This window comes from Dioscorea cayenensis, chromosome 19 (genome assembly GCF_009730915.1).
Source record: "Dioscorea cayenensis subsp. rotundata cultivar TDr96_F1 chromosome 19, TDr96_F1_v2_PseudoChromosome.rev07_lg8_w22 25.fasta, whole genome shotgun sequence".
Classification (NCBI taxonomy): domain Eukaryota; kingdom Viridiplantae; phylum Streptophyta; class Magnoliopsida; order Dioscoreales; family Dioscoreaceae; genus Dioscorea; species Dioscorea cayenensis.
Genome location: NC_052489.1, coordinates 4,922,505 through 5,046,710, shown reverse-complemented (window position 1 = coordinate 5,046,710; position 124,206 = coordinate 4,922,505). Strand labels below are relative to the sequence as shown.

The window sequence follows — 124,206 nt, the reverse complement described above, 5'->3', positions numbered from 1 at the left end:
GCCATTGCTGGGAACCAGGCTATTTTAATTTCCATCAGATGATATCAACGCCATCGATCATCTCATCTCCATAGATTTCCAGTCGAGCCCAGTAGATACTATGTTGATTTCAGGATATATAAACTTGTGCGGAATTTATTTGAATATTAACTCTCATCCACGGAGTCAACTCTAGTCATTCAACTTCATTTCGGCAACAAGATTGGGAATCACCTCCAAACCCTTAGTACTGATGCAAACCCCGAACACCTAGCCCTCAAAGAACACACGATTTAGACGAATCATCTCGACGACCACCGAGCAAGAACGAAGACCTAGGCCACGGGATCACTTCGGCAGAGATATCCATCCACTCGCTGTTTTAATCGAGAGGTGGCAAGATAGATTTAGAGTAGACTCTTGTATTAGTTTGTTTTTTGTTATAAAGGAAGAACCATCAAGTATTTTTTTTGCTTGCGTTCTATGTAGTATATTTTTTTATTTTTGCATTTGTTTTTCTTCATATAGCTCAACAAAAGGCTTTAATGATAAGTCATTGCATGTTATAAATATATGGAAAGCTTACATCATAAAACATTACAACAAAGAAGACATTTAGAGTACATTACTTAATCGACTACTTGAACCGGAAATGTTGGAAATATCAGCGACTATGTCCTTCATTGCGACATAAACCACAACGTTTTCACCGCAAACCTCCCTAATATCCATCTCTTCATGAATCCTTGTAGATTTTGGTCGCCCTTTCAGCTCTGCCTTTCTCATCTTAATATTAGAACGCAGACGTGACCAATATAAGGGTTCTAATTTCCTCGTTGATAATCGCTCAAACACTTTACAATATACATTAAAACCGCCTCAAGCTTCCATATAAAGTTGTCAACATATTCCTCCAATGTAGACGAATATGCAGCATGCCGGAAAGGGACATGGCGATATGAAAATGAAGGCCTCAAAGCACCAAACCACACTAATGCGATTTACGTTGACTTTAAAATCGCCAGCTTGTCACCCACATTGGCGGAGGTGACAGCTCATCTACCATGAAAGACTTTCATACTTCGCGGTCGAGTTGGCCGAGCGTAAATACTAAATGCTACTTGTTGATTTTCTTGGATTGCCTTCATTAGTGATTCTCGAGAAGATAGCCTCACGCGTATATGAGCTTGCAGACTGCATACACCTTTCCTCACAAACAACCCGATGAAGTCGGAAGTAGTATTGATATAACCATAGCTCATATGGAAGGTTTCTTGTTCCCTTGCTAGCGAATTAAAAACATTCTCATGTAGGTTGGCTTTGTCGTCATGCACCATACCTTCTCCATTCTTTATCTAGATGCTTGGGCCCACTTCTCCCACAATATGTTATCAACCCATCTACCGTCGACATGTTGCATCATTGTCCCACGATAGAATTATACGGTGGTTAAAATCTTGAATATTTTTGAATAACCTACGTAATAAACTTAAAGAGTTAAGATAACTTCAATAATTAACAATAATATAAGAGTTAGATTATTTACTCTTGTAACTTGCCAATATTAATAACTATCCATTGCATTTCTTTGTTTACGAAATGACAGCATGAAATTACCGAGATATATCGTCACGCATAAACATGATATGCGCATGGGGAGCACTCATCGCTGACTAAGTGATCTAAAAAGATGATTTAATAGATTCATGGCGATCGGATAGAAGCATATTCGATGTTTTGGTATTACATTGGAATGTAAGTTCGCAAGAAGAAAGTCCCGCACTAACGTCTCCTTCCGAATGCGCAAAACCAATCGGTGGGTTATTTTTATTACCACCTTAGTGCGATCGCCAACAACAAGGTACCTTTGTATTGTCGCCATGTATATGGGTGTTATCTATCTAGGTGGTGGTTTTGCACATTTGAAAGCCTCCACACATGCGAGGCTCCAGGAAAACTCTATGAAAGATTCGAGTATCACGTATCAAGTAAGGTCCATCGTATGCTTGACGCGGCTCTCAAGATCAACTATTGTCCGAGGAATGAGCGTTGTAACGCTGATAGTCATCTTGGTAATTCGTTATAGGACTCCTCCCAATTGCCACCTTGGTAATTCGTATGTCTCGGGTGACTCTAAGATCAATTATTGATGCTTGGTTGCTATTGGACTAGTGCTTGTATTTGGCGACAAATCATGTTTGAATCTAGCTTCGAATGATCCTGCGAGATCATTGCTGATGCATATGTGTGAGGCCCACTGTACTTTGTAATTTCCCAAAGTTGTCTCTACTTGCCTATGGGATCGCGAACCCTCAATTGCATCCATTGCCATATGACTTGCATTTACCGGAGTATCGATTCGGATCGGACTTGATAACTTTGTATTCGATGCAGTTTAAATAGCGGTAATGCTTTTATTGCGGTCTACGACATCATCTTTATTTTGAAACCTCATGCCTACATGCGGATCTCCATTTGTCGTTGCTCAGCTGTAATGTCGGCATACAATAGAGGATACTCAGAAATTCTTGTACAAACATTGCTTCCAAATCGAGGGGTCCGTATATGTCTTTGGAGGCTCCATTGAGTGTACGATCAGTGAAATTATAGCCGGGCATAGAAACATCGTCGAGATTGCATTCTTCTAATTGAATATCATCAACACTTGCTTCAGTGTCTTCCCCAAAGTTATCACCATCATCATCCTCATCGTCTCCACTGGATCACCCATACCGACCGAATTCAATTTCATGAGTATCATAGAAAAAGAACTTGTTCCGCTTGTAGATGTTATGAATTAGTAAAATCAATATTGGATGGTGGATCATCTTCTGCCCTCCACTCCGTAGAGAACCTTTCAGGTTCATTAACTTGGCATGGTGATAAAATCCTCTCCCGTCTCATATTGCATTGAACTTGATCATATGTAGCAGTTTGTTATTAGGAAGGAGCACCCTCTCGAAAGTTGTGAGTGATAAACTCCACGCTGCAATTCAATAATACAAATATCTGGATTTCTTTTGTGATAGTCGAACATCATCCAAACATCTCGGTCATTATGCAATTTGAATAGCAGATAGCAAAATCTTATCGGATCACTGAAGAAATTGGGAGCTCGTGTTTGATCATGTGAAACTCCTTAGTTATCGCTGATCTCAATGATTTTCTTGATGGATCTCTTTTAAATTCTGATAAGAGATGTCGTATTTAACATAAAAATATGATTGATCTTCGGACGAAAATATGATTGTGTCTTCACTAGCAGTGATTGAACCATTGTAGTAAATAAATATAAGTGAAGACTCTGCCATTGTTGAAGACAAGAAGAAGAAGTACGGGTGAGTGAGTTGAAAGAGAGCAAATAGTGTGCAAGAGTAAAAATGGGCTACTAATGTTGGTTTATATAGAGAGCTCGAATTTTGAAAATTTCATTTATGATCATTCTGAGGTTTGGCCAGTCCTAATTCTTGAGTTGTGTAGATTTGACCGAGCCTACTTTTGTGCTGAAAGTCTTGGCCGAGGTCAGGGGTTTTTGCTAACCTACTCATGCTAATTCTTGGTAGTGCGGGGTTTGATCGATCTACTTTTGCTAAGTCTTGGCCAGGTGCGAGTGCATGTTGTCTTATTTTTGTGTTAATTCTTGGCCGATGCGGGGTTTTGGTGACCTACTTTGTATTAATTCTTGTGGGGATTGCAAGTTTGACCATCATATTTTGTGCTAATTACTGATCGGTGCAGCTTTGACCGACCTACTTTGAACTAATTGCTAACCGATACAGGTTTGACCGACATACTTTGTACTAATTACTGACCAGTGTAGGTTTGACTGACCTACTTTGTATTAATTACTGACCGGTACAAGTTTGACAGATCTACTTTGTACGAATTTCTGACTGGTGGAAGTTTGATCAGCCTACTTTATGCTAAGTACTGACCGGTGCAGGTTTCATCTTCCTACTTTGTGGTAATTACTAACCAGTGCAGGTTTGACCATTCTACTTTGTGTTAATTACTGATCGGTGCAGGTTTGACCGACCTACTTTGTGCTGATTACTGACCGGTGCAAGTTTGAGCGTTCTACTTTGTGTTAATTACTGATTGGTGCAGGTTTGACTGTTCTACTTTGTGCTAATTCTTGACCGGGTCTGAGGTTTTGGCACGTCTCTTTGTACTTAAGTACTTACCGGTCACGAGGGTTTGATCATTTTTATTTTGTACTAATTAATTCAGGATGCAACTTTTGACCTAACCTACTTTGTACTAATTCTTTGATCAGTTTCGGGTTTGGTGATCTACTTTGTACTAATTATTGACCGGTATAGGTTTGACCGACCTACTTTGTAGTAATTACATATAGGTGTAAGTTTTACTGTCTTAATTATTGACCGGTGCATGTTTTACAGTCCTACTTTATACTAAATATTTCTCGTAATAATTTTTTACTAGTACAAGTATGACCGCTTTATTTCTAATATTCTTGAATTCGTAATTTTTAAAAATAAAAGCGTTATATATATATCAACAATTATTTTTTAGTTAAAAAATTAATTATATAAAAAGAATTTGTTTAAAAACTTAACGATGCGACATGCAACCATTAAGGTTTTTACAAAAAAGGGTAAAACGAGAGTTAATCTCCCGTTTTTCTAATTTTATTAAAAAATATAAATATCAAGAAAAGGGGAGAAATTCTCCGTTTTCAAAATTTTTAATTAAAAAATAAAAAAGCAGGGAGAAACTCTATCATTTTCTATATTTAAAAAAATTAAAAAAGTTGAAAACAAAAACGTTTTTTTTCATTTTCCCCAAACGTTGATATTTTTGTAAATAATCCCAAACATGCATATTTTAGTAAATATTTTATTTTTATAATATTTTTAAAAAAAAAGCCTAAAAAAATAGGTATAAAATATTATAAGGTAGAAGAATTAAAGTGGTAATAAGGATAGGATTGGAGAACGTTACCATCAAAGTTAAGAATAAATTGTACTTTTTTCTTTTATATTAACTTCTTTCATACTAGAAGGATAGCAACTCTTCCGAATACCAAGTGAGAGATTGAAGAGAAACTCCCTTTCACAATGACGTCAATGACAAGTCCACCTTATTAAAAAAAAAAAAAACTTTGATGCATGTTATATATGCCCAGGGATATGTAATAATGTTTTAATTTATCTAAAAACAACATTTTAATTGTTTATTGTAATTTAATGAATTATATATATGGGAAGAAATAAAAAAATTATTTAAAAAAATTGTAATGTAAAAAAATAATTTTATTTTTAAAAATTCAATGGAGGCAGATTGCCTGGTTAATATCGAGTATAGCGGCGTGAGAGGACAAATAAACAATTGCATGAAATACATGTCTTTTATGTTCATACTGTCAATCAAACCACTAAACTTAACAGCATAAATACATCTCTTTTTGTGTTCATGCTATCAATCACACCACTAAACATCGATGATTAACATAAATTTTATAAATAACACTCAAATAGTTTATTAAATTATTAACAGTGATAGTAAGTCTTCACATTATGGTTATACGTGTGTATTTTTTATTTCTTTTCCATTTTGGCATATAGTTGTTTGAAACCTTTTGATTTACAAAATACTTATGGTAATTGTGTTATGGGCTTGATTGACTGTTGCAGTACTTGACTGCAATCTTATAAGAAAGTTAAATAACTTATTTTCTTCAAACATCCGCCGAATGTTAAGCAACAAGGAGGGTAAACTCTTTCATGTAGTCTCAGACCATGCATGTATCTTAGCTTTTTTATAACCATTTGAGTGACCCAAGTTGTATTATATGGAAGGAATTGCTCGCACAGCTTTTTTTTATCTCTGTCCAAAAATAAAAGGTTGTTCAACCAACTTGAACATCATCAACTTGACAAGTCCTCCACCACAGTTTCGAGCCTCTAGTTAGGTACATTCCCACCTATTGAACTTCTTTGGACTTTTTAGAAATTTCGTTTGTTTTGCAAGATTTGAATTTGAAATGGATTGGGAATGATTTAGGAATGTGCTTGCAGTGTTTGGTTGCAAGGCATGGAAATGTGGGAGGTTTCTTTGGGGAATGAGATAAAGGGGAAGGTTGATTACCATTCAGCCCAATTGGTTGAGGAATGCCCAATCCAAATGGTGAAATATCCATTTTACCCTTGGCTTTAAAACTTTTTCCATCCAACTTTTGTCTTTCTCCTTTTCTCTTCCTTTGGTCCGTAAGAGAAACCTGCAGAGAAACCACCGCCATTGTCGGGCTATGCTAGAAATCCGTCCGCCAACCGCGTGATCTTCAAGGTTTGCATTTTTCTAAGCTTGAATTGTTAGTATTTGCACTTTTTTTTTTATGGATACTGGTTAGTATCTTCAAGCTTGTCCTGTTCGTTTCTCTTTGCTTGGATCTTCAGTATTCTAGATCTCTTCTCTTCTCCTTGTTCTTCTTCCTGTTCATTATTTCTTCTTTTTTATCTTCTGAAATTTTTTCATGTTTGATTTGGAAATATTGTCATCTAAATAAATTTTTAAAAATGGCTACAAAATAATAGCTATCATTTTCTCATAAGGAACAAGCTAAGCTGAATAAAAAGGCTAGTTTACTCTTCAAAGAAAATAAAGCACCACTCACTTTCCAAAATAAATGTTGCATTGATCACTTGAGTTACATGTCAAAACACATGCGTGCACACACATATATAACTTAGTTAAGGATGCACACACACATATATAAGTTAAGGATGAAAATAAAAACTTTTATTTGAAAAAAAACTTAGTTACCAATTTATTATTATCATAACACATTTCACATTTAGTTTATTATGTCTTAATCATCAATATGAATGACTATATTCATAATTATCATGCTCTCCACTGGATATATGAAATGGTTTTTTTTATACATATTGAGAACGTTATAAACAAATAATAATGATAACATATTAAAAATAAATTAATACTATAAAAATACAACAACAATAATAATAAATTAAATTAATTCTAAAATAATAAAAATAAAATGATAACATGGTAACAAAACAACAATATTAATAATGAAGATTGATTGTAAAATTAATTATAAAAAATAATTATAACAATAATGATAGCATATTACAAATAAAATAATATTACTGACCAATATATTTATTTATTTAATATTTACTCTACAAGGGCATAAAAGACATTTTTTACATATTTTTTCTATTTACTTTTCCCATTTCCAAAGAATTACTCTCACATACCTTCGACGAAAATCTGAGTTTTTCCTTTAATTCCTAATACATTCTCGCTTATCTCATTCCTATCTCATTCCTCCTCAACTCCATTCCTTGCAAACAAACAGTAGAGTATTGTTCTATATTGTTCTATGTCTCACAGGAAGTTCTCTAAAGTCTTGGCATTCCAAATTCCATCAAGCGGAGCGGTTTCGTGATCTTAGTGCAAATGGTTTCCCGTAGTGCACTAGAGTTGTGAAAACCTAGATCTTTAGTGAAGTTAACACCTACTAAGTATTTTCACTTTTTGGAGTCAACATTTCCAACAGCAGACCTAGTTTAAAAACTCATTTGAAATGTCTTCATATTTTTTGTTTAAAAAAAACATAATAGGTGCATCTTTCACCAAGAAAGAGCCACAACATTGTTGAGCCATCAAACAATATGTTCGAGTTATTCCATTGGCTTATAGGTATTATAGGTAAGTTTATTACCACATTGGTTGTGTGTTAGAACGTATTTTGGTTTTTTAAAAAGTTAGACAAACTCCCCTCAAACCAAGTTTTTTTGGAGTCACCCACAATTTTTTTATGCCTCTCAAAATTGGAGGTTAAGCAAAGAAATAAAAAGCAAATATGTATATAAGTATTTTTTTTTTAATTTAATACTTTACAGAATGAAATAAAACATTTTAAAAAAAAATAATTAAAAACCTTCACCCAAGCCAAAACAAGAAATGACAATGGAAATTTCACTCAAATCACAAATAATTTTAAAATCAATGCTGTTGTTTATTTATAATATCTCAACAAATATAAACAGACACAAATTCCAACATAATAAACTACACTTATCATTACAAAATTTTACATAAACTCTCTAAACCACAATTAATATCACACTCATTATCTTATAACAATATAAATAAAAAAAGGGAAAATTACTTTATTTCACCCATCGTAATTTTCAAAAACTTCTAAAAACCCCCTCCTACTTTTTACACATCCCGGACCGCTTGCAGTTAGTGTTTAACTTCCCTTTTACCCCTACCGTTCACTTCAAATGGGTCCAGTGTTGTGAAATCCCATTTTTGGCCCTAAAAATGGTGGGAAAGGAAAGCGCCAAATCACATCGTATTCAGCGCTTTTGAAGGGCTTTTACTGCTGGTTTCGATGAGACAATGCCAAGGAGTTGCATTACATCTTGTTGTTCTCCTCATTATCATATCCGAAATATATAAATCGGTTGGTTGTAAAGTTGTATTACGACGAGAAGAACAGTAATTACGACGAGTTCATTTCGTTGTAAAGTTCTTCTCGTTTATGGTTATCTATTTGTATATTTTAAATAATGTTTAACTATTTGCTATTATCCGTTTAAATATTTTACTAATATGTTTAATAATTGTCATATCCGTTTAATACTTCCCATCTCCGTTTAACATTATCTTTTACATGTATAACTATTCGTATTAGCGATGTAAATTCTCAAAGTCTCTGTGTAAAAGCGGTGATCTTTTTCGTTTGATCTGAATTGTTGGCGGTGTGCGTGGCGGTGGCGAGGTTATGGTATCCGTGCATAGAATTAATGGCGGCATTAATTCTTATGCGCGTAACTACTCATTTCCGAACACCCGATTCGTTCTCGTCGATCGATAGTCGGCGTTTGTGCGTTTAACTTTTTTTCTCGGATATGAAGAGTCGACCGCTTGTGGACTTCACACCATAAATAACCAGGAAGAACCCTCCCCATGGACAACCACTCCTCGTCGTCCTCATCATCCTCCTCCTCCTCCTCTTCCTCCTCTTCCCATGGACAACCACTCTATATGAAAGGATGTTTCGTGAGCCTTCTTCCTTATCTTGAGAATCGATTAGCCGTAATCACTGAACTAGTTAAACTATCTTTTTCTTGCCCAAAGGCGAAATGCTCTCATAATTGCACGAATGCGGAGGATTCTCCGGTGGTGGATGGCGGGAAAGCAATTAAGAGAGCATTTTGACTTGGGTAAGAAAAAGAAAGTTTTTCACGTATTGCGTGATTGCGGAGGATTCTCTAGAGGAGGGAGATCAGTGAAAACATCCTTTAAAGACGAGGGTTGACATTTACCACTAGAGACTTTACATTACCGTTTAAAGAAAATGACATCGGTGTACTAACTATTAAGTTCTCTGTTTAACTATCCGGGGATCTTCGTTTAAGTCCGAGCCATGACACATTGATTAATAGTCGTTTTTCAGTGAATGTGTGTTGTTTAACCTTTTTTTAATGTTGTACGTTGTGCGGGGTTCAAGTTGATCGCATGTTATGCAGACGCTGTGAGCATTCGAATGTCTGAGACACTTGTTTTAGTTATCACGAGGGTTGAGTCGTGAGTGTCAAAGTCAGAGCGGACGTTGTAAATGTTGTAAATGTTGTAAATCTTTTTATAAATAAAAGCGTAACAAAGCTTATTTGATTGTGAACTTACGAAATTTAAACATAGACCTAGTAAAAACAAACAATGTGGGAAACAAAAGAAAGCGTCATTGTAAACAATAGAAAATATGTAAATATGTTTAAGCAGTGACAACGGTGTTTAAGAAAAAAAGTTACTCTTTAAACAATGACAGCGGTGTAAACAATAGAAAAAAAGTTAAACAATACTCTAGTTACTCTTTAAACAATGACAACGATGTTTAAGAAAAATACATAAAAGATGTTTAAGCGAGTGACCCGGGGAGGTACCCATCTTCAGCGATGTCGGTGAAAGCATTCAATTTAAACAATAACATATTATTTACATGATATAGACTTTAGTTAAAGCAGTTAACCATTATTTTTAAACACTATATGTATACTGTTTAAACATAAAAAAAGCTTAGCGTTTACGAGAGACTCATGTTGAGTTGAGAACATTCATTCGAGCGATGACAATATGTCTTCCTCGTGACGATAACATATATTTCCCTTTTTGCCCTTGGATGGAGGGAAAAAAATACGCCCTGATCACATCACGTCTAGTCTAACCTCTGTCAGTACTAGCTATGCGCTTTTTGTTTGCCTTCATTGCTTTGTTTGTTCTTTACACCTTCTACTTCTTCTTCTTACGTCTTCTTTTTTTGTTCTTCACTTCATTTTGGTTTATACGATTTGGTTTTTCGACCGATATATTATGGAAGTTTTTGTGGTATTGCTAGATTGATGGGGAGGGAAGGGTGCTAATGTTCATTTCTTTCGAGACTTCTTGGGAGTTGGTGTTAGGCTGAGATATGTGAGCGATGGGGTCTCGAAGTTTCTCTTATCGAGGGTTAAGTTCATCACACGAGATGGATATAAAAGCGGTTTGCCCAATGAAAAGCGATGTTGACTTCCGGTGGATGTGTCACGTCCACTCCATCTTGAATGTCTTTGTAGTTGATCTTGTCGTCGAGGGACGAGAAAATGTGCCATTGCGAATCCTAATGAAAAGCGAGGTTTTACTCGTTGTAAGTTCCTTTTCTTTTTAATTATTCCGGTTATGCAGGGGTCGTTATTGTGTAAATATATCCAGTCATTTGTTTAACATATTGTACTAGTCGTTTTACGTTATTAGTTAAATGCTTAAGTATTTAATTTAACATTTAAATATTGTCATTATCACTTAAACATTATATTCTCAACTAACGTATTGATCTTTTTATTTGGTGAAGTGTTGGCGGGGAATTGATTACGTGAGTGCTCCCATTCGTCCCCATGGTGACCACGGCGGTGTGGGATGTCTTCCTTTCTCGTCGGATCATTACGAAAGTCTTTGTCGTTGGATATTGGACAGCGTTTTTGGCTGATGTCGAACATTTTCGAGGGATGTACTTGAAATCATGCGATCAAAAAGGAATTTTGACTTCGATTTCATAAAGAGCGAAAAAAACATCGGGTGGTGTGGAATGTCTTTGCGATGGTTGTCGTTGGCGCCTTCATGCATCAAAAGAGTATAACAAAAAAATACTTTCGAAATTAAGACAATCAACCCGTCGCACACTTGCGGTGGTGGCGTAGGTTGACGTCGCATCCGAAAGCGTCGAAAAAAATGCGCAGCGAGTGATTCGAAGCTCGAGGGACCGTCCCTTATGCGAGGCCGTCGACATTCGGGAAGGACATGTTGCGGGGAACATGGTGTCCACATACCATACAAGCGAGGCTTGGTTGGGAAAAAAGAGCATGCGGGTGGTCCTCGTGGCGGTGACATCTCCGACTATATTTGTTTGCTTTGGTATGTGGATAAGGTGGGCTGAGACAAATCCGCGGCGTTGCGATCGTGGAAAGAGGCGGTGATCGTTTTTAAGCGTGCATTCTTTTTCTTCGGTAGCGTGTATTGTGGGATTCAGAGGGCTTGCAAGCGGCTGCTTTGATTTCTCGATGGTACCCAGCCTCCTTGGAAAATATCGGGAGTACGCTCTTTGGGTGCCGCGAGGGAAAGATGGAAACAATGGTTTTTCCACGTCGCCTCGGTATAGTCGACAGCGAGACCCGATGCCGATTGGACTTGGTTCATATCTAAGTTAGGCGATGCCTTATACGAGGATGGAGATTATCATGAGATAATTACCTTCGTGTCGAGACGAGTCGAGGGCCTTGTAGGCGCATGATTGCGAGTCTTCCCTTCTTCGCCACATGCATCTGTCTTCGACATTTGGAGGCCAATTTTATGAAAGCGATGTCGGACTTGGGAAGGCGTTGAGGAGGAGTCTTTGGTCTATATGCTTCCGCATTGCGTGGGCGTCCACGGCTAAAGATTTCGATGATCCAGTAGAATGAGCTGCGAGCCGCATTACGAAGCTCATCATCTGGTTGATTAATAAATCGGATATGGCACGTTGGTGAATTATACATTCGGGAGGTGATCGTTGGGGTGAGATGTATTCAAGCGTCGCGGAGTCGTTCGATGCTTGGATCAAGGAAGCTCGTCATTTACCGGTGGCGAAAATGGTCGACTCCGTAAGGTGCTGCGAATGTTGGTTTTCACTTAACATTTAGTGTTACCCTTTAAACATTCTCAATTTTTGTTTAATTACACTTGTCTGACTTTAAATATTAATCCTTTCGTTTAAATATTTACAATAATGTTTAAACATGTTTACGGATTATTTAACCATCATCATCTTTGTTTAACCTTATTTTGCGAGGTTTCGAGTTGATCGCATGTTATGTAAGGGCGTGAGCAAGCGAACAAATGGGAGACCTACTTATGCCCGGACATACATTCCAAAGGTAGCGATCATTGTTGAGGGCGGCAGAAATCTTCGTGTTGGTCGTTGTGTGCGATGATCGTTCGAAGTGATCGACGGTCGACGACTACTGTGGATCTCGCCGTCGAGAACTTGTTCGTGTCGAAGGTGGCGAGTTTATGGTATCCCTTGCGAAACACGCTTGCGCGGCAACAATGCGAGCAGAGACGCAGCGTACAGTCGATTTATTAGCGGGTACTTCACCGTCGACAATTACAAAGCTTGCGTACAAGGATGCTATATTCCCGTACCCGGCGATGGCGGGCCTTGGGCGGAAATCGTGAGCTTCGTTCGCGACCGCTGTGGCGAGAAAGGCGGCACTGGGCGGCCTGAGGCGAAAGAGGATCGAGTCGCAGCGTTTGATGTCCATGAGTTACATTGCGGCCCGCTGCCATGGATCCGAGCCGCGATCGGCGATCTTGCTGATAGGCTGTGGCCGACTAGGTATTGTTAATAAAGCCCGGCGATGACATGGAAAGCGTTGTGTATTGATGGAGTTATTTCCATATTTAAACTCTTACTCTTTCTGACTGAATTGAATGTATTTAAGCAGGAGACGTTGTTATTTTTAAGCGGATGCTGTGTAATTTGAAATATTTCAGCTGATGTTTAAAGCGATATATGGTATATTTAAACAATGAAGCGAAATGTACACAACTTCTGACGTAAATTAAACAATGAAATGAGCCCGAATGAAATTTAACACTGCCTTCTGATTGAAAACAAACAAACTTTACATTGAGATATACAAGTTATTGATGGGCAACTTCCCATATTTATTTAAACAATGAATGCATTTAGTTAAGCGAGGCGAGTGTTATTTTTAAGCGGAGTGCAGCGTATTTTTGAAATATTTAAAAGCGATGTTTAAAGCGATATATAGTATATTTAAACAATGAAAGTGAAATGTACACAATTAGAGCGTAAATTAAACAATGAAATGGCCCGAGATGGAATTTAACCTACTTTACTGATTCAAAAACAAACAAAATTTACATTAACATATACAAGTCATGCTCTTGAACACGAAAACAATGAATTGAATTTGTCGAGTTACGTTCGAAAATAAAATTGACATTCGGATATCACGGGGACATGTTCTTGAAAAAAACAAAAATTTAACCCAGCTTGTGGCGACCCCATTAAGTATCGCGGGTAACATCTACGAAATGTCGAGGTAAGGAGCGTGCATGCTGCGGTGGCCGTTACTTCTCACCCCAAAGTAATTGCTCGATAAAGCGCATGGCGTGAGGCGGGCATGATCGGCGCTTCCTTGTTTTTAGGGCGTGGGGTTTCTATGTATGCGTGCGAGTGGGTACTTTGCTCGATCGCCCGACTCAGCGAACTCCATATCGACACGATTGTCGAATAGATTCATTGTCGAGATATGCAAGTCGAGATTAGAATAGCGATTTAAATACCAAGCAGGATATTAATAGGGACGTAATTAAAGAACTTACCATGTCAGCGTCCTTATCGTACCGGGACATGAAGAATAATGCACTGTATTCACTGTTTTATCATTGTCGGGAGACGGCGACATGGAAGTGGCCATTCATGATTATCGGGAGGATGACAATTTGAACTTCATGCGATTTCGCATGACATCCCGATCATAGCCCTAATGGTGTGTCGTATGCGTCGTCTCGCTTGGGCGTAAAGCAGTATAGTGATGACGGTGATGGGCGCGCTTCTTGTAAGGATATGGCTCTTTGCTCGTGACTTTTGTATTATGCATCTGAGCGTCCATCACATCATCGATGACCATCTCCTTCCCCTCAGCGGCGTGTATAATTTATCGGCGTGTGGTGCTTGGCGACGTCGTTCTTCCATGCAGCGAGTCTTGAGGTTAAGCGATAACTGAGATATAATAAGACCATATTATAAATATTTAAATGATATTATCAATTGTTACATGATATTATATATAATTAAATGTTAAGTAGACAAATTAAATGATAACATAAAGCGTATTAAACACTATTAGGTAATTGTTAAACACTATAATAAAACCTTTAAAACAATATCATAAAAAAACTTTTACACTTACCGATCCGTAGAGCGGTTGAGGAAGATCCTCATCGACTCACCTTTCGTATTTGTTAAAACGACTCGGGACAACCCATTTCTTCTTCTTGAATAAAAAGCTTTCCGAGCAAAGTCCGGTCGATTTTTGATTGGCCTTGATCATCTCTCTCGTTGCTCGGTCGGGGTCTTCGTGACATCTTCCTTCGATGCGGGGGACGATGGCGGCGACATCAGCTATGAACACGTCCTTACATGGTTATTCTTGTTGTGGGATTTGTGTGCGGCCCCGATCTTGAGGGGCAGCGGCGGCGGCATCAGCCATGAACACATCCTTACATGGTTCTTGTTGTGGTGGGATTGTGTCTGCTTGGGCTGCGATCTTGTCGGCCGCGTCCGCGGCCGCAGCAGCGGATTCGACGATCTTCTCAGCCAGTGGCCATGACAACGGCGGCATTGGGAGACACGCCCCTTAACTTGTTCTTGATCTTGAGGATTGTGTCCATCTTTGATGCGCATGATCTTGGCGGCCGGTTCCAGGGTCGAGATTTCATCGAGAAGAAAGTCGGGACCTTCTCAGCGGCTAGCGAGCGCATCGTCTCGATGTCCTTCTCGACAACGACATCGGTAGCCGATGGTGTTGCTATTGTTTCATCGTCGGTCGGCGGTGGAGGCGAGGCGATATTGTTCTCCTCTTTTTCGCAAGTCTCTTGAATGTGGCCGCTTGGAATGACCTTCCGATGATGTCGTCGTCGTCGAAATTCCGGCGCCTCGTTCGTCCGGGTGCTTGATTCTTTCGAGGATGGCGCGGTCCCGATTGTGAAACGTCCTTCCGGCGCCTCGACACGGCGACAAGCGAAAACTTCGATCGTCAATATCTGGCGTACTGCGTAAGAGTTCGCGGTGACATCTTCGCCTAATGTCGCGGTGGGAGCTACCGAGTCGGGAGAGGGCTGCCATGGTCGGGGGCTGCCACGCTCGGGGAGCTATCGTTGTCGTGGTAGGGGGTTGTTGCGATCTGCAGGGGTAGGGGAGGGCTTCTCGGCGTCGAGGGAATGCGTGCTGCGTGGTGGGGTGGAAGTAGGAGAGCGGCGTCCAGTAGCGCGCGATGAAAGGCTGCCCTCTCGTCCAGCCTTGAGCGAGTGGTTCGGGAGCGATGGCATCCGTCAGTCGGTTGGCCCCCACAAATATTTCTTCTTGACATTCTCGGGAACCATCTCGAGGAAACTAACATATGTAAACGAAACAATTTCGGTGAAATCATTCATTTTAAACTATAAAAAAACTATATTTAAGCAGTGTTTATATATTTTAAGCGTTATAGAATATAATTAAGCGGAGAACAAAAATATTTAAACCCGGTATGAATAAGAGTTAAGCGGTAAATACTAAAGTTAAGCGCTAAATAAAATGTTTAAGCGTTAAAGACTTATGTTAAACATTGTCCATGATTTATTACCTCTTTTCCATCGAGCGATGACAAGCTCGTTTCTCTGAGTCGCTTACTTCGGGTAAGTACTTTCACATGTAGCGACATCCTTGGGATCTTGCTGAAAATGGACTTTCTTCCCGTTCGGTCATTTCGTAAAACAGGGCGTTAAAGCGCGACCAGAGCAACCCTTAATGTACCACATGTTGGTCTTCTTCCGGGCGCATCTATCTTGCGCTCGGGCGGTGCTTGTGGAATATCCTCCATGCAAAGCCGCAGTGCGTCGCTGCGCCCGTGCGTGTCGCCCATGGGTCGGTAGATCATCGGCGTAATCAGCGATCCGATTCGGAACCGAGCATGATGTATTTGGGAAGAGGGCTGTCCCCGTGAAAGTCACGCGTCGGGAGTTTGGCGAGTATCTTCTTCTCCCTACGTCGAACAAGTTCTGACGAGTGCTCTTGATGGAGTCTGCATGTCTCTCGTGGGTCTTTGATAGATCCAGCCCTTGACGGCGACTGGTTTTCTTCTTACGAAAGACCACTTTGCCTCGCCATCGTAGCCTGAGACCAAAGCCACGAGGGCCACGTCTTGAGGTGCGAAACTTCGGCGGGTTTTTCCCCAGATCTGAATTTATTGGTGCGACCATCGTGCCTGCTGCAAAAGAGAATCAGAAGGGCTCTCTCTTGGTATATAGCTTCGAGCTCGATGAGCAGCTATAAGCGGTGTCCGTCGAATAATTTCCCGATTAATAGGGGGTCGTGTTATTTTTCGATTGACTAAAAGTCTCCACTCTGAGGTGTCGAAATAGCATCGACCGTTAACTAGGGTTGACCGCCCGTAATCACAAACTGCGGCGATAACAACACATTGACATGCGGTATTGACGAAAAGTTTAAGCGGAAATATAAAGTTTTAAGCGGTAAACTCTCGGTTATTAAGCGAGAGATATAAAATGTTAAGCAGAGACCCATTTTGTTAAGCAGAGGCGAGAATACTTAAGCAGGAGACAACAAATGTTAAGCTGTAACATCTCGTTTCTTAAGCGTCGACCTCGTTTGTAAAAGCTGCAACCATATCAAGCGAAGCGGGAAATGTACGTTATAAATATTACACGAAATCATATGATCGAAAAAAACTAATTCGATAGTGTATACATACGACAAATACAAAACAAAAACAAAAACCCGGTAGAAATCTCCTATGAGACTAACAAAACCCGGTAGAAATCCCCTGCGAGACTTGATATCTTCCGACAAAAAGCAGGGAGCACGAAAACAAAAGCGAAAAAAATCTTTCTTTGTAACGAGACAGTTAACGTAAAAACCATACTCAATACCTTAGATTTCAAGCGATGAAATGCCAACTAGTTGCTTGTGAGGGGACTTCTCCTTGAGATCTGAGGTGGAAAGGGAAAAAGGCGATGAAATGCCGATTCTGGAGGCTTGGCAGGTAGAGAACGACTTTCGGAGCGAGCCGAAAATGGAAAAGGCGAAGGCGTGAGTTGAGAAAAAAAGCGATTAAGCGGCTCCGATAAATTAGATCTCCGGGGTTACCCTACGGAAAAGCCGCCACTTCCTCTCAAATCGCCCTGAGATGGGCTGCGACCCACGACTCCCCATGCAGAGGGCATTTTTACGTCCAAAAAATTTGAAACTTCACTCAGATTCGCATCAGATTCTACGGGGGTTTGGGGGTTTGAAAAAGCATAGAGTTTAAAGGAGGGATTTTGGGGATTACTAAAACTAGCAGGGGTATTTTTTTGATAATTTCTAGCTTAAAAGGGGTTTTTAGCGATTTCACAAAACAAACATTCTACCACAATTAATACACAAAATATTTTATTAATTATATTTTTTTTTCTTAATAATACTAATAATTAATATTAATATTAAAAAAAATGAGAGTTAACTGTGAAATGTAATGGAGAGAAGAAGAAGAAGAAGAAGAAGAAAGAAGAGCAAAAAGAGAAGCACAGTGAAATGATGCCGATGAGATGACTGACGAATTGCCCCAATGAACCGCGCGCGCGATTCCGCCGCCGCGCCGGCGAGTTCCACTGCCAACCTCGTCGCGCTTCGCCGTTGGCTCATCGCCCTGTGCACGATCCGCTTCGACCTTGAACGCGGGCAGATCATTGAGGACTCCTTCCCCTCCGATGCCCTCTCTGCTGATGCTCAGCTCCACATCGCCTTCTCATCCTTCCCTGATTCCATGTCTCAGCACCATCATCCCCCCGCTCCTCGCCGTTCCTCCATCCACGACTCCATCTTCTCCTTCCGGCTCCCCTCCTCCTCTTCTCCCTCCTCCTTTTTGTATGGTTTCGTCTTCAACCGCCGGCGCCAGGACGATCGCCTTCCTCGCGGTGGTGACCAGCGCTCTGTCGTCATCGTCTCCCACTCCCCTTTCTCCTCTGTGTTCCGTCCTGTCCTCCAGATCCTGGCTCCTCTCTATTTCGATATCGGCGCCACTGCCCTCTCCCTCGTCGCCTCCCACGTCTCTTCCTGGCCTGCGCCTCTTCTCGGTCGCCCCATGGAGCTCCCAATTGGAAACGCCGCGCTTAAGGTACTCCTCCCTCCTTCTCCTGATGACCCTTCTCCCTCTCATGGCCTTTTCCACGACTCCGACCTCTTTGCCTCTTTCCGTGGTCTCCTACTCAATCTATGGATGTTATGGGAGCTCCTCATTATTGGGGAACCCATCCTCCTCGTCGCCCCCTCCCCTCCCCAGTGCTCCGAGGCCGTGGCGGCGCTTGTCAGCCTTGTCTCCCCTTTGCTTTATAGCGTCGACTTCCGCCCTTATTTCACCATCCATGATCCTGATTTCGCCAGGCTGAATGCTCTCCCTGAAGGAGCGGAGTTCCCCCCAATGCTTCTCGGTGTCACCAATCTCTTCTTCTTGAAAGCTCTTAAGAACATTCCTCATGTCATTTCTGTGGGGATCCCCAGCCCTGGTCCGGCCAAGGTCGTCCCTTCACCTCCCCGATCCGCCTCTACTGGCAATGTGAGGAGCTCCGGGCCTGGAAGGCTGAACCTTGAGCAACTAAACAAGTTCTCTCCTTTGAGCTTGTTGAATGCTATGAAGCTGAGAAGAGAGGGGCCTCTTTGTCTCATGAATGAGCACAAAGAAGCTGTTTGGAGCTCCTATGCAGCCACCACGAAGCCTGACACTGCTGTTCTGAATAGGCTTGTTGATGCAGGGATGACTCCTAGGGTTGAGGAGTCAATGTCAGTGGTTAACAATGAGATTCTGAGACGGCATTTTATGGAGCTCACTTCGAACTTTCTCGCTCCCTTTGGTCCCTACTTGCGGCCTACCACCCCTTCGGAGGGGAGTTCGCCTTTTGTGAATCCTCCTCCATTGCCTCCATTTGATGCAGAGGAATTCCTGCGTGGCTTGGCAGCAAGGGGTCCTGGGAAGTTCTTGTCCAAAAGAATGAGGTCTAACTGGTTGGACTTGTACAGGTGATTTTGTTATTTGAGGGTAATCAAAAAGTTGCTAGATCTTCCTTTTGCACGTTTGTCGGTTTTGATTCTTGTCGATTTCAAACCATTTTGCAGGCGCTTTTTGAAAGGAAAAAATTTCATGCCTTGGTTTCAAAGAAGGCGTGCTGCGGCTGAACAAGAGCAGCAGAGACTATGGAGGCAGGCTAGGATGAACACTGAGATACAAAAGCTCATATCTAAAATGTCTGAATTGGAGATTGTCGATTCTTTCAATGCCATTGAGAGGCATTTGCTTGTAGAGATACAGGTGACTTTATGTTTTAATATGAAATGTTTTGTGATTGCATATTTTCCTTATTAGTTTGCCCCATTTTATGAAACTGATGACCAGCATGATTTTCATTTGCATTAAATATCTTTATTTTCTTCATCATGTTGTCAACTCCTAAAACTAATGATAGAAAATGATAAATACTTTTTTCGGACATTCCATGGAAACCTAGACAGTCCATGTTTACTGTGCTAAGACTGGTAGCTAGAGATGCTGGTAAAATGGATTACACTCTTAGACAACTGAACAAAACCGCCTTTGTACATCATGGGCAATCCAAAAGCATAACTGTAACATTATTAGTTGCACACCTGTAATACTGTGATTGATTACATTCCTCGATACATATAAAATATCCACATGTGTGGGGCTGGGGACAATATTTTGCCTCTGATCTCTTAAAAATAAATAATTTTGTCTGAGCTGATCCAAATGGCTTGCTTGAAGTCCTAAAAAAATGGCATATTGATGTAATGTGACCGAATATAAGCCAAAGCAAAGTACAGAAATCTGACATTTTTGGGGTCACTTTATTAAGCCGATTTTGGTAATTTCAAGTAAGCTGATACCCTTTTGATGGTGATTTGTGAAAAACCAGAACTAAGGAATATGTGTAAATTCTTTCGGAAATCTGCATTATATAATGAATCACAATATTTGTAAGGTTATATGTGAAGTGAAACTATTTAGAGAGGTATTTATCTACAGAGCCCTTTAAGTTTTAGGTGGACAATATTGGTTTTCGCAATTGTGATATGCATCTCCTTCTTTGGCATGGATTTAACAAGTATCTCTGATTCTATTTGATTCTTTCCACAGAAAGGTTGCTGTATTTCTTCTTGAACATATTCATTCAATGTTATGATGCCACTTCTAATAATTATGTGGTTCTGTCATTTTTTTATTTGGACAGAGAAATTGGTGTCAAAATCTTCAAATCCTGATAGTCCAGTTTGTTGGGCTTGGACTGTATAACATATATAGGCACATTTTCCACACAGAAATTGGTTCATAATTCCTTTCAGAACAGAAAATATGGCAATTCAGTAGCTTAAAAAATTTTAGCAAAATCATATTCCAAGTGAATAAAATTACACCTATTATAGGCTAAATTAAAATTTCGGTGTAGCTACTGAGTCTGAGTGAAATAATTTATGATTGCATTGATCTGTCAAATTCATAATCCTAAATGATGCAAGCTCATGATCTGTACAAACTATGATGACTGACGTTCACATAGATAAGGAAAGGTAAGTATCATGCCTCTGAGATTTGGTTAGAGTGATCGAATTCTTTCTCTTGACTTGTAAGTTTTTGTTAAAAACTTTTGGAGTGTTTTTTTAACATTAAATGACTAAATGTTTTGATAGCATTGTCTAAAAACTCTCACAAGCAAACTATTTTGGATTAGGATTATATATATATATATATATATCTATATTTCCCCTTTCTTGTTCCTGTTGGACAACAACTCTTCTCTTGTTGTGGAAGGACTTCTGCCTGTGTTCTGGGTCCAACCCATGGGTGGAGTGTTTCTTTTATGTATTCTTTTATGTATAGTTCTTGAAGTTTGGTTAGTGAAAAATAATTGACCATTAAGGTTTTCAAGGGTCTATTTTAATACTTAATCACTTCAGGTTTTCATATTAGAGTGTATTTGTGGACTAACCTTAAGTTTTCATCTATTATCATTTTATTTCTTTATTTATTAATTTTTGCGAAAACCAACTGCAGTTTTGTGTTGTGTGTGTGTGTCCTACAACTAAATTATAAAAGACTATTTTTCATTAATGAATTTCCTGTGGATGTCAGTGGCTTCATATTTCTTTTTAATTCTACCAAATTTAATTAAATTCAACTTGCCATTTTACCACTTCAGTTTCCAGTCATACCCTCTCCCAACTATATGATGAAATTTGCTTTCCAAACAAACCTTCTTTGCCCGTTGGAGTTTCTGCCCGAGGAACATTTATTCGTCTGTTTCAGATGTGAGATGATTATGCATGCAATTTACCTTTTTGCTTGCTTGCTTCATTCATTTCCAATTGAACGGCTATTCTGCAAGTGCCTCACATATTGACATTTGATTCTGCCAGGATCTTATTTTGAAACTATTAATCAGAGGGTGGAAAATTCTTTCTAGATAGAAAATGGGGATTATATTGAAGTTGGTTTTGCTGTTTGACAGAAGAAACTCAATGTGAGACTTGTATCAAACACAGGATCGATTCTTGCTAGAAACAAAATATTCATACCTGTTCATTTTGTTTATAGTTCTCCGATTAGATTGCCTGGTTCTGAATTCTGAGGAAGATCAACCTCAGTTGTAAATCGATACATGATATTTAGCCTGATGTCAGGTAAACTTCTCTTCTTCCTAAAGGAGATCAAGTTTAGCATGTGTTTTTCCAGAAAAGAAAGCATTTCAATAATGTTGTATCGCACAAGTTGCATCCTTGTGATGTATAATTAGATACAGTTACTTTATGGATATGGTTTTGACTATATAAGATATTTCTATAACGCTCTATGTAGATGAGTAAATGAATGACAGAATCATAGAGGTGTCTAGATGTAGATGTAGTAGATCTTAATATACATTTGATCTTCCACCATTGCTTGAGTTACTAGATCTAAATATACATGTGACCTTCTACCATTGCTTGATCTGTAACTCAATGGTGATAAACATGGTCTTGTATGTTCTACTTCCAATCTTTACAGACACAAAGAACTGTAACATCCACCTAGGGGGTGTGCATAGTTTCCAAATTTCCTTAATTAGTCTTGTTAAATAATCTATTGCAGTTGCATTCAATCACCAATATTTTTACATCAGGTAGTTTCCAATTTTCCTTCACGTTTGTAACTGTTTATGAATTGAACACCTCTTCCATGGTATGAACTGTTGAGTTGGCATAATCAACAACTAATAAATGATCTTGACATTTCTATCACTTGGCAGTATTGATTAGGCACATCAGTCTGGCACTGTGATATTCCTTATGTTTTTTTGAGCAAGCCGGCCCATCTATGCTGTCAATCCTATTATTGAATGTGTGTGGTTCAGCATGGTATCAGACCTAATGTCCTGATGTAATTTCTGGCAATTTTTACTGTAGTTGCATCAATCCGGAAATGGCGGAGTAGACTCCGCCAAAGCCTGCCAAAAGCTGAAAGGCGATCTTCAGGCAGTCTTCAATGTTCTCCCTAAGGACACGCAACAGCTATTGCTTGTAAACCCTAAACGAGCATCTCTTTTCCAAAGTAACCCTGAGCTAAGAAAGCATCCCGGTCATCCTTCAGAATCAACATTGTCCATTCTACCTCTGTAAACAAGCTGAAACCTCATTCTTTCCCGAGTACATTGTTGCACCAATGGACAACAGTGGATGGAGTTTTTCTCATGTCAACGCCGAAGATAACCAAGTATTAATTGCCTCGGCAGGCACAAGGGTGATTGAGAAAAAGGTAAACTCAATCAGCTTTATCTACGAATGCATCATTTCTCAATTTGTAGTGATGTTTCGTGTACCAATAGTGATTTTCCGAATTGTTTCTCCTCAGATCTAATATTTACGCAATTCGTTTTAGTTTGTTTTTCATGCAATTACTGCTCGAAAATCACAATTGAGTGAAATGTCAACCCTGGTCTATAGTAACTGATAGCAACTTTTGCATTTAGTTTATAAGACTGTAAGCTTCATTTATTGCCGGAGTGCCAAGCATGTTAATTTGTTCGGCAAAACAGATGTTTTGCTCACACTGTCACACTAATTCGACTCTTTTCTTTCATTTGTTCCGATATATCTTACATTTTGAGCAGTGTCTTGATGATTGTTTGTACTTTTGTTTTTTGTTTTTCTTTATCCTGTTTGAATTTTTAACCTTGATATTAATACAGGTAATAATGGCATGATTTTTACTTGTTTTCTTTTCGGCTTGATTGATGTAAACTATGACCGCAACCGACGAATGAAAATAGGAATACATTATACACTGAATAAATGAGATGATGCTTTTGCAATTTATGTATTGTTTCATTGTAAATTTTGTTTAGCATTTAGTTCTTGTATAAGATAGCAGGAATGATCTCATTGAGGGGGTGTTTTTTTGGCATATAGACCCTATAAGATCTCATAATTGCATTTACATACATGAGGTGATATTATTATGGATATTAAAAGAAAAATTATTATAAACTTAATATTTGGAATCTCTCTTGGAAATACTTGAAAGGAAGCAGAATACATGGGATAAATATTTGGGAAATTATTATGATTTCTTTTTGTATAATGTGCAAATTATTAACTTTATTTGAATATGTCTAAGCATGTAGAAAGGGAAATTTCACATATATTTTTATGTATAATTGCACAAATTGTCAATGTCTAATTGTACATAAATATTTGAAAGGACGGTTTTACCCTCATCTCCTTTCAGGGAATACCTGGGTTAAACTTGTAATTTTGAAGGGAAAAAGATCAGTTGTGAGTCAATTTACATTTATATATATGTTAATATTAATAATTTTAGGAAATATAAATCTAAATATTATTTTTTATGCAAGATATACACAATTATTAATTTTAAATTTTATATGAAAATGATCCCAAATTACTTTAAAGAATGTTATACCACCTTTCAAATAAACCTGCTAAATTAAAAATTTTTAACCCATATTTCACTAATACTATATAATATCAATTATTATTAATTTAAAATTAAATTTTTTGACAAAAAAAAACACAAATTTCGCCATCCTTATAAACAGAACAGTTGGTGCACCGTAACATCTAAATTTTGTCCATATTTTCCAAAAATTAACAAAAAAACATTTAATAATATATATATAAATAAGTAATAAATAAAAAAAAAAATCAAATAATTTGTTGAGGTTTCCTTTGTCTTTCCCCAACTAATTAAACCAGCACGCCTTGCCAACTACCCTTCCAATTTCTCATTTTCAAACCAGGCCCTTTTCCAAACTCCCACCATACGTGCCAAAGACTGTTACAACTACCAATTCGGGTTTCAAACGGGCCCACCTTTTTTCCAAAACAAACTAAACCATAATAAAAAAACATATTATGAAAAATATATCATCCTTATTTTCTATCAAATAAAATTTTTTTAATGGGTCTCACTTCTAAATAAATATCATGTCATTTACTACATCAAAAATTACGGGCTTCGGGCCTGAACTTTAATCAACCCGGCCCTTTTTGAGCCAAACAATGGTTGTTATAAAGGTCACCCCCCATCCTTGTTGGAGATGTGCAATAGCTCAAGAATCACACAAAGGAAAATTTTTGGAAGCTCACACATTGTGTTGTTGTTGTTCCTTTTTGTGCCAATTTTAGAAAATGTCGAACACACTTGTGATCGGTGCCGGAGGTTTCATCGGAGGTTTTGTAGCGGCTGCTCACCTTGAGAGCAATATTCCGACATTTCTTCTCCGTCGATCTGGTTCTAACTCTGAGACTGCCTTCCAAATGTTTAAGGAAAAAGGAGCTACAATTATTGAGGTTGATATGATTTTAATTATTTTTATAAATGCATTGTTTTGAAATATATATATTTTTAATTTTAATTTTTGATTTTTTAGAAAATTAATTGGATATTGAATATGAACAACAGGGTTCTTTTGCTGAGAAAGAAATGATGGAGAAGTTGTTGAGAGAGCATAATATTGAGGTTGTGATTTGTGCCACTGGTGGTGGGAATATTCTTGACCAAATTGCCCTCATTGAAGCTATTAAATCAGTTGGCACAATTAAGGTTAACCTCAGTAATTATTTATTTCAATTATTTTTTATTTTTATTGTTATTTCTTATCTTGGTTTTCATTGGTTTTTGTTAATATATTAATAATGCTATAGTCTCACTGTATTGTTTATTAAAAATTAATAAATTTGTGAGAAAATAAATGTTAGAAAAAAACTTTATATATAAAAAAATACTAACATTATTAATTTTTATTCAGTTATTTATATTAGGATTGAAGGTGATTGAAGTTTAAATTTATTTTCTCTGCCATGAAACAATGATTGATATTATTAATAATTTTTTTAAAAAAAAAAGACTCTAATTCCCGTGACGGTACCCACCAAACTTTCATAATTATCTAAATAAATATATTAATAAATATATTTTTTTAAAAAAAAATTATGATGCATATTTATTAAACTAAATATTATTTCGTACAAAATGATTTCAAACCTAAACCTAGTACTAATTGTTTTATTTTACAGAGATTTTTGCCGTCAGAATTTGGCCACGACATTGATAAGGCAAACCCAGTTGAGCCGGGTTTGACTTTTTATGAACATAAAAGACTTATTAGACGAGCCATCGAAAAAACTGGAATACCGTATACATATATATGCTGCAACTCCATTGCAAGTTGGCCATATTACAATAACATACATCCGTCTAAGGTCACTCCACCGTTGGATTATTTCCAAATCTACGGAGATGGCTCCGTTGGAGGTATTTATTTCATCAACTACTTCACGTCACATTAATAATATTAAAAACTTATATTAATTACAATTAACATAATTATGTAATTTATCTATATATAAATATTGTGTATCATTATGTTGTTAGAGATTAACATACTTGAATTTATGCAAAAATAACAATAAAAACATAAATATAATGTTGAAACTATGATGTTTCTCCAACCGTTGCAATATTTGAGATTCTTACTTTGAACCAATGGTCTGGAAATTAAAACAGTTAGAATTAACATAATAAAATTAGTTTGATATAAACTTAAAATGATATTATTATAATATTAATTAGAATTCTGAATTATATTCAATTGTTACACACACACTATAATGTAATATGAGAATAGGCTTTCTTTTTGTCAAAAACCAATTATATATATATATATATATATTCCATTTCCAAGTTCTACCATATTTTCTATATAATAATAAAGTATGTTTTCTAGAGAAATTGATAGGTAGATAGAGACAGAAAGAATGGGAGAAGTTTAGATAAGTTATTCCATCTATAATTTTAGATAGGTAGTTTGGCAGCCAATCACAGAATAAATTATTTTTGTTTTTAAGGCTCTTATAAGATATTTTTAAAATTCCACTTATAAAATTTATTAAAATATAAATTTATTTTTAGTCTTAGAAAAAATAAATAAGTAAATAAATATGTTTACTGTCAATGACCTCTAGGTCTATTAACATCGGATCACTATGTAAGGTATTTTTATCATATTGAAGAGACATGTTTAAAGCTCAACTCATACTGGGCAAGAGCACAAATGTGTTAAAAAATTAACTCCATATTTATACATGTCTATGTCACATTCATATTTTTATCAAAAAGTAGTAATAATAATAATAATACATATAATTTATAAATAAATATAGTTTTTTTTAATGGCGTAGAGGATGCAAAAAAAATACTTTTTTATCTTTATAAGGTGGTATAATTATTGGGAATGACTTAGGTGAAGTTAGATATGTATAGTTAGTGTAGTTCACCATTGGATGTTTGACATGTGGCATGAGATGAGTAATTTTTAAAAAAAGTAGAGACATTATATGAAAGTTATTATATTTTTATATATATTTGGGACACTTGTCACAATGTCAATGGTGAACTACACTAACTACACCTATCTAACTCCACCTGAGTCATTCACATAATTATTTGGGTGTGTGTTCATAAATTCCCTTGCAATTATTATTTTTTGTTTATACCCCTTTTTGAAAGAGTTAAAAGTCAACTTATGTTTTTATTATTAATAAGTTTCCTGTCATAAATAAGTTGTTGGATGATATATATATATATATATTATTAATTAACAAATATAATATGTGAGATTATTAGTTATTCTTTAAAAAAAAAATTAACTTATAAAAATCATTAAAATATAGATTGAGTTTTAACTTTTTACCCTCATTAATTTCATTACAGTCTAAAATTAAGAAAGAGGTTAATTATAAGTGATAACTTAGTTTTTCTATAAATTTTTTTTTATTTAATTTTTAGTTAAAACTTCATATTAACAATTACTTAATTTTGTGTATTTTAGTTGAGAAAGAAAACAATTTATTTATTTGAAAAAAAATTTTCAGCTTATTTTGTGAGTGGAAAGGACATTGGAAAAATCACAGTGAAGGCAGCAAATGATCCAAGAACACTGAACAAAGCCATTCATTTCAGACCACCTTCAAACCTGTTCAACATCAACCAAATGGCCTCTTTATGGGAAGCCAAACTTGGTCACAAACTCCCAAGACTCACTATCACTGCTCATCATCTTCTCTCCATTGCTGCAGGTCTTTATTCATTTGATTATTTATTTATTTTAATTATTTATTAATTGATTAATTTAATTTTTTTTAAAAAAAAAATGCAGAAATGAAGATACCAGAGAGTGTAGTTGCAGCATTAACTCATGATATATTCTTCAATGGATGCCAAACAAACTTCTCACTTGATGAAGAACATGATTTGGAAGCTTGCAAGCTTTATCCAGAGATCACATTCCAAACACTTGATCATTGCTTTGATGAATTTGCACTCACTCTCAAGAACAAGATTCACAACATCAACAACAACAACATCAACAACAACATCAAACACTTTGCAAAGCCATTGATGCTCATCAACAACAATACTGTTTCTCAAGCTCTTGATGAAGCTCATGCTATCAACAACAATGGCCATGCTGCCACCTTTGCATGAAATTGGAACCTCTCTCTCTCTCTCTATATATATATCTCTATTTATCTATTTATCTATTTATATTTGAGATTGCAATTAATTAAGCTTTTTTTTGTTTCTAATTAATGTAGTAAGTGATGTCTTTGTACTTTTTAGGGGGATTTGTTTGATACATATATAGAGAGCTTATGAACTATATATTATGTGGAGTGGTTTATATATTATTATTAGTAAGTACCTTTATCATGAAGTGTATTTCTATCTTGTAGACTCTCTCTCTATTAATAAAATATTTATTTTGTGTTTTAAGCTTTTATTTTATGTTTTTTTTTTAATTTGTTTGTGGTATTCAATATCTTTGCATGAATAATGTTGTTATATATATGGAAATATTTAAATTAGGAACAGTTACATTTATGGATATTTTTTTCTTCTTTTAACAAAGTGGATAATAGACAAAGTAAAAAATAAACTGATATGAAGGTGCACTAGTTACGATGACTTGACTGACCTCTTGAGGATGACCCCTAGTTATGTAACCCTAAAAGAGAGAATAAAAGATAATCTTTACACAGAACTCCCGTAAAAGACCTGAACATAAATTATAATAGAAGCGAATTCAAAACCTCTCAATTATAACCGTAGGTAGTTACTACACAGATAAATTAAAATATATATAAAAAACAAAAATTGGGAGTTGCTTTTTTTTTTTAAAAAAATTAAATATTATTTTTTAAAATTGACATTTATGAAAAATAAAATTTTAAAGATATAATAAAATAGAAAAAAAAATTATTCAAATATGCCTCGAGATATGATCTCAAATCGAGTCTGATCTGACGGCTATAGTTACACGGTTCAGTGAGAACACACGTGATAAGTGTTTCACTTCGTCTCTTTCGAAAGATCACGCCTTTAAAAGTCTCTATTCCCTCCTCCTCGCCGATGCCTCGCCGGCGAGCTCTCTCCGTCCTCCTCCTCCTCGTCGCCGGTTACCTCATTGGCATCTCCTCGTACTCCGATCATCGTGCCTTCACCGCCGGTGAGGAACCCGGCATCGAATCCTTGTCATGGCGCCGTTTAATGCTCGAGATCTCAGCTCTTCTACTTTCAAACCCTCTCCGGCGATTCCACCACCATGGCGGCCGCGTTGTCCGCTGGTTGCCCCTACGAGCAGTCCGCCCTTGCGTTTCTCCACTCCAGTGGATTGATTCGTGAGTCGAGCCCTGCGAAGGCTTTCATCTACCATCACTTCGCTGCCAATGGCGGTAGCTTGGAGTCGAAGGTGATCCTCGCCTATGTCCACTTTTGCCAGGCGGTGAGTTCCCAACCCTAGAACTCCTCAATCTTTTACTTGACCTAAGAATAGTTGAGAATTATGGCTTGGTGCGCAGAGGTATGAGGAGGCAGCGAGATACTATGAGGAGCTGGCGATGGCCGCAATTGAGAGCTTCCCATTGTGGACGGAGCCTCCGCTGATTGATTTCGTCAGGATCCATGACAGGGGAGAGGAGAATAGATCGGAATTGAGGCGGTCGATGGGAGAGATGAGTGATGAGATTCAGATAATGGAGTGCCAAGCTCGCAGTGGGAACTCCCTCGCAATGTCCGGGATGGGGTCGGTGTACTACTACGGATTGAGAGGTTTGAGGAGAGACCATGTCAAAGCTCTGTACTGGTTCTCCAAGGCTGTGGAGAAGCGGGAACCTAGGGCGATTGAGCTGCTGGCGGAGATGTATGCCAGTGGTGCTGGGGTGGAGAGGAATTATGCTAAGGCTTTTGAGTTGCTCTCCATGTTGGATGAGAATTACTCTGCTTTCGTTGGGCTTGGCTATCTCGATTTCAATGGTTATGGAGTTGAGAAGAACTTCACCATGGTTAGATCCTTCTGAGCATTTAAGCTTGAAACCATTTTAACAATTACTGGTTTATCTTTGGCTTTTTCCTTCCTTTCTGATGCTTTGGCATTGGTTGATTACGTATGAGAAACAATGAACAAACTAATGATTTTAGTTAAGCTTGATATAAGTCAACAATTGCAGGGTCCCTCTTCACCTTTTTGATTCCTTTGTGAAGTTTTGTCTTGTATCTGCAGGTGCTTACTGTTGGCTAGTTTATTGGTTGTACAGATGTGAGAGACTGTCATATAATTGAGTCATTTAATTAGGTTTCAAATCGTTCAACAAGTATTGATTTTTCTGTGCCTTGTTGTTTCCTTTAAGATGCTTTGTCTCACATTTGCGGTTGTTTATTCTTGGTTACTTTAGTATTTGTATTGGTGAATTGTGTCTAAGTTGGAATTTTGCTCATTGCTTTTTAACAGTGACAGTAGTTAAACTTTTAAAAGTAAAATCAGTTTCTTATATTGATAAATTTCAAGGCTTCAATGCAATTGTTTTTGGACATATTAATGCAATATCGGCTTGGATATCTCTATATTGACGGTTTTGGAGTTGATATAAACTTCTCCAAAGTAGTCCCTTGCCAACTTGTTTTCCTCTTTAGACTCATCAATATACCAACACTGGTTTCTCTGCTTGTTTGATTCCATTGAATTGCTTTGGCTTTCATCCAGAGGAGTTGCTGTGTACTCTTGGTTACCTCAATGCTTGTATTGTTTGTTTGGTATGAATTAGAATTTTGCTCATTGATATTTATCAGCTCATTAGATGATAAAATAGCTGTTTTATTTTGATACTTTTTGCGCCTGGATGCAAATAATATCTTGTTTGAATGTTGTTTGACAAGTTTATGCAATATAAGCTTGGTTGTCTCGGTCACAGATTTGTTATGTACATCACGAAACTAGTTCCTTGTCAACCCTTTACATTCCTTTTTTGAATTACGAACAAAATAATGCATTAAACTTATTATCAGTCTGGAAAATTACGGGTTTCTCTGGCTCTTAATTTGTTCATGATGCCATGGCTTATTTTGTGCTCCTATGAATTCAGGAATTCCTGGATTTAATTGAAAAAATTATTTTATAGGCAAAAGAATACTTTGAGAAGGCTGCAAAAAATAAGGAACCCAGAGGACATTATAACCTAGGCTTGCTGTATTTGAATGGTGTTGGTGTAGAAAGAGATTTCCTTGCAGCTCTCAAACATTTCATTCTTGCTGCTAATGCCGGCAACCAGAAAGCTGCTTGCCAATTGGCAAATATGTATCATAAAGGAATTGGTGTCAGGAAGAATCTGCGGATGGTATGACTATTTTATTCTCTACTTCCATATTAGGTTAAATAACTTTTATATGCTCGCAACTTCTCTTCCCAGCAATTTGCTGCTCTAATTTTCAAAACCTTGCTTGGATTAAACTGGATCATTATTCATTGCTTTAATTGATTTATTTTAAAAAGCTTTGTTAGCTCTTTTGCATTGGAAATGGATGAGTGGATCCACTAGGATTGAAATCAAGCAACAGGGTCTTGCATGTGTTGTCTTCAAAAGTAAGGTTGGAAACTTTGAGGTCATAAAAGTTAGATATTGATAATGCAAAAATAAAATAACTCCATATATCTCCAACTAAGCTAAGAATATTTTAGAATCTATGAACTTCTGAACTGCTTGGACAAAACAACCGGGTAATGTGCCAATGTAACATCTTTACCATGTGTTAACATGTGGATAACTTTGAGGCTTTTCCGTAGGATTGTTGTTGCATCTTCTATTTTTCAATATAAGTTCAGCATGCTATAATTCTTCCGTAGACTGATATTTTTAGTTAAATTCATATTTGCCTAGTTTTAACCTCTGCTTTTATAATTGGTAGGACGTTATTTACTGAAGATATTTTCCAAGATCAGAGATAAGTTTTGAAATCGGCCATGTTATAGCTCAGATTTTTTCAGTGACTTCTTAGTTGCAATTTCTGAATTTTTTTTTGGCAGTTGTATCAAGGAATGATATGATCCATAATTTGATATCCTATGCTGTCCTTTTAAGAAACCATTAATGCTCTGATATACATGAAAATATTTCTCATTGATTCTTTTCAATAGTTGCAGACTTCTTGTTGCCCACTATTTCTTTTAGTTCTTTTTTTTTAAATTATTGATGCATCTCTTTTCTATTCTTTCAGGCTGCAACTTGGTTCAAAGATGTGGCAGAGAAGGGACCTTGGAACTCACTCTTAAAGTGGGCTCTGGAGTCATACTTGAAAGGTGATGTGGGAAAAGCCCTAATACTGTACTCCAGAATGGCAGAACTAGGTTATGAGATAGCACAAAGCAATGCTGCATGGATACTCCATAGATAAGGAAAACACAGTATGTGCATTGGAGAATCTGGCTTTTGTACAGAAACAGAAAGGGATCTCCGTAAGCATGCTTTTTGATTGCATGCGTCTGATCAGGGTAATGATCATGCTGCTTTGGCCATTGGAGATGCTTATTACTATGGCAGGGTATGTATTTGCTATTTACCGAAACTACGCTTTTGGTCCATGATGAAATGTTAAAATTCTTGTTTGTTCAACTAATATAGTTCTCTCCCAACACTAGGCTGCTTACAGTAGTGGGGCAAAAGCATGATTTATAATTCAAACAACAATACATATGCATGATTTATGTGATTAATTATCCTATCCTCACCTGCATACAATAAATGTGGCTTGCTACATGCTAAGAATGCGGGTTTACTAGTAAATATTGCTTTTATTTTGCTTTCAAGTGATCAATCTGAAGAAATTACAACTATTTGTTAAAACTGAATTCCATCTTTGGCTAGCAAATGTTTCTCAATCCTGCATTTGCTTCTAGACTAATTCTCTGTAGTTTTGAGTTGAAGGGTACAGCAACAGACTATGAACGTGCTGCAAAGGCTTACCTGCGTGCCGTATCTCTATCAAATGCCCAAGCCATGTTCAATCTTGGATACATGCATGATCATGGTCAAGGTCAGCCCCTAAATCTTCATCTGGCAAAACAGTTTTATCTCAAGGCTCTCAAGACTGATCCAGCTGCGAAATATGCTGTTGCACTAGCACTTACCAGCTTGTGGATCAGAAAGAACTTTGCTGACAGCTTCTTGGTATGACTCCACAACATCAAGTCAATTAAATTTTCAGTTCCACATATACCTTGAGATCATGGAAAGCACTTTGCTTTTTTTGCTTTGCAGTAAGACAGTAACACAACCACTGTACAAAAGTTCTCTAATTATTCTAATAGCCATCACAAATTATCTAATGCTCTGCTTAATTCCCCTTGATTTGTGTCCCCACCTTTATGGATTCTTCAACACCAAACTAGGACTAAAGATTGGTAACACCATTGGCATGCATACAATCTGGTCCATCATTCATTAATGCACAAGCATTTCAGTGAAGCCATTCCTGTTCCATCACATGGATATTTAATTTTCTAACACAACACAATGTGTTATATTTCAGGTTGATATGATTGATGTCCTACCCAAACTCTACCCAAGGATCAAGACATTAGAGAATGTACTTTTGGATGAAGATAACACAACAACAATCTTACTCTTTTATCTCACTCGCAAGCATCATCTTCTGCCTACATCATCAGCGAAGACGACAAGTTATTGTGCCACCTTCTCAACATCAATATTCTAAACTTGCAGATTTGATAGAATGAATCAACCATTCAGAAAGCCGAAGAACCTTGGTACTCTACTAATCTGAACACCTTTTCCCTTTTCTTTTTTCTTATAATTATTTACTCATTTATCAAAGCTCAGGATACAGAAGACTAAAATCTAGAAACAAAAACATAGAATTACAACTGCATGTTTCTCCGTTAGGTTGTTCGTCGAAATTATAATTTCATTAATCAAATTTCAGGATGCCATTCCATAAACAACAATGCTTATAGAATGACATTTGCATGTTTCTCATTAGATCTATAACTCAAATCACATTGTTTTGGTACATTGTTCATCTAAACTATTAAAATTTCATTATATATCATAGCAATGACAGCTGCATGTTTCTCATTAGAACCTACTCTGTTCACATTTCTCTGGTACAGTGTTAATTTAAATTTCATTATATTATATATGCTATCATGAAAGATACTGTTATTAATAAAATACATAGTGTGCTAATGTTTAACTAATCAAATAAAAATAATAACCAACCTTTAATAGTTGAAAAATCTAGAGGAGTTAGCTCACCCTTCATGACCTTAAAACTAGTCTTTAGTTATAATATTAACAATATTTAGGTTTTTATTATTCTCATTAGCATGCATTGGTCTAAATCTCAGTTCAATGGTAACGGAAATGTCCACTTGGCATGACGGTGTGAGAATCAAAGTCAAGTTGTTGGTTGGACAAGACGGTCTGGTCACCGAACCCGACTTCTTCTAGAAACATAGATATTTGCAGAAATGGTGACATGACAACCTCTGTTTTTCTTATGGACTCAGATTTCAATCTATTATTTATTTTTATATAAACTAATGAAATGGAACTTTAGATGATTTTTTGGTTAAAAACACATTGATGAATATCACTTTTTAAACTTGTACTTAAGTTACAAGCTCTTGAATTTTCAAGTTTATTAATTAAATCTTATTAATTTTTTTATATTGATGTTATTTTTCGTCTTTTAGCACCAGATCCCTTATTCAGTTTAAAAAAAATTGAAATCAAATCTCAAAGCATACTCAAAAGACAAAAGTAATGAGATATTAACTCGTAAACACTCTCAAAAAAAAAAATTTTTTTTTAAATCAAAATTATTTGAATGACTTGGACAATATTAGATTAATATATATAAAATTTTATTTATTCTCACTAACCATGTTACACTTAATTATTAAATTAAATTATAATGTAAAGTAATTCACAAGTTAATAAACAATATATAAAAAACCCCTTAACAAGTTAAAGCTATAGCCTTCTGTTGAACCCTTTATTATTACTTTCCTTTCATTACTACCTACAACTATATTATATATAATACAAAGCAAAGCAAAGCAAAGCAACAAAGGTAGCATCTTTCTCTTGCCATCGATGGGATGCATCATGAGCTCAAGCACGCTCGAAGCTCATGGAGGAGCAGGGAATCTTGGCACCATCCAAGCTTCCCCACATGGAGACGAAGCCGAATGTAGGAGAAGAATGGCGTGGAGTCTTGCCCTCTTGTCCTCGTCTGCTACCGCTGTGCGGCGGCGGTGGCGTGGTGGAGTTGGAGAGGATGAGCGGAGTAAGGGTGGTGGTTGTGGCTCTGAGAACAATCACTCGTGGTTGCTCGCTGATGTTCGCGCCGACTCGTTGAATTCGTCGTTCAGGTTCAGCTTTGGCGGCCAGGCGGAGGCGGCGGCGGTGCTGCTTTTGGTGAGCCCGGAGGGTGGTGGAGTTGAGGATGAGGGCACGAGGGTGGATTCGGTGGAGCGGAGTATCTCGCCTGTTGCTGGGTCGCTGGCGCGGTTCTGTTTCTCCGAGATGCGCGCTGCCACTCATGATTTCTCCAGAGGTATCGGTATCTTCTCTATCTCTCACTCTCTTTCCTTGACTTCGAGCTCTTTGGATTGATTGCTGATGCTGCAGGGAGGGAGTTGGGGAGAGGGGCGCTGAGCAGGGTGTACAGAGGGAGGATTGGCATGAGGGCAGTGGCGATCAAGAGAGTGGAAGCGAGGGGGAAAGAGAGCAGCAGGGCCTTTTGCCGAGAGCTGATGATCGCCAGCGCATTGTGTCATCCAAATGTAGTTCCCCTCATTGGCTTCTGTGTAGATCCTCAAGGTCTCTTCCTTGTCTACAAATATGTCTCTGGGGGAAGCCTTGATCGTCATCTCCATCTCAATGGTTTGGTTTCTCTTTCTTTCTTTCATTGCTATACTTCATGTATGCGCTCTAATTCAATTCTCTTGTTTTTGGTTCTCAGATAGCAAGGGAAGATATAAGAAGAAAAAGGTAAAAGTGTTAACTTGGGAGGTGAGGTACAATGTGGCAATTGGGGTGGCTCGGGCTGTGGAGCACCTCCATTATGGTACTGATAAGTGTGTGATTCATAGAGACATCAAGCCTTCCAACATCCTCCTCTCTTCTAATCGAACTCCCAAGGTGAAATTTTTATCCATGTTGCTGCCCCCTTTCATTGATTTGTGTATTCAGGTTATGTATGGCTTCATTTGCTAGTGTTATTGTTGTTTGCTTTCAGCTCTGTGATTTCGGGTTGGCAACCTGGATCCATGGACCTTCATTGCCTTTCCTTTGCAAGTCAGTCAAAGGTACTTTCGGGTAAGCTCTGGAGTTCAATTCATCTGGTTATCCAGAAACTTAGGGACTATGTTTAATCTATTGTTTGATGGTTGAGTTTGCAGGTACTTGGCGCCTGAGTATTTTCAACATGGTAAGCTATCTGACAAGACTGATATTTATGCACTGGGGGTGGTTCTCTTGGAACTGATAACCGGACGGAAAGCGATTGACCAGACTAGACCTCAGGGAGATGAGAACTTAGTCTTGTGGGTAGGTATCCAAAATCCCTTTCCATTCATGGTGTGTTTATGTTTTCCCCTTTTTTCCCCCTCCCTTCATTTTTTAGCTTGGACATGAATTTTCTTTCTCTCTACCTGCAGTATTTGATCACGACTGAGCCATGGAATTTGCTTAAATTATTATAATATCATGCCTGCATGTCCTTATGCTGATTGCTCAAGGTAGAAGATAGGGACTTCTTAAAGTTAAAACCTGCTTACAATTGACCAATGGAGCATAGTCCTCGGATTTACAGTGAATCCACTCTGAATCTTAGTGGCTAGAATTCAAAGGGGAGAAAATTTGTAATGGGATTACCAATTGGATGAGTTCCCCGAGATAGACTAGGCACTTTTGTTTATAGAGCAAAGCTTGATGTGACCTTAGTGCTCAGATCTCCTTTGTCCATAATTTTAATGCCACCTTCCTATTTTTTGCTTTGTTTGTCCTCTACCCAATGTTTTTTCGCTAGTTAGCCTAATTATTTACTGCAGTCCAAAAAAAAACCTGAAATGCATGCCTGCTACAACTTGATCTCAAGAGAATATGTAAGTGTCTCTGGACCCACTGGTATGTAACTATACCTTCAAAGTTTTAGTGTTTTATTTCAATTCTTATCCTTGAGTAGTTGGGAGGAAACTGATGACTTATTCAACAACCTATAATCAATATGAATTATGTTCTGTGACTTTTCCCGTCATGTCACACTGCTTTCAGTTAATAAGGGATATTGCTTAGCCTTGACCAAATCCCATCATCTCCTACCAAAGTGTCTGGTTCTTTTGATGTCAAGGCAGAAAGAGTAGCAGAGATCCAAAGTGTTGCATTTGTTGTGGTTAGGTTATCCCCCGGATCTATCCAAGGATTTAGTGCAACTTGAGGCTTCTAAAAGTTTTTTGACATTTTGTTCAAGTGTCCACTTTGACCTTCACATTATATTTGCTACCAGTGGTTGGACATTAGCATCTCTGTGATGTTGTAACACAATTATTTTTTTACTAAATTACTTGAGTATCCTTGACTTATGGTTGTTTCTGTTCTAATTATGAATTAATTTGACAAGTAGGTAAGCCTAACACATGTACATACTAAGGCAGGTTGAGACTTGAGAGTCTCTTGCTCATATAGAGGCCTACAGTGTCCAGCTAATTATATGCCTATAGACTGTGTACTTGGTTGTCCATTGGACCTCTTTTTGTTGTGTGTGTGTGTGTATTGATTGCTATTGCATTCAATATTTGTTTTACATCGTTGATATCTCTTTTTAAGTCAATTATTTGCCTTGTTCAACGGAAAGCATTGAAAGCTCAGATATGTCTGGTATATAATATTTTGGCTGAGTACTAAAGTGTTGATGGTTGTATTCACCTAGTCCACCATGTTTAGGACAGATGCCTCTACTGATCTTCTTTGCTGTGTATTAGTCTAAGTACCCCTGAAGCAAATGACTTGGAAGAATATAAATGTAGGAAATATGCACCAAGAAACCATGGTGTGGGATTACTAAAGTTGAAGTGTGATGACAGTTGCTGCTTGTGAATGTGTCGACTTGGGGTGATCATTCCTTCCAAGTCTCCTAATCTGTATACAGCAACATGGTTATAATTTTGTATTTGTAGACATCTCATGTGCTAAATCTGTGAGTCTGAGCATCCACACACTCTCACCTGGCACATTCTTTGTACTAGTTATCTTCTAATCCATGTTGATATCTTCGCTGGATAAATCGATGATCAATCACATTAACTAATAAAGAGCGTGAACATTGATGGCAAACTACATTTGTTAGTTTTTCACATTAGAGTTGTATTACATCCTTGGATAAATAACATCATTGCTTTGACAGGCAAAGCCATATCTGCAGCAAGGTGCAGAAGCTATTAGTAAGCTGGTTGATCCGAGATTGAAACCTAGCTCGCGCCGCTGGAATGAAATGAGCCGCGTGCTTCAAACTGCAACAGCTTGTCTAAGCAATGACGAGTCAGCAAGGCCGAGTATTGACAAGGTCATTTCAATGTTACAAGGCGACGAAACTTGCAACGACTGGTCTGAATTCACGAAGAAAAGTCTCCTCTCTGGTTATGGTTCTCAGTCCCATAATTCTTCGGAAAAGTTCGACATGAGAAGCCATGTAGCTCTTGCCATGCTCGGGGTCTCCGACACCGAAGAAGACGATCTTTATGGTCGATAAATTACCGATTTTTGGCTGCCATTTTTCTTTCATATACTAATGCTAATGTTGTACTTGTACATAAGAAATAGGGAAAGCATTGTTGTGGATCAAACTAGTCAGCTTATGCTCTGTAAATGCTTGTTTTTGGCCTTCTATTTGATCCATTTTAATACTCTACATATATAAAAGAAATAAATATTTCTAAAATTAATTGATATAAATTAATAAAATTGTCTTAAATTTTGTTATCCATTCTATAAATAATAGAATTAGAATTAATTCAAAGGCTTGAAAAGGGAACAATTACATGTTTTCGCCTTCTGTTTTATTATATTTAATTGTTTACTTTGAGTGGTACTCGAGTATTTTTTTTTTTTATTCTTTACAGTTTATTTCTTTGGATGAAATATGAATTCTTTTATTTAATAAAGTCATATCACTACTCTACATATACATAAATAAATATTTTTAAAAATTAATTTTTTGATTTTTTATATAAATAAAGAGGAATTATTTTTAGCCTCTGAAAGTTTTAAAACTTTTTAAACAACTCTTTTGACATTTGAATTTCTTAGTCTATACATTTTTTTTTATTACTCCGTTAATTTATTCTATCTTACATTACAATATATATTTCTCTTTAATAATTATAGTTTTTATTTAACATTACGTGTTTACATGTAAATATATAAATTTTTACTTAATAAGTTATTTTTTATTTATTTTTTATTTTTTTATTTAACATCTAATATTTCTGTTTAATATTATATATTAAGAAAATATTTTTAGGGAACACCTAAATTTAGGACGGTGAATTGTTTTTTAGTAATTAAAATAATTAAAATCAATCCAAAGCCTTCAAAAAAAGACAACATAACAAACTCACAAATCCATGTTTTCAGGGACAGCGTTACATCGTGATTCGTGCCCAATATGATGGGTCTCATCCCGAATCTCAAAGTCGCTTCTGACGGCTACGGTTAGTTCTCAGAAGTCTCTTCGTTCTCGGTCGTGTTGTAGGACTGAGACCAGCGAGTGAAGAAGGTCAAACCTGGGGTTCCCGTTCCGCCATTGAAGAAGGCCATCGAGAGCTTGAGATCCAGGTCTTCAAGCTCTCCGCTTTGTTCTCCGATCCTCGTCTCTTCTCTTGATCCATAGTTGTAAGTGTTTTTTCTATTCATTTTGATTTTGTTTTCTTTCTTTGTTGCTTGGTTTTTTGCCCGCTGTTGTATTCCCAATCGAGGTGATTATTTGCGATTTTGATTTTTTTTTTTTTTCTGAAACAGTGTTGTTTAGTGTAGAATTTGTTTGATGATGATAAATTTCGTGAGTTTTTAATTGGGGTTAAAATTAAGATTTTTGTGCGGAGATCCCGTGGAATGCTAGATTTTGAAATTAGGTTTGGTTGTATGTATATCGAATTGAGTTTTTGTGATTTCGAAATTGTTCTTGTTTTCTCTTGCGATTATGAGGTGATTTTTTTCTTGTTTGTTGTTTAGGTTTTGTCGATTGTGTTCCCAAACATGTGATTTTCTGCAAGTTTGGTATTGAAAGTATTGTGGGTAATTCATCCATTTATTCCACATAATCGGTTTTAGAAATTCATGTGATTTATTGGAGGTCTCATGGATATATGTGTGTGTGTGTTTGTTTCTTGGCAAAATACTGACTGAAGTTGGGCTAGATGTTGTTATAGCTTTTGATTATGAAGGATAACTTCTAAAATTTTGGCCTTTTTTTTTATTATTGATGGTCTGATAACTTTTATGATCCGTCAATAAACTCATCTCTTGTTTGGTGATAATTTAAGTTAGTTATCTGTCATTTCTTTTAAATCACTTCTCTCATTGGAAGTTGTGATGGATTTCTTGCATGCTGCAGTATGCAGTTATAAACAAATTTATTTTCGTGGGCACAAGTGGTTTAAGTGAAAAAAATAAGATACCCATGTGTCTATTGTGAAAAATCCTGAACCATCACTTGATGTAGCGTAGCATTCCCTCATAATTGTGTTATTTACATGACCTTCTTGAACATGAATTTCTTGTACTTGTTTTCCACTGTTATTCTTATTAGTGTGGTGTCTCATAGGATTTTGGCCAGTTTTTAGCTTTTCTAGTTTTCCCATCACATGAGTGATAGCGTTTAGCCTCTTTAGATGCTTTCATTTTGTATGCCATGAACTGGCTTGGCCATCATTTGTTTGTCGTACGTTTGAACTATCTTTTAGGTAAAAGATATGCTATGGTGTGAGTGTTACCTAGAGGACCTAGCATTGTCGAACTTGATGATAGTTGTGAGATCATTTTTGGATTTATTGGAATGTGGTTACAATGCTGAGCATAGTTTTTATTGAAGGATATTAATACGCTAGTATGAGTCTCTTGGTTTCCACCAATACTCTTGTTGAGTTAAATTGGTGTGTAATACTTTGAAGTTTAAAGGCTTAGCACCAGAATGTTGTGAAGCCAGAAGTAGGACCATTGTTGGCTGATTTCAGTTTGGACTATCAATATCAAGAACAAATTGTAAAACGGCATGAAGTGCATAATTGATGTAGTGGGACTTCTAATTCCACAAATTAAAATTTTAAATTTGATATTTAAAATTTTAGTGTAAAATCCAATTTCATAATTACCTGTTATTTCTTGAGAATACGCTGAAATTTGAGTTTTTTCTAGTGGAATTAATCATAGATTTGGAACCACCGCCTGTTTGACATTTCCATTTCTCTGGCATTATTTCTCATCCTTTTTAATGTTTTTTTTCCATTTGTGGATAAATTTATCTGTTGTCATTTTATTTTGTAAATTTGTCTTGATGGAATTTTCTCAATTACTCAATATAACACATTTCACATTCTTCTTCACCATCATGAATTATTGATGAATTTTCACACATTAAATTTGAAAATTTTATTAAAACAACACCTTTGATACACTTAATTCTGTTTAATGAATTTACTTTTGAAGGATCTGATTTGTCAAGGCTAATTGTTGATTTTCCTAAAAAAGTATCTTCATGTTTTTTATCCTTTTATTGAAAAAATATATAAAAATAGAAACAATACTTGATGAGGGCATGTACCACTTCTGAACAGCTTCACTTTTTACCTAGTAATTGACCCATAGTGCTTTGTGTTTACAAAGTTAAATTTATATTAGACAGCGGGAAGTGCATTTCCAATCATAAAAGGTTTTTTTTTTTAACCCCTGATATATTTGTTTGACATCAAAAATTGCTGCTTTGCAGTCAAGAATCATCTTATAGTTGCTATATTTGGATCTCCATATCCTGGCATTGCTTACCTGTGTTTTTCTAGGTGCCTTCTGAGCTCAAGATGTTAAACTCTCCAGAAGTAGATATTTTGAAAATGTTATCAACCATGGATGCCGAAACTCTCACTTTGCTTGGAGCAGCTTGCGGTGTGATGCTCTCACTGCATTTTACTGTGCAGCTGATTACACAGCATCTTTTCTATTGGAAAACCCCCAAGGAGCAGATGGCAATCATAATCATCGTGCTTATGGCACCTCTATATGCTGTTGACTCCTTTGTTGGCTTGTTAGACATTCAAGGCAGCAGAATACTCTTCACATTTCTGCATTGCGTGAAGCAATGTTACGAAGCTTTGGTAGGTCTTTGTGGCCTAATCAATTTCTTTGGGATGTGTAGTTTTTCACATAAGAATTCTTTATGAGTTCTTTTTGCAATTTACAGGTGATTGCTAAATTCATGGAACTTATGTACAGTTACTTGAATATTTCACTAAGCAAGAATATAGTACCAAATGAAATCAGAGGGAGGGAGATACATCATTCTTTCCCAGTGTCTCTTTTTCTGGTAAGTGCTACTTCTGCAGGAATTCAGTTTTTAACTTATATTGCATATTTCTAACATAGAAACAGTTTTGCATTGTGAGATACATGCTCCTACATTATGCTTGTGCATCTTTTTGATTGTTAACTTAGACACTATAAAATTGTGACGATTGAATCTTGAAATTTGCCACCTATCAGATATCTTGAAGCACTTGCTTGACAAAATTGTGAACAAAAGCAAGACAACTAGGACAAACAAACATTGCTTGTGAACTGAATGATGATGATTTGCCTGTGATTTGATCATATATTGTGCAGTGTTTAATTGTTTGTTGAATGAATTAATGTTGTTAAGTGTTATATTCACGTAGTATATGATTTATCTGTGGGGTGTTAATTTGGAGTGGTTAAACTGGTAGCTTGTTAAATTTAAGCATCATAGCTTTATCACGTTGAACAACTTCTATCACATAACCTAGATTACTTCCCAGGTTTGTTATTTCGTTAAGGGACTGATAACAAGTTCAGAGTTGAGCCAAAAGGTGAACTGTTCATGGATGACCTTTTCTGTTAGGGCAGCGTCTCTCCTTATACTTTCTGAGGAAACCATAACTCCAGAAGTGGGAATTCATGCTAGATTTCATAGTTAACTTTGCGTTTTTAGAAATTTATTAAAAGTAGATCAGCTCGTCAACATATCTTGATGGTCAAAAGAAATAATCTGGAACCTTGTATGCTAGCATTGCACCTCTTCTACTATCAATTCAACTGATGATGTTCTAAAAGCATATTTGGATTAATGTAAAGTTTTATTGCCATCAAAGATAAAATCTAATGAGTGATTGTGTTATCACAGCCGCGAAGAATTCGTCTTGAGCATCACACCCTGCAACTTCTCAAGTATTGGACATGGCAGTTTGTTGTTATTCGGCCAGTCTGCTCTGTTCTGATGATAACTTTAAAACTTCTTGGGATCTACCCTAGCTGGGTCAGCTGGACTTTTACCATCATATTGAACATCTCTTGTTCAATGGCATTGTATGCATTGGTGCTCTTCTACCATGTCTTTGCAAAAGAGTTAGCACCCCACAAGCCATTGTCAAAGTTTTTGTGCGTCACAGGGATTGTCTTCTTTTGCTTTTGGCAGGTGCATTTCTTACCTCAATTCTCAAAATTTAATCAGCACAACATATTATTAAGTAAAAATATATTTACCATGACATTTTAGTGACATCATGTTTGTAGCAATGACATGCATACTAAAACCATATTTTATCTTTATAACAAAAAGAATTCTGCTAGATACATAGCTTTGCCTATTTCAGTTTTGATTATTGTAAAAAGTGTACCAGTAATAAACAATTAGCAAACAACTAATTTGCTCTAGTCATGTGTTTTACTTGTACTGGTAAAATAAAGCAAACACCAATCAGGATAACTAGTCTAAGTAGATGATGCCACTAATATAAAATTTCCAAAAAGATATCACCTCTAGTTACTACCTTAAATCTAATATGGTCATGCTTTAGTCAAAATGGAGCTATGAAAGAAGAGAAACTAATTGTGAGCCATTATAACCACATGATTTGTGACTAAGAAAGTAAAAGGCAAAATACTTGTCAAAATAGACCAAGAAAAACAGAACAAACTAACCTTAAACAAGCTATAACATTAGAAAAGGCATAAACATCTTCAAACGGCGCACATTAAGGTTTATATTGCAATCAATAATAACATATCGAGCACCGTTGTTTGGCAGGGGGTTGCACTTGATGCTTTAGCTGCAGCAGGAGTGATCCATTCTCACCATTTCTGGTTGGATGTTGAGCATGTTCAAGAAGCCATCAAGAATATGTTGGTAATAATAGAAATGGTTGGGTTCTCTGTGATCCAACAATATGCATTCCATGTGTCTCCATACAGTGGAATTGGAGGCAGTGCTCAACATGACAAGAAGAATGATTGAGTGAGATCTTGTTATTCTTTTTTGTTTGGTTGAGCCACAGTTTCACTTCAATCTAATATGGATGTAATTGTAGTGGTAGTGTTAAGAAAGAAATCTTTGTTTGAAGAGTTGGAATTTAATTGTAATGTTCATATAAGATTTTGGGTTTCTGTCTTTTAACATGAATGAATATAAGTATGGAGCATTGGGTGTATTTTTATATGCATATATACAAACAAAGGGTTTTTTTTTTTTTAAAAAAAAAAATCATTTTATTGCTTGAATTAATGCATATATACAAACAAAGGATTTTTTTTTTTTTTTTTAAAAAAAAATCATTTTATTGCTTGATGGTGAGGTGAGTAACATAAATTTAAAATTAATTGAATGGATGATCATGAAGGTTAGTAATTATTATTATTATTTTTTTGAAGGTTGGTAAATAAAAATCTTATTTTTAAATGGAAAATTTTTTTTGGGATATGAAATAGTTCAAAGACTTTTTGATCTTAGAGGGATGATATGAATAATTTCTCTTTTTAAAATCATACATGACTTTAAGAAATTAAGATGTTAAATGAGGGGTTTTTTTAAGCATCAGCTTTAAATCAATCAATCTGTATAAGATACTAAAAATGTTCAAGAGTTTTTTTACATACAACAGATTTTGAACGCATTGGCCCAATTTTATTATTATTTTTTGTTTTAAATTCGATCAAAATCCTATATTTTTCTAAATCTTTGAATTATTATACAGCGTGTTGTTTACATAAAACAAATTATTTACTAAATAATCTACCTGATAATATCAAATTATTTTGGAAAAAAATTATGCGGTAAATTTTTCCCTTTCAAATTTGAGCAATGAAATTTTAAGTAATAAACCACAAAAATCTGAACACAATCTAAAGATCAGTTATTAGTGCCCAATGGTTTAAAATTTGTATAATAATAATAATAATAATAATAATAATAAACAATGCACATAAAAAAATATAATTTTTTTTTTTCTTAAAAATAAGCCACTAACCAGTTCTTAAAAATTAAATATAAACATTAAAACTACATGTGGCAAGGATGCGCTCTACCAATCCTTAACTCCCAAGTCAACTCTGAGCTCATGCATCTTTAATTAAAAAAATTATTGAAAATAATAAAAATAATATTCATGCACTTACTTCCATGCATCTGATTATTTTTAAGTTCCTCATGCATCTGATTGACTTCAGAGATATTAATACACATGCAAGCATCTTATGGTGGATGTTTTATTTTGTATTTTTTTTTACCTACATACCCCTATAAAATTCAATATTAAGTTTTGGTCTATATACATACATGAACCCTTCAAAATTTAAGATATATATATATTAATAAGGATTTAAGAGGGAGGGCTCACAAATGCTTTTAGAATATTGATTCAAATTCACAAGCATTTCTAAATTTTGATCGGTAAGGATACATATACAAATAGAATGTGTAACAGGGGTAAATTTGTAATCATAAGATTTTTATATTGCCGTATATGTCAAAATTCATATATAATTTAAAAAAAAGTAATACTCTGTACAATCCCTCTACTTTTTATAATGTGCATGTTTGATCTCTCTACTAGTTTTTATGCCTTTTTGATCCCTTAACTTTTTTTTTTTTTTCTGAAACACGACCATTAGTCCAAGAGCCAATGTTTGTCATATTTGTCATCTAATGACCTGACCGAGATACGGAGAATTTTTTAAAAACGTGCTTATTTAGTCTCCTACTTTTTTTAAAACATCCCGTTTGGTTTCTTATTTTTTTAAAACGTACACTTTTAATCCCCTACTTTTTTTAAAATATGACAGTCGTTTGCTCCTAGACCAATAGGGCATATTTTAAAAAAGTATGAGGACAAAATAAAACATAAAAACAGGTAGAAGGACCAAACGGATATATTTTGAAAAATAGAGAGACGGTGAGGAGTATTATACCTAATTTAAACTCACATTATAATTTTCCTTTTTCGGCCTTCAAAGCATCTTCATCTCTCCTTTGCATGCATCATGCATGACAACCATATTTGACTATTTTAACAGATTAACCAACACAAAATACAAAGTCACTCATCACCAAAAAAAAAGTTTAATGTTTCAAATCTCTGTACCCTTTTAACTCACTCATTATAATAATACCTTCTCATTGTAAGCATGACTACTATATTTCCTCACTTTAACTAATAATATTTTTAACAAAAAAGTCACCTCTTTCTAAACAAAGTCCACTGTTTCAAATCTCTGAACCATTTTAACTAATAACACTATAATACATTTGATCATTTTCTCTAATAAGTAACTCCAAATAACCTCACAAGGTCAGTCAACACTTTCTAAACAATTTTTAATGTCTCAAATCTATGGACAAGATTAACCAAACAAAATATAATATATCAAGTATCAACCTTCTATGCATTCTCATCTCTGCTAAACTCCATCACATTGCAAGCATGACAACTATATTTGACTTATTTAACCAATAAAGGACAATTAACAACTCACATTCTTGAAAAAGAAAAAAAGATCACCCCTTTCTACACAAAAACTTTAATGTTTTAACCAGCAACATGCACCAAGTAACACATAAGTTTAATATTTCAAATCTGTGCACCAGTTCAACAAGTCAAATAAAGACATTATACCTCAGTTGGCTTCTTTCTTGATTTGAAACAAAAGAAAAGAAAAAGCCTTCCTTGATGATGTTGCAAAAAAGAATAGAAGCAATCTTTGAATAACCTGAATATAGAGCAAGAGAGAATAAACAGAGGGTGAGAAAGAAGGTTCATGAGACCTGGAAGTAAGCTGAAGGACAGCATGGCAGGGTCCGGCAACAGGAAGAGGCCTTTTGGCATGCTGTTGTTGCTGGCATTAGGCGCGGCACTGCTGAGCATTGTGCTTTTGAACAAACTGAGGGAGCGGCGCGTCTTTGGTCTTCTTCTCCAAGACAAGGATCAACAGCTTCTTGCTATCCAGCTTCTCCTGCAGGTAAATAAAATAACACATGCTACCTTGTGCAACTACTAGAATTGCTGCTACTACCAAATGAACTTCTTTCTCCTTGTTTCATGAACTCAATTAAGATCAATTTCTGCTATAATGTGTAACATGTAAATAGAAAAGAACAAATGACTGAAATTTGAAAGACCCAAGTAATTCAGGTAGAGTCATGGTATCTAGAGATTCTGTTGGAGTTTAAAAGCAGAAATAAAATGGTAGAAGTTGCAAGTATAAGAACATAAAAGCAAACTGGATGAACTCATTTTAAAGATATGATGCACCAACATTGTTGTACTCAGCAGCAGCTATTTTTATTCCTGCAGAACGTGTTGTGCACCTAAAATAAAAGTCAATTCAGAAAAGTTCAAATGTTCATATTTGGTGATCTTCTGCATAAATGTTTATGCATTATAATCATGCTATAAAGGAAATTCTAACTTTCACATTTTCTGTAAAAACATCAATTTCAAGATCTATTTGCAAAATATATGTTTGGTGCAACACAATGCCCTCTTCAAAGAAAATAGTGAGCAGATATCCTTCTTCAAAAGATTTATATATATATATATATATACAAATATGCAGACATACAAGCTGCCATATACTTAGCCATGCTCATTAAATTTGAAAGCAGTACCTATAATTATCGTTGAAATTTTCTGTAGTTTTCCTATTTCACAATCCTTGCTCTCAATTTAAGACACCTTAGTTCACTATATGGCCTACTTCCCTAGAATCACATCCAACAAACACAGTAGAGAAGATTGATTCTTGTGTAATGTAATGCAGACAAAAGCATTTACTGTTTCTGTTTCCTCTTGCTTGACAACAGAAGGAACAAGATCACTCCAAGGAAATTAAAAGAAAATTGGAAGACATGAAAGCAAAGGCATTCACCTTGAGAACTCAAAAAACGGAGTTTGCCAACAAACTCACAGAATCACAAGTCACAACAGCTTACCTCAGAAGGATACAAAAAGAGATGGAGACAGCCCTTCACGAGAAACAGAAACAGATTAATGCATTGATGGAGAAGGAAGCAGAATCCATTAAGGAAAACCTTCGAATAGCAACTTTAACAGGACTATTGAAGGAGAAAGAAGCCGAAATAGAAGAAATGAAGCATCAGCTAATGAATCCAAATTCATCTAAGCATAATGATGAAAATACTTCAAGAAATGACACTTTGAATAACAATGTTACAGAAACAGAAAAACATGAAGACGAAAATACTTCAAGAGGCGACACTTTAAATGGCAATGCAACAGAAGCGGACAAGCATGGAGATGAAAATACTCCAAGAAGTAACACTCTAAGTGACAATGCTGCAGAAGAAGACAAGCATGAAGCAGATGCAACCACACAAAATGCGTCTGTAGAACAGCTTCCAAACTCTGAAGAAGGAAAAGAAGTGCCCAAGGAAGGACAGGTTGGAGATGCAAATGGAATTGCAGGTAAAGAAGAGGAGACTAAACCCAGAGAAGGGCAATGGATCAAGTTCCTTACAAATGCAGATGATGCGAAGGTGAATGATGAAGCTAATATTAACACTGATCAAAATGCAAAAAGCATGGGCAAAGAGCAGCTCGAGATGATCAAAGATATTCATGGTGGTGAACAAACAAGAGAAGCAAGTGAAATCAGTCAAGAAGGCATTGATTCGGAGGCTAAAGATAGGGAATCTAAAGGCAGGCAAGTTGTTAACTTTAAGGAGGTTAATCTTACAGAAGAGAACAAAAGCAAAGTTCATGAAGACACAGACTTGGAAAGGCAAGAGAAGTCTCCAGATGGGAATGAACAGCAAACATCTCCCATGGAGCCAAATTTGGTTGTTGAAGGCAATGAACCTAAAATGAGGCATCGGCATCATAGAAGGAACAAAACCAAGGGTAGAAAACACAGAATGACTATTATGGAAGAAGATGGACCAGAGACGAATAGCAATGGGCACTCAGAAGATTCAGAAAAGAATGAGGGAACAAAAGATGAAAGCTTGAATGATAAAGAAGGCTCAGTTTTGAACAACAATCTGCCCCAAATGCCAGATAGCTCTGAAACCATAGAAAGGCAAGCAGAATCAAGCCAAAAAGATGATAAAAATGCATCACAAGATGGTATAAATGATGGGAAGTCAGTAATGACTTCAAATTCTGCTTATGGTGAAGATGCCAGCAAAAGCATGCAAAATGGAGCAATCTCAAAGTCTGATGAAAGCAACAATGAAGCCGGGAGGAATATGATAGACGCTAAAACAGAAAGCATGGATTCTACCAACCAGCAGTTGCAAAATACTCAAAACTTGGATGAAACTGAAAATTCACAGAAACATGAAGATGACACCAATGAAATTGCAAAGACAGAGGAACAAACTGAAGTAGCTTCTGAAAATGGTTTATCAGATGCACACGATAGTTCTCAGGAGAATGAAGATAGCATGGCTAGCAGCAATACAGATGATGCCACAGTTGATTTGAGGAAAGCATCAAATGGTATCACACATGATGACTCCATTAAAGACGCCTTACATAATGAGGGCAATCAAGAGCAGGAAGATTTGCCAAAACAAAATAACAATGACAACTGAATTCTAGTAGCCAATGTCTGGAGGTTTGCCAAACTAATGCCAAGGGCTCAATGCCTGAAGGTGGAACAGCTTTTTATCTGAGGAGAAGAGTGTGTGTAATTGTGAATCATGTAATTTGTATTATCAGTAAAACATTACTTGCTATGACAGTAGAATTTACCGTAGTGGCAGGCATTATTAAAGCATATATCAATAAATCTGCAAAAGAAAATTTATGTCAAATGGCTTAACTGCAGTAGAAACCTAAACTTTTAGTCAATCTAATTGGAGATGACAACATTAAAGTGTATTTCTTTCCCATGCAAAATTCCCATTCAGTGATTCTTGAGTAAGGGCAAAAACCATGTGCAGATGACTCTTGAGTATTGTCTCTTGTGCCTTTTATAGGTAATAGCAAGTTCATTGACAATGTGCATCTCAAAGAGCAATAAGCAAAATTCAATTCATGTTGAGGTTGTTTTAGCCCAGGCTCTGGTCACAGCAGTCATATTCAGTTGATATTGTATGATTAAATCAAGGTTGAAAATCTCGCTATTTGTATTCAATGACCACTAACTGCCCCAAGGTTGGACCTAAATAGGACGCTTCTGCTTAAGTCAATTCAGGAAGACAAAAAGGACACCAAATATCACCTTCCTGATCTTGAAATGTGTTCTGGTTTTCATCAATATTCTTCAGTATGCAGCAATCAATCTAGCATGAAGTTAACTTTAATCAAGAGAGGCAACATAATGGAAGTAAAGTAGATCATATTAATACTCAGAACTGTGCATATATGATCAACAAAATTTTGATTGGAAGACCAATTTTATAATTTGTAGTCCTCACTTTTGAAAATTGTTCCTCCATATGTCAACCAAAGCTCCCAAATATGTACCAGACTACAAATCATAGACCTGTCATAATTAAAAATAATTGTAGCAGAAAAACAGAAACCTCAGAGAAACACAAAAATTATCTCCATCAACAATTGTATGATAAAGCAATGATACCAATAGGTTTTCATGACAATTTATTGATAAGAGATGCAAACTGACGAACAGAAAGCGGCTTGTACACATCAAGTGTTCAATGGCACTACAAGAAACCAAATTTTATCCGTTGTTCCAAATCAAGTCCATCATGGACTGCTCAAAAGCTAACAGATTTAAATGAAGAAAGAGCCTTTCAAGAGGTTGCACATTCCAGAAAGTGGTTTATCATTAAGATTTTAAAATAAAAAACAAAGCATATCCAGCCCAAATAAGTCAGTGCTTGACTTCTGCCACTACCTGTAACAAGAGAAGAAATCAATTAATATGACATATTAATTGAAAGCAAGCAGAATGAGATAGTTGTAGAGTACGCCAGCCGGAAAAAAAAAAAGGTGGTTACAAAGACACACTTAGATGAAATAATGAACGCAAATTTGAGATCCTCATGCTTATTCTGGTTGTCTTTAAAAACCACACAAGATATAATACCAAAAGTGCTACAAGATATGGGAAATCATTAAACAATACGAGATTCTAGAAAGAAATTACTAGTTAGGACTTATGACCACAAACAGGTATACATAAGCCAGATGGAATATTTGCAAAATGTTAATTAACAACAATAAAAGCAGCTGCTCTCAGGAGTTGACTAGTGAAATGTTTTTTGGATATGCTAGCATTCACAAACCATAAACATGTAAGAATAAAACAGAAGTTAACTATATTTTAACTAATGAAGTAGACTATTTTGACAGAAGGAAGTTATCTTGCCAGAGAGTGACATGAAAAAACAAAAGTTACAAATTCACATTTTAAATAACAACCATGTACCTCTTTTGTTTCCTTTTTCCCACCAAAAAGTTTAAATCCTCCATAGATCAGCAAACCCCAACCACTTAAACTGACAAGCACAAACTGCAAAAGATCCAATTGCAAATAAATTTCCTAATATAAGAAGTAATCCAGTTATAAATATCTTAACATCATAACCATTGAGTTTAAGGAAAATGTGCCACTCACATGGACTTCATAAGTACAAATGAAAAAATTAAAAAGCAACCTGCAAATAATATTTTCATTTTCTTTAACAGAGCAAACCTAAAGATCACCAAGAGAGCTTAAAACCTATTTAAAGAGAGTTCTTCCAATTTAAGTTTTTCTCAACAAAAGGCAAGAACAAGTGCGAAATCATGACCCAAGTGTACATTACAGAAGGCAACTGATGAAATACTAAATGGTCAAATAAAGTGCTTACAAGCGAATATTATCTCAACAAACGGCAAGAACAAGGGAGAAACATGACCGAAGTGAAAATTGCAGAAGACAATCAGATAAAATAACAAATGGTCATTAACCACTGCTAATCAAGTGTACTACTTTCCAACTTTTTAATTGCCCAGACTCCAGCACAGTAACTAAATTACATTTGCTACTTCTAAACTTCACTGAATCTAACTTTTGACCTTCATATATAACAAAATTATTCAAAAACCCTATCAAGAAAATGCATCAATAAGAGATAAACTTGCTGAAATTGAGAAGATCAATGTACCAAGTATTAGAGTGTGGCTTATGCTGTTACAACTATAAACTATAGCATACAGATTAGTATTTACAAAAGGCAGTCAACAACTACTAAATTCTGAGATGAAAACCTTTGCAAAGGACTTCTTGATCTAGTTCCAAAGTTGCTCATCAACAAATATATAAGAATAAAAGAGCTAAAATTTTGTGCATTGACAAAACTATCAAGTAAAATAAACTCACATGTTCTTCCTTCCATTTTGATGGGCTTAGCGGGTCTTGCCAAAAGTTAATTTTCGGAGGCCCATGATGATCTGTACAAAATGGAGAGAATTTTCAGCATTCAATAAAGTTGCATGACAACACACACAAACAGACTAACTTATTAAAGGAGTTTCCACAGGTTGGTGCATCTAAAGTTTTTTATGAATAAAAGAACTGGTATGATGGTCGTTTAGCAGAATTGACTAATAATCATTCATCATCAACTCAGAGAACTGATAGCCATGATATTATTGAAAACAAATTAGTTTATTGAAAATAAATTTTAAAGTAAAATTGCAACTAATAAAACCAACAACAACAGAAAAGTCACAATTACAAAATCGAATTAATACATCTGATCATGGTCTTATCACAATGGAAGATTATTTTTATTACAAAAATCTGATAGATATATCCAATCATAATCCTATTAAATGGAAGATCATTTTTCAAAAGTTATAGCATTCTGGCTTAACTTACAAAAGGTTTGCACATCTATCCTAAACTCTTACCCAATTTCAATTTAAGGATTAAGAACAAATGTGCATTGTGATCCCCAAGGTGTATCAACCTCACATTCATCATTCTTTCATATATTCTAATGGGTAAAAGACAGCAAGAACCTTAAAGCATGATAGTAAATTCACTATGGCATGACCAATATCCATAATAAAAAAATATTCCTTCAATCCTACAATATGGAACTAAGAGACAGAAGGCACATAACACGGCAATAATTAGTAGCAAGAGATTTCCCAATTCCAGTGATTACTCTGGCTATAACAACATGTGGACAACGAAACAGCACCCAAAAAAAAAACAAAAAAATGCTACATGACCTCAAGATAAAATCACATGAAAATGCAAAGATTCACAACAGTTACCAAGCATGAATCAATGGGCATAAGGAATTCTCTGTGGACAAAGTTTAAACAACTGCAACAAATATATGCAGCCTCACCAGATTGAGTTAGCATCATGCAAATAAAACATCATTTTTTCTTGCACACACAAATAAAAAATGTGAACAAATTCACATTTCTACATGCCATACTAAAGTTTATATCTTTTATTTATTACCAAGCGAATGCATTAATCACTATACTTTGTAATACCAAAATTCATTTACTAAATTCAAAATGCAACGCACAAGCATCAACCTAAAAAATCAAACGATTGAAAGCAAAGATCACGAATTAAAAAACAAAAACAAAAAATCTTTCTCAATAATCCTCAGATCCAAACAAACGCAGCATCATTTCCGAAACTAGATTCATAGGGATCTCAGATCATGGGGACTTAACAAATAAAATAAGACCCAGAGCAATCAAGAAGTCATCAAAAGGGCAATGAATTGGAGAGGAGAAAGACAGGAGAATCGAACCTCCGCCGCCGGAAAGACCACGGCGGGCGATCAAACTGGGCGCCGGAGAACGAAGAGAAGAGCGAACCAAGGTCGAAGCCGCCACAACCGCAGAACGAGCAGCCATGGCCGTCGAGTGAATTTTTCAAATGAACCCCAATAATTCCCTGAAATCATATTTAATGGTTTTTCAGTTTATGCGAGTACCACCCTGAAATCTTTCATATTTACATAAATACGGATTTTTTATATGTATTACCTCGTAATTACAAAATATTATAATCTCTTTTTTTTTTCTAAGTATATACAAATAAAAAAAATCCCAAAGTAATTGGGAGAGTAAACATTTTTTTTTTTTTAAGTGAGAAAATTGGGAATTAATCGTAAATTTTCCTTTCGTTTATGCATCCAATATATATATGAGACCAATTCTACGGATATTTATTGTTTTGCCGTTCCAATGACTGAAAAATCATCCTCTTTTATCATCAATACTCGTAATAGTGTTTTTCATGCTTAGAACAGTAATATACATAGTGCAAAATGTAATACACAGTATTATAAACAATTCACAGTCCGTTCATGATTGTAACAGTGAATCAGAACTATTAAATCCGATTGTGTTTGTTTCTCTCTATCACTATCTTTTTCCTAGCCTACGGACTTTCGCAGGAAGTTCTGTGAAAGTCCTTGACAAATCCTATATATATTGTGAGATAAAAAAAAATATTTTATGTTTTATACATTCTTTCTACATGTTATAAAAAATTAACTGCAAGGCACAAAATGTTACAGTGTTCTTTCTTAAACTTTTGAACTGTTAATCATAGAAAAGAAAATACGAAATGAATAAATAGGGTAAAAAAACATAAGAACCTGAGTAGCTGACAACAGGTTGAACAAATAGATTGCAATACAAGAAGGCTTTTTTTTTTTAAATTAAAAAAGAACTAGTCAAACAGAGAAGCTATTTATTAAAAAAGAAAAAGAAAATACAAAGGCCTAAACAAAAACAGATAAACTACAATAAGTGAAATAGAACAAAACAACTTAGAAGTAGAACCCACTACTTAAGATCGATTTCATGATCCAAAAAAGTAGTTCTTTCCCAGATAAGAAAAGGTTGAGGTGTTGATGTTCAAATCCAAAAGACGCAAGATTGGCAGCAGGAGAACCTCAAGACGATGGTATGATATAAATTCGAGGACAGCTACACATGTCCAAAAGGAAATTCAGATTGCTAATTTGCGGTTGAAATCTCCAGGAGGAAGTGAAATCCTAGCTCTGGATAAGATCAAGAATAACATGATGAACGCAGAATATATGATTAACCGGGATCCGAAGTTCCAAAGCAGTTCAAGATGAAGGCTTTGTCCGTGGACAGGTTACAACAGGATAAGCAAACTTGACCACTAGTAATAACAGATGAAAATGCAGAATTACTGACAAATTGACAACACATAATTTAGGACAGACACACAAGGGCACAGGAACCTAATAAATTGTACACACTTTCTACTTCTACACATAATTTCCTGAACAAGAGCAATCTCCTTCGGCATTTGAAGGTGAAACCTTATTTGTAAAGTTTATATGATCGATCGAAGTTGCTGAATGAACTTCCTTCGGTGACCAGCAATTGAACCTGCAGCAGATAGGAAATAACTTAATTTAGGATAGACTCGCAGAGACTGCATGAGTTAGGAAGACTCATCAAGTGCAGGAGGAAGCTGAATCGGAAATAGAAATAGTTGTGCAGTTATAGAAAGTAGACAAGGATCTCACCAAGTTCATTCAAGTGATGAGAACTTCATACAGCTGATTTATCAGCACAAATGATTCAAAACCCAAGTTTTGAAAGCAACTTGCACCATCTTGGAGTATCTTCTTCAAATATGTATGTTAACTCAGAGACCAGAACTCCACTGCCGCTTATCTGAGTTTTGTGAAAAAATAAGTGTTGGAAATGAAGAATCTTCAAAGTTTAAACAGTCAGCAGCATATATAATAAATAATGAACTAGGTAGAAGGGCAGGACTTCTTTGTTAATCCCAAATGTGATAACAGTATAATGGTTGATAATTTGTCCAGTAATCATGCAAAGTTGGATAGAAAGAAAAAAAGAAAAAAGTCAATCTAGTCAAACTTGAGAAACTTCCGCTGTGCATGAAATAAGTTCTAAGCTTACCGCTCTTAATTCCTGAACAGATTTATAAAGGGCCTTTCGTGGCACACATATGACAATCGCATAATAGTCCACCACAACCTTACCATCTCGTTCACAGTACACTGGGCTTATCGTCGGCCCCTGCATAAGTCACAAAAGTAATAAAGGAAAGTCACTATCAGATATCAGTGCAGATGTAGCAGTAAGGCAACTCAACATATTACAGGGAATAAAAGGTTGATTCAGCTGTTTAAATACATGATTAACTAATTTAAAATCACACACAAGAAGCCATTGACTGGATCAGTAAGAAGTAGCATTTCATGTCAGTAGTTTAGTCCAATTAGTAATTATAAAAATCAAAGGGTTTTGAGAAGATATAGTGATGATCATGGAGTTACTTGTACTCAAAATTTATTGAGGTTGAGATTTAGAATTTGCTTGAGTTACACATGGCAACAATGCACATCACTTTTTTCTGGAAATAACCAAGCAAGAAAGAGTAGAAACAATCCAGAGTTATACTTTAGAACGAGGAAAAAAATAGTCGAAGTAGCTTAAATTGAACATAAAATCAGAGGTAGCCGTAAAGATTGTAGACCTACTAATATAGCAGTTTAAATGGGTGCTTAAAAGGCCAAAATGAGGACTTAAAATGGCATGGCAGAGGTGAAAAGAAAAAATAGTATCACCATGGTGTGTACTAAGGATGAGGGGAAAAGGAAAGTATTTGTGAATGATAAATAATTTTCTACAGGATCTGTACAGCCAGCTACAAATTGAGGATTTGTTGGTATTGCTGTAAAATGCCTATCTGCAATGTTGAGGATTAAAGCAATCTCTTTAGCACGAAACCATAGTGATCACCATACTGACTACAAAGCAAATATTGCCCATCACAAAAAAAAAACCATATAGCAACTGTTTTATAAGGCTTTACCTGCAAGCCAGATAATTCAGCATGACCAAGAATCCTCTCTGCCACTTCTTGCTCACTGCTTCCCCTCATGTTTGCAACTACCTTTCATTTCAAAATAGAATAGCTCTATTCTTAATGTAGAATGTGCATATTGTAACCAAGAATTGCAAAGTAATGCAATAACCAACAGTTACCGTAAATTGCCCAACCGCCCTTAAGTGTGCTTCTAGTCTTTCCAGAATCTCATGGGTACTTTCTAATACCCCTTCACGCTGGATCAAGGCTTTTTTACTACCAACTAGTACACCCTACAGCAGTGATTGGTAAGATCTCATAAACACGCTCAATCATAAATAAGTTTCAAATGTGAGCATTAGTTCTATCAAACCAACAAATATTGTTGATGAGCTGCAGAATAAAGAGTTGGCCACAACATATACTGCATCATATTTACCTGGCTTTCCAAAACAACACCACCTTCAATTTCTTTCAAATCATTTTCGCGCAAAGTTGTCCCACTACTCACTAGATCCAGAATTCCATCTGCTATCCCCATCTGCAATTGAAATAAACTTTGAAGAAAATTGACAAAGTCTAGTGGGTGCTATCCTGCTCAATTTGCGTATGAAAACATTACAGCAATTCCACAAGTTTAAAAACATGAGGTCTCTTCTAAATTTTAAATATTTAAAAAGGTTATATTGATTGTTTGCTCAGACACTCCTCCAACTCCAACAAAGCATAAAAACCTACACATAACAAAGTGGCTTCTTTTGCTTGAGTATCATCCTTCAAGGCCTATGTCTAAAATTAGAAGCATAAGAAGAGTTGTGTTATAACATTAATTTGAATTTTGGCTTGTTATAAATGATGAGAAATGAACTGCAATCCTCAGTATTATCACATCATGAAATGCATAATCAAAACAAAACAAGAAAAATATAGCACTTAGACAATGAATTACAGCAATACATGATGTATGAGCAAAGTTGAGAATCAATCACATAAGATGAACACTATTATCATATAAATAATTATCTTCATATCCAACAGCATAGAAGTTCCAAAAGAAATTGATCAACCGAAGGAGAAAGCCTAACCGCTGGAGCTGCCTCCAGTGCCCCATCAGCACTTGAAAAGATAACATGCTTCAGACCCTTCTCTGCTGTAAACTTAGGGCCAAGCTGTAAGGAAAGCGTATAGCAGACATAGTTGAACATAAGCAGTTTCAATTTGGAAGTTAAAATGAAAAACCAAAAAAGAAAGAAAGAAAGAATGTTGGCGTACGTATGAAAATCCCGTTGCTATTCTTAAAGGTCTCTCCTCTGTCCAATGAGGCATTTGCGCTAGCTCTTCTATGGAGTTCACATTTTCGAAAATTCCATATTGGGGAATCTGATGTAATAACCAATAAAGTGTAATATTGCAGAAAAAAGGGTGAACATATCAATGACTTAGAACAGAATAAGTTAAAGTACTTACTGCAATAGATAAATGACAATGTCCAAAATCGAGTTCATCATGAATGAGAACCAAATCCTCACTTCCCTGCCCAAAAGAGTTTAAACTAATGGAATGAATCAATGTATATACTTCAGCATACTTAGCAATTGAAAAGTGTGACAACAACAAAGCTTTAATTGATAGTTGTTAGAATCAAGGGTAAGTATGGTGATACTATAGTAACTCAAAGACAGATTGACTACCCACTTCTATCTTTATTTCCTTCTAGCGTCTCACAAATTCTTGGAGAATCTAAGAGAAATAAAAGTAGGTTGCATGTTATGAATACCATGATTAACAAACTAGATCTTTCAACAACCTCAGCATTCCAAGCATTCATCATCCTATCTTGATTTTCATATTGAGAATGTAATAAGAAACAAACATAGAATTCGTTTTAAAGGGCTCGGGATCAAGCACTCAACACATAAGTTGCACTTGTAATATGCAAGCATTCCCAATATTTTGCATGTTGCTCTACTGAATACTGTTTAAATTCTTATTTTTTATCTTCCGATTTGCCTAGTAAAGATCGTGCTATGTACTTTTGGACGGTAATTATTGTAAGATCTCTATCTGAAGCAACAACTTGAATAGACATTAAGGAGTATATAGAACTTTATTGGTGTACTCTTGGAATTCTTTAACTTCATATATAGCACTCACAGATTGTACAACATATTTTTGAGAGAGTCCCATCGCTAGCATTTCTATCTAATACAGTAAATAAAAGAGAATATAAGGATTGAATAGAACCATTATCACACACAATACAAAAGGTTACCTGTCCATGCTCAGTGACAGTATCTAAACCTACAATACCAAGGTCTAGATCTCCAGACTTTAATTTACGAACAATATCTTTAGGTCGCTGAAACCACACCTCCAAGTTCTCGAGCTGCATAAATAAATTAAGGAATTGATTATTTTGCACCATGAGATTGGAGCAACATATGCCACTGAGGCATCAAGATTAAAAATCTTCATGAAGCAAAAACATTGCCCAATCTTACAACAATTTGAAAACTTGATCCAAGCACTGGTTCAAGTGACACATATAAAACCAGTATAAGAGCAATTGAACTGATATCATCCAACTTAAAACAAAATTAAACAGGAATAATCACCAGTACTGTGAAAATAAAACTGAAAATTTAATGGACCCTTCATCAATTCATCTATTTCATCCTCTTATCCTAATTAATCTATCCACATTACGCCCCCCCCAAAAAAAAAAGAAGAAAAGCTGCAGATTCATGTCACCTCTCCTCATTCAATGGTAAAAATAACTAATTAAAGAAATAAAACATAAGAACAACCTAAAGTAAGTAAATTTCCAAAACCAAACAACCTGAGGAATGTAAGCCACGTACTGCCTCGGATTCGCCTGTTTCACCGTCAGCTGACAAGCCTGTCCACAAAACCACAACCAAAACCCAATAAACCAGAGACCAAAAAACCCAAACAAACAAGTCAAAGGTAAACACCACACCTTGAGAAGCTCCAGTGTTTCCTCAGCCATGCGGCCCTTGCTAGGCAATCCGATGCGGGCGACGGTGCGCTCGCGGCCATCCAGAGCCTCCAGCTCACCATCGGCGACCAAGATCGGGGGCGACGCAGCAGAGACGGCGCGGCATACGATGGAGGCGCGATGGATGGCCCATCGCGGAGGAGAGGGCAAGGAAGGGAGGCGCAGCACGGAGTGGAGCTCGAGGGTCGCCGCCATTCTCGTCGGTGGCGCCAGCGAAGGGGAGTTATGGGTCGGGCTCTCATTTGTTATATATATATATATATATATATTAAGGTCGCGGCGACTGGCGTGGGGTGCTAAGTGCTACTGAGGCACGTGAATTGCACGTGATTACGGAATATTCGAGAATCTAGTTGCATTTGGCATGCACATGCTGGACTAGCTCTTTTTCTTTTCTTTTTTTTTAATTTAGCTTTTGTTTTATTTGTTTTTTTGGTTCTTTGTACTGTTAAGGGTCAGTGTAGTGTTTTCACATCGACAAATCTGAAAAATCTGAAATGGAAGCATAGACAATGAAAGCCTACATTTAGGGTTTTAAAAATTTTTAGGACCCCATTAATTGAACTTTTAAAGATAGCATCTAGACATAGGGGACTAAGGTCTATGTCTAAAGCCCCATAATTTTTATTTTTTGAGGACCGACCCTAGGTATAGGCCTTGGGGCTCCAAAATATTTTGAAGTCCCATAATTTTTAAGTTTTAAAATTATGTTTTCAATTTTTATTTACTATTGTTATATCACACAATTATAATTTTAAAAAGTTTAAGTGTTTTTTAAGTTATAAAATTTAATTTATGACAATATCAATATGTAATAAATTTGGTTTTAGGTTAGGGTACATAATACATGTTTTCTTTTCCAAAAGAATTATATTTAAAATTTTCATTGAATGTTATAATATACACATAATTATAATCTTAAAGATTTTAAATATTTTTCAAATTACAAGGCTTAATTTTTGACAATATCAATATATTATATTTAGATTTTATACCTGTTTGGTTGCAAAATAAAAAAAATATGATATAATTTTATTATATAGAAAGTGCAAGTGATTATTACAGAAATTATAGCATATTTTATTCTTACAGAATAAGTGTTTGGTTACCAAAATAAAAAAAAATTACGGAGATCGACCGATCGGTAACTAGACCACCAGTGGACCTGTGGCCAGTCGTCGGAGGTCGGCCGTAGCACCGGTGGATCCCCGGTGTGTCACCGGAGGCTAGCCTGGCGGACCACCAATGGATCGCCGGCGTGTCACCGGAGGCCTTTGGACCGGTGGTTGGACTGGTGACCAGTAGCCGAAAGCTTGCCAGACCATCGGTGGATCCTCGGCGTGTCACTGGAGGCTTGTGGACCGGTGATCGGACCGTCGGTGGACCGATGACCGGTTAGACCGCCAACCGGACCGGTGACCGGTGGTCAGAGGTTGGCCGAGCCACCGGTGGACTGGTGGCTGGTTGATGGATCAAAAGAAAGAGAAAGACTTTTTACAATAAAAAAATATTCCACTAAAGAGTGGAATATTTTTTTATACCGTAATGCCTATATTATGCCATAATTTTATACTCTAAAATAAATACTCAAACAGCCAATATGGCATAATTCTCAGAAAATATTAAATTATGGCATATTGTACAGATTATGCCATAATTCTGGTCTATCCAAACAGTTACTATTATCTTACATAATATTCTAACAGCATAATATTATTATCTTACCATTGAGTCTTTTTATGCATTGCAAGTAATCAACAAAGAAAAAAAAATATCAAATCGCTACATTTTTTTATCAATATTTTATTTTATTATAATTATTAATATATATTTTTATTTTTATTATGTAGGCATGATCAAATATTTGAAAGTTTTTGAAAAATTAGCATCTTTATAAATTTTTTTTTTAATTTGTTATTTATTCTAAATTTTGTATTTTCAAAATAAATTGATACTTCAATTGAATCCTTATTTTTATAAAATAAAAAAATCAACAGGATCCAAAGAGACATCCTCTAGTCCTGCCCAAACATGGGCTAACCATCCAAGTTATCACTTGATTAACCAGGTATACTTGTATAGATCTCGAGACCAAGGTGAATGGGGAATCTTAAACTTGGTGGACCATAATATTGCTCTCTTAGGGAAATAGTGGTGAAAAATATCTCAAATACTACCTGTTGTGGCTCCAAGGTCATTCAATACAATTACGAGGACAATCCATCTTGGAATCTCTTTCTCAAGAATCTCAGAAAAGATCGATATTATGGAATGGGCTTCTTACTTATCTACCGGCTGTCAGAGCTTGCACCACACTGGCATAGGCTTCTCTTCGGGGGGTGTTCGTTTGGAGGTATTTGGTTTTACATGTAAAGCCAAATACTTTACTTCAAAAAATCCTTTGTGTTGTTTGGGTGTATTTGTAAACTCTGGTGTAACTGGGTTTACACTATAGTATCCATTTGGGTGTGTTTGGTTTTATGCCCAAACCGGGCGTAAAACCAAATCCCCTGAAAAATAATATCAGGGAACGAGTGTCGGCTTTACACGCGGAGCTGAAGAAGAGCTCGCCAACGCACCTCTCGGAGCTCCGGCTGGAGAGCTCATGTGATGCAATTAATTTCTCCGACCCCTATCCCTGTTGTGGCAGCAAGAGAGCCAATGTCGCCAACTGTTCACCGGACCTCGGAAGAAGCTCCTGGTGTTCGAAACCCCCTCACAGCCACAACTCTCTTCTCCCGATGCCGCCCTGATTCAACCGTCCACCATCGGCACTTCGCCACTTGGATCCCAATCCCCGCGCTCCACTTCTGTGACTGCACTGATCGTTCCCTTGTCGGTTCTGAAGCTCTTAATGAATGGAGAGCAGAGGCTGGGAGATCAATATCGAGCTCGGTGGAGCAGAAGACAGTGTTATCACTCTCGGATGAGGCCAAGAAGGAGAGCGTAATAGATGTGCAGCTATGCGATGAGATTTGGGTTTCCGTGCATTGCCACTGCAGCATAGCCCGTGAGATCATTGGTTTGATCAAATGGAAAATAAAAGGGATTGAACTTTTTGTGATTTGATTTCTTTATTATTAGTTTACATTGACTTTGCAATTAATGTTTATTGTGTGTTGTGTTTGGATGAGACTAATAATTGAAGACGCAAATGGTTTTGTTCTGTTCTTACATTTTAGTGGTGAATAAGGTTACTGATGGAAATATTATTTAGCTTATTGACATGTCACAATACATTTGGAACACGTAACACAAAATAGAGAGACGTTCCTGAGATCATTATAGTGATAAATATAATAATTACATGTATTAAAATAATTTCTATTGTCATAAAAAAAATAAAATAAAAAATTGTTATTAAGGTGATACAGATTGACAAATTCCTCATAACAAACACCAAATTCTGTAATACAGTATTTTCAATTACCTCAAACCAAATACCAGATTTGTAATTACTGTATTTTCAAATCCATGTATTTTCAGTTACATTGTAACTAAAAATCCCCTGTATTTACAATTACGGCTAACCAAACGCACCCTTCTTGTAACATAATCAGAATAAAAATTAAAAATATACCATCAAATTAGCATCATCTATAATTTACATTAGCATCAAACAAATCATAATCAATACATATATTGCAATCTCAACCAAATTAATACAATCGATTTAGCATCAATCAAATCTCAATCATACTTAATGTAAATGTATCAAATATATTATTTTTTATTTAAAATAAATTTTTAATTTAAAAAATAGATAGATATAATTTTTTTTAATCTAAATCCCCAAAATTCACTCTCTTATTCTTCTTAACGAATAGACATACCAAATTGGTAATCCGAATGACATGGATGATAAGTTGGCATGCATCCACGTCATTCTCTCTCTCTCTCTCTCTCTCTCTCTCTCTCTCTCTCTCTCTCTATTTTTATAAAAAAAAAATTAAATTTTCTTTATTATGTGTAAATTGTAAACTGAAAACCTTCTCTCTAAATTCTAAACAGTAAACCACAAACCCCTGTCCATATATTTGGTATTAGAGATATTGTTCCGATCCCTGGTCCGATGACTCTGCAGAGCCTGAAGCTCGCAAGTTCTATTCAGCTCCCAGTCATCTCTGAGCCTCGATAAGGAAGCCTTTAGAGGGTAGGAAGCTTGTTCAAGGTTGTATGACAAATGGTGGAGGCCTTGTTCAGAGCTTGCACTCCGGAAGAGCCACGACCTCATGGAGAAGATGATCCACATGATTAGAATTTCTTTAGATCTTTCTTCATGGGAATATCAAGAACTTGAAGGAGTATCTATCTCTATTAAAGAATTAATGGAGTATGGATTTCTTACAAAAGTTTGTTTAACTAAAGAAAAATAGTTGAAGTTTTTTAAGAAGAATTTAAAACTCAGCCCGATACTTCACAAAATATTCAAGAATATGGAAGTCAAAGCCTTTGTTAACTTAAGTATTGAATCTATTCCACCAGGGTACGAGACTGGGTATCCAGAGATGAAAGAAGACATTATATTGAAATAGAAATCGTTTACATGTGCTCTCCTTATTAGGTGATTATTACTCCCAGCAAAATAAAGACTATACTTGACAACTTCACAGCTGAGCCAGAAGCGGTGCAAGAACATCCACAATTATGGAAAGGCATTGATGATGGCAAAAAGAGATTTTAAATTCCTATCAACACTACTACTCATAATGGAGGATAGAGCCATGATGGTCTATACCCCTAGATTCTTGGTCTTCCGTAAAGATCATGGACTTGAATTTATCTTCAAGTTATGGTTTTGAATCCTTTTAGAGTCTATATAAGGCTCCTTAGTGTTTGCATTCCTGTATCAGTTGAGAGGTTTGATCGACCGGTCACCGGCGCTAGTTATCTTATAAATAAAAAAAATATATATCTAATATTTTGCTTCTCCATCTCTTGTGTCCTCCTTTGCTTAACACTCATCCCTCCCAGTTGGTCTATCTACGTTAAGCGAAGACGAAAGACATGGAGAAACACACAACATAAAAGAAGAAAAAGAAGCAAAATATAAAACATAAATTTTTTTATTTATAAGACAACTAGCGCTAGTGACAAGTTTATCGAACCTCTCAACCGATGCTGGAATACAAACACTAAGGAACATTATATAGACTCCAAAAGGACACAAAACTATAGGCTGAAGACAAGTCAAGCCCATGGTCTTTATAGAAGACCAAAACCATGGGCTATATACCCACGATCTTACAGACCAAACCCATGGTCAACCTAAGACAGGGTCAAAGACTCTTCAGGGTAGTATTATTTACTTTTAAAAAAAAAGTAATATTTGTTTTTTGAAAAAAAAAGCCACTTTATAAAAAGCAAAAATACACCGTACAACTTTTAAAAGACATTTAAAAAAGAAAAAGAAGAAGTTGTACTTTCTCTCCACCTCAGAAAGACAAAAAAAAGGACAAGTACAAACAATACTTGACTCATGACAAGACATGACACCACACATGATTGTCCAAGGCTTCGTTTCTTCCTTCTATAGATCATCTTTTTCCATGAGGTCTTAGCTCCTTTAGAGTACCAACTTGGAACATGGCCTTTTGGCTCCTTCGAAGTGCCAGCTCGGAATAAGGCCTCCACCATCGGTCACACAGCCTTAAATGGGAAGATGGAAGTCAAGGCCTTTGTTAACTTGAGGGGTCATTTTCTTCGCGATAATGATATTACCACGTAATGAGATTACGTTGATAATAAGATCCGGAATGTTAGATGCCTAGGAATGTTGTGCTAATTTATGATATATGTTTGGTTGGGAACTCATATTACATAGTAATCAACCTAGTAATATTCTAAATTTCCCAAAATACCCTTGTATCTACAATTTTGAGCAAGTTTAAATTTAAAATAAAATAAAATTTGCAACTAAAATAATTAAATTATAACATCAAAGATTATTTTTTGCACATTTTTCCCAAATTACATTTATATTTAAAATTTTAAGCAAATGAAAAGCTAAGATAAAATAAAAAATTTTACATTAAAAAATAATTATAATACAAAAAAAATTAAATTTTCAAAGTTAAAGATATTTCAAAATAATAATATCTAAAATTAAGTTTTTTTATCCAACGGGTAAAGTATGTAGTTTTTGAAAATTAGTTTTTTTAAACAAAGGGCATATTGTCCAAAAAAAAGTTTAAGATTATCACCCACTTGGTAATCCAACATAGGCACCTGTTTTGATGGTAATGAGATTACCAAATTCCTTTGTAATATTTCAAGGTTAGTAATCACAGATTACCATCGATATTACCATCACCACCAATCCAAACATGGTAATCTTTTTAGATTACCGCCTAACAAGCGGTAATGTAAAAACATTACCACGAACCAAACTGACGGGTAAATTTTTTAGCATGTCACTAAACTTTGGCATATTTTCACTTTGATCACCGAACTTCAATTTGCATCAATTTAGTCACTCCATTTTAATTTGATTTCACTGGGTAGTAAATTAAGAAATTTCGGAACCCAAATGAATGATGTAGCTCTTTTTCTGATGACATGAAAGCTTCCAATAAACTTAATAATGTGTCATAGGGAAGACTGACTCGGATTTTCAAATAGTTATGTAATCAATTGAGAATTGAAATCCTTAATTTATTGCTTGGTAAAATCAAATTAAAGTTGAGTGACCAAATTGATATAAAATGAAGTTCGGTGATTAAAGTAAAATTGAGTCAAAGTTTAATAACCTAGTAAAAAATTTACCCGGTGGTAATGAGATTACCAAATTCCTTGGTAATATTCCAAGGTTGGTAATCACAGATTACCATCGACATTACCATCACCACCAATCCAAACATTGTAATCTTTTTAGATTACGGCGAACCAAACGGTTGGTAAGTTTTTTTGTAGGTCACTAAACTTTGATTCATTTTCACTTTGATTACCGAACTTCAATTTGTATAAATTTGGTCACTCTACTTTAACTTGATTTCACTAGATAGTAAATCAAGGAATTTCGGAACCCAAATGAATGATGTGGCTCTTTTTCGATGACATGAATGCCTCCAATAGACTTAATAATGTGCCATAGGGAGGACTGACTTGGATTTTCAGACAGTCATGTAATCAATTGTGGGTTGAAATCCTTGATTTATTGTCCGGTGAAAGCAAATTAAAGTTGAGTGACTAAATTGATATAAATTGATGTTTAGTGATCAAAGTGAAAATGAGCAAAAGTTAGTGACATAGTAAAAAAATTTACCCCAAAACAGACACTAAGTATTGAATCTATTCCACCAAAGGATTTTCCAGTTTTATTTCGCTTTCATTTTCCCCCTCCATTCAATTTCTGCTTCTAGAATCTTGACTTTTTTGTTGTTTGAACATTAGATATTCAAGATTTTGAGATTTTAGTAGAGATGGAAATAAAGGATTTTCCACAAGGCTTAGGATTTAGGATTTAAATTTTATAAAATTTTGGGTATAAAATTTTATAATCGGTTATATAAAAAAATTAAATTAAATTATTTTTCAAAAAAGAGATAAAATATGATGTGGATACTGACATGGATGCCAACTTGGCATCCACGTCATTCGGACTATCTATTCTGCCTATCATTTTGCCTATATAGCATTACTCCTAAAACAATTGGTTTAAAAGGTTCATATATATATATATATATATATTAAGAGAGTGGGTGTGCATGTTTAAACTCCAGGGTTTTATTTACTCAATTTTCTCTAGTAAGTAGTAATATATATATATATATATATTTAATTATCAATAATTTAATAATTAAATAAGCATATGGGATTTTCAACATTTTTATTTAGATATTTGTATTTTATAACAGAATGGCAATCCCTATCCCTGTCCTGTTCCCTAGTGAATCAACCTCCCATCCCGGCTCTGACCCCAAAAAATTATCCTTGTCCCTGGCCCCATCGGGGCTAGGTATTGGGTTCCTAGTTGAGGCTAGGGATAATTGACAAGCCTAGGCATATGGTATGGTGGTCATGCGCTAATGCACATCTACCCGAAAATATTTAGTGATTCTCATTAACCTTTAGGCACTATTAAGGACCTTGCACACCTTATGCAAACCTCCCCATTAGCTTCTAAGGGTATCATTGATGATATTTTCTTAAGAATAACATAGCGGTCCCAAAACTCTAAGAATCACATATTCTCTTGAATGGTGGAGATTTGCACTACCATGCTACCTAAACTATTTGAAAGGATAAACGACCAAGCAAAATTAACTTCTTCAATTAGCTTGCTTGAAACAATAAAATTCTCACACTGAAAACTTGGAAGAACGGAATGCAGGAGACTTCTTACTACTCCAAACTGGTCCTTTTGCTAAGAGGATTTGGAGCCATTTTAGTTAACTATTTAACCAAACTCATCTCCCATCTCTACATGAAATATAGCTCTCTTGAAGATCCAATCTTATTATCTTTGCATGGAAACATGGGACGTCTTTGCTCATGCTATTATTTAGTATGTTTGGCTTGAGCAAAATACATGAATCTTTAAGACTAATTCACTCCCACTATCTTTGGTAATTTTAAAAACTGACCATATACTTTTTTTTAATTAAATGCAACTTCAAAAGCTAAGAGGATAGAGTGAGAAGACTCTATTGCAACCATCAAGCGCAACTTAAATCTTCTCGGGCGCCTACTAGAACTTCGGCTTGTTCGCTCTGTGTTTCTTATCTCACCCTAGGAAAACCATCATTCTCCCAAGTTTAGCTTTCTTTGTTGGTCATCTCCCTCCCACTTCTAGTGAAATCACCTGCACCTTTCTTTCTTCTTTGTTCCCCGTTTATCATGTTTTATTTCTTTGCTTATCTATATTCTTTGTCTACGTGATTTATCTTATTTTTTTTTAAAAAAAAAAAGTTACATAGAATTAGTTCACCCTATGAAAGAGGGTTGTATTTTCATTGATCAATCAATTACATAGAGGTCATATTTTATAAATTGGTAAAATGATCTAAAAAGAAAAGAAAATATTTGGATATCAATTTACAAAGATTTCAAATATTTACCATATTACAAAATATATAATGACATAATTAGAAGAGCCAATTAAAAAAAAAAGAATATTTGAGAATAATTTGAGGATCATTCTCAAAATATATTTTCTCAAATTATACTTTATGTGTTATCACCCTATTTGATGTTTCTTCAATATTCTTAATATTTTTTGTGTATTTCCAGCCCTCGCATATTTTTTTTTTAGTTGTGTATTTTTATTTCTTTCAAGTGGTAAAATATTAAATACGAAAATACAGCCCAGTCCAAACATTGATATATTTTAAAAATAAATATTGCAAAAGTAAAAAATATAACAAAATTAAAGAAAATGGGTAACAAATTTTCTAAAACTCTCTGCCACCTTTGCTATGTTTTCCACACTATAACAATTAATATTATCAATAGCTAAACTCATATTGAACAAATAATAATTAATCTATTTGAAAGAAATAATCAATGGTAATAAAATGAAATATAAACATACATATTTATATAAAACAATTCAAATCGGAAAAATCCAAAATAGTGAACTACATGATAACATGTGGTATCTCATTAGAATGGTAAACGGTCAGCCTAACAAGCAAAACACCTTAGTAATTTAGTATTGTACAATACTATACAAACACTATATGATGCTATAGAGAAATACTATATAGTAATGTTTATGTTAGTGCAACCGCACTATTTAAATTGGCATGATTTGACACCAAGGAAGATGACGTGGCAACCATGGTGATAAGGCATAATTGATGATGTGGCAAGCATGGAGACTTGGAGTGCAAGCCAAATATCTTGAAGATCATGGTGGAGCTATTTTTAGTAAGTCTACAAAATATCTTGAAGATCATGGTGAAGCTATTCTTGGAAACATGAAAGACAAGATCATATCAAGACCATACTTAGAGTGATTTGATTGAAGACTAAATATGGTGGAGCTTTATTAAAGAAATATCTATTCATGGTATGAATGAAGGAGATATGATTTGAAGAATCCTTGAAGATATGATGAAGATTGATTGAAGTCCATTGAAGGCAAGATTTGAGGACCAAACTTGGGTGAATTGAAGATCAAGTTTGGAGAATCTTTGAAGACCAAATTTAGCAGAATTTGGCAAGTTTCATGGAAGACGCACAAGGACGTGCGCCCCTTGCGAGGGGACTGCGTGATGAGGAGCTGAGGAGGTAGGCTAGTTACCGGCAGTCGGGATCGGGAGATTTGGCTGCATCGACTCGGACTAAGCATGACCGGGAGGTTGATGGGTCTTGAGGTAGTCCGCAACATAACCAGAACTCAGTCAAGTCAGCAGTCAGGGCCATGTTGCAACTTATGTTACAACAGGAGTTGCAACAGCTAATTTCGGCAGGTTTTTAAATTAGTAGCCGCGGAGATTCTAAAAGAGGTATGTGCTATATTTGGGACGTTGAGGCGTCTATATAAGCTACCTTGCTCGTAGATTGTAAGTGTATCTCTTGGGTAACTCTTGGAGGAGAGTTGGTGAGCACTAGACAATCTAGAGAGGGTAGTGATCTTCATTGTTGAGTGAGTGAGTGACAAGTGTTTGTACTCATGTATTTTTACCTCTTTTAGTGGATTGTTTATCTCCGGGCTTGGCCCCCCAGACGTAGGTGAGTGGACGCCGAACTGGGTTACCAACGTTGTGTGTCTCCTTGTGTTTGTTTGTGTGCTCTTTCTTTATTGGTTTGTGTGAGACTTCTATGAGTGATTGAGTGTTACCTAATACCCACAAACCACAACGGAGGAACTAACAAGTGGTATCAGAGCTTTGGTCGTCATTTTCACTTTGGTTTCAAAGTCGGTGAGGTCCTAACGAGTTCCATTGATGGCCGGAAAAGTCTGAGGTCCGTGAGTTACATTGCAGTCACTGCCATGTGTCCGGTCACAATCGTAGATCTTGCAATGAAATTGTTGCCATCTAGGCATTGTAAATAAACACATTTTTAAAAAGAAACAAACTTATTTAAGTGTCAACTTTTGATATTTAAACAGATAAAATCTAATTTCCTTGTCATTCTTTGTTATTTAAACGTAAACACTGAAAGTTAAATAGAAACGCTTATTGTTAAATGTTAACACATATATTTAAATAGAGACATTGTTGTTTAAAGAATACTTCATTTTAAAAAGAAATACTGATATTTAAACATTGAAAAGTTTTAAAATAATGAATTGAATTTAAATAAATAATGACAAAACTATTTTATATTTGAAAACAAACAATATCGGGTCAACTCTGTTTCCCCGCAGTTGAAGACCCCCTTTCTCAGTGATGCTGGTTACGCTCAGGTCCATAAGTATACGGGTAACATACTTTAATCTCAGATAAGGAACCTCCGCTTGCGGTAGCCGTAGCTTTTCATCGTTGAGTAATTGTTCGATAAACTGCATGACATAGACGGCGCAGTCGACACTTCCTTTGTTTTGTCGTGGGGTTTTAGTGTCGTGAACTAGAGGGTACCTTACGGTCACCGTATCACTGAACTCCATATCGATTATGCAATCGAATAGTCTCAGCTGTCGAGGTATACAATTTGAGATTAGAATATCGATTATTTATCAAACTCTATTTATCAAAGAACTCACCATTTCGAATGCGTCATTATCATACTCATCAATTTGGCATGAAGAATAACACATGTATTCTTGTTTGTTATTGTCAAGGACTACAACATGGAAGTGCCCATTCATGATTATCGGGAGGATAATAATGTCAACATCATGCAGGTTGCGCGAGGCATCTCCGATCATAGCGAACGTCGTGTCAGCCATGTCTTCCTGCTTTGACATAAATAGTATCAGTGGTCGTGTGATGGAGGTGCGCTTCTTATAAGGATATGGCACTCTGGTCAGAGACTTTTGTATTATGCATATGAAAGCGTCCATCACATCGTCTGTCACCATCTCCTTCCCGTCAAGCAGCGGGAATAGTCTGGCCCGTGTGGTGCTGACAGAGTCATTCTTCCACACGATAGTTCTGTGGTTAAACGGTAAAAGATATAATTAAACAAAAACACATAATCCTAAGTGGAATATATATATATATATATTTAAACAATAATGTAAATATTTAAATAGTAACTAACAAGGTTAAACGGTAAAACAATCTTTTAAATGATAACGATATTATTTAAATGGAAACTACATAACTTAAATGGGAACATATATATTTAAATAATAACATAAAAACTTCATACTTACATGTCCATAGAGAAGTTGAGGAATATCCTTATCAACTCCTGTTCGAATTTGTTGATGCGCGATTGTCTAGGGTATCTTTTCTTCTTCGGAATAAATTCTTTCCGAACTTCTTCATATTGTTGGTTGGCAAGGATCATATTTTTCATTTTTTTTATCGGTGGCGTTCCCTTGCCCCTCGTCAACAGCTTTTTTGGGATCATCATGCAACATTGTTATTGACGATTGTTAGTGTTTAGCACCAGCAGCATCTTCTTTCGATGCGGGCATGATGACAGCATCAACCAGAGACACATCCTTAGATGTTTCTTGTTGTTGTGGGATTGTGTCTACCTTCGATGCAGCACTGTCGGCCGCTGGTTCCAACGTGACCCGGATTTCATTGACAACAGAATCAACGATCTTGTCAACCGCGGCCATGGCAGTAACATCAATGGGAGATACACCCTTAACTGGTTTTTGTTCTTCACGGATTGTGTCCATCTTCGATGCGGCACTGTCGGCAGCCAGTTCCACCGTGAACGGCATGTCATCAACGGGAACAGACTCAATAACAGCATCAGTCGCCAATGGTGCTGCTATTGTTTCATCGTCAGCCGGTGGTGGACAGAGAGGCATTATTGTTTTTCTCTTTTTTGGAAGCCTCTTCAAACGTGGCCGTCTTTAAATGGCCATTCCGATGACGTCCTCATCGTCAAAATCCGAGTCCATCCCACTAACGTCCATCCCGGGTACTTCATTTGTGTGGTCAGTCGATTGTGACCATCCTTCCAACGCCTCAATCAGAGCGACGAGCCGAGAGAACTTGGTTATCAATATCTGGCACACTTGCAGAAGAGTTGCAGTGACATCGTCACCTATTGCCGTCAGGGGACTGCCGCAATCGGGGGGGGCTGTAGTGATCAAGGAACTGTCATGGTCGACGGGGGGTGTTATCGTCGGCGGGGTAGGGGGGCTTCTCCAGCGCCGAGGAATGTGCGGGCTTGTTGGGTTAGAAGTAGGGGAACGGCGTTGAGCGCGCACGGAAGAGGTTGGTCTTTCATCTTGCCTTCGAGCAAGTGGTTTTGGAGCAATAAAACCCCCGGCGGTTGGCCCGAACAAACATATCTTCATCAACAATCGTTAGGACCAGCTCAGGAAACTAACATATGTAAATAAAACAATCTCAGTGAAATCATTCAATTTAAACACTAACAAATGTATTTAAATGTTTAACTTATATATTTAAACGGAATCGCATATATTTAAACAGAAAACAAAAAGTTTAAACACTAAAGAATATGTTTAAATAGAAACTACAACTGTTAAATGCTAAATATTATATTTAAACATTAACTACTATTGTTAAACACATTGTTCATAATTTATTACCGCCTTTCCTTCCAGAAATGACAAACTGGTTTTTATCGACGCTTGCTTTCGGTAACTATTTTCACCGTAGCACAACATCCTTGGGGTCTTGCCAAAATGGACTTTCTTTCAAGTTCCGATTATCTCGTAAAACCAGATGTTCAATGCTACCGAGCAACCCTTAATGTTCCCCGTGTTAGTCTTCTTCCCGCGTATTCAGCTTGCACTCGAGCGGCAGCTTGTCGAACGTCTTCCATAAGCCACTTGTGCGTTGCTTGCACCCATGCATATCGCCACATGCCAGGTAGATCATCGACATAATCAAGGATCTAATTCGGAATCGAGCATGAGGTATTTGGGAAGAGGACTGTACCCATGAGGTACATCATCAGGAGTTTGACAAAATTTTCTTCTTCTCCCCTCTGTCGAATAAGTTGCTCAAGAGTTCTCTTCATAGAGTCTTTGTATCTCTAGTAGGTTTTTGATAAATACCTCTCTTCGAAAGCTGAGCGTGTTTTCTTCTTTTGAAACACGGCTACGTCTCCATCGCAACACAAACCAAGAACGAGAGCCACATCTTCAGGCCTGAAACTCAGCAGGCTTGCCCCGATCCTGAATTAATTGGTGCGGCCATCGTACCTTTGCAACAAAGAATCAAAAAGAATCCTCTCTTGGAATACAGCTTCCAGCTTAGTGAATGCTGCAAACAATATCCTTCGAATGATCTCCAAGTGTCAAGGGGTCATGTAAACTTTCAATTCAGCCAAGGTCTCCATTACCGATGTCAAGTAGTATCGCTCATTAATTAAGTTTGCCGCCATAATCACAAACCTGAGACAATAACAATACATTCAGCAGTATTCACAAATTTTTTAAGCGAAAAGATAAGTTTTTAAACCGAAACCTCTATTGTTAAATAGAGATATCACTTGTTAAACAGAGACCTAGTTTTTTAAATAGAAACCACAATATTTAAACGGAGACATAATGTTTTAAACTAAAACTAATTTCTTAAACGGAAACCTCATTTGTAAAACTGCAACCATATCAAATGAAAGGGGAAACTTACATTATAAACATTACACAAATCATAACAGTCAAAAAACTCTTTTGATCGCGCACACAGACAAAAATGTAAAACAAAACAAAACCCTAGCCGTGAAATCCCCCTGCAGACTTCAATATCTTTCAATAAAAACAGAACCACAAAACAAAACTAAAAAAATCTCTCTTTGTAACAGAATAGTTAAAATAAAACCATAATCACAACTTCTTCAATACCTTAGATTACAAACTGATGAAATGCCGAATACTTGCGTGGGACTTTTCCTTTGAGACACCAGTGGAAAGGGAAAAGCTGAAATTACAGAGGATATCGAGGTAGAGACAACTTCGAAAAAGGAAAAGCTGAAGAGGCGAGTTGAGAAAAAACGTATACGGCTCCAGTAAAGGTTGTCTCTTGGGATTATCCTAAGAAAACCCCCCACTTCCTCTCAAATTGGCGAAATGATTGCAGTGCCATGACTTCCCATGCAATGGGCATTTTCATCCATGAAATTAAAAAATGACTATGTTAATAACCATTACATGCTATGGGGGTTTGCAAAACATTATGTTTAAAAAAAGGGGTTTTTAGGGATTTCCAAATTAAAATGGTATTTTTAGCAAAATTGCAAACTTAAGGGTTTTTTTTAGAATTTCCAGTTATTATTATTACTATAGTAATTATTATAAAAAATAACACCGTAAAACTGGTATTGTAGCACAAACCTATAACTGACAACAAGGGGGACATGTGAAAAAGTGGTGGACCATATAGTCCCATCCTCAAATGAGAGCTTCATTGATTCTATTTGCTTTAATCTTTTGAATATTTTTACTTTATTTATTTACATTAAATTAAAATTTAACTTATATTTAAGTGGAAATTGCCAAAAAAACCCTGTAAGTTTGCAATATTGCCAAAAACACCCCGTTAGTTTTGCAATCCCTAAAAACCCATTCCTTTTAAAGTTTATGTTTTTCAAACCCCCAAAGCATGTAACGGATGTCGACGGAGTGATTTTCAAATTTTATGGACGAAAATGCCCTTGCATGGGGAGTCGTGGCTGCAGCCATTTCGGCGGGTTGAGAGGAAGTGGGGGGGTTTTCCGTAGGGTAACCCCAAGAGAAGAATTAACTGGAGCCGTTTACTTATTTTTCTCAACTCTCGTCTTCAGCTTTTCCATTTTCAGTCGTCTCGAGTTGTCTCTCACGTGCAAAGCCTCTATAAATGCAGTTTTTCCCTTTCCACCGGTATCTCGAAGGAGAACTCCCGCGCATAGTAGTTGGCATTTCATCGGGTTTGCAATCTAAGGTATTGAGTATGGTTTTATATTCTTGAGTTGTTACAAAGAAAGATTTTTCGGTTTGTTTTGTGCTCTGCTTTTTGTTGGAAGATATCAAGTCCGTAGGGGATTTCTACCTGGGTTTTGTTAGTCTGCGAGGCAATTTCTCGGCTAGGGGTTTTGTTTTGTTTTGTATTTTCGTCTGTATACACTATCGAAATAGTTTTTTCGATTGTTATGATTTGTGTAATATTTATAATGTACATTTCTCCTTTCGTTTGATATGGTTGCAGTTTTACAAATGAGGTTTACGTTTAAGAAATGAGATGTTACAGTTTAAATCTTTTTGTCTCTGTTTAAGTCTTGTCGTCTCTGTTTAATAAACTGGGTCTCTGTTTAACAATTGATATCTCTGTTTAACAACTGAGAGGTCATCGTTTACAACCTTATATTTCTGCTTAAACATTTGTGAATACTGCATGTTGAATGTGTTGTTATTGTCGCAGGCTTGTGATTATGGCGGTCAACCTAGTTAATGGGCGATGCTATTTGACACCGGTAGTGGAGACCTTAGCTGAATTGAAAGATAACATGACCTCTCGACACCGGGAGATCATCCGAGGACACCGTTCGCGACGTTCATCGAAAGTGGAAGCTATATTCTAAGAGAGGGCCCTTCTTGATTCTCTATTGCAAAGGTGCGATGGCCGCACTAATAAATTCGGGATCGGGAAAAGCTGGCGAGGTTTCGAGCCCTCAAGATGTGGCCCTCGTTCTGGTCTCAACGTTGCGATGGCGACGCGATGCGTCTTCGGAAGAAGAAAACACGGTTAGCGTTCGAGGGAGGTATTTATCAAAAACCTACGAGAGCACGAGACTCCATCAAGAGCACTCTTGTGCAACTTGTTCGACGAGGGGAGAAGAAGATAATTTTGTCAAACTCGATGGTGTACCTCATGGGTGCAGATCCTATTCCTAAATACATCATGCTCGGTTCCAAACCGGATCGTTGATTATGTCGATGATCTACCCGCCATAGGGGCGATCACGCATGGGCGTGGGCGACGCCAAGTGGCTTATGGAGGACATTCCACAAGCGACGCTCGAGTGCAAGATAGATGCGCCGGAAGAAGACCAACACGAGGTACATTAAGGGTTGCTCGGTCGCGCTTAACGTGTGGTTTTACGAGCTGACCGGAACGGGGAAGAAAGTCCGTTTCGGCAAGATCCCAAGGATGCTGTGCTACGGTGAAAGTACTTACCGGAAGCAAGCGACGGTAGAAACCAGCTTGTCATCGCTCGATGGAAAAGAGATAATAAATCATAAACAATGTTTAACATAAGTCTTTAATGTTTAAACATATTATTTAGCGTTTAACTTTATTATTTACAGTTTAAAAGTTATTCATAATGGTTTAAATATTTTGTTCTCCGTTTAAATATATTGTATAATGTTTAAATATATAAAACTTTGTTTAAATATAGTTTTTATAGTTTAAAATGATGATTTCGCTGAAATTGTTTGGTTTACATATGTTAGTTTCCTGAGCTGGTTCCGGCGAATGCTGAAGAAGAAATATTTATTGGGGCCAACCGACGGATAGATGCTATTGCTCCGGAACCACTTGCTCGAAGGCAGGATGAGAGGGCAGCCTCTATCGTGCGCGCTCGACGCCATTCCCCTACCCCGCCAGATTGCAACAATCCCCCTACCACGACAACGACAGTCCCCCTTATTGTGGCAGCCCCCCATTCCAAGACGGCCACATTCGAAGAGACTTGCGAAAAAGAGGAGAACAATCGCTTCCTGCTCTCCACGCCCGGCTAACGATGAAACAATAGCAACACCATCGGCGGCTGATGTTGTTACTGAATCTGTCACCGTTGATGACATGGCCATGACGGTGGAGGACATCGTAGATAATGTGGCCGTTGCCGCGGTTGAGAAGATCGTTAACTCTCTTGTTAACGAAATCCCCGACCTGGTGGAACCAGCTGCCGAGAGTGAGGCATCAAAGATGGACACAATCCCTGAAGAACAAGAACAAGCTAAGGGTTTGTCTCCCGATTATGCTGTTGCCGTGGCCACGGTTGAGAAGATCGTTGAATCTGTTGCCGTGGCCATAGACGTGGCCGACAGTACCACATCGAAGCAGGACACAATCCCACAACAACAAGAACCATGTAAGGATGTGTCTGCGATTGATGTTGTCGCCGTCGTCCCCGCATCGAAGCCAGACGCAATCCCACAACAAGAACAACCACGTAAGGATGTGTCTGCGGTTGATGCTGTCATCGTCGTTCCCTCATCGAAGGAAGATGCTGCTGGTGCTAAACACCGTGAAGGCTCAACGACAGTGCCCCATGAAGACCCCGACCAAGCAACGAGAGAGATGATCAAGGCCAATCAACAATCGGACGAGACGGCTAGGAAAGCTTTTATTCCGAAGAAGAAAAAATGGGTTGGCCAGTCGCGTCTTAACAAATACGAGCAGGAGTTGATAAGGATCTTCCTCAACTGCTCTATGGACAGGTAAGTTTAAAGTTTTTATGATAGTGTTTTAAGTTTTTATGATAGTGTTTAAATGTTTATATATTATCATTTAATATATGTATTTAACGTTTAAATATTTATAATATCATTTGAAAATTGTCTATATCATTTAAATATTTACAATATGGGGTAATTATATCTGTTATCGTTTAACCTCAGCACTGTCGTGTGGAAGAATGACGCTGTCAGCACCACACGGGACAAACTATATACTATGCTTGAGGGGAAGGAGATGGTCACAGATGATGTGATGGATGCTTTCGTATGCATAATACAAAAGTCGCTGAGCAAAGTGCCATATCCTTACAAGAAGCGCGCCTCCATCACACGACCGCTGGCGCTGTTTATGTCAAAGCAGGATGACGCATATGAAACAACTATGGCTATGATCGGGGATGATATGCGCAACCTGCATGAAGTTCAAATTGTCATCCTCCCGATAATCATGAATGGCCACTTCCATGTCGTCCTTGACAATGATAAACAAGAATACATGCATTATTCTTCATGCGCGGGGTACGATAAAGACGCGTTGGACATGGTAAGTTCTTTAATTATGTCCGATTAATAGTATTTGGTATTTAATCGATATTCTAATCTCAACTTGCATATGTCGACAGCAGAATCTATTCGATAATTATGTCAATATGGAGTTCGGCGAGTCGGCGATGACAAAGTACCCACTCGTGCACGACATGGAAACCCCACGCCAAAAAACAAGGAAGCGTCGATTGCGCCGTCTACGTCATGCGGTTTATCGAGCAATTACTTTAGGGTGAGAAGCTACGGCTACCGCAGACAGACGTTCCTTACCTTAGATTAAAGTATGTTTCCCGCATACTTAAGGAGGGGAGGGCAGCCGGCGTCCATGAGAAAGGGGGGTCGTCACAAGCGGGTTAAATTTTGTTGTCGAAAAACATTACTTGTATATGTCAATGTAAATTTTGTTTTCGAATGTAAACCAGGACAAATTTAATTCATTGTTTTTGTTTTCGAAGAACATGACTTGTATATCTCAATGTAAATTTTGTTTGTTTTCAATTGTAAAGCAGGTTAAATTCCATTCAGTTTCATTTCATTGTTTAATTTACGTTCTCATTGTTTACATTTCAGTTTCATTGTTTAAATATACCATATATCGTTTAAATATCAGTTTGAAATATATAAAATTACAGTTTCTCCGTTTAACATAACACTGTCTCTGTTTAAATAAATGCGTTCACCGTAAAGAATAAGAGTTTAAATATGGAAAGTTGCCAATCAATTCAGATTGTTTCTCTTTAGAAGTCGGCTTATTTACAATGCCTAGTCGGCGACAGTTTCATTACAAGATCTACGATTGTGACCGGATCCATGGCAGTGGTTGCAATGTAACTCGCGGACATCAAACACTTGTGACTCGATCCTCTTTCGTCTAGGACGCCCAGGCTGCCTTCTCATCACAGGCGGTGGCAAACGAAGCTCACGATTTCCGTCTGAAGGCTTGTCATCGTCGAGTATGGGGAATATAGCTTCCTTATCGCCCGGGTTTGTAATTGTCGACGGTGAAGTAGCAGCTAATAAATCGATGAGCGTTGGTGTCCATGCGTATTAGTGCGGTATGGCGTGTTTGCAGGGAAACCATAAACTTGCCACCTTCGACATGAACAAGTTCGATGGCAAGATCTCTGAGTTCTTTGCCTTTGGTCGATCGCCGTAGCGATCGTACACACAATGACCAACACAAAGATTTCGGCTATCCTCGACAATTATCTCTACCTTCGAATGTATGTCTGGGCATAAGTAGGTCTCCCATTTGTTCGCTTGCTCACGACGGTTACATAACTTGCGCATCAACTTGAACCTGGCAAATAAGGTTAAACAAAGACAGTGATAGTTAAATAATTGGTAAACGTGTTTAAACAGTAAGATAAATATTTAAATGATTGAATTAATATTTAAAGACATACAATTTTAATTAAACAAGTATTGATATTTTTAAAGGGTAACACTAAATGTTAAGTGTAAATCAACATTCACAGACCTTATGAAGTCGACCATTTTCGTCACCGGTAAATTACGAGCTTCTTTGATCCAAGCATTGAACGACTCCGCGACATTTGAATACATCTCACCCCAACGATCACCTCTGAATAGATAATTCGACCAATGTGCCATATCCGATTTATTAATCAACCAGTGATGGGCTTCGGGTGATGTGGCCTGCAGTTCATTCACGGTATCATCGAATTCCTTAGCCGTGGATGCCCACGCAATGCGAAAGTATATAGACCAGCACTCCTCCCTCAATGCCTTCCCAAGTCTGACATTGGCTTTCATGAAATTGGCCTACAAATGTTGAAGACAGTATGCATATGGCGAAGAAGGGAAGACTCTCGCAATTGCGTTCACAAGGCCCTTGGACCTGTCCGACACGAACATAATTATCTCATTATAATCTCCTTCCTCGTATAAAGCATCGCTTAACTTGGATATGAACCAAGTCCAATTGGCGTCGGTCTCGTTGTCGACTATACCGAAGGCGACGTGGAAAAAACCATTGTTTCCATCTTTCCCTGTGGCGCCCAGTAGATTACCCCGATACTTTCCAAGGAGGTGGGTACCATCGAGAAACAGCAGCGGCCTGCAAGCCCCTCTTGAATCCCACAATACATGCGCTGAAAGAAAAGAATGCACGTTTAAAACGATCACCGTCTCTTTTCACGATCGCAACGCTGTCGGGGTTTGTCTCAGCCACCTTATCCACATACCAAAGCAACAAGTCGTAGCTGGAGATGTCACTGCCGTCGAGGACCACCCGTGCATGCTCTTTTCCCAACCAAGCCTGCTTGTATGGTATGTAGACACCATGTTCCCGCAACATGTCCTTCTGAATATCGATGGCCTTGTACAAGGGCCGGTCCTTGAGCTTCTGAATCACTCGTGCGCTTACCCATTTTTTGGACGCTTTCGGATGTGACACCAAACCTATTCCACCACCGCAAGTGTGTGAAGGGTTGATTGTCTTGATTTTGAAAGTATTTTTATTATACTATTTTGATGCATGAAGGCGCCAATGACAACCATTGACAGCACATTCCACAGTCACCCGATGTTTTTCGTTCTTTATGAATTTGAAGTCAAAATTCCGCTTTATTGCAAAATTTCGAAGTACGTCCCTTAAATGTTCAACATCGTCAAAACGTTGTCCGATATCCAACGACAGCACTTCAGAATGATCTGACGAGGAAGGAAGACATCCCACACCGTCAGGGTCACCATGGGGTTGAACGGGAGCGCTCGCAGAATCTGAATTCCTGCCAACACTTCATTTAAATGAAAAGGTCAATATTTTAAACAGAGACTATACTGTGTAAGCGATAAAGTAAATATTTAAACGTTAAATTAAATAGTTAAATAGTGACCAATTAACTTAAACGAATAGTACAAGAATTTAACCAGTAACTGATATACTTAAACAATAATGAACCTATACAACTGCATAAAATAAAAGAGAAGGAACTTACAACGAGAAAAACTCGTTCTCATTAGGATTCGACAATGGCACATTGTCTGTCTCAACAACAAGATCAACTACAGCGCATTTGAAGATGGAGTGCACGTGACACATCCGCTGGAAGTCAACTTCGTTTTCTATTGGGCAAGCCGTTTTATATCCATCGGGTGTGATAAACTTCACCCTGACAAGGGAAACTTCGAGACCCCATCGCTCACATATCTCAGCTAACACCAACTCCCAAGAAGTCTGAGCCGTGAACATTAGCACTCTTCCATCCCCGTTGTATCTAGCAATACCACAAAAACTCTCCATAATATATCTGTCGAAAACCAAATCGTACAAACCAAATGAAAAGAAGAACAAAAAGAAGAAGAAGAAGAAGAAGAAGAAGAAGATGTAAAGAACAAACATCAATCAGAAAGGCGACAAAAAGTGCACAGTTGTATGTATAGAGGTTAGACTAGATGTGATGTGATTGGCCGGTATTTTTTCCTCCATCCCAAGGGCAAAAAAGGAAATATATGTCACTATCGCGAGGAAGACATATTGTCATCGCTCGAATGAAAGTTCTCACCTCAACATGAGTCTCTGTTTAAACGTCAAGCTTTTTATGTTTAAACCGATACATATAGTGTTTAAAATAACGGTTAACTGTTTAAACAAATTCTATATCATTTAAATAATATGTAAACCGTTTAACTGTTTTAAAATATATGTTATTGTTTAAATTGAATGCTTTCACTGACATCGCGTTGAAGATGGGTACCTCCTGGGTCACTGTTTAAACATCTTTATGTATTTGCTTAAACACCGTTGTAATTGTTTAAAGAGTAAATCGATTATTGTTTAACTTTTTGTATTGTTTACAATGTTGTTTTTTGTTTCTCAAATCGTTTTTACTATGTCTCTGTTTAAATTTCACAAGTTATCACAAGTTGACACTCAAATAAGTTTGTTTGTTTAAAAAATTTAAACGTTTACAATGGAGAATCTGATTAAATATCAGAAGTTCACACTCAAATAAGCTTGTTTCATTTAAAATAAAATATTTACAACATTTACAACGTCTTCTCGGACCTTGGACACTCGCGAGTCGACCCTCGTTCATCAATTAAGATTTCGATTTGACTCACCAAGTGTCTGTACATTCGAATGCTCACGGCGGTTGCATAACATGCGCATAAACTTGAACCTGCACAACGTAGAACGCAACACATCAAAAAAGGTTAAGCAAACACATTCATGAAAACGTCTATTAATCAAGAAAGTAATATTTGTACACTGACGTAAGGTTCTTAAATGGTAAGAATAATTCTCAAGTGATAAATATCAACTCCGTCTTAAAAGATGTTTCATGATCTTCCTCCCCTAGAGAATCCTCCGCAATCACGCAATAAGTGAAAACTTTCTTTTCTTACCCAAGTCGAAATGCCCGCTAAATTGCTTACCCGTCATCCATCGTTGGAGAACCCTCTGCATTCAGGCAATTATGCGGGAATTTCGACTTGGGCAAAAAAAGATAGTTTAACTTGTTGCGTGATTACGGCTGATTGATTCTCAAGATGATGATGATCATGAGACATCCTTTAAGATAGAGTTGATATTTGAATTTTCGTCTGACTCCAACGAATATCATACACAAGAAGCAGATGAGGAGGATGAGGATAAGGATGACGAGGAGTGGTTGTCCGTGGGAAGGGTTCCTCCTTGTCATTTATGGTGTGAAGTCCACAAGCAGGTTGACGCTTCATATCCGAGAAATAAGTAAAACGCACAGTGGACCGAGATTGACTGATCACAATGAACGGGTGTTCGAATATTTATGTTACCGTATATAAGAATTAAAGCCGTCATTAATTCTTATGCACAGGATACCATAACCTTGCCACCTGCCACCTGCCAACACTTCAGTTCAAACGAAAAAGATCAATATTTTACGCAGAGACTTTGAGAATTTACACGTTAATATGACAAGTTAAACAGATAAAGATAAATTTAAACGGAGATGACAATTATTAAACAAATTTATAATATACTTAAACAGATAATAGCAAAGAGTTAAATAGTATTTAAAATATACAACTAGATAACCATAAACGAGAAGAACTACCATAAACGAGAAGAACTTTACAACGAAATGAGCTCGTTTTCAATAGGATTCGACAATGGCACATCGTCTGTCTCGACAACAAGATCGACTACAGTTCATTTGAAGATGAAGTACACTTGACCAATCCGATGAAAATCAACTTCATTTTTTATTGGAGAAACTGATTTATATATTTCGGGTATGATAAACTTCACCCATACTCGTTTCCTGAAACAGATTTACATCTATCATTACCACAAAAACCCTCCATAATAAACACCCGCAGAATGGTGAAAATGATAGCAACGAAGAGATTCTCACCGTATTACGAAACCGGTAGAACTGAAGTCGAACAAACCAAATGAGGAAACCAAGCATGAAGCCCTTGAAAAGGTTGGACATGATGTGATTTGGATCTTTTTTACCCACCATTTTCAAGGGCAAAAATGGGATTTCACAATATTACCCCATTTGAAGTGAACGGTAGGGGGTAAAAGGAAAGTTAAACACTAACGGAAGGACTTTCCGGGGTGTGTAAAAGTAGGAGGGGGTTTTTGGAAAGTTTTAAAAATTACAAGGGATGAACAGTAATTTTCCCTGTATTTAATAATTTTATGAGTTCTAAATTTAAAAAATAAAAAAAATAAAAATTACATAATTTTGTCTCAATTTACCATTAGAATATGTATCATCATTCATTTTTTCACTCATAAAAATTGTCTTATTGAGCTAGCATTATATGTGCCTATGATTTACACCACAAATGAAAAATTATTTATAAATTGGTTTTTTTATTAATAATATTTTTTCCTATTTTTTTGGTACATTTAATTTTATATAAAAAAAAAAAAAGTAGAGGCAAAAATATGTAAATCATGAATTTTGGGGGGCTTTAATGAAAAAAAAGAGTCTTGAAACCCTAAACCCTTTTTCACTTCGCAGTCGCCGAAAAAGCCCTCCTCGCTGTTCTTCTCCTCAATCGCTCATTCTTGCGATCTTTCCTTGAATCATCGCCATATTCGGTGAGCTTCGATCGTATCTTTGTTTTTCCAGCTATTGTGTTCGGAATCGCAAAAAAAATTTGGATTTTGATTCGGTATCAAATTTTTCCCCATGTTTGTTGGTCCCACTCGAAGGAATGGGAGGAATTCGGGTGTTATTGACCGAAATTTGATCAGTTAATTGAGAGGATGATTTGTAGATTTATTGTTTGTAGATCAGGCCATGATTTCATCATTGGATTGAAGAAGACTTGTTGATTTTAATGCAAAGCGCTTAACTTGGTTTAAGATCGATTTTTTTTTAAAAAAAAAAATTTCTGGTGCTGGATGATGTTCATCCTTTTGTTGATTCTGTTCAAGATGGAGTTAATGGGGATCAATCTGGAAAGAGTTCTTTAGTAGATGGGTTCATTTTGTTAATTGAAAATTTCTGGGTTTTTTTCCTGCAAATAATGTTGCTTAGTTTCAGTGCAATTGGGATCTTGATGACTATATTGCCCCAAAATTTTTTTCGTGAAGCATGGCGTGTTGCTTGGATATTCAAAAAAATGAGGTTTTGGTTTGTGGGTTGAGAATTAGGGGTTTAAGTAAGATGAAAAAGTTTATATAATTCATATAGTGTTTGAGAAGATTGTATTGTTGATCATCTTTGGGTTATTCAACTATTGGTGCTAAGTTTGGGTAGTTATTGTTGAGTGATGAAGACAGGAAATTGGCCTCCTATCCGAAGTATGTTGACATATTATTTTATTTTCGAATAACAGCATAATTACGTCTTACATGTTAGGTTTGCGGTTTAATCACTTATGAGTTGCTTGTTTGATCTAATTTGCCTTATTTTGGTTCATGCTTCATGGATTATAACATGGAAAAAAAATGTATTTTGAAAAATTAGTATGCATGCATGAAAAGAAGATGTTGATGCTTATTTTGAAATGGTATGTTTTCCTACAGAAAATAATGTGCCATCTAGTATTTGGCCACCTTTATGCCAAGAGGAGAAATGGTTGTATGAAAGTATTGTATGTTGTACATGTGTGATTCAATCAGTTGAGTAGTTGGACTACTTGCTGAGTTATCGAGCTTATAGAGTTATACCTCTATTCTAATTTGCACCTATGAGGAATTTTCTATGATAAAAGAATGGTAGAGTTTTTAGAGTTGATCTCAGTTATGATTCAATTAATTTATTTTGTTTGAAGGAGATATTGTCTCATACTCTATTTGAACGGGATGTAGGATTTATGAATGATTGATTATTTTCTAGTTGAAGGTTTGAATTTGATGAGATGGCAGATACAAAGATGATTACATATTATTGTTAAAGATTTATTGCTCTGCTGTTGGAATTTGGAAGCCAGTAAATTTTATTGGTTGTTAGAAAATCATCCAACAACTTATGTGGCAAGCATTCAGTTGTTGCGGTATGTGTTATCTAACTATGAGTTCAAGGTGCAACAATTTAGTGCTCTAGAACCTAAATGTATTTTTTTGAGGTTTAGACAATGGGCAGCTGGAACTTTTTCATATGTAAGAAGTTATTAGCTGTAAAGTTTTATAGGATTTAAGAAATTTTGTAACATTTGGTCTGCATATTAATGACTGCAGATTATGGGATCAATACGTGAGAGGAGAGTTATGGATAATGCTATCGATGATTCTGGCAGGGGGCAGAGGAATCGGCGGATTAACCAAACTCGACATGAAGGAGCTGCTAATGACATTCCTGAATATGCCCCAGAAACAGAAGGTGATCAAAATGCCCAGCCTAGTCAAGGAAACCAAACTGGGGTGCTCCAATTAGTGGAAGCATTCACTCGAGTGCTGACAGATATAACGAAGAAGGGAAAACTGCATAATGGTATTTTGGAATTTAAGAAGTTAGACCCACCAGCTTTTAAAGGGTCTGCCGATCCACTGGATGCTGATGAGTGGCTAGAGGAAATAGAGAAAATATTTAGTGTTACAAATTTTGATAATGATCAAAAGGTATTATATGCCACCTTTATGCTGCAAGGGGCTGCATATGATTGGTGGAAGATGGAGAAGCATACGCATGAGCTCAATCCTGAACCATATACTTGGGAGAAGTTCAAGACAACATTTTATAATAGGTACTTCCCTAGATATCTTCGCCGCCAGAAAGAGAAGGAATTCATTAATCTCCAACAGGAAGAAATGTCAGTGTATGAATATGAAAACGAGTTTTACAGACTTGTCAAGTATTCCCTTGAAATTTTTTCCACTGAGGAGACACGAGTCCAATGGTTTCAACAGGGGCTTAAACCTGAAATCCAACTAGGATTGGCACCTTTTGAGTTTGAAACTGTTTCTGAAGTGGCAAGCAAAGCCAAGCTAGTGGAATGGAGACTTAATGAAGTTCAGAAGGAAACTGAACGCCACCAAAAGAAGAGATTCAGGTCAACTAACTTACAAGTTGGTGAGGATGGACCACCTAAGAAATTGGATACTCAAGGCAGAGATGGCAAATCCACACTGGATGATGGTGGTCAATGTTGTAGATGTGGTGGTTTTCATGATGAAACTAATTGTCACTTGAATTCTAGAGCATGTTTTGGATGTGGTCAGAAGGGCCATTTAGTTGCAGATTGTCCACACAAGAGCTAGAAATCTATAAGCCAACTGATTTGTAGGTGCCATTACCAGCCATCTTATGTGTGCATTATTTTGTAGGGATGTTTTCAGATCATGGGAATGTTTATTATCTAGTATGATGTTTTGGATAAATTGAAGTTTTGTAGGGACATTGCATTGGTCATGCCTTGTGTTCCCATGCTCAGGTTGTGGTTTTTAATGCTTGTGATCCAGTGAAAGTTTATATATTCCATCGTTATTTGACTATTTTTGGAAGAACACATCATTTGCATATATATTCTGAAGAAATGCAAAGTTTAGCTGCGAGCACAAGTGGCATGTTTTGATTAAACATCAGTTTTGTGTTATGTATTCTCTAAATATACCATATATGAGTTTCATATAAATGCCATGTGCATTGTGAAGCTATTTCTCTTCCCTCTTGTCCGCAAGTTTATACTGAAACTGAATCAGAAAGCTTTAAGACCAAATGTTAGTTGCCATCGTAGGTTGTTTAGAACTGTATGCCATTTCAATTTTATTTATTGTTCAAAAGTTGGCTGATGCCAATTGGATTTCATGAAGCAAGTAAAGAAGTGATCAAATTTTGGAAACTTAATCTGGATGACTTTATTGAGATTATAGTTTCCTCGTAATGATTCTTGTGATTTTTATTGTTCCAGTCTACATGAGAAAATTGTTCTGTTTTGTCCGACGAAAATGAATGTAGTAGTGACAGTTGATTTAATTTTCAGAAAATGGCAAAGGTTGATGGGACCTTATCAAGTATCAGGTCAATGAGAACTGCATTAGTTTCTTACAGTTATTAAGAGGCTACACAGATATTAATTCCTTAATGTTAACTGAATGTTAAAAAGGATCTTTGGAATTGAGGAATTAGTTTATGAGTTTTATATCTTTTTTCATCGTCATTGGCTTGATTTTGAATTTGATCAAATAATGCAAACCACATAGTTTAAGACTGAAGTAACTTTAAATTTCACAATGTTCCGTGTCTTGTTGAACTGATGCAATTTTCATTTTCTTATCTTTGATTAGCCATGAAGGTCAGGTCATCTGTGAAGAAATTATGTGAATTTTGTAAGACAATCAAACGTCGTGGAAGGGTTTATGTTATATGTACTGCCAATCCCAAGCATAAGCAACGACAGGGCATTTCTACATTTGCTTACGAGGGACCACTGCCTTCTGTGTATGTATTGCATAATAAAGTGTTCTTTCCTTGATTTACATGCTTCATATTTGCTCCTCATCTGGATTTTCTAACTTCTCTTGCTTTATAACTTGCTAAAAGATAATTTAAGCACTGATTGGTTATGTGATATGAAAGCTAAAAATATGCTTGAAGTGTCTTTAAAAAATGTGTACTTGCAAATTCTTTTTAGAGGCTATTGTGGCTATATTTCTATATTTTTATAGGTTATTGTAATCTTGCAATTAGCCATGGGTAAAACAGGTGGATGTGATTTTTATAACGGAATTATTAATCAGGAATATTTACCTTTACAAGATCTTTTCTTTGAATATATATGGGATCATTAGAGTTCAGGTGTCTCCAAGTTCTTTCTTTATCCTAGGTTTTTGAGTTTTATCAGATTGCCTTCAGGCATTGTCACTGCCATATTTGTATATTCTAGCCACAGGGCTTTTGGTTTAACATTCCATTTGTAAACCATGAATATCCCTAGTGTTTGAGAAGGGTCAATTGCATCAAGCTGTCATTTGTTACCATTATAGGCAAAAAATTCTTGCTTGTATGACCATGCAAATGTGGTAAAAAATTGCATTTATTTGCTATTTGATACACTTAGCCTTTGTGTCACATCCTTCTTGATCTTATTGTCCATGCTGATAATGACATTGGGTACCCAGGAGAATTCTTGTTGTATCTTGTCCATCAGCATTAACCCAGACTGTTAGTGTGTTTCTATGTTTACTTAACTGCCTATATCTTCTACATTAACTCTCAAGTATCTTTCCCTGAACGGGTCTGCTAATCTCATTTATTAGTAATTCAAAAGAAAAAGCATCAAACCTTGTATTTCAAAGTAATTAGGAATTGCGCATTAAAAGGTTTACTTGGCTATTTCCTGACCTCATGCAATTATCAACCAGTGATTGTTTTTAATTATTTCCATTGTAATTAATTTGCTGGACAGTAGTCCTAATTCACTTTGTCTCAATTCTTACTATCACACTTTCAGTTCAACCTTTGTTCTTCTCTGTTTGGCATGATTTAAGCAAACATTTGATGAATGTCTGATTCAGAGTACTATCACTATAAATATCCATTTGTGACTATTATCTAAGTTGTATTTTCATATTATTTTTCATATTCAATTTTCATAGTGATTATTAATTATCATCATATTTGTGGCAGGTCCTCTGAAGTTGCTGCTGCTGCTGCACAAGAGCCACCACCTCCCAAGTATAGCTGGCCTATAGGATTGGCATCTCTTATAAATAAAAATGTTAAATAGAAGATACTGATATATATATATATATAGATCTTCTCTATGTCTTTTAAACCATTCCTTGTTTGCATATGATGTTTGATCCTAAACCTTGGATATCTGGCTTTGCTAATTTGTAATCGTTTGTGTTTAATGTTATTCAGTTTGTCTCAATCTGAAGATGATCCTATGCTATGAATAAACAGGGTTTTTTGGTTCTTTTGTTCTTCTTTTATAACCAAAAATTGCTGAAGCTGTGGTAACAAGTGATTTGTGTGTTTGATTTAAGGCTTCTTTATTTTATTTATTTATTTTTTGTATAAAATGTAAATTTGTCTCTATGATTCAGGAACTGATGTCTCAGGGAATTAAAGAAGTGAAGATATTGGTTTATCAATTGTTGTTATTGAATATATATATATATATATATTTATTTTGCTTCTCTTTTTCAACCTATTATCATTATCTGTTTTGGCAAAGAAAGAGAAAATATAACTTTGATCTGGTGGACTCGGTTTACGGAACCAAGAAGTGGTTTATTTTTAATTATAGGTTTATAAATTTTATTATTTTTTATTATATAATATAAAGATATATTAGTAATTACATTAAAAGATTTTTGTCTTTTGTTTTAGAATTTATTAAATTAAAACAATTCAATAGGTGAAGTCAATAATAACTATCAGCACTGTGCTTTGTAAGATCATCTCTAGAGAAAACAGACAATAAAATTCATAATTTTATTTATTTATTTAAAAAAAAAATCTGGGAATTCAATTTAAAGTCATCTCATTTATTTATTTCTTTTAATCCATTCTCAATTCAAAGTCAAATTTTCTTCCTTCAACCGGACACAACAAACAAATGTGTGTTTCCTTTCCATTCCTAAATCAATCAAATACAGAATAAACACAGCACAATTAAACCTCAACATAAATAACATCAAATCTTAAGATAACAAAACAGTGATAATCTCTTGATGGTTTGTTCAATAAGAGCAAGAAATTCCAAAAAGAAAAAAGAAAGAAAATCCACATTACCCAAATTCTGAAACAACAGGCAAAGTTGCAACAAAAATGGACATAGAATCTCTGTTCCTTAATCATAAGGAATCTGAATGTATGCTGCATCACAAACAAAGGGAATATCGGCATACATGCCGCCGAGAGCACACCGCATGCATTCAAGCACTGTAAAGAGGTAAGCGAATGCGACCGCCGTCCAAAAGTGCATCCCAAGCTTGCCCCAGTACACGGCAAGCGGCATCCACCTGCTCACAGTTCCGATAACCTGCAAGGCTATCTCAAGTAGCATTCCCATAACAACATGAAACCGAAAGAAATGAGGCCATTCCTTCTTTCTCACAACCCCAAGGTATGCAACAAAGAAGTAAGCCATTAAGAACCAACTTGGTAACCGACCGAGAAACTCAAGGAACGGGTAAGTCAAGAACTCAAAGTCTTCCAAGAAGGGATGGAGGTGGTAGGCAGTTTCGGCATACATCCAAGTCTCGTGGAGTGGCATAAGATATGGAATGCAAGCGAGGGTTCTCCACCACCACCTCGGCTTCTTGGTCATCGGAGGGTAGCGGAAGCTGTATGGTACATCCTTGGATGCTCTGGTGATCACGGGGCCTCGAGGGCTAGAAATTTCGCGACCCGGCATCATGTTGATTGTGTTTGTAAGCCTTCCATGTTCTCCGGTCAGCAGGAACGAAGATGCGCTTGAGAGATGGGGCATGCTAAATACTGTGATTTGGGCATCATACAAGAGAACCATCACAATCATAGATTTATAGGTAGCATTTATAGGAAGTAAAAGCTTGTTATAATTGTCCATTAGTAAATCCAAACGAGTATTCACAGCTAAAAGTAGGATAGTTGGAATTAGAAAAAAGATATTGTGTACTCATCTTATGCATAAGTTAACAAATACATTGATATTCAAAATACAAACAATATAATAATTAACATAACTAGAGTAGTAAGAAGCAAATTTCTTACTAAACAGTAGAAAATTGACTCCTAAATTAATAATTGAAGTATTGAAATGATCACAATGTTGAAACAAAAATTAAGGACCCCATTTTAATGAATCACTCAGATATCTCTCTGTTGCATGCTAGTTGAATACACTCCATTAGAAACATTATTTTCATGATTTGCACCTGTTAAAAGTACATGGTTCCATTGTTTGCTCTGATATAATACAAGAGATATTTCTAATGAAAAAGGAAAGAAACAAGTTTGTTTTAACAAGACCACACAAAATACACTCTGCAAAACCCTACTAAACTTTTAAATTATTTTTGTATGAAAATCATGAAGAGTTGAATTTTATGACCTCAACTGTGCATTTCTGCCATTCCCAACAACACAAACTGATTATCTCAAAATTTTATAATGGCATAACGGTGAATGACGTATTAGATGTGAAAAAAAAACACTTCATGTGCTTATTTAGTCACAATAACTTTTGTGTGTCTTGACAGGTTTGTTAGAATCATAATGTAGTTTGTGGAAAAACATGAAGTAACATGCAAAGCTGAAGCTAGCAAGGTGGAACTACCTCTTGAGGAAAATAATCCATTGATAGGATATGATCTAGAGAAGCTATTAGTTTCTCGGGATGCCAAAGGTGAATACTTAAGCCCAGAGTGGTTTCTGCTCTTGCAAGGCCCAGATTTGGCAGCCATGCTGCCGAAGGTTGTGGTGCATCCATTCAGAATCATATCAGATCCCCTAAAAAGAAACAGAAAATTAATGACTGGAACATAAATTTGCAGGAAAATTATGTGGAGAGAACAAGAAATGAATATGAGAATGATTGAGCTCACAAACGCAAACACTACAGAAGAAAATATGCTGCATGCAGACAACCATTCTGGAATATCAAGTGGTAGTATCAAATGTAGAAGTATGTTTCTGAGAAAATAACATGAATATGGAGCAAATGAAAACAAGAAAAATTCATGAAGCATAAATTGATGGAATGTGATGCGTTGAGTATGATTTTACTTATTAACATGCCAAAATGAATCAACACATTTACTTGTTACCTTTCACTTGGTTTTCCATTGTTATTAAATAAGAATGTAGACACTATACAATACGTCATGCTGCAAAGTTAACCACTTTTGATATCAGAAAAGAACCAATTTCTTTCTTTTCTGAAAATAAAAGTTACTTGCAAACTTGAGAATCAACTTCAGAAGTTTAACCACAATAAAATAAAGCTCACACTCTAAATGATTACAGCCTTTCTACAGTAAGAAACTCATTTTCCTAGCAACATAAAGGACTGCAAGGCTAGCAACATGGAGAACCTTCAGGAATTAAACAATAAGAGGTAATAGTTTAACCACTTTTGCTTGTATTTTCTTTTTTTCCCTCCATGACCACCATGGCCAACAAAACAGATTAAACATGTGCTGTTATTATTCATTTTCTATGTTACAACACTATCCTTAAGTCACAAGCAGGCAATGAGAAGCAGGACTTTGGAAGTTTGACATCACCAAGATCATGAATAAGGTATTTGTTTTCACAACCAACCCACCAAGAAAGATTTAAAAAATAAATGCAATGAGGAAAGCAAAGTTCCTGTCATTTGATAGAGAATGTCTACCAAATGTTCAATGGAAAAATAGTTCCTAAATCACACTAGTGTAACCATTTTTAAAATAAAAGGAAAATAGAGAACAACCAGAAAAACCAGAATCAATGATAGAGAGTGCCAATACAAGCATACTTGTTCCAGCTTTTAGGCATACATAAGTTATGAAAATCTACCATAACAATCATGCTTCAACAAATCACAAAGTCCTTCACAAAGTGGAGCACTTGCTTGCAAGATATGCGAAAAACACATACTCAACTTTCATAGATTGAAAAATACAAACAATCACCACAAGAAAAGGGCAAATTTTTTTCCCTACAAACGCCCTTCAAGTACGCGAGGAATTCATTCAAAATTGATCCAGTGAAAAATAGTAAATTAATTCACCATAAATCTCGCAACCAAACTCACAAAAACAAATACTGCATGCCAGCATGAAAAACATGGCAATCCAAAAAAAGAATAAAAACAGGGATTTTCCACGCCAGCATTTGATCAAATACTGCATTTACGAATCTAAAAGAAAGGATTTTTCGAGTTCAAGCAAGAGAGAAGGAGAGAGTAAGAGTGATGGGAATACCGCCGGAAACCTGACGGTCGCCGTCGCCGGAGAGCGAAGTGGGTGGCGCTGAAGCCTCCTTCTCCTTCCTACTATCTCTGAGAAAAGGTTATCCCAGTTAAAATAGCTTCTTTTTTTTTAAACAAAAAATTATGGTTTTTTTTCACGCAACACCTTCTCTTTCCAACATATTAACATCTAATTCTACAAACTCAAAAATTTGAGTGATGAAAGAGAAAATACTGTTTATTTAAAATAAATAAATATAAATAAATAATATGACCTATATAATTTAAAAATGGAGACAGTTTAGAGGAAGAAGAGAGAAAAAATAGTTTTATTATATAAAGTTATAAAATTAAAATGGTAAACAAAATAATTGGGCTGTGTGTGAAATTAGTTAAAAGTTCAGGGGGTAATACTAAATTAAATTAAAATTTTTATGGGGTTTAACATGTAAAACGGGGTCAACAACACGTTTTTTCTTTGTCTTTTGTTTGTTTTCTCACAGTTCTACGATTTCTAGGGTTGGAACTTCGAAGATCTCCGATCAAAACCCTAACCCTAATCCACGCATCTCGATCGATGGCTGCTCCCATGGAGATCCGGCTTTGGAACGACAAGAGGGAACGGGAGATGTATGACAGCTTCGCAGACCTTTACGCGATCCTCAAGACGATGGAGAAGCTGGAGAAAGCGTACGTTCGGGATCTCGTTGGTTCCGCCGAGTACGAGGCCGAGTGCCTCAAGCTTATCGCCCAGTTCCGCACCCTCACCGCGTCCCTCGCCGGCGCTGTCCCCTCTGTAGATCGCTTTGTGGAAGCCTACCGCATTGACTGCCCAGCCGCCCTTCATCGCCTCGTCACAGCCGGCGTGCCCGCCACCGTGGAACATCGCTTGCAATCCGCATCCGCCTCCGGATCCGCAGCTTCCGCCGCCGTGGTTGCTGAGTGCACCCAGCACTTCATCACCGCCATGGACACCCTCAAGCTCAACATGGTCGCCGTGGATCAGGTATTCCGGCGTGTTTTTGAAACTAAATTTCTTATCTTGGTACTTAAATGACACAATTTTCAATCTCTGATTTAATTTTAAATTTAATTTAAAAGAATTAAACTGCAATTTTGGAGATGAAAAATAATTACATTTGATGCTTCTGTTAAATTATTGGTTACAAGGTTCTTCTGCCAATCAACTGGATACTATGTGAATGAAATGCTTGTTAATTGGAAAAAAGGAATTGGGAAATAGATCTGCAACCAAACTGTTATCTCATAAAAAAAATTTGCTATTTTTTTTGCTAAGATAAATTTGAGGAATTTGTGGTTGTTCCTTTATAAATTTTGGTAGTCTTGGGTCTTCCATAAGTAGCTGTTGATCCTATGTGTGGATATTGAGAACTGGAGTTTATTGCTCAGTAGATTATTTGAGATTAATTCACATTCTTCTTGGATTTTTTTTTGAGTTAATTTTCTATCTTGGAATTAAATTTAGGGCTTAATTTGAATTAGGGATAGTTTGATAATAGCCCTGAGATTGTTTGTGCTGCTATGAGAATGAATTAGTAGTTCTTGTGTTGGTTTTTGGTATAAGCTGGTACTATTTTTAATTAGAATTTGAGGATAATCTATGATCTTGTCGGATGTGTTACTGAGTTAATTTGCTAAATTAGGGTTTAATTGGAAATTAGGGTTAGTTTGAGAATAATCCTGAGATTGTTTGTGCTGCTATGAAAAAATAGGTGCATCCTCTGCTGTCAGACTTGTCGAGCTCCTTGTTGAGGTTGGGAGGCAACCTACTACCTCCCGATTTTGAGGGAAAGGTTAAAGTGAAGGAGTGGATTGCGAGGCTGGCGAAGATGAGAGCTGCAGATGAGCTGACAGAGCAACAGACAAGGCAACTTCTCTTCGACCTCGAGTCTTCATACAATGCCTTCATGGCTGTCCTCAACACCACTTGATTATGAACACAAAACATTTGGTCTCATTCCTCTTCAGTGAGTGACCTTTTTCCCTGGTTTTGGTTGTTCAGTTGTTTCTTTTGTGTAGATATATGAGCTTATTTTTCTTGGTGATGACGCTATACGATGTATGACATTCTTTTGTGTATATTATTTGATCGTGTGGAACATTTTAGTCCAATGTATCAATGGCTATGATTTGACTGCTGTATGGATGATATTTTTGTGGTTTTAGATGTACAAGAAAAGGAACTTAATTTATTTACATTTAGGAATTTATATATCAAATTTGATCTTCTTTTCAAAATAATTTTAGCACATTTCATATTCGAGGAGCATATGCCTCCCAAACCAGGTAAGTTGGCCTGTTCTTATGATTTAGCAAGGAACCCAGGATTGTTTTTAAATAAGCAGGAAGGCGCTACGGGCAAGATTACCTTTAGGCTATTATTTTTTTCGACTTGGAGCAAGCTTTTGGTTTACATTAAGCACATGGTAATCAGCTTCAAGTAGGAAAACTGTATTAGGAAGCACATAACAGCAAGTGATTGCTTAAACGAATTTGAGATGAAGTACTTTCATTACCTTATGTTTCTTACCTTATAATATTTGAGTATCGTGAGCCTTGAGATGATGGCAATGGGATGCCTCGCTGGGCTGAAACTTATGTAATTGAGCTGGAATAATTTTCTAGTTGTGCTACTGATATATTTTTGTTTCAGTGAAACGTTGATAGGTGCTCTAAACTGAATGGGGGGTATGACTGATAAGTTATAGCTTGATTTGCATCCTCTTGTGATTTATCTGACATCACCCAGTTCTCTACATTACTGTGTCAGTTAGCTTATTACACCTATCCATGTATTTAAAAGCAAGTTTCATAGTTCTTTACATGAATTGAAGGCAACTGTAACTTGACCTAATTTTGTATTATGGTTATTCTGCAGAAATATACAGTTGCTGTATGACATTATGACAGGACATTTTACTATTAATTATTACCTCGTAATAGTGAAAAAGATGGATGTACCATTATGATGAAGATATCCCTTCTGGTTTGATGAAGATATTCTGTTATGTAGTGCAGTTTGGTATTCTTTTCTTTGAATGTAGGGTTACTTTCCTTGTGCCACTTTGGTATACAATGGTGTTTGGTTGGTTGATGAGGAAGAGTTTAAGCATTTAAGTGAAATTTTGGTATACAATGGTGTTTGGTTGGTTGATGAGGAAGAGTTTAAGCATTTAAGTGAAATTTTGGTATACAATGGTGTTTGTTTGGTTGGTTGGTTGATGGTGTTTTCTTTTCTTTGAATGTAGGGTTATTTGTGGAAAACAATGGTTATTGGTTGAGATGAATGCTTAGTTTGTTGCAAGTTAAATTTTGGTTAAATCCTAACTGAAGAAAGATGAGACTGTCCCTTGACTTGATTGGGAAAATTTAAATCATAAAACATATTAAGTGAGAAACCAGTCATCTCAAGTATTGACATGTTTTCCACAAAATATAAGTAAAAAATAGATCCAATCATTGTTCAGTTTCAACTTCACACTACTGATTCAAATGAAACCTAAAAAAAAAATTTAAAAATTTAAAAAAAAAAACTGGAAGGAAATGAGAATATTAAGGCATAGAAGAACAAAATGAGATAACCTTATTTTGCATGCACCTTGCTGCAAAAACACAAAAGAAAAAAGAAGAAAAACACAGCTTACCTCTGAATTCAAGTAGCATGGCACAAAATAGAAACTATACCACACTTAAAACAACAATTATGAAATTGAAACTATACCACAATTAAAACAACAATTATCAAATAAAACCTAGATACATGGGTTTCCATTCCTGACTGATCCTTGGGTTGCTTTTCCGGCCTGCCACTTCCGGACCTGACAGACACAGGCCGACCGCGGCTTTCTTAAGACTACGTTAAAAAGTACATGATGTTACGGTACACGCCTAAATAAAACAGACGATGGAAGGCCACATCTCCCTTCCCTTGGAAGGTTGAAAAGCAGAAAAGGTATAAGGGGTAAATAGAACAGAACCAAAAAAAGAGGCTCCGGTATGATTACTCCATAAACATATGACCGTCGTCATCAAAATTGCCGGCAGAAGTTGGGGAAGGTGAGCTCTGCAAGCATGATCTCAACAGCTTAAAAAACAGCCAAACAAAAGTAATGGAAGATGAGTGTCAGGATGGAGTACGTACCGGCAAGAAGAGATCAGACATGCATGGCCTTCAAGACTTCTTAGTTTCTACTCTGCCGCCTCACCCTCGGTGTCAGTTCTTGGGAGCCAGCCACGGGAATTTGGAATATCTGTCAAGTCTCTAGGCTGTGATGGCTCCTCTTCCCTCTCTGGCTGAATGTTCAAGTCGATCGTGGCCTTGACCGGAGATAGAGAAGCTGCCGCCGCTGTCATCACCGGCTTTTGCTCTGATTCCTCCTCAAGTGTCACATCTTCATTCACTAGCTTTTCTGGTGTAGCAGTAGCACTGGGGAGATTATTATTAGCTGGCATGGTCTGATCAACTACTTGTGGAAGCATTCCAGATGATTGGATGAGCTGCTGCTTCTTTTCAGCTTCCTTCTCTGACTGGCGCCTTTCACGTCTGAGCATGAGAGTTCGAAAGCGGCGTTTGACAGTGAGGCAAACATTGCATGTGCAAGTCTGCTGATGCTTCGGACCCTTGCCGCTCGGGGGCTGGATGCAAACAATGCATGTGCAGCCGGGCCTGTGGCGCGGGTGCTTTGTTGTAGCCTGAGAAGAGGAGGGAAGGGCTTCACCCTCGCCAAGGATGGCAAGGTTGGCAAGTGTGTCAAGTCCGTCTGACACTTCAACCGTCTCATTCTCCACTTTGGTTTTGGACTTCTTTGATACACCTGAAATGGAGAAAGCAATGTAATATCTCATTCAGATACATCAAAAATATTCTTGACTTGGAAAACATGGAAATTGGTTGAAACATAGATTTAAAAGAACTTGAAGAATTTTTTTTTTCCTGTCCTCAAGCAAACAATGAATTAGAAAGGAAGCTGCTTTTAAGCAGTTCGATTCTGAGAAATTTCAGTCACCCTTAAAATAAAAGACTTGCTAGATTTGGATTTATCAAAGAACACTTGTATATGCTATGGTACTTTGCATACAAGGAAAAAAATTATCATTGTCACTAGACATGAACAAAGGTCCTATGGAACATTATGCACCATCAAGTATCTATGATACAATCCATGTTGTAAAATTATAAAACCAGGATAAATGTTTAAAATATAAAAAAAGTTGTCATATATGAATAATTAATTTATAATAATTATGATTAGAAGCAGCAGAAAAAAATTTATACAGAAAGTTCATGGGGCTCACCGAAAGATACTTAGATTGGATTCTTTTATGTCCATGCAAAAGGCATCTATTCATTTTACTATCCACATTCGTATTCTCTTTCTTTGGGAACTAGACATGCCATTACTTATTGCTACTGGAACTTAATTTTAGCTAGAATTATATGACCAAGTCCAAGAAATTATTATTATTCTTATAAACATGTTACTGCAACTTACAAGAATCATTTCACTAATAATCTCCATAACTTCAATGGCATTTTTCTTTCTTTAGATTCTTGACTTTTACAAGCTACTCTACATCAAAAGAGAAGTGAACTCTCATCATTGATTGCTGAACATGCATCTCAGTGGTAATTTCAAGCAAATTTAACAGAAAAGGAAGACTACTGTTTTGGAGCACATCAATGATTTCAGGAGAGATAAATACTAGAAAGATGTAAAAAAGCGACTAACACACTAATATATTAATTAATTGCTCTTATAAGAAGATTCTGTCAAACAAAACATTAAAGCTGTTAATACCATTATTTGTTGGAAGCAAAGCAGCAAACTCTTCCTTACTTAATTCCTGAGGTGATGCACATGAAGCCCTGAAATGGCAAAAGATAGTAATGACTCATCAAACAAAATTATAATGATGTTGCTAAAACATGCATGGTCACCCAAAACTCGATAGTCTTTGGAGTTCAGCTCAAACTGAAGATAGATTTAGATTGAGGAATAGCCAGGCTTCAAATGTACTTGCAATGAATCAAATTTTTGTATTTGTTCTCAACTTAAGAAACATTGAATTCAACAAAATTGAATTTTCATTTAATTGTGATTATGTATCATAAATCCTTGTTCTTTTTTTTACATTTCTGAATTAGTTCTGTAGATTTTTGCTGAATACAAGACTTTTGGCTTATAATTTACAAGCTTTAGTGTTTCAACTTCAAAGGCTATATGTGAGTCAATTTTGATGTTCTGCACGCATCTTAGGGAACAAGGTCAACAGAATGGAGTCACTATTTATTTGATACAAAATAGGAAGTCCACCGCAATCTTGGATACCAAAAGCTTGCCACTGAAACAAGTAACTCTAATGACCTATTCCCAAAAACAAGAGGAGATACCAAGTGACTTTTTTGAGGGCGGATAAAATGTATTTAGCTCACATAGTGGAACCAGCTCTAAAGATTGAGACATGGTTAAGTTTTGGGTAGCTTTCAAAGTTGCAAGCAAAACATCAGAGGGCCTAGTCCAAAACAAATTTCAAGGACAATTACTCTCACCAACGCTGAACAATATCTATTTGGTAACACAACTTCAATATGATATCAGATGCACAAAATCGGAACATGAAATGAATTCAGCTCTGCTCATTACCTCATTTATCAAGGGATGATTTTATTGGAAATATTGGAATTGATATGTCTTTTTACATAAGGTGAGGTCACAAGTCTTTTAGCAGATGCCATGCCTACATCAGCAGGATTTCATAATTGGCAAGGTTTCTCCAAAGGGATATCCTTGGATATAACTTGCAACAATGGAGAGGAGCAACTTTAGGACAACTTTAGAGAAATAGACCCAGTGCAGTAGCAGATCAAGAAATTTTATTTGCATGCTTACAAGGCCAATGTTGTTGTGCAGCTAATAAATTAGCCTATAATACAGATAGATTCATACCCTACCAACCAATCTTTAATTAATGGTCTACTATTCATGCCCTAGCAACCAATCTTTACTTAATGGTCTACTCATTACATTAGCTGTACCTGCCAGTTTTAGATATGTTGCATAGTCACAACCATCCATATGCCATACCAGTGACATAGTAGATTGTGGTGAAATTTTTAACAGGAATTCAATAAAGGATGCACAGTCATGTAAAATCTTTGAAAGGAATGACAGATAAAGATAACTAACTTAGCATTAAATACAATACAAATGAATCACAGCAGACAACAAGAAAACCACAATTGCAGATCGATGAAGTTGATTTGTCAAACTGCAAAGGCTTTGCAAAATCATAAGTAAACAAGTTATATTAAGCCAACAAAATTCAGTTTAAAACAAAATGCCGCTGGTAACTACCCAAATATAAATTTCATCAAGAGCATGGCAAAGAGCAAATGTACCTTTCTTGATCCCATTTGTTATCGGAGCAGGTCCACCTAAAAGGAAGCAAAGCATTCGCCGGCAACTTGCGCCACTTGGAACAATTCTCACATTGAGCCCATTGGCGTATTTCACTGAGTTCAGTAAGCATAGTTAAATATAGCTGGCATTTGCAAGAGAGCCACATATTATGTGGAATAACCCCTTGGTTAAAAATAATTTAAGGTATCCAAAAGTATCACATCTTGAAACAATGCATATGGTTTGAAGAAGTAATTACCAGTTAAGCAGCTAAGCAACTAATAGGAATTTTGTATTAGAGGCCAAATCTACACATTTCCAAAAAACATAATAATGTTTTCAGCAGAAACTGTATACAAGGGTGACACATGCAATAGGACTTTTATAGCAAGGAGTGAAAAGCAGATAGATATTATTCAGGCATGCAACCTAGGCTCCTCCACAATAACTGGTCCAGTAATGTGCAACATCATCATGAACAGTTATCTACCTACAGTCTACAGAAATCCTTTCAGCCATCATAAACAATTTCCATCCCAAAGCCAAAAAGTCAGGTCAATCATAGCTCATTTTGCAGTCAACCCTCCAAGTCATTCTTTTGATGGATAGGGCCTGGAATCAAATTCCTGATGTATTTTTCAGGCTTTGCACATGAACTCCAAGGTACACCCTCTGTATGCCACTAATTTCAAAACTATTAAGAAAGTCAAAAATGAGTTTACTCAAGGTTTCAAATCTGCACAGCGGACAACATAATCTACCAAAAGAATAGCTTGCTCCGATCATGCGCACTATCCATTGTCATCCAATTCCACTATCTATCTCTAGAGTAATTCACATTCAGCCAAGGCAACATTACAAAGGATTACTGCATTGTTACAATCAGGAATACAGAAGGCATTACCCGGAAAGATCAGTCGAAAAAAATGTGGGTTTCCCAATAACTGGTGCTTCCTGTTACAAAGCCAAGTTAATGTTTTAATTAAAAGCAGTAGCACATATTTGAAAAGAATCCGAATTTGCCAAATTGTTCTGCACAACATTGACAAAAGTAGCAGTTCTTATAAAAACAGAAAGATATGAACATCAATTGCATCAGGATATATTTCATTTAAAAATAGTTTGATTGAAATTTGGTTTGGCATTCACAGTATTTACAGTTTTACCCACTTTCACTTTTTTATTGAGCAATGTAAGGGATCATTAATACTGACTGTCGCACTTCAGAAAGAGCTCAAGACGCCTATTATTAGTAAATAAAAAAAAAAGATAAAACAAATAAAAGAGGAGAGGAAAAAAGAGAATGTAGCATCATAAATTGCACATCAATAACTATAATGCAAATAAATCTATCCAAAGCCTGTAGGAACTTTCACCCTTAGCCAATAACATTCTTCAAAAATAAAAAATAAAAAATAAAAGAAGAAAAGAGAAGAAAAGAAAAGAAAATGAACCCAAGAACTTTCACCCTAATGCAACATGAAAGATATTTCCTTCGAACTAAACTTTGTGATGAAATTCAACAGATGGCGTTAAAAAAATTGAATGACTTTTATTGTGAGGATTTAAAATTTTATTGACCTATCAAAGTTAATAGCAATGGTACTCTAGAGTGCAATGTTAATCAATTTAATAAATCTCAACTACAACTACATTAGAAATTATGTCATACCTCAAATTCTTCAATCTCATGCCCATCAATAACTACTACATTGGAAGCAGGATTAGCAGATGGTCGAAGGAGCTCCTGAGCCTCCTCCCATGTGAGCTTCAGCTCAATGGAGTCCTCATTTTCAATCCTTAAGCGTTTGCTCTTTGAACCAAGAGCGCTACCTTTTCTCTTGGAAGGTCCGGGAGAAGCTTTAGAGCCAGGACCATCTTTTTGTATGAATCCTACTTTGTCAAAATTAGACTGGTTTGCTTGATCTTCTGCATTTATTGAGATTTTTGGTTCTGTTGCACCTTTGGAAGGGCGCATCGAAGTATTTGCAATAGTTTCAATTGCATTGTTTCGATTATTTGCATCTGACGGTGTTGCAAAACTATTCCCATTTCGGTTGGGCTGGTTTTCCTGTAAAAAGCAAAGAATCAAGATGTATGTTTAAACAAGTTAGATTAATCAGTCATTATATTACAAACAGGCAATGAGAGAAACTTATCAGTCTCAAGAAGTACCTTTGACCAGTTCTTTGTGAGTAATGACATACTAATTAATCCTGCTAAAACTAGTTCGGAATGTATAAATTATGTGAAGATGGATTCACCAACTTAATATTGAAGACCATATACGTAAGGAGTTAGCAGACTTGGTACAGTCAGGAAGTAACAAATTTTATAGAAGGATATTCAATCTATGCTCAAACCTTAGGGAGCACGGTTGAATATGTTTCAAGTTGTATGTCTAGTGAATGGTCGCTTTCTAGTCAAATGCACACCTTTTAAAATGGAAAGAACATAAACACCAGGGCAATTAAAAGAGGCAATCATAGAAAACTTGTTAACTAATAACTACTCAGTGCATAGGATGCATAGACATTCTCTGTTCAAACCTGTTCAGTTGAGATACTTGAAGCCTTCCTGAATCCCATAACCAACCTGCCCTCAGGGTCTATTCGGCTAAATGTTACTGCAATATCACAAAATAATTATTAATGCTAATTGCAGGTAACTAAATTGTTCTTGAAATAGTGAGAATATATTAAGATTCAGCCCAGGAAAAGCAAGACAAGAAAGATGTCTTCAAATTGAGCTCATCGTCCACTTCCATCTTTAAAGATTACCCACACCATTAAAAAAGCAATAAAAATTCTAAACAATATAATAATAAAACAAAATCAAACATTACATCCAAGGCAAATGATCATTAGTTGTTATTTCTATATTCTACTTTATATCTAGATTGCTCAGATAGTTCAAAGACTACTCCAATTCAAAAGCAGCAAAAAAGAGAAGCATCAAAAAAGAGTAAAGGTATCTCATAGAAATGTCAAGCAAAAACGAATTGAAAGGTGAAACTTCAGCCCAAAGAGTTTCAAACCAAGGTTGTCAGACCCGGACCGGCCCGGCCGGTTCAACCGGAAAAACCGGGAACCGGCCATGTGGCCGGTCCGGGTATACCCCATTGACCCGGGTATTAAAAAACCCGGTGTTAACCCGGTGACCCGGGCGGTTCAACCGGGAACCGGTTGACCCGGCCGGGTCAATCGGGTCACAATGTTTAATTTTTTTTTACATTATTTAATAATTTATTATTATTTTCTCATTAAAATCACAAAATCGTGTATATTTATTAATATTAATTTATAATTTATAATCAATAAATAGAATTACAATATATATATTACAAAAATTAACATTTAAAAATAAAATATATTAATGTGTTATGTAAATACTTTCTAAAAATTTAATTTATTAAAAAAATAAAACAATAAATGAGTGTAATTTTATTATAAAAATATAAAATTAAAGTATTCTAATTAAATAAAAAATATAAGAAAATCTAAAACAAAATAAAAACTCAATTGAGATATAAGAATTAGTGAATTAAATTTCTTATTTATTTTAACAAAATCAACCAATAAACAAATAAATAAATAAATAACATCGAGAGAAGTTCAATAATTATATATTAATATATTAAATTTGTAAATATTTAAAAATGTAAAAATAAATGACATAATTAGAAAACTCTACTGTATATAAAGTAATTTATCAATTTAAATATCAAATTTGAGTAGGTTTTTATAATATAATTATGGGTTTAAAATTATATTTGCTTATTATTAATTATTATAATATTTTTTATATTTAATTATTGACCCCGGTTCAACCCCGGTTCGACCCGATCGAACCCATTGACCCCTGACCCCTGGGCTTAGCCGGGTCATTGTCCGGGCCGGGTCTGACAACCTTGTTTCAAACAGAACTTAACAGAGATTTCAAATTGGACTTATATACAGGCCAAATGTAAATCGAATGGGCAGGGAAACTACAAACAATTTAAGTTTGGCAAAGAACTAGTGTTTTCGTTTATATAAAAGGATATTGTTACATATAAAGCAACCTAAAAAGAAGAATAAAATCTATGTATGCTCCGGCAAAATTTAAAGACAAAAGAAGGTACAATAGAAGGCAAGGACAAGTGAAATGCTTTGGTAATAATATTAAATGCTGTTCAATGAGATGTAACCTAACAATTATCTGAATGAAATGAACAACAATATTAAATGGAGAAAACAATTTATAGCCAGAAACACATACAAACATGTAGGGAATAAAGAGACATATCACATCATTATAAAAATGGAACCTTCTAGAGCGCAAGCATCGGAAGGTACCTATGTCCCCTGCAAGCAATTGCATTGACTGAATGCAAGGCGTTACACCCTCCAAAACATACATCCTACTGTTATTATTTGGCCAAAAGCGGAATTGAAATACCCATTCCTTCCCTGTTGCATCCTGAACTTTCAGAGGAAGCCCTTCTGGCTGAGAAATAGGAGGGAAGTATGCCTGGCAACAGGTGTTGTATTAGAAAAAGCATTACACTAAAAAATTGAGTAACATTACAACAGAATATTCCTTGGCTTTTCTTGATTTATTTCAGGTTGTGGTCCTATTACCTTAAAAATATGTTTTGTGCTATTATAATTCCATTTCACTGGCTATCACAGGACATGGTAAATCCCTTTTCTGGTCACAAATGGTTCACTGAATCCACCTTATGCTACATCAGTATCTGACAAATAAAAACCTTCTATTATATAAAAGTCCAAATCCATCCAACATTGTTCCTCGGAACCAAAGGCAATATTCTAATTGTCTATATAATCAGTTGGTTAAATTCTTCACCATTTACCAAGCTGCATTACATGCTTAAAATCCGAAAGAAAGAGATCAAGTCCCTTTCAAATTCAACATCTATAAAAAGATCCTTGAGGGTTTATTCAAAATTGAAGCATTTGGTCATATAGCCCATGGTAGTAGGAGCAAACTGCTATTTGTTTGTTCATGAATATCATAGAACTATGGCATAAATAAAATACTGAGATGACAACATTGTGCTTCATAAGCAGAACAATAAGTGAACAGTTGGGCATCAACAGGACTAACCTCAGCACATTTTTTTGGTAGCACAAGTCGCCCAATACGACCAGCATCACTGGCACTTAATATCTTCTCAAACAAGGGAGTGATGACAGAATTTGAACTTAGGACAAGTTAAGGCACAAACTAGCAGATGTATCTTCTTCAATTAGACATGACCAAAGGAAACCAGGTCTGACAACACTTAAGCATGGTTAACTAGCAAGCTTTCATGGTATGTTTTATCATATAATAATTAAAACTTTACAACAAAAATATATGTTAAAGTACTAACAACTATTTGATAAATATTTTCTCCATTTTCTGTTGCATCATTTGTTGTGCAAGTAAACATTTTAAAATGATGCTTGCAATCCACCAGAAAATATCAACATGCGCTTTTAATGGTTAATGAGGCTGCTAAAATCTTTTGTAAAAAAATATAGCGCTCGTACCTGATTCATAATAAATGTATCTACTATGAGGAAAAGAAAGACACAAAGGATACTCTCCAGATATTTGTTGCAGCTCTTCACTAGTTATCCTAGGGCAATATCGAGAAAGCAAATGATTACGGCCCCGGCTGTCCACTTTAGGTCTTCCATTACGCATTTGAAAATTTGAATCAGCATTTGAGTCATTAACATTATTAGGAGTAAGGAATAGTTGTTTTCCCATTGATTGTGTTGTTTGACCTGCAGGTTGGTTAGCCAACAACCTAGACTGGTCATTTGAGTCCCGAGATAATGGATAAGGAGCTGACAAACCAACCATTGGAGATGGTGACTCATCCTTCACATAGACTGGTGGCACCGGAGTACTAACAGAGGAACCTGGATATACCTCAAAGTTAACTCCAGAAGAACTAACTGAAGATGGAGGAGGCATTGCCCCTTTTCTCACAGAAAGAGGATCGGTCTCACCCCTAGGGTGACCAGAATCTGGTGTGCCATCAACATTCCTTTCATCTTGGTGATATGTATTAAATGCAGAAACCGAGTCTAAGCCGTTGTTTCCATTAACATATCTGTCCCTCACGACATGATGGCTGAGGCTGCTGAATGCCATTCTCTCTGACAAATCATCAGCTTTCTTCTCTGGCACACAGATTGAAGGCCGCACTCCAGAAATTAGTTTCTCACTAGAACTAGGTCTGTCAAATTCATATGATATTCGCCTTTGCAGTTCAGTTTGATTAGACAAATTCCATATTTTAGGCATTTGACGCCATTGTCCAGGATATGAACTCATTTGGTTCCAGCTTTTAGTTGGCAAATCTTTTGGCCGCTCAGATGCTTGTTGTAATGGCAGAAATGAAGGTGATGGCCGCATCTGGTTTGGTGCCTGAAAAATTGATAAGCATGTTTTACAACAAGCAATGAAGATGTTCACAAATGTGAGAATAGATAACCAAGAAAGAGGACATGAAGTATAAATCTAGCAAACATAAGCTCTAGCAATATCTAAGAAGTAAAAACATGATCACACGCATAGGAATAAGATGTGGTATGGTTACTTGTCAACAAAGAAGAAAAAATCATAGACAGCAAAGTTCCTGGAATATTATGTAGATCTCAAACATAAACAAGAGACCTACCAGAGAAAGTAATGCATTAAAGTTTGACAGAAATTTGACAGAACTCATTGGAAATCTCTTCAAAATAGATAAATGAAGGCTGATCATACACACTAAAGTTTAAGGCTGATTATACATACTAAAGTTTATGCCCTGCAATATAGATATTTTATACAAAATAAGAATATACAATTAACTGAAAAAAATGTAGTATAAAACACCACAGATCTGTCAACATCCTGAAACTAACCAGGTAGCACAGAAGATGAGATGGGAGAAAAAGCATCCAGCACCTATATGACAAACCACATAGCTTCCAAGTGATGGACTACAAGGCACCACACTCCAAGAGAAGGTTAAGACAAGTGGCAATAAGATCAGATACATGTTAGCCTTGGAACCTATGTTGGCCAACCCATATCCAAGGAGGCAGCTTTAATAGGTCAACACAAGCCTTAAGGGTAACGAACTGATCCTCTTTTATCTGTGCTAACTAACACCTCAACATGTGCTTGGTAAAAAGGCCGGGGTATTCTCTTTAAAAGTAACGTAAATGTGATTAAACATTATAGTGGGCATGGCTTATTTAATTTGCAATGGTAGTTAACTCACTTCCCATGATTGATAGTGCATGCATAATACATGCAAACATAATTTATGTGGTTGACATGAGGGAACATTCCAATCCATCTCAATCTCAATCTCCAATTATTATGTCTTGTCAGCATAACTCCTACAGGCAGTACTCAATTTTCAATATCTGGACAGAGCTATGAATCAGAATCCAACTACAGCTAAGTGAGAAACCTAAGAAAAACATCTTAATATTGTTTCATTCTTCATATCTATGGCCCTCCCTCTTACCACTATATCATATCAATCGTACTAGTAGTTCAATCATACACAACATAACTAGGGTAAACCAATGGTCTGAACATATCTTCTTGCAGACATTCTGCAAATCAAATTTTGGCAACCAGCAGAAGACAGAAGTAACTTCTGAAATTTAAGCTGATGAATGCAAATACCATTACAAACCTATTCCTACTCAAGTATACCCAACCATTAATGCCAAGTCTCAGTAAAAACCTTCAAAATGCTGCTCATTTCTTCTTGGCATTCAAGATAGAACCTTCCAGAAGTGCAAGTAGCAGGGGTAGGCAAACCATGAAATCAAATTTTTTAAATGATACATTACTTTGATCCATCAAAAACAAGCATTCTGAATAAGATTAAAAGCAGATCACTCGATGCAGAAGTTATCTACATGTATTCACACAAACATGAGGAATAGAGGCTAAAGTCTCAAAATAATGCACCATATCATAATTTTCACTTACCGATACGAGGGCCTTTCTAACGCAAGCTATGCACTCAACACCACCAGCATCAAGCAGCAGATAAGCTTGGTTGGAGACTATGCATCCACAATGAACACGCTGCAGAAGAAAAAACAGTCCCAAACAGCATATTAAAGCATAAACACTCATAAACTCCTACAAGATAGCATTTGATTCTGCTCATAAACCTTCTTTAAATCAAAAACACTTATTTTGACACAGTTCTCTCACCTTCCTGCATGATTCACAATTTCTCCACCCTGCATCATCTGAGTGAAAGGTCTCACAGAAGGTTCCTTGCTCATAATTTCCACTGAAACAGATAAAAAGATGATGAAAAATTAAATGATACAGAATACGGTAAGACACACTCGACTGAGTACAATAACAAACCATAAGCGCTGTGGCAAACACGTACAATACTTAGCATACTCATAGAGTTCCCAGCCCGCAAGAAATCAGGAAATAGAAAACAAACATTCAAAATAAACCAAAATCTTTTTAAGATCCAAAAACCCAGTCATCTTACGCCACTAAAACCCTCAGAAATATCACCCAACAAAACCTAAAACACAAAGACACAGAAATTAATCAGAACAACACAGCACAAAACCAAACACCAAAAAGATCTCAAATTTACCATTGAATTGCCCTAAAGAACCGAATTTGAACACAAAGCAACAAGTCTCATTCCGTCCCAAGAATCCAATAAACCACGTGAAACACAACACAAGCACAGATTCAAGAGGGAGAAGTAGAGAAACCGCAACTCACCAGCATCGATCACAGAGGTCAGCATACTCTCCAGAGCGAAGCCTCCACCCTTTCCGAACAGGCGCCGCCTCCGGCTTCGCCTCCTTACAGTGCGAATTGAAGCAGATCCTCGCCGCCTTCGACGCCGCCGCCCCAACCGACGCCATCAGAGAGGGCCACCAAACCCTCAAACCCCAGAAAAGCTCTCGATCGAACCAATCAACCAAGAAAATTTCCCAGGGTTTCGAAGACAAAGAATCAAAGAACGAGAGAGAAGCTAAAAAAAAGAGAAATTTTGGAAAAAAAGAACTAAAAAAAAAACACAACTATCTCGGCGTCGTCGCTTCTTCCCCTCTTTCTAGTTCTAGCGGTATGGTCACCGCAGTAACTCTCACCGCTTCTTGATTTAGTCGCACGAGGTCAACATGCTATTGGTGAGCTCGATGTAACTGCTATGGTGCGTTTACCGCGAGTGAGTGGAACCGAGCACGTTGGTTTCTCATCCGGGTCTTGGTGTTTTATTTTGTGGATTTTTTTTTTTTTAAATATATATATAATGAAGACAAGTGGATAAATAGAAGGGAACCTTTGATAAAGTCACGCTGTTTTTCATTTTTTTCTACTCTTTTTTTTTCACTAATGAGGGGGTAAAGCTATGTATATGTGTGTGACGTGGCAGGCCAGTTAAACACTGGCTTGTGTTCAAATTTCAAAAACGCAATTTCCAACAAAATTTAAATTAATATAAATAATGTTTTAATTGATGTCAACTAATTAATTAATTTTTTTTTAAAAAAAAAAGAGTGCCTCAAACTTTTTTTTTATTTTATGTATTCATATTTACTGAATCTAATAAGTTGAGTTAAGAATTTTGATATTTAAATATATTTTTTTTAAATTATAAATTAATTTATTTTTTATTTAAAAAAATATTAATAAAATAACATTCTTGGTTTATTTAATGTTTTATTTTAAAAATATCCAATAGTATTAAAGATTAGTCCAGATAGTAAAAATATGGTCATTTTAAATAATTTGATTCAAATTTAAATCTTCAAATATAAAAAAAAAACATCTACCATATTATGAAAGATTTATTTTCTTATAGTGTTTTAGTATCTTGCTACAATTAATTTAAAATTCAAAATAGTTAAAACCGAACGCCAAAAATAAAAAAAATTGATAATATTTAAATGTTATTTTAATAAAAAAAGTTTACATAAAGAACGTTTGGCAATTAAAATCATATTGGCCTATCACCACATTCATGTTCAAAAACAAGAAAAATTTTAAAAATATTCTGTCAACAAAAAACATATGGTGCGAAGAAATAATAATAATAATAATAATAATAATAATAATAATAATAATAAAAGAATCGGAAAGTGGGGATAGAAAGTAGAAAAAGTAAGGAACTTTGGGTTAGCCCAATGGTAACTACTCATGGTTGTAAGTGAGAGGTTTCGAGTTTAAATCTCTCAGCTTACAATTCATATTTAGGGTCTTCTGTGGGAGTTCTGTGTGAGGATTACTTCTCGTTCTCTCTTCCATGGTTGCATGGCGAGATGATTATTCTCATGAGGTTATTCAAGGCATCATAATTAATGTATCTTTGTACCCGTTTGTCCTTTGCTTCGTCGACTTTGTAAATAGAAAAAAAGTAAGAAAAAAGTAGAGGAGAAGGAGGCAAGGCAAAGGAATATAATGAGGGAGTGAGAATAACAAAGAGGCGTGAAGTGAGTGGGGGATGGGGGTGATGTGAATGCATCCAAATCTGCATGGGCAGCAAAGGAAGGCCCTGCAGGCACGTAACACCTTCCTCATGCTTTTCACACTTCCCCTCTCTCTCTCTCTCTCTCTCTCTCTCACCATTCATCATTTCCCCCCTATAATAGATTCTACTAACCCTTTTTTTTAATTAATAATAATTTATTATTATTATTATTGTTATTATCTGACATTAATAGGTGTATTATTTTTTTTGCCTTAGCTAAAGATTTTTTTATTATTATTAAATTACTTATTAATATTTGTGAATTTTTTTTAACCAAGACAAGAAATGCCGCTCCAAACAAAAGTTATTATATAGATAAACACTAAACAAATATGATAGTGTACAAATTACGGTAGCTTAACGGATCCTAAAAATTTATCATGTGAAATAGATTAATATACATAATAATAAATGAACAATGCTGCTACTAAACTATTCTATAGTGTTACTATAATTTTGTTGCCGAGAGAGATTTGACCCTCTGTCTCTGCCTCTCCACTCATGCCGTCGCGTGCTTTTTTATGCTAATTGGTAGTTTAGGCCTTTGGAAGTTTTCTTCACATATTAATCCTTATATTTTTAATATGTATAAATAATAGAATTTAAAATAATAATAATAATAATAATAATAATTATTATTATTATTATTAGTATCGATCACTCTCTATACTAGTATCGATCACTCTCAATACTTCTAGATTTTGCTTTAAATATATTAAAAAAATAATAATTATTTTTTAGATAAATTAAAATAGATATATAATCTGTTTTCGGAGTATTTCAATGAACAAATTTTAAAATATTTTTTTATTTTATTTAAATTGTTTAATATTAAATATAATATTAATAATTTAAAATTTACATTTATTTATTTGCGACATAAACATGTATGAAGTTTGTGAAAAACAAAGACATTTATAACAGTATTTATTAGAGGAGTTATCCAAGTAATAAAATCCGAAGGGAGCAATATATCTGGACATTATTATTTTATCTCACATTAATTGATGCTATTATTGCTTGCTTAAGTTAAGATTTTTTTTATTAAATTACTTACTAATCCCTGGGAAATGTTATTCTCACATGTTAGTCCTTGATTATTTTTTTTTTAACCACTAAATAAATAATGGCCAACCATTGTTGCTGTTTTGGGTCCATTTATGTTTTTTAGTCCATATTGATCACCTGACGGTTATATTTTTTTTTTTTCAAAAATTTTAAAATTATTATCAATATTTTTAGAAGAAATAAATATCTCCATTGTATTCTATCTTAAGGCAAAATAGACATTTTTTTGTGGTTTATCCACTTTTATCATAGACATTTCACAAACAAAATTAAATAAGTTATTTTAAAAAATTCAAATTATCAGAAGAAATATCTCCATTGTATTCTTTCATAGGGTAAAATAGATATTTCACAAACAAATTTAAATTTAAAAACCATAAATAGCAGTGTTCATATAAACCAACGAATTTCTTAATGGGCTTCAGAAATTTCAGGAAATATGCATGCGTAATTATTTTTCTAAGAAAAATATTCCTTTTTATATTTGGATTGAAAACCCTAAATAGTAAGTTTTTGAAAAATAATAAATTTTTATGAATAAAAAAAAATTTCAAGAATCAATATTTTGTGAAATCATATGTCCGATCTTGTGTTCTAGACTTGTTATTACTCACATAATAAATTTTTAACACTCAATGATAAATAGACAACAATCAAATATCAAATATGCATAATAAAATTATATTTTTTACCTTAGGTAAAATAAATTATTTTTTAAAAATTATTATTATTTAGATAATTTACTACTCACTCATTTTTAGAGTGTATTTAATTGGATATAACCGTAGAATTTTTTTTTTAAAGATACTCCCAATATTAAATTTAATGAAAATAGGGTGAGTCGTGTAACTCAGAGAACATGGTTACAAATTACAGTGTTAGGATTGAAATCCCCTCATTTAAAAAAATTATAAACCTCCAATTTAATTATAATGTAAGAAAATCATAGTTAACCATAAAGAAATTTTAATTATTTTAAATAAATATATTAAAGCTAAAAATTATTATGATTTTGAAAATATATTTTTAATTTTAAAATATATAATTTTTACAATCAACACAAATCTAGGTTTTCTCTCATATTCTTAATTTAAAAAAATGTCTCTCATCACATATACATTTTTGTTTGACAAATTGATAATAAGCAATTTTTTTAAATTTTTATTTTTGCATTATGCTTGAGAGGTTTAAGGCCTCTCAAGCACAAATAAGATGGAAAACTATTACGCTATGCCTTAGTTACTCTAATCACATATATATCAATGATAAATTTTCAAAATCAATTAATACGTATATAATTTGTATACACACATAGATACATACATACATGCATATGTATCTTGACGGATTCTTTCTTTATTTGTTTTTGTTTTAATTATGCTAAAAAAAAGTAGAAATTTTATCGTTTGAAGATGATATTAATAATTCAAATATCCAAACAATCCCCAAGAAAATCATGAGGATTAAGAACGCAAGATCGGACATATTATTTAGTAGATTTTTTTTAATATAATTTATATTCTTTTTTTTTTTGAGGAAATATAATTTATATTTTTAAAAATCCACTGTTTTTTTAGCAATTAATAGTTAAAGCAAAAGAAACGGATTTTTTTTTAAAGCCCCTTTTACCGTTTCCAACAAATATTTTGTTATATTAATCTTGTGTTTCTTTTTTTCATTTTTTTTAATTTTAAAACTCTTTAATCTCCCATCAATTTCAGTTACAGATTTTTTATTTTTTATTTTTAAAGAAATCCTCTAACTATTATAGCAAATACTTTTCTTTAATATTAAATCTCTACAATATCCAAAAAAAAATTTAATTCAATCAATTAATTAGCGAATATTAAAAATCCACGTTTCAACATTAAAAAATTAATCTCATTTTAATAGCTTTCCATTTCGTAAATATGAAAACTCTATAATTTCTAAAATAAATTCAACAAATTAATTTAATAAGAAGCTTTAAAATAAAAAAAGGGTACCAGTGGAAACTATTGTTTAAGCGATTTAAATCTATATTTATTTATTTTTTTAAGAAATATTTTATTATATTAATTTTCATATTTTTTTTAATATTAAAACTCTGTAATAATTCCACCTATTAATTAAGTAATTAAGAAAAATAAAAAAATAATAAAAAAAATTTATTCAAATGCCGTTAGAGAAAGAGTGGGAGGAGATGGGCCCTACCTAAATTTGAATTCTTTGGTAACGGACCAGAAAGATCTCCGATTTGAGAGACAAGAGAGGCAAGATTTAGAGCTAGGGTTAGGATTAGGGTTAGGGTTAGTGTTTGATGTATCTAAAGAAACAGAGTTTTGGATTTGGATTCTGATGAAATTGGGGAAAATCACATGTTTTCGTGGGTGTCTTTGATGGAATATTGAGAAAGATGGAATTTTTTTGAGGTTTGGTTTGAGGAGAATTGGTAATTGATCGAGGAAATTGGGAGTTTTGAGGTTCGGTTGTTGGTTTTTATGTGGCAATGGATTCGGAGACGATGAGCCTGAGGAGCTCGTTGGAGGAAATGCTGGACTCGCTGCGGCGGAGGGGTGAGCAGCCTACGGATTTGCCGCCGGCGTTGCCCGCCCGGCCGAATGCAAGAGGTCGCCTCCCGTTGGCGAGGCGGTCACTGCCGGTGGATTTCAAGATTGAGTGTAAGACGTCCAAAGGGACGAAGAAGAAGGGAGGGGAAATAGAAGATTGGATTTTAAAGAATGGCGAGGGAGCGATCTTCAAGAATGGCATTTTTGGACGCAAGAGGATCAGAGCAGAGAACCAGCCTGAAGAATCTCCTTATTTTGAGATGGCTGAAGGAAATAGGTTTAAGGGAAGGGATGAAAAAGTGGATGACTTGGCTGCGTCCACATCTTCAGTTGGCCGATCTGATGAGAAGATGAAGAATGCTGCTGACTATGTATTGAAAAAGGTTACGTGAATTCACTGATAATTTTTCTTATTCTTGAATGAATTATGTTTCACTGCTTTGTTAAGTTTTTAATAGTTGTTTCTGGTTTTATCGATAGTCTCAAAGAATTCTTTACTTGTGATCTATTAAGGTCTTTGAAGTGCAATATTATCTTAACATAATGATGCTAGTTTGGCAGTGACAGGGAAGGGCTTATTGAGTGCAAGATTTGAAATCAATAGGAAATTGTGGAAATCAGTAAATGAGAATGGCAATTCACTTCTATGATAAATCTCCACAACGAGTGTAAAACTTGATCTAAGTAAGATTTTGGTGTATTAATTATAATTTGAACCAGAGCAATAAATCAAATTAGCGTGTTAGGAATGGGGCATGTAGTCAGAAAGATCTCATATTTTCAGTTATATGCTTGGACCACCTTGGACATAAGAATATTGAACACTCCTAATTGCAGCTTTTGTGTAGGAGATACTGTAGTTCTCCTGCACATTTCATCTTGGATTCTGTAATTTACGGAAATTGGATCATTTGATGTCAGATTTTTTCTATATGCTTTGTGTTTTTGATGGCCCAATTGATCACTGTCTGATGTTTAATTGTGCTTCTAATTTTTTTTTACCTTACTGAAATGAAAACACAAGCTTGTTTTGCACACTACACTATGGACTGGGATGCATAGCTGGTTAAGTGGTAACATCTTTGTGCTTATTTTTCTTGAGTAATTTTCATTTTTCAGGAACTCAGAGCCTGGTGTTGGCTTCCAACTGGCAAGTGGGAGTTGGGAAAAGTTCAGTCAATTTCAGGGAACAATGCTAGAATTTTGCTATCTGATGCCAAGGTGAGATCTAGTTCAACTGTATAATTTTTGTTCATCAATGCTCAAATTGACGTGTATAAGGTTCTATAATTATGTTGCAACATTTAGGTTTTGACAGTGGCTGTAGAAAATCTGTCACCAGCAAATCCTGTTATGCTTGATAATGTGGATGATCTGATAAAGCTTAGTTATCTAAATGAACCTTCAGTACTTCACAATCTCAAGCAAAGATATTCCCATGATATGATCTATGTAAGGACTTTTATGGATGGATTGTGGTTGAGTTCTAATACGACATGCCCTCATTGATTTTGTCTTCTTGTAGACAAAAGCCGGGCGGATTCTGATCGCATTCAATCCGTTCAAAGACATACCACTTTATGGAAATGATTATATGGTTGCATATAAACAAAAAACCTCAGACAGCCCACATGTCTATGCTGTAGCAGACACTGCTTTCAGTGAAATGATGAGAGGTAAGCTCCCTGGATGAATGTGACCTTCAATAACATGATGCTTTTCTATCCATTAATATTTTTATTTTTGGACACACAGTCGGAACTAGTCAGTCAATTGTTATCAGGTAAGCAATAATTCACTACTCTCAGTTTATGTTCTTTGATTGTCTTTTCTTTCTTATTTTCATTATTGCTTACTTAAACATCCCTAGTTGGCTCTATTAACAAAGTCATTTGCATTACGTTGAAGTGGCGAGAGTGGCGCTGGAAAAACGGAAACTGCAAAGTTTGCAATGCAATATCTTGTTGCAGTTTGTGGGGGCAGTGAGATAGAATGTGAAGTTTTGCAAACAAGTTGTATTCTTGAAGCATTTGGGAATGCAAAAACTTGTAGAAATGATAATTCTAGTCGATTTGTAAGTTCTCCCATGTTTCTTTGTGAAGAAAAGAATAAAACCTTACATGTTAAATTTTAATATTGATTGCATATTTAACTTGTATGTAACAAATGCCATGGTTGATGCATTACTCTATGTATTATGGTGTGCAACTTTCTTGTAGAATTAACCTCTGTACAAATAAATCTTTATCTCCCTAATGCTTTGCAGGGGAAGCTGATTGAATTACATTTTAATCCTAGTGGAAGAATTTGTGGTGCTAAAATTGAAACATGTAAGCTTTCTCCAGGGACCAATTAATTTTATGTGGCAACTGCTTTTTTCACCTTCTGAGTTACTTACTGTGTTTTGTGCAAACTATGAATCCATGGAGAAGTTTTGCTTGAGAAGGTACTCAACAGCCAAATTGCAATTTAAACCTTGATCATTTATTGTTTATCTCATATAAACGACTCTTCCTAATGTATGCAGTCAAGGGTTGTTCAGCAAGCAAGAGGGGAAAGATCATTTCATGTTTTCTATCAACTTTGTGCAGGGGCTCCTCCCCTTCTGAAAGGTGAGCTTACTTTTAAAGAGGTGAAAGGTAGCTTCTTCAAATACTGAATACCCATTTTTATCATCAGTTGCTCTGCTAAAAATAACAATGACAACAGTGTTAATTATCTTTTGTAAAAAACCAATCTATATTTTTATTTATTATTAAATTTTTGTGAATGTTGCATACTGTGAACTTCGTCCATTGGTTTTTGATGATAGCATGACCGTAAGATATTATGGCTCGTCAGATGACTTTCATTTTTATAGATCAACTTATGACAATTGCTGCAAATCGTGCACTAATTCAAAATTTCTTAACCTAATTTGCAGAACAGTTGAATCTAAAACCTCCCTATGAGTATGAGTATCTCAAACAGAATGATTGTTTGACCATTGATGGTGTTGATGATGCTAAAAGATTTCATAAATTGATGGTAAGCTGAATGGTTCTTATTCCATCCTTTCATCATCCTTTTGAATATCTTTCTATATATATATATATAGTAGTGCCCCTTTGAAATCATTGCATTGTGTTATTTGTCCATTGTCTTTTGTCTCTATCTAGGAAGCCTTAGATATTGTTAAAATTAGTAAGGAAGACCAAGAGAAGGCATTTGCAATGCTTGCAGCTGTTCTATGGTTGGGTAACATTGCTTTCACTGTAATTGACAATGAAGACCATGTGGAAATCAATATGAGTGAAGGTACTGCTTTTGTTTGTGTAATCCTTATCATTGTGGCAAACTCTATTTCTTTTATGTTGTATGCACTTAACATGTTAAATGAATGTCGGGGCATTCCTGTACTTTTTGTTTTGGTTTTCTCATCAGTTTGTGATATACTTTTTTTTTTTCTTCCTGATTTACTGTTCCTTATTTCAGATGTAGCTTATTTTAGATGTACCATTCTATTGTTCTTTTAGTAGGTAATTTTTATTCAATGAAATTCCTTGAGCTCTACTTGATTTTGGTGCCTGAAAACTTTGATTGTATACATTATATAAAGTGAAAAACATCATAACTTAGTTTGCTACTATATTGAATTATTCAACTTTCACATAATAGCTTTCTCACCACTCAAATCACACATCTGTGAAGCTGAGAACACACCGTGCGACGCTACTTAACCCCAAATTCGACATCCTCCGCAGATTCAAGATCCGTAATGTTGGTAAAAATATGTCCGTATAGGCTCAATTTAAAGGGTATTGAGGAGTTGGAACATTATAGCCATCACCATGCTCAAATGCATCGCAATCGAGATTCTCTGGTTTCCAAGAATCTCCTCTTGCTTATGAATGATCTCCATCAAGAAAATATGTTCCTATTGCTGCCTTGAACCAACACGATCGACTCCTTTTAATGTCAAATCTTTCTAATTCATCCGTAAGTGTCCACCACTGACCAAATCCAAAGTTGAACTTACCCGCTATTCGGACACGCTCCATGACATTAAAGCTTTAGGCCATGACCAAATTCCCATTTGACTCTTAGATCCAACTCCTCCACAAATTAATCAGTCAAGTCCTCAAACTATCAACCAAAGACTCACACCAGCCTCAAAGCGAAGGGTCTGGAAGACATGACGACCAACTCCACTAGTGCCACATGATCGTAACTCCACTCTAGGTGGCAAACTCTTCTGGCAAAGTTTGGGAATTCAAATCCAATTATTAACTAAAAAATGTCCAACCCACCCAAATTGGGTCCGGGTCACTAATAGTCCATGTAAATCTTTTGGCTCACGTAGGAGGCTGTCTCATAACCAGGATTCCTTGCATCAGCTCCCGAGCCTACAAACATGGAGCCCCAGATAATTTACCATCTCAGAAAATTGCGTTAAAATCAATATTAATAGCCAAGGTAACCCAAGCAAATTAACTTTCTCAAATTCCTAATCAAGGTTTTACATCTCAATTAACAGACATCGTACAAATACTAACTAAATTCAATCCACTTTGAGGAGAAAAATCATAAAGGTTTTTAAAATCCCTAACTTCTCAACATGGCCCCGCCTAGAACACCATTCCAAACCTATAATGATACCACCCGCAGCCCTTCACCGGAACGAAGCAAAATGATCTAATCGACATCCCTAATTTCATGCCACATGAGATTAGAGATCACCTCCAATTTAGACTCTAAAACAACAAATATCAAGAAAATGTAAATTCAAAAACTTTACTAGAAAAATATTTTGGCTGCCTCCTGCCCCTAACATTCCACCCGCAGTAATACACTAACAACACTTAGATTATGCGGTCCTCGGGAGGAGGAACTCGCCTTTCTCAAAAATCGTAAGTGCAATGGATGCCCATCAAAACCCAACATGGCAATACAATCAGAGCAAATACACCAAATGAATGCCATGTTAATAATTAGAAATTTGTTTATCGACTAACGAACATCAAAAGAATTGTTACTATACTCACGGCACTGCGAAAATTTTCTTCTTGATGAGAGACCGAGGCCCGACAACTCAAGGTCTCATTGAATCTTGAAGAAGGTTTCTTAGCCCCCAGACTTCTCCGTAGTCCCATGAGGAGGTTGGTCTCGAGGTGGAAATTGTGTCATCTGCTAAGAGAGCCTTCCAACTTCTTCTCAAATCAGAACCTGAAATCTGTCCGATTCAAAGAACAACTTCAGAGGACAAACTTCCACTACTCAACGACATCCTCCTCAAAGACATTTCATGCAACTGAGTATCACTCCTATTGACTCAATCTCACACGTGCTACCAAACCCAGCAACACTCACCATAACCCCGTGTGGCAATCACCATGGTCGAAGGTGATCTTAATGGGCCCCCATGAGGAAGGACCGATGAATTGGGGGCCACCACCTGCATGCACACCTAAGTGCGAGAGAGCCAATTCATCATCTATGGAATAGAGATCAACCTTCTCCAAACATGCAATCGGGCCCAGAGATGGACCTGAAGCCATAGTCCGTGATTGTGACCGGCCCACCAAGGCCCAAATTACTTTCAGGTTAGGGCTCAACCCCTTTGTCCCTTCTACATCACAAATGAGTATAGGTCCACAAAATCCACAAGCGAGCCCGAACCCCATCACAGTTTCCACTCACCCTTTCCAAATCGCTAAATCGCCTCGCCAATATCAATATGACGCTTTGTCGCTTCCACGAGGAGCCCCGCCACTTAACGCTGCTCACACGAAACCATATTTCGAGAGAGAGGATTTTCTCCGTATTAATCAGACTCCTGACAAGAAATTGCCGGCACGCCAAATCTTTATGATCGCACCGAGCCACCCCTTCGTTGTAATCATTCCGTTGTTACACCGGAGACCGAGCCTTAAAACCATCGGGTCTTCTCCAACGGTTTGTGGAAACACCAGACCTTGCCTTAAATCCAATCCATCCCACCAACGCTGGAGCCAGGGCTCAACCTAAGACCACTGCCTCTATTGCATGGAGCAAAGATCAACCATTATCTTCGGGCGATCACGATAGTTACCCGCCTCGGCTCAAGATAAAAGAGAGACGCCGCATAAGGTTGGCGATTAGCATGTCCTTATCCTTCACTTCCTCCATCACCTCCCTATTGGAAACCACCGCGAATCACTGTATGTCACCTCCCAACTCGACCATAGCATATATCTACCCACCTCGACTAAACACAGAATCACTCCACGTCCACGTGATGATGACAAGATACTTACGTGACACCTGCATGCACTTCCACCTCCATTGGCAAACTCCAAAGACGACGCCTCCCATCACCGAAGGAAATTTTGTATGAGTTTGTGTCGCATTTGACAGCCACTGTGTCCTCTGCTGGTCGGAGCACTCTCCACCTAATTAAGCATTCCACGACCACCCATATGGGCCGGAAGATTCCACAAGTGCAACCACAGCCTCCCGAGGCTCACCAGACCCAGAAATTACCGACTATGGAGCTGAATTCGTTTCACAGGTCCATCCTTTGTAGCAACCTTGAAGGTACCCGCTCACACACCTCCCTTCACTCATCCCCTACTCCAACGTGGATAATGAAGTTACATTCGCTCAATGTATGCTATGGGGAAGGCAGGCAAGACTAATGTTAATGAGCGACGGAGTAACTTAAGATACTAGTGTCACACATGGCCCCGAACAATAGATAAGATTGCCACCTTCAAGAAGTCCTCCCGAGATGCAAAGAATCTCTAGCGTGAGCGGCAACATACGAAACTCTACCAGTCAGTAACGGTCCTCACCACTTAATTTCTCCCGACATAATCCTTTCACCGTCCTTTCCATCCTGGTCACCCACCGCACCTCATGGCTCAAGAACCCTCCGACATACGCTGACCGAACGTGCGCCGCTAATACCGGGCCGCGCCTGCCGACTGCAGACCGCCGCCAGTGACTGTTGCTACCCCAGCACACCGGAGGCACCACACTGCGGTGACACTGTACCCGCTCAGCGAGGTTCGAAACAACGTCCACACGTGGCTTTCATGAGAGTTGTGGCCGCTTTGGGAGCCTGCTAGCTTCTGCCCTCCACCTCTGCCCCAGCAACCTCCCCATCCTCAACGAGCCCCCGCTTCACACCTTGCCTCTCAAGACGACGAATACCACTTGCGTAAATGTTTTCTCAACCCCGAGACTGTACCAAGAGGTCGGCCATCAAGACACCCCGAGGAACACCACCAACTTCCACTCTCGACTAACCCCATCGCTCTCATCGCCTCTCACCACCGGACACGCCTGCAGGTCCTTCTGTGGAGATTCGCCATTCCTCATGACAACAATATTTCTATTATATTTATTCAAATAAGAAAATTTTCTATAATATTTATTCAAAACTATGAAAATTAACAATTATTTTGACTAATTTTAATGTAATAATTACAGTAAAACTTTAATTATTTGATTTGAAATGTAAAGCATTAAATGTATTGGTACAAATATAAATTATATAAAAACATTTTTCATTTAACAACCCTACAGTTCGAGAGTTGATATTTTATGCTTCCTGATCACAGTAGCATGAGGTTTGAATCCATGATTTATTAGTTTTTAATTAAAAAATACTCATTTTACACTCACAAAGATAAAATGATAATAAACATTTAAACGT

General features: G+C 36.2%; 12 protein-coding genes and 1 pseudogene across 15 annotated transcripts; 9 read left to right on the top strand and 4 right to left on the bottom strand.

The window, feature by feature from the left end:
* The first annotated feature begins 17,824 nt into the window (after window positions 1-17,824).
* On the top strand, window positions 17,825-23,480 carry LOC120249809 (protein DENND6A). Of its 3 annotated transcripts, XR_005532889.1 has the most exons (5): window positions 17,825-19,360; window positions 19,457-19,649; window positions 21,770-21,873; window positions 21,948-22,033; window positions 22,796-22,878. XR_005532889.1 is itself a non-coding variant. In XM_039258469.1 (3 exons), the coding sequence occupies exons 1-3, from the start codon at window positions 17,913-17,915 to the stop codon at window positions 23,006-23,008; spliced, it is 1,854 nt and encodes a 617-aa protein (XP_039114403.1). In that variant the 5' UTR covers window positions 17,825-17,912; the 3' UTR covers window positions 23,009-23,480. The 3 variants fall into 3 exon arrangements, 1 of the variants encoding a protein (XP_039114403.1); XR_005532888.1 differs by having other exon boundaries at window positions 21,770-22,033; XM_039258469.1 differs by lacking the exons at window positions 21,770-21,873; window positions 21,948-22,033 and having other exon boundaries at window positions 22,796-23,480.
* Window positions 23,481-25,024: 1,544 nt separating this feature from the next.
* LOC120283645 (leucoanthocyanidin reductase-like) lies at window positions 25,025-28,685 on the top strand. The gene is made up of 5 exons (XM_039290352.1): window positions 25,025-25,201; window positions 25,314-25,454; window positions 25,928-26,165; window positions 27,785-27,988; window positions 28,069-28,685. Exons 1-5 carry the CDS (start codon window positions 25,040-25,042, stop codon window positions 28,395-28,397), a joined length of 1,074 nt encoding a protein of 357 aa, XP_039146286.1. The 5' UTR covers window positions 25,025-25,039; the 3' UTR covers window positions 28,398-28,685.
* Window positions 28,686-29,348: 663 nt separating this feature from the next.
* Window positions 29,349-34,820, top strand: LOC120250262 (annotated as a pseudogene).
* Window positions 34,821-35,265: 445 nt separating this feature from the next.
* Window positions 35,266-39,152, top strand: LOC120250542 (probable serine/threonine-protein kinase PBL21). The gene is made up of 6 exons (XM_039259365.1): window positions 35,266-35,822; window positions 35,897-36,151; window positions 36,231-36,409; window positions 36,507-36,586; window positions 36,670-36,817; window positions 38,673-39,152. The coding sequence occupies exons 1-6, from the start codon at window positions 35,360-35,362 to the stop codon at window positions 39,015-39,017; spliced, it is 1,470 nt and encodes a 489-aa protein (XP_039115299.1). The 5' UTR covers window positions 35,266-35,359; the 3' UTR covers window positions 39,018-39,152.
* Window positions 39,153-39,948: 796 nt separating this feature from the next.
* LOC120250487 (transmembrane protein 184C-like) lies at window positions 39,949-44,945 on the top strand. Its single transcript, XM_039259309.1, has 5 exons — window positions 39,949-40,159; window positions 42,322-42,633; window positions 42,720-42,842; window positions 43,677-43,967; window positions 44,580-44,945. The coding sequence occupies exons 2-5, from the start codon at window positions 42,340-42,342 to the stop codon at window positions 44,784-44,786; spliced, it is 915 nt and encodes a 304-aa protein (XP_039115243.1). The 5' UTR covers window positions 39,949-40,159; window positions 42,322-42,339; the 3' UTR covers window positions 44,787-44,945.
* Window positions 44,946-47,411: 2,466 nt separating this feature from the next.
* On the top strand, window positions 47,412-50,547 carry LOC120283894 (myb-like protein X). Its single transcript, XM_039290691.1, has 2 exons — window positions 47,412-47,782; window positions 48,627-50,547. The coding sequence occupies exons 1-2, from the start codon at window positions 47,582-47,584 to the stop codon at window positions 50,376-50,378; spliced, it is 1,953 nt and encodes a 650-aa protein (XP_039146625.1). The 5' UTR covers window positions 47,412-47,581; the 3' UTR covers window positions 50,379-50,547.
* An 806-nt stretch (window positions 50,548-51,353) lies between these two features.
* On the bottom strand, window positions 51,354-54,661 carry LOC120250026. Its single transcript, XM_039258762.1, has 4 exons — window positions 54,525-54,661; window positions 53,120-53,190; window positions 52,184-52,267; window positions 51,354-51,649 (listed from the first exon to the last, which is right to left on the bottom strand). The coding sequence occupies exons 1-4, from the start codon at window positions 54,628-54,630 to the stop codon at window positions 51,626-51,628; spliced, it is 285 nt and encodes a 94-aa protein (XP_039114696.1). The 5' UTR covers window positions 54,631-54,661; the 3' UTR covers window positions 51,354-51,625.
* An 833-nt stretch (window positions 54,662-55,494) lies between these two features.
* Window positions 55,495-60,853, bottom strand: LOC120250586 (ATP phosphoribosyltransferase 2, chloroplastic-like). Its single transcript, XM_039259413.1, has 12 exons — window positions 60,585-60,853; window positions 60,444-60,503; window positions 59,877-59,990; window positions 59,072-59,137; window positions 58,877-58,984; window positions 58,690-58,773; window positions 58,044-58,145; window positions 57,784-57,897; window positions 57,611-57,691; window positions 56,692-56,811; window positions 56,289-56,439; window positions 55,495-56,148 (listed from the first exon to the last, which is right to left on the bottom strand). Exons 1-11 carry the CDS (start codon window positions 60,816-60,818, stop codon window positions 56,344-56,346), a joined length of 1,179 nt encoding a protein of 392 aa, XP_039115347.1. The 5' UTR covers window positions 60,819-60,853; the 3' UTR covers window positions 55,495-56,148; window positions 56,289-56,343.
* A 24,745-nt stretch (window positions 60,854-85,598) lies between these two features.
* LOC120249930 lies at window positions 85,599-90,996 on the top strand. 2 transcript variants are annotated; one of them, XM_039258641.1, is made up of 3 exons: window positions 85,599-85,729; window positions 89,363-89,516; window positions 90,705-90,996. In XM_039258641.1, exons 2-3 carry the CDS (start codon window positions 89,365-89,367, stop codon window positions 90,802-90,804), a joined length of 252 nt encoding a protein of 83 aa, XP_039114575.1. In that variant the 5' UTR covers window positions 85,599-85,729; window positions 89,363-89,364; the 3' UTR covers window positions 90,805-90,996. The 2 variants fall into 2 exon arrangements, with proteins under 2 accessions (XP_039114575.1, XP_039114574.1); XM_039258640.1 differs by lacking the exons at window positions 89,363-89,516; window positions 90,705-90,996 and adding an exon at window positions 87,317-88,358.
* Window positions 90,997-91,676: 680 nt separating this feature from the next.
* On the bottom strand, window positions 91,677-95,065 carry LOC120283282 (protein TIC 20-I, chloroplastic-like). The gene is made up of 3 exons (XM_039289922.1): window positions 94,976-95,065; window positions 93,346-93,518; window positions 91,677-92,525 (listed from the first exon to the last, which is right to left on the bottom strand). The coding sequence occupies exons 2-3, from the start codon at window positions 93,506-93,508 to the stop codon at window positions 91,876-91,878; spliced, it is 813 nt and encodes a 270-aa protein (XP_039145856.1). The 5' UTR covers window positions 93,509-93,518; window positions 94,976-95,065; the 3' UTR covers window positions 91,677-91,875.
* A 383-nt stretch (window positions 95,066-95,448) lies between these two features.
* Window positions 95,449-97,175, top strand: LOC120250103 (vacuolar protein sorting-associated protein 28 homolog 1-like). Its single transcript, XM_039258880.1, has 2 exons — window positions 95,449-95,968; window positions 96,696-97,175. The coding sequence occupies exons 1-2, from the start codon at window positions 95,540-95,542 to the stop codon at window positions 96,912-96,914; spliced, it is 648 nt and encodes a 215-aa protein (XP_039114814.1). The 5' UTR covers window positions 95,449-95,539; the 3' UTR covers window positions 96,915-97,175.
* Window positions 97,176-98,672: 1,497 nt separating this feature from the next.
* On the bottom strand, window positions 98,673-111,615 carry LOC120250102 (B3 domain-containing protein Os07g0563300-like). Its single transcript, XM_039258879.1, has 13 exons — window positions 111,159-111,615; window positions 110,616-110,697; window positions 110,385-110,483; window positions 107,977-108,812; window positions 107,496-107,592; window positions 106,721-106,895; window positions 104,933-105,009; window positions 104,056-104,454; window positions 103,288-103,337; window positions 102,383-102,496; window positions 100,782-100,849; window positions 99,125-99,797; window positions 98,673-99,046 (listed from the first exon to the last, which is right to left on the bottom strand). The coding sequence occupies exons 1-12, from the start codon at window positions 111,302-111,304 to the stop codon at window positions 99,172-99,174; spliced, it is 2,769 nt and encodes a 922-aa protein (XP_039114813.1). The 5' UTR covers window positions 111,305-111,615; the 3' UTR covers window positions 98,673-99,046; window positions 99,125-99,171.
* A 4,612-nt stretch (window positions 111,616-116,227) lies between these two features.
* LOC120283986 (myosin-2-like) lies at window positions 116,228-120,008 on the top strand. Its single transcript, XM_039290811.1, has 12 exons — window positions 116,228-116,911; window positions 117,648-117,749; window positions 117,837-117,980; window positions 118,054-118,204; window positions 118,284-118,311; window positions 118,437-118,602; window positions 118,795-118,858; window positions 118,961-118,974; window positions 119,056-119,140; window positions 119,452-119,555; window positions 119,687-119,842; window positions 120,003-120,008. Exons 1-12 carry the CDS (start codon window positions 116,468-116,470, stop codon window positions 120,006-120,008), a joined length of 1,464 nt encoding a protein of 487 aa, XP_039146745.1. The 5' UTR covers window positions 116,228-116,467.
* The last annotated feature ends 4,198 nt before the right edge of the window (window positions 120,009-124,206 follow it).

Bases quoted from the DNA above. Each gene is read 5' to 3' on its own strand.
- LOC120250542 (XM_039259365.1), top strand. From the start codon at position 35,360: ATGGGATGCATCATGAGCTCAAGCACGCTCGAAGCTCATGGAGGAGCA. The intron at 36,587-36,669 runs GTAAGCTCTGGA...TTGAGTTTGCAG, and splicing joins TCAGTCAAAGGTACTTTCGG to GTACTTGGCGCCTGAGTATT. The intron at 36,818-38,672 runs GTAGGTATCCAA...TTGCTTTGACAG, and splicing joins ATGAGAACTTAGTCTTGTGG to GCAAAGCCATATCTGCAGCA.
- LOC120283894 (XM_039290691.1), top strand. From the start codon at position 47,582: ATGAGACCTGGAAGTAAGCTGAAGGACAGCATGGCAGGGTCCGGCAAC. The intron at 47,783-48,626 runs GTAAATAAAATA...GCTTGACAACAG, and splicing joins CTATCCAGCTTCTCCTGCAG to AAGGAACAAGATCACTCCAA.
- LOC120250026 (XM_039258762.1), bottom strand. From the start codon at position 54,630: ATGGCTGCTCGTTCTGCGGTTGTGGCGGCTTCGACCTTGGTTCGCTCT. The intron at 52,268-53,119 runs GTGAGTTTATTT...GATCTTTTGCAG, and splicing joins CAAAATGGAAGGAAGAACAT to TTTGTGCTTGTCAGTTTAAG. The intron at 51,650-52,183 runs GTACATGGTTGT...CTCTTGTTACAG, and splicing joins GGAAAAAGGAAACAAAAGAG to GTAGTGGCAGAAGTCAAGCA.
- LOC120283986 (XM_039290811.1), top strand. From the start codon at position 116,468: ATGGATTCGGAGACGATGAGCCTGAGGAGCTCGTTGGAGGAAATGCTG. The intron at 118,312-118,436 runs GTAAGCAATAAT...ATTACGTTGAAG, and splicing joins AGTCAGTCAATTGTTATCAG to TGGCGAGAGTGGCGCTGGAA. The intron at 119,141-119,451 runs GTGAGCTTACTT...CCTAATTTGCAG, and splicing joins GGCTCCTCCCCTTCTGAAAG to AACAGTTGAATCTAAAACCT.
- LOC120250102 (XM_039258879.1), bottom strand. From the start codon at position 111,304: ATGGCGTCGGTTGGGGCGGCGGCGTCGAAGGCGGCGAGGATCTGCTTC. The intron at 108,813-110,384 runs GTAAGTGAAAAT...TCAATTTTTCAG, and splicing joins TTAGAAAGGCCCTCGTATCG to GCACCAAACCAGATGCGGCC. The intron at 103,338-104,055 runs GTATGACATAAT...GCTTTGTAACAG, and splicing joins ATGAGATTGAAGAATTTGAG to GAAGCACCAGTTATTGGGAA.
- LOC120250586 (XM_039259413.1), bottom strand. From the start codon at position 60,818: ATGGCGGCGACCCTCGAGCTCCACTCCGTGCTGCGCCTCCCTTCCTTG. The intron at 60,504-60,584 runs GTGTGGTGTTTA...TTTTGTGGACAG, and splicing joins AAACACTGGAGCTTCTCAAG to GCTTGTCAGCTGACGGTGAA. The intron at 58,985-59,071 runs GTAAGTACTTTA...TTATTACATCAG, and splicing joins ATTGTCATTTATCTATTGCA to ATTCCCCAATATGGAATTTT.
- LOC120283282 (XM_039289922.1), bottom strand. From the start codon at position 93,508: ATGATTCTGAATGGATGCACCACAACCTTCGGCAGCATGGCTGCCAAA. The intron at 92,526-93,345 runs GTAGTTCCACCT...CCCAAATCACAG, and splicing joins TGGATTATTTTCCTCAAGAG to TATTTAGCATGCCCCATCTC.
- LOC120249930 (XM_039258640.1), top strand. From the start codon at position 87,320: ATGGGATCAATACGTGAGAGGAGAGTTATGGATAATGCTATCGATGAT.
- LOC120283645 (XM_039290352.1), top strand. From the start codon at position 25,040: ATGTCGAACACACTTGTGATCGGTGCCGGAGGTTTCATCGGAGGTTTT. The intron at 26,166-27,784 runs GTATTTATTTCA...AAAAATTTTCAG, and splicing joins CGGAGATGGCTCCGTTGGAG to CTTATTTTGTGAGTGGAAAG. The intron at 27,989-28,068 runs GTCTTTATTCAT...AAAAAAATGCAG, and splicing joins TCTTCTCTCCATTGCTGCAG to AAATGAAGATACCAGAGAGT.
- LOC120249809 (XM_039258469.1), top strand. From the start codon at position 17,913: ATGAACCGCGCGCGCGATTCCGCCGCCGCGCCGGCGAGTTCCACTGCC. The intron at 19,361-19,456 runs GTGATTTTGTTA...ACCATTTTGCAG, and splicing joins AACTGGTTGGACTTGTACAG to GCGCTTTTTGAAAGGAAAAA. The intron at 19,650-22,795 runs GTGACTTTATGT...TTTTTACTGTAG, and splicing joins ATTTGCTTGTAGAGATACAG to TTGCATCAATCCGGAAATGG.
- LOC120250487 (XM_039259309.1), top strand. From the start codon at position 42,340: ATGTTAAACTCTCCAGAAGTAGATATTTTGAAAATGTTATCAACCATG. The intron at 42,843-43,676 runs GTAAGTGCTACT...GTGTTATCACAG, and splicing joins TCCCAGTGTCTCTTTTTCTG to CCGCGAAGAATTCGTCTTGA. The intron at 43,968-44,579 runs GTGCATTTCTTA...GTTGTTTGGCAG, and splicing joins TCTTCTTTTGCTTTTGGCAG to GGGGTTGCACTTGATGCTTT.
- LOC120250103 (XM_039258880.1), top strand. From the start codon at position 95,540: ATGGCTGCTCCCATGGAGATCCGGCTTTGGAACGACAAGAGGGAACGG. The intron at 95,969-96,695 runs GTATTCCGGCGT...ATGAAAAAATAG, and splicing joins ACATGGTCGCCGTGGATCAG to GTGCATCCTCTGCTGTCAGA.